The 119,496-nt window shown below is 33.8% G+C and overlaps 3 protein-coding genes and 3 long non-coding RNA genes across 13 annotated transcripts; 4 read left to right on the top strand and 2 right to left on the bottom strand.

Annotated features, from left to right (window-relative positions):
* Positions 1–4,339: 4,339 nt before the first annotated feature.
* On the top strand, positions 4,340–64,796 carry LOC138317767 (sodium-dependent dopamine transporter-like). Of its 4 annotated transcripts, XM_069259653.1 has the most exons (8): positions 4,340–4,513; positions 11,647–11,760; positions 15,616–15,648; positions 20,309–20,513; positions 21,826–21,957; positions 22,261–22,390; positions 22,440–22,628; positions 25,578–26,615. In XM_069259653.1, the coding sequence occupies exons 4-8, from the start codon at positions 20,333–20,335 to the stop codon at positions 25,690–25,692; spliced, it is 747 nt and encodes a 248-aa protein (XP_069115754.1). In that variant the 5' UTR covers positions 4,340–4,513; positions 11,647–11,760; positions 15,616–15,648; positions 20,309–20,332; the 3' UTR covers positions 25,693–26,615. The 4 variants fall into 4 exon arrangements, with proteins under 4 accessions (XP_069115754.1, XP_069115763.1, XP_069115771.1 ...); XM_069259662.1 differs by lacking the exons at positions 4,340–4,513; positions 11,647–11,760; positions 15,616–15,648 and having other exon boundaries at positions 20,008–20,513; XM_069259670.1 differs by lacking the exons at positions 4,340–4,513; positions 11,647–11,760; positions 15,616–15,648; ... (2 more) ...; positions 22,261–22,390; positions 25,578–26,615 and adding exons at positions 60,768–60,842; positions 62,936–64,796 and having other exon boundaries at positions 22,398–22,628.
* Positions 23,328–54,528, bottom strand: LOC138317745 (sodium- and chloride-dependent glycine transporter 2-like). 4 transcript variants are annotated; one of them, XM_069259624.1, is made up of 15 exons: positions 54,297–54,528; positions 42,374–42,493; positions 33,842–33,983; positions 31,947–32,078; positions 30,578–30,830; positions 29,977–30,109; positions 29,618–29,752; positions 29,121–29,224; positions 28,527–28,651; positions 28,136–28,248; positions 27,458–27,589; positions 26,610–26,709; positions 25,405–25,505; positions 24,934–25,101; positions 23,328–23,693 (listed from the first exon to the last, which is right to left on the bottom strand). In XM_069259624.1, exons 3-15 carry the CDS (start codon positions 33,975–33,977, stop codon positions 23,577–23,579), a joined length of 1,749 nt encoding a protein of 582 aa, XP_069115725.1. In that variant the 5' UTR covers positions 33,978–33,983; positions 42,374–42,493; positions 54,297–54,528; the 3' UTR covers positions 23,328–23,576. The 4 variants fall into 4 exon arrangements, with proteins under 4 accessions (XP_069115725.1, XP_069115734.1, XP_069115716.1 ...); XM_069259633.1 differs by lacking the exon at positions 54,297–54,528 and adding an exon at positions 42,895–42,913; XM_069259615.1 differs by lacking the exon at positions 54,297–54,528 and having other exon boundaries at positions 42,374–42,685.
* Positions 64,797–70,541: 5,745 nt separating the features above from the next.
* LOC138317739 (uncharacterized) lies at positions 70,542–77,148 on the top strand. The gene is made up of 3 exons (XR_011207800.1): positions 70,542–74,500; positions 74,972–75,022; positions 75,770–77,148. It is a non-coding gene; the product is annotated as an uncharacterized lncRNA (long non-coding RNA).
* Positions 77,149–82,244: 5,096 nt separating this feature from the next.
* On the top strand, positions 82,245–87,246 carry LOC138317727 (uncharacterized). Of its 2 annotated transcripts, XR_011207796.1 has the most exons (5): positions 82,245–83,725; positions 84,006–84,070; positions 84,872–85,032; positions 85,547–85,597; positions 86,331–87,246. It is a non-coding gene; the product is annotated as an uncharacterized lncRNA (long non-coding RNA). The 2 variants fall into 2 exon arrangements; XR_011207795.1 differs by having other exon boundaries at positions 82,248–84,070; positions 86,331–87,244.
* Positions 87,247–87,627: 381 nt separating this feature from the next.
* LOC138317733 (uncharacterized) lies at positions 87,628–109,065 on the top strand. The gene is made up of 4 exons (XR_011207798.1): positions 87,628–87,827; positions 106,240–106,322; positions 108,332–108,396; positions 108,521–109,065. It is a non-coding gene; the product is annotated as an uncharacterized lncRNA (long non-coding RNA).
* Positions 87,921–106,305, bottom strand: LOC138317717 (probable DNA double-strand break repair Rad50 ATPase). Its single transcript, XM_069259578.1, has 16 exons — positions 106,160–106,305; positions 104,884–105,243; positions 104,435–104,554; positions 103,875–104,050; positions 103,075–103,260; positions 102,693–102,774; positions 101,696–101,773; positions 100,945–101,078; positions 100,271–100,340; positions 99,901–99,994; positions 98,203–98,289; positions 97,346–97,423; positions 95,491–95,656; positions 95,063–95,196; positions 93,890–93,998; positions 87,921–92,902 (listed from the first exon to the last, which is right to left on the bottom strand). Exons 2-16 carry the CDS (start codon positions 105,201–105,203, stop codon positions 92,598–92,600), a joined length of 2,139 nt encoding a protein of 712 aa, XP_069115679.1. The 5' UTR covers positions 105,204–105,243; positions 106,160–106,305; the 3' UTR covers positions 87,921–92,597.
* Positions 109,066–119,496: the final 10,431 nt, after the last annotated feature.

Genomic DNA, 119,496 nt, shown 5'->3' with positions numbered 1-119,496 from the left:
AAGGTCACATTGATGACTGAGAGAGACAATACAAGGTCACATTGATGACTGTCAGTGAGAGAAAATACAAGGTCATATTGATGACTGTCAGTGAGAGACAATACGAGGTCACATTGATGACAGAGAGACACAATAGAAGGTCACATTGATGACTGAGAGAGACAATACGTGGTCACATTGATGACTGTCAGTAAGAGACAATACAAGGTCACATTGATGACTGTCAGTAAGAGACAATACAAGGTCACATTGATCACTGTCAGTGAGAGACAATACGAGGTCACATTGATGACAGAGTAGAGACAATACAAGGTCACATTGATGACTGAGAGAGACAATACAAGGTCACATTGATGACTGTCAGTGAGAGACAATACAAGGTCACATTGATGACTGTCAGTGAGAGAAAATACAAGGTCATATTGATGACTGTCAGTGAGAGACAATACGAGGTCACATTGATGACAGAGAGACACAATACAAGGTCACATTGATGACTGAGAGAGACAATACAAGGTCACATTGATGACTGTCAGTAAGGAGACAATACACTAGGTCACATTGATCACTGTCAGTGAGAGAGACAATACGAGGTCACATTGATGACGAGAGAGACAATACAAGGTCACATTGATGACTGAGAGAGACAATACGTGGTCACATTGATGACTGTCAGAGAGAGACAATACAAGGTCACATTGATGACTGAGTGAGAGACAATACAAGGTCACATTGATGACTGAGAGAGACACAATACATTTGATGACTGAGAGAGACAATACAAGGTCACATTGATGACTGAGAGACAATACAGGTCACATTGATGACTGTAGTGGAGAGCAATGGTCACATTGATGACTGACAGTGAGAGAGGACAATACAAGGTCACATTGATGACTGAGAAGAGACAATACAAGGTCACATTGATGACATGAGAGAGACAATACAAGGTCACATTGATGACTGTAAGTAAGAGACAATACGTGGTCACATTGATGACTGAGAGAGACAATACAAGGTCACATTGATGACTGAGAGAGACAATACGAGGTCACATTGATGACTGAGAGAGACAATACGAGGTCACATTGATGACTGAGAGAGACAATACAAGGTCACATTGATGACTGTCAGTGAGAGACAATACAAGGTCACATTGATGACTGTCAGTGAGAGACAATACGAGGTCACATTGATGACAGAGAGACACAATACAAGGTCACATTGATGACTGAGAGAGACAATACAAGGTCACAATTGATGACTGTCAGTAAGAGACAATACAAGGTCACATTGATGACTGTCAGTGAGAGACAATACAAGGTCACATTGATGACTGAGAGACACAATACAAGGTCACATTGATGACTGAGAGAGACAATACAAGGTCACATTGATGACTGTCAGTGAGAGACAATACAAGGTCACATTGATGACTGTCAGTGAGAGAAAATACAAGGTCATATTGATGACTGTCAGTGAGAGACAATACGAGGTCACATTGATGACAGAGAGACACAATACAAGGTCACATTGATGACTGAGAGAGACAATACAAGGTCACATTGATGACTGTCAGTAAGAGACAATACAAGGTCACATTGATGACTGTCAGTGAGAGACAATACGAGGTCACATTGATGACAGAGAGACAATACAAGGTCACATTGATGACTGAGAGAGACAATACAAGGTCACATTGATGACTGTCAGTGAGAGACAATACAAGGTCACATTGATGACTGTCAGTGAGAGAAAATACAAGGTCATATTGATGACTGTCAGTGAGAGACAATACGAGGTCACATTGATGACAGAGAGACACAATACAAGGTCACATTGATGACTGAGAGAGACAATACAAGGTCACATTGATGACTGAGAGAGACAATACGAGGTCACATTGATGACTGAGAGAGACAATACAAGGTCACATTGATGACTGAGAGAGACAATACAAGGTCACATTGATGACTGAGAGATACAATACAAGGTCACATTGATGACTGAGAGAGACAATACAAGGTCACATTGATGACTGTCAGTGAGAGAAAATACAAGGTCATATTGATGACTGTCAGTGAGAGACAATACGAGGTCACATTGATGACAGAGAGACACAATACAAGGTCACATTGATGACTGAGAGAGACAATACAAGGTCACATTGATGACTGTCAGTAAGAGACAATACAAGGTCACATTGATCACTGTCAGTGAGAGACAATACGAGGTCACATTGATGAAAGAGAGACAATATAAGGTCACATTGATGACAGAACATGAGAGAGACAATACAAGGTCACATTGATGACTGTCAGTGAGAGAAAATACAAGGTCATATTGATGACTGTCAGTGAGAGACAATACGAGGTCACATTGATGACAGAGAGAGACAATACAAGGTCACATTGATGACTGAGAGAGACAATACAAGGTCACATTGATGACTGTCAGTGAGAGACAATACAAGGTCACATTGATGACTGTCAGTGAGAGACAATACGAGGTCACATTGATGACTGAGAGAGACACAATACAAGGTCACATTGATGACTGAGAGAGACAATACAAGGTCACATTGATGACTGAGAGAGGCAGTATAAGGTCACATTGATGACTGAGAAAGACAATACAAGGTCACATTGATGACTGAGAGAGACAATACAAGGTCACATTGATGACTGTAAGTAGAGACAATACGTGGTCACATTGATGACTGAGAGAGACAATACAAGGTCACATTGATGACTGAGAGAGACAATACGAGGTCACATTGATGACAGAGAGACACAATACGAGGTCACATTGATGATGAGAGAGATACAATACGAGGTCACATTGATGACTGAGAGAGACATACAGGTCACATTGATGACTGTCAGTGAGAGACAATACAAGGTCATATTGATGACTGTCAGTGAGAGACAATACGAGGTCACATTGATGACAGAGAGACACAATACAAGGTCACATTGATGACTGAGAGAGACAATACAAGGTCACATTGATGACTGTCAGTAAGAGACAATACAAGGTCACATTGATGACTGTCAGTGAGAGACAATACAAGGTCACATTGATGACTGAGAGAGACAATACAAGGTCACATTGATGACTGAGAGAGACAATACAAGGTCACATTGATGACTGAGAGAGACAATACGAGGTCACATTGATGACTGAGAGAGACAATACAAGGTCACATTGATGACTGAGAGAGACAATACAAGGTCACATTGATGACTGTCAGTGAGAGACAATACAAGGTCACATTGATGACTGTCAGTGAGAGAAAATACAAGGTCATATTGATGACTGTCAGTGAGAGACAATACGAGGTCATATTGATGACTGTCAGTGAGAGACAATACGAGGTCACATTGATGACAGAGAGACACAATACAAGGTCACATTGATGACTGAGAGAGACAATACAAGGTCACATTGATGACTGTCAGTGAGAGACAATACAAGGTCACATTGATGACTGTCAGTGAGAGACAATACGAGGTCACATTGATGACTGAGAGAGACAATACAAGGTCACATTGATGACTGAGAGACAATACAAGGTCACATTGATGACTGTCAGTGAGAGACAATACAAGGTCACATTGATGACTGTCAGTGAGAGACAATACAAGGTCACATTGATGACTGTCCAGTGAGAGACAATACGAGTTCACATTGATGACTCAGAGAGACAATACAAGGTCACATTGATGACTGAGAGAGACAATGCGAGGTCACATCGATCACTGTCAATGAGGGTATGGCATGAACTCAATGATCACCAAAATATACACAAACATCTGGGGATAATTCAACATTCTTTAGTTTACAAAAATGCATATTCTTATTGAATATATTCTAGATCATCAAAACATACACAAGGCTAGATTCCAATTAATTTATATTTTCTTTAAACTGTATCCTATTTTTTAAACGTAAAGCTAAGGTCTGGCAACGGTGCTACGTCCTTGAACTCACGAGTCAAATGTAAAGCGGCATGCGTAAAGACGTACAAAATGTGTGATTATACAGACATAATAAACTAGAGTAATAAAATTTTCTGTCCTTGTTTCGGATCTGCGTTTTATCGAAAACGTCAAGCGAGGTTGTAAAAAATATATTAATATGATTTGATAAATATATTTACACATTTGTATGCAGCTGCATTAAGTTGATTGTGCTGAATCATAATGACCGGATGTTAATGATATTTTCACTTGGTTTACCAAAACATTTTCCCGGCTGTAGGTCTAAATATTTAATGTATCCAGTGCGCAACTCTCGCTGTATTACTGACCTATGACCTCAGGTTATTGTGAAAACAAAGCAACTCGGATGTCATTGTCTGAATGATGTCAGATACTCCTCTAACCTAGATACATAAAACATTCATTACAACTGTTGTAAAAAAAGACAGCTCGAGTGACCTTAAACGTATATATATTGGGCTATATTATCTGTGACATGGATACTGTACTGGGAAATAATGGACTTAATTGTAAGTACAATCTTCTAATATGATAGTTATCAAAATACATTTCTGTCTTTGAAGTATTCATTAAAAAAGGTAAATAAGGAAAAAAATAGAAAAAAATGTACCAAAATATATACAAAGAACAGCTCGATATCTCATTGCGTGCTTAGCCTAATATGTAGCATGTGCATATAACCTTGCTACGCGTGTGCTTATCATGTCTTGCTTAGAAGATTGATCTTATTAATTAAGAGTGCCCGAACAGCTCACGCTGTATATGACCTAAATAATTAATCTAACCTATGAGTGAACTTACACTTTTCTCTCCGTGTTGTTCTCATTTCAGCTTTTCTACTCCAACAATAATAACCAACAACTTATTCAAATTTTATTCCACATAAAAGTTAGTAATACATAATTCAGAGACAGATATACGTACATTCCAGGATTATACAGATTATCATGCATGCTTTTTCCTGCTCTACTCTTGATAAAACTTTAAAGTACTTTTTTTAGCGCGTACTAAATTTCGCGATTTCCATTTCAAAACATGTTCGCCAAGACTAGCTTTCGCGGATTTAAGCATTCAATGGGCATTCCTAGCAATATAAATGTTGTGAATGTTTATTTCGGAATTAACTTTTGGAAAGTAATCGAAAAATAAATTTCATGTTTTTTTTACAGTATGGTATTAATAGCTAGGTCGTCCTATGCAAAGAATAACATGTATCTTGAATGTTGAAATGGTCTTCAGACTAACATTGACCATATACATTGGTAGGGATGATGACTCTTCCTTTACATTTAACTTGTAAGATTTTAACATAATGTTGATTTTTTTTTATTTTTTTTATACTACAGGTAAGTTCATAGATTAACGGATAATGACGGATACGTATAGTAATTAATACCGTTTACTTCAAAATCAACAGAAGCAACCATGAAATATAATGATGTTTTACTTTCAGGAGTACAAGTGAATATGTATAAGATGTAGATATGTGTCATATACAGGTGGTGTTGTAGTTCCAAATTTAATTAAACATGTGTTTTCACAACATCAACATTTACTATAGTTCTGTGAATCCGGTCTCCAGTTCAGTTGTTTAAATAAACATTTACCAGCCATGTTGTTAGATCTGGCCGCCACTGAAACGCGCGGTGTTACATTATATAATAATCATCATCCTATGAATCATATTTAAATATTCACCAACGAAGTCCTTATGATAATGTTTTATGCAACTATGGCTTTTTCTTTTCGCATGAATCGGGAGTTAAGATCTTGGCCATTATAACTAACCTTCACAAAATCTAACATTCAGGTTATAAATGAAGTATACCAAATTACATAATTAACTACTTTCCATCTTCGGCAATAATCTGTTCAGTGTCTGACTGTGGGTGATTTATTAGAATAACTTCCTATTAGGCAGTGTTCCGTTCAGTTAATTTTATTGCAAAAGTTGCACTAAAATGCAATTAAAAGAATGAGTTTTCAAAACAAGTATACTGAAAACACGGATATACGACATAAGATAAACCACAAGTATATGTGCACTGTCTAGACACAGTAGGTAACCAAATCGACGGAAAGTTCATCGGTCAGTGTTTACACATCATTCGAGTACCAGGTGAGCCACATTTATTACGATGGTATTTCGACTGATCGAGGTTTTATTATACATGTATATACCAAGACCGTCTTTAAATGGACAAATGGTAGCGATATTGAAAGAGAAAAATGTAAACTGTGAAGAAAAATTAATAAAATATCATAATTGATAGTTGAAAACAGAAAGTAATTCCACAACTGTCTAGTGCAGGATGATAGCTGAATCAGTAGACTAGGGTCACAATTTTAATATCTTCTACCTGCAGATGAGACCACAGGGATATTTCTTTGTTTGGACCTGTTTTAGGGTGTCAAAATGAAACTTAATAAAAAAAAATGTATATTTCATTTTCTCTCCATTCTACGTATGTATTATCTGTACATCGGTGGTGCATTGATTACCTTAAGTTAATTAATGGTTCATTTGCTGATCGTCAGAGAAAACCGACAAGATTAATACTTACTGCAGGACCATTCTACTGCAATCACTGATATAATAGGAATTTTAACACCGGCAATCATTTATTCTTTGCCCTTCAAAACAGCCTTAATTTTCAAAAGAAGGGATGCCCGTTTAATTCTGTCAAGATACTGATAAACACGATGTTTACAGCAATCCGCCAATCTAAAACATGTAAATACAAGAATTTGAAACGATATCATTGCAACTTCATTCCAAGCAATTGAAATGAGATTTTAATATATAAAAAAACACCGGCTGTTCCGACGGTGTAATTTGACGAACAGCTGTATCAATTAGGATCGAATTCTAATTATAAATAGACAGTTATGTAAGTACGTGTCTATTGCAGCACTCTGATAAAGGTTCGGTGAAATTATACATGTATATTATTAGCTAAGATAGATAAGCTGAGGTAAGAAACATTTACTGTTAAAAACTTTGTTTAATTAAAGTTAATCAGATTAATGAAATAACGTTATTACGGTATGGCCCAGAATTTAAAACAGGAAGAAACATTATTAAAATGGCAATTGCACCTGAAAAACCGTACATTTTTAAATGCATAAATATGTATATGTCATAATTGGGCGATTTTGTTTTCTTCATTAATCTATTGAAACCTATAAGTTTTGATAAATAATGAATAACTTATTTTATCTAATATGTTGAAAAGTGATTTTTGTACTGACAGAGCTTTGTCTTACAATTCATAAATAATAGAATATATATATACCAGTAGACCTACTAAATGAGTAAGCATCACTTTGATAATGTTTTTTCTGTATGACATATAAATTGAAGTTGTGTATAAAGTATGATCTTTCGTGGTTGGAGTAATGAAAACAAAATTAACAAAATTTGTTTTGCATTTCATTTTAAGAATATTTATAAACATGAAATGATTTGAATGCTTCAAATCATCGATGGAAACTATCACGAATGTTTCATTATATAAGCATCCGTCGTGGTTTAGGTTATAGTATAAAATAGCATGGCAATTGTGCGTAGCATATTTGTTGGTAATTCTGTAGTATAATATTGTAAAGTCAAAAGGGGCTACGCCGCCAACGAATGGTAGTTTGTATTAATTAAAAACAGGAGAACAGCTTAGTTTTACTTCAGAAAGATTGATTGCATCATGAAAAAATCCACAGCACTATGCTCTATATTGAAATACATACTGAATACACAGACACCAACTATTTTATATACAGCTTTGTTTCAATTAGACATACATATACGTCTAAACATCAATGATATATTATATTGTCTATGATCTGTCTGCGGTGGGGCATCTATAAAAATAACTGAAATGAATGTTTATTGTTGATTGTCAGTACTTCGTAAAGACGGTTAATTAACACCAACGCTGATGTACGTTGTTTACAGTTGGAACAACTAACCTTTTACAATTTATGTTTCTATCATGACTTTTCCCTTTAGCTCTCCTTAACATTTCGTTTCGCAGATGTCATGCATGTTCTGGTAAATACGTTGTTAATGTTCCGTGTTCAACCTATCCCAACACCCGTACTGATGTACTCAATGATGTTGAACTTAACAGCTTGAGGCAATATGGCGTCTGTTACAACGATTAATTTAGCTATACCTATGTGGATTGTGATACCTGCAGGTAGGGTGTAAGAATTGTACCTGCTGCCCCTATTGCATGATCGTAAAAGGCGACTAAATATAGGATCTTATCTTTTCTCTTCTTCCTAACTGACTTTATCTTTCCTAATGCCTTCTTTGGCACCGCCTCACTTTTGGCCTTGAGTTGAGCTTTCGCCCCTTTGTAGTTTCTGCTCCTGCTTAGCGCTCAGCATACAGGGAGTGGGACGACTGTTTCGCTCGTTGTCAGTATAATGTGAGCGGGTGTTGCTTGGTGTCTTTGGCGGCATGCTTCAGTGAAATAGCACTATAAAAAGGACAATAGTTCCATTATACAAGAAGATACAACACGAATATACCGCAGTCTCCCAAACACGCACCTCGCACTACATACATGCAATAAACCGCATACATGGGAGGCTGTCCTTATATGACCATAGCTGTTAATAGGACATTAATTAATCAAACAAACAAACAAACAAACAAACAAGGATTGTGATACTTGTACCTTGTGTCAGAGTGCACGTGATGGTATTCTTTTATGTAGTACCTATGATTTCACAAAAATGCATTTTTATAGGGCAAGTACTTATACAAGTTCATATCACCCTGATCATCGATGTCGGTCGATTTTAGAAATGTTGAATGTCGATAGCGTCAGAAAGAGTATACTAGCATACAATAGGATGTCATGTAGACACTATGTTTACAAATGATATGATATTTATTTGGTTTACAGATATCTCGTTTAAATGATGCAGAAGGAAAAAAGACACGGAACGGATTATTATATCAATATTTTCCCCTGATGGAGTACCCATTTGAGATTTCTTTTCACTTTAACCCAGAGTCTGTGAAAATATTATTGAATATTAATATTTCGGAACTTTAGGTAACCAATCATGTGACTAGAGTTGTAGCAATTATTCTATAGAATATGTGGAAAAATAGTTGTTTTTTTCTTTTCAGTAAGGACAAACTGTAGGTGTACAATTAATATAATTATTTTGGTGCAATTAAATTTAGGAGCAAAACTCACATTATACAAGCTTAGCACAGTGCCACAGTTTGTTTGTTTGATTAATTAACGTCCTATTAACAGCCAGGGTCATGTAAGGACGGCCCCCCATGTATGCTGTGTATTGCGTGTATGTTGTGCGAGGTGCGTGTTTTGGGAGACTGCGGTATATTCATGTTGTGTCTTCTTGTATAGTGGAACTTTTGCCCTTTTTATAGTGCTATATCACTGAAGCATGCCGCCGAAGACACCAAGCAACACACCCCACCCGGTCACATTATACTGACACAGTCTACAAGTATTTATCAACTTAAGAATTCGCCTGATATCGAACGATGAATATGAAATAATAAAGCAAAACAATAAAAGTGCAGAAAATGTACTGCAATATTGCTGACATAGACCAATTCAAAACACTTTCAATGAAGAACAGTTAATTGACATCTATAATGCGGCATCCTGCCCGCCGACATATTCACAGGCATGTTCGTAACGTGTTACTAAAACTCTTTTGAAGTTTTCATTGCAAAAGTAAGAACTTCTTTTCATAAAATGTCACATAATATGAACACCCAAGAAAGATCCTATATATATTGTAAAATACCTCGCGGAAAGACTTTTTTAATTATAAACATCAACGTAGTAACATTGTGACAGGGAATTTGGATATTTAAATGTTCTTTCGTAGATTAGATCATAAAGTGCATATTATAGGTGATTATGATATGTATTTTCAGAAACTCGACCTTGTATTATTCTTTAATCTTTTACGCATAGACAGGTCTCCTTCGTGTGTGCGTCTGACAAATAGCAAAAATACCTTCTTCTAAAAAAAGTTGTTCTTCTCTTTCTTTTCATAAAATATACTTCAACAACCATGTATTGTGTAAGCTCACTGGTATTTAAACTGTATGCTGTGTCAGTGCATTAGGATGAAACGTACTTTTTCTTATACCTACCGATATAATACTGGTTTATCCCACGCAATACGCTTAGGTCGGTCGAGGTCGAGGTTTCCCATGCAATATAATCTCATGATATCGCTGAGAGAATTATAACGTAGTTTCCTATTACTAAACTCACGGTTTAACTATAAAGACGCAAACAAATGGAATTGCATTAAAATGACGTGCTATGCTCAGGTATGGATAATTCCAGTCGGGGTTTTCTTCAAACATATTTCAAATTTTAAATTGGCAGGATATCATACAGTGTAATTGTAATAAAACGTCGAGGTCGGAGAAACAAAATATTATAACAATTAAAATAATAAGTGGTTATAAACTACTTTTAAACACAGGTGAAAAATCTTTTTAATTGATATGATTTCACATATCTTTTTATCTGTTAACAATTGTTAATAAAATCAGAATTAAAACTTTTGTTATACGGTACTTTTTGCAGTCGCCTATGTCATAATGTAAAAACGACTGACACGGAAGTTGTCTTTTTCCCGGTGAAGATTAAAGAAACACCCATGAACATCATACGAGCATCACAAAGTATATAGAACCATTTTTAAGATACAGAATTACAATAACTCAATGAGGAGTGGACAACTTTCAATTTAATTTGATGAAAACATGGAAAATCGAAAATTTGACATTGCAAAAAAAAAAAAAATAATAATAATAATAAAATAAAATAAATAAATAAATAAATAAAACTTAAAACAGCTTCCTTTGTTTTTCCGTCGCGACTCTGATGCACATGACTCCCTATTCCTATCCACCCTTTTCTGAAAAACCGAAAACCCCGCGATATTTTTACTGACTAATGAAATAAAGTTTATGTACATATAATCCACCAACACTTTTCCATATCATATATCTTTATTGTTTGTTTTATCTACTTTCTGATGTATCTTGTAACACAAGAACAATAAGGAACCGACTCTGAATGGATATAGTGCAGAACAGCTTTCCAACCTCCGTAAATAAACAAAAGAACTTCCATTATCATGCCACTGTTCATTCAGTTTTCTTGATACATTTTTTATCATTGTTTCTCCAAATTACTTAATGTACTTACTATATCATGTAAGATATTTTACGAAATGTAAAATTTAAAAATAGGGTGTTTGCTTGTTGCAGCCTCAGAATTTTCATATTGCAGTTTTATGCTTCTTTGAATAGAATATTGAAAGAGTCATAGATACAAGTCCAGACGTTGTATTTATCTAAGAATTGTTAGAAATCAGGAAAATACGGTAGCGTATTAGGATCACACAGGAAAAAAAATCAGGAGAACGATGGCGGTCCCATTTAATTGAACTTAAATTTTCTCGCAACCACCATGTATATATATATCTGCTAGAAATTTAAATGGCGACCGCCATGTAGTTTAAAAGCCGACCGCCAAATAAACTATTTCGTAATATACAGAAGAAAACATTGTCCAATGTGAGCCTAATATGCTTCCGTAACAACAACTGTTTAAACGTTTCCCAGATACCTGAATTCATACGGAGCAAAATCTTGAAGGCGGATCGTAAAACACTCAGGCGAAGCAATTATACATTACAGCTGCAGGCGTGGGTTTGTGTTGCAGCTACAGTATACCAGGTAAGTAATTAACGGCGCTATAATAACATGAAGGAATATATGTTTACGTTTTATTTATCAAGAATTGGTTTGAATATCGGCTTCAATGATAGAACACCTTATTGATAAACATTCCAAACTTTTAGTTTTACAATATAGAAATAGTTTATATCACCTGATGAAGTTACACTTACTAGGTCAGGAAAATATCTAGTGGTCTTATATCCGTCGTGGGCAACCAGAATGTTTTCTCATGGTGTATGGTTCATATTATAGTTGACCAGAGGTAAGTATTCAACGTTGAATGTGAACAATGAATGCTGTCGGAAATGGATCGTGTCGTTGACCATTTCACAGCTTCTAGCTAGGGCGTATTCCCAATGGGAGGTCTGGTGAACAATGGCATACACTGTAGGTAAATTCTTAAAGAATGGTCTAATGGAAAAATATGTGAAATATCCGTGGTACATAAGCCGTTCAGCACAAGCTTCGCCAAATTACTGCGTTGTACTGAATCAATTCCACTGACTGATGATTTTGATATGAAATTTTTACAAGTTGTAAAAAACAGGCATACCGTCGCAAAATACGCTCAGAAGTCAAAAGTTGACCTGTCCAGTGATAAAGGCAAACGTGTGTGAAATTATTGAAAATATGACTCCTTCACCCTGTTAAAGACAAATTTAGACTCTTCTAAATCAATGATTAGACCAGCCCATTGAGCAATATTATGGATGAATGTGTTATATTTGAATTCGTGTTTAATCAAACCTAGCATGTACTCGTGTCACTAATGCGGAGCATTATTATGCAATATGCACGTGGCGAAGCATACATTTATTTTTTGTTTGTGATGTTCAAATAGGGACAACCTACGTCACTGGAAGGGTTATCGGATAGACAAAGAAACACGAAGACAAAAAAACACGAAAAAAAACTGTTGAAACCTTGGCATAACAGTAATGTATTAGCTTAAGTTATCAAGCTTGAACAACAGGATGTTATAAGAGTCTCCTAGAGTTAATACAATTAAAATTACAAATTTTGATAGATGGAATGACATTGTATTCACTGAAATTGTGTCAATTATTAACTTACTATTATGCAATATCTTAATGTTCCAAAAATGAATTGCCATTCATTGCGCCTAATGTATTAGCATCAGATATTTTATTGAAAGTTATATAAGTCACCCATAATGTACTTTGGTATAACATTGGCATCTGAAATTACTAAAATGACTGATAAATTGTCGCGATTTAATTTTTACCTCGATACAGTATAATGTCCAAATTAATACTAAAAATCAGTATCGTGTTCATGGGATGCTGAACACTGTTAGTGCTGCAGGTTCGTAAAGATATAAAAAAAAATTAAATATCATATCAACATGAAATAAAATATAATATATTCTACTTATTTGTACCATCATCAATTTCTTTTCCATTATTCTATGTGATTTATGATCACATAGAGTAATGTGATCTACCTTCATTCCACAACAAATGGGGGTATATGTAGAAACAATCGCTGATACACGTATCCCATTAGTATACTGTACGGACCTTTTATAGGAACCGCAGAATCAAACCATAAATACATTTCTGGAAATCCCCTTTTGGACAGAAGCTTTCATAGAGATGTGAATGTTTCGGACATCGCTGATTGGGTATTCAGGTTGCATTAGATTCAAATGTTTAATATGTGGTTTGGGCATTACATGTAGATGTAAAATGTGTGAAAAACCAGAACTGCCACTCAACGTGTTCCCTGTATGGTAGCATTCCTTCCTAACTTACCACATCTCCCTTCTATCCTTAGGAACCACTGAAAAATCATCAAGTCATTAACCAGACGTAGGCGTATTTTCCCAGAACCCCGCTACTAGCCTACCGCAGACCCAACAAATGTAAAAGACCTTGTAGTGAGCAGCAAACTGTCTCCTCTTGTTCCTGCTGCACAAACTGGTTCATTCAAGAAATACAACAATAAACGGTGCATGATATGTCCATACACAGCATCCACAGCTGAATGTGCTATCAAAAGCAAAGCATACAATATCCTACAGAATGTGACATAATTATCCAACAATGTCACCTATTTCCTCTCTAGTAGGAAATGTTCGATGCAATACGGTGGGGAAACCGGCGGTCCACTCAACGTCAGAATTAACAATCACCACTGGTCTATCAAACAGAACAAACCTGACTTTCCAGTTGCCAGACATTTCAACTTACCCCGCCATAGTTGTAAAGACTCCCAGGCGATTGCGCTTGTCCAATGTTTCTACTGGACACAAACCAAGCGACGATCGAGAGATTTGAAGTAATTTGTATCCTACAGACTAACGTTGGAAAGGATCCCATGACATCTGAAAAATCCTGTTTATATTACTTCTTTGATCCTTAAAATGTGTAAAGAAATTTATATTTTTTTTTTTCAAACATTTGTTTCTGGCAGGGAGATAATCACAATTGTACATCCACCCATTGATATTATCAAATCGTATTCAAACTTTATCGAAATCCCTGTTAAATGACATGCTAGCATCTATCAAAATGCATAAACATTTCCCAAGGTCTTTCTTCCCTGGCCTATACTACATCTACATAAAAATCTCGATGAATTTTGCTTCAAACTTATGAAAAGCAATAAAACGTCATACCTCTTCAGTAGAAGTTACACAATGACACGTGAGCATTTTGTTATAGGATGGCGATTTTCCTTTTTACAATCTGTGTCTTTATTGCGTCATTAAATGTGAAATTGTAGATTTACGATGTGAAAAAATAAAGTATCATAATTTCATATGAGATTTAAATAAAACGAGTCTTAGAAGCTTTAATTATACTTACCAAAGGCTCAAATAAATAAAAACTTAATTAGCTTAATTAATTTTGCATGAACAAATTAATTCTTTTAAATCTGCTGTATTTCATAACGAATGCATTTGAATCTTTACATTATATGTATATCTTTATATGGACCAAATTCGAAATTCATCATATGAAATTTCGGTTCAGAAAATAAATGTTGATAATGATGGTGTCGTCAATATTAAATTGCTAATTGCTATGAATAGGTCTGATGATTAAAGCATTAATTACTACACTTTAACACCGTAAACGCATTGAAATATGATTTTGTTAAATGTAAATTATTATGTTGAAAATAGAAACATAAAGGTAAAATCTGAAATCCGAATCGAGAAATGTTAGATAGTTGTGACAATGATGTTTTTACCGAGGCCATTCTTTTTGGCAGCGTATAGTATCTAGCACTATGGTGCACCCCTTTCTTAACTCCACGTGTTTATGCAATCATTTATATATAATGCTTCATTTCTCTGTAAGATGCCACTAGAAAAGTTTTCTTATTCTCTGTCATGTTGATTCGTTTAGGCTGTACTTCGGCGTCTATATGCAACGGTTCACTTAGAGAGAGGGATCATTTCATACACGTTCTCAACACGTTAGCCCAGAAACGTATCTTCAGATACAGATTTTTTAAGTAGTCACTGTCGGGAAGAACTTGACTAAAAATGTGAGCTTTCCGTGAATCGAATATGTCGGAATGAACTACAAAACATGAAAATCAAGATCTATACAATTTTCCAAGTTTTGTTGATATGTTTTATAATGTCGAGCTCTGTGACCGATAATGATACTTTCGTAGCTTCATTTGACCTGTATTTATAGAATTAGAAATCATTATGGCACAGAATTTGAGTCAAGGGTTTGTCGTAATGATAGCATCCATGCAGTGACTCGCATTTCGTCTTTATCGGTAAATATTTACCCATGTACTTGATATATTATACAAGCCCTAATAATACTATTGATTCTTGCTAATGTTTCTGTTTCATTACATCTACAGGCGTGGGTTTGTGTTGCAGCTACAGTATACCAGGTAAGTAATTAACGGCGCCATAATAACATGATAGAATATATGTTTCCATTTTATTTATTAAGAATTGGTTTGAATATCGGCTTCGATGATAGAACACCTTAGTGATAAACATTCCAAACTTCTAGTTTTTCAATATAGAAATAGTTTATATCACCTGATGAAGTTACACTTACTAGGCCTTATATCCGTCGTGGGCAACCGGAATGTTTTCTCATGATGTAGGGTTCATATCATAGTTGACCAGAGGTAAGTATTCAACGTTGAATGTGAACAATGAATGCTGTCGGAAATTGATCGTGTCGTTACAAATTCACAGCTTCTAGCTAGGGCGTGTTCCCAATGGAAGGTCTGGTGAACAATGACACACACTGTAGGTAAATTCTTAAAGAATGGTCTATTGGAAAAATATGTGAAATATCCGTGGTACATTAGCCGTTCAGCACAAACTTCGCCAAATTACTGCGTTGGACTAAATAAATTCCACTGACTGATGATTTTGATATAAAAAAATTTACGAGTTGTAAAAACAGGCATACCGTCTCAAAATACGCTCAGAAGTCAAAAGCCGACCTGTCCAGTGATAAAGGCAAACGTACTTCGGCGTCGATATGCACCAGTTCAAATAGAGAGAGAGAGAGAGAGAGAGAGAGAGAGATCCATGCATCAATGCAGTGACTCGCATTTCGTCTTTATCGGTAAATATTTACCCATGTACTTGATATATTTTACAAGCCCTAACAATACTATTAATTCCTGCTTATGTTTCTGTTTCAGGCAAGTAGGAATTAGTATACAAACACGTCTAGATATTAACTTGAAAGATATTTGATAAAATAGTGTGTATTCACTCACAAAATCGTAATGACTATTTTCTGTGAACCAGTTTATAAATCCTAGTTCAAGTTCAAAGAGGTCATTTTAGTAAAAAATATGCTTTTAACATAGATTTCAATCGCACGCAATACATGTATATAATGGCAGAAACATATTACTCTCATACATATAGGTATACATGTAGTACTGGTTTATCCCCTGCAGTACATGTACACTCGTGTCGCCTGAGACTGTATTACCCATGAAAACCTACTTCGTGACGTCACTGCGTGAACGAAATTCGGCTGATTTCAACATTATTTGCATAACTTGAAAATGCTGGTTTTACATTAAAGAATGCAAACAACGGTATTTACGTTCAAATATCACGCAATTTTCATGAATGGAAAATTTGTTTGCAGTTGCAGATTTCACCGAACTAAAATGGCGGGCTATAATAATATAGTAAATTAAATAAAGGTAAATGATCTTTCATATTTGATGTGAAGGATAGGGATATATAAACTACCATCGGGGTCACAAAATGGAAAAACGACTCAGGTTTTATCACATGTTGTGAGCCTCGACTAGAATACCCCTTTCCTTTATTTTCACATTTGAAAGAGTTTTTGAATCTTATACGACATACCACTGTGGTAAGCTAATTTTGAAGCCGGAAAGAAATAACCGCGAATACTTTCGAAATTTAAAAAAAGAAAGTAATTACTTTCAAAAAAAAGGAGAGTTACCAATGTTTGAATAATGATACACCAATCTGTTCATGGAAACAACGCTATTAGCGTGCGGATATGGAGTCAATTATTTACTATCACATAGCGATAACATTAGACTTTCATATTGCTGCAGACCTAAAGAAATGGAATTATTTAGCGTTCGAAATAATTGTATTCTTTAGTAAACGTATTTATTACAAGCCAAGAAGAAGAAGTGGAAGGCATTCTCACTGAGATCCTCAAAATGGCATTGCCGCTAACATATGGGAAATAGGTCATTATTTTAAGTACTGGACTCTATATCGATTTTTTTCTCTTGTTTGCAATATGTTTGCTTTTCTATTTTTAATAGTAAGAATAATAAATATGAACTTTAGTATAATTATTAAGAAACTTTTAAATACTGTACGTGATGAAACACTAAAGTGGTGTTATCTACTCCCCCACAAAAATAATCAACTAACCATTGTTATCAAGTTTAAGTCCGTTTCAGACTCTCTACAAAACTCATCAGTAAGATCCTCTTAGGTCAAAAACCGTTATCAACATTTCAGGTCGATATTACACCACGCATAAAATGTCAGTAACATGTACTTTCACACAACGAACACGACAAAGATCTAATTTCCACTTGCAGTTTGGACGTCAAGCGGCTATCACAAAATAGTATAGCGTCACTCGATTCTTAATGACGTTGATAAATGATAACGTGGCACTAAGGAAAAAGTAATTCTGTCAAGGTTTACCAAGACAACCAATCAGCATTTGGAAATGGCAGTGGATCACGTAATATTTTGTTTTAACCGTTATGTAAATCTCCGGAAACAAATGTCGAAATCCGGAATACTTAAATAATTTTAGATAATACATGTATTTTAAGCACCAATTCAGTCGATAAGATCTTATCGAAACATTCATAATATTTTCCGTCACAATAGGTGGTTATTATGCAACTTTCAGCGTATCAGATGAATATAACAGCTGTCGACTAACAACCGTGATATACTCATTCAGATTGGCTGATACGATGAACTTCCTTCGGTTGCGGTTCAAAACAGATCTTACCCATCCGTATACGCAGTGACCAAATGGGACTGTTTTTTTCTCCGTATACTGAGGCTTTCCAAAACCAGCTGTCATACACAGGGACACGAGATTTGTAGTTTTAAAGAATTCTACGCACCAGAGTTTTTATAGCGCGTTTTAGAGATCTTAGGGTTCTTGCTAACAAAATCGATGGAAATCACATGATGTGTATATCAGGAGATGGTTGAAGGGGAGGAAGGGGGGAGCTTCTGGAGACAAAGAATCTACCCCACCTGTGGATTTAATGGCTAAATAGTCATATTTCCGGCGAGAAAAAGCGATGATTTTCTATTCACAATGACCCTACACAACTATGTAAAGTGCGACCAGAAAGAAAATAACAGCCTCATTTAAACAAAAATACAAAAATCATCCTAAATCGGGTTTTTAATCAGATAGTTGCACATTTGTGTGTGTTTACTTACAATATGTATGCATTAATTCCTGGTGTCTCTTATTACCTCATACATACATAATGTGCCATAACCAGTTATAATGCTATGTGATTAATTTGCCAAATTACTTTTATAGTTTAAAGGGTAAATTATTAAATAGCATTTTACTGTGTGTATATTATCTTTAAAAACTAGTCACTCTTTATAATAGCTCGCTGTGGTTTTCATTGTGTCGGCTATACTACAGAATTGACCTGGGTTGTGCGTGTGAATATGTACTGATCAAGAATGCATCACACTTTATGTATTAGAGCAAATATAGCTGGAAACTACTCAACATCAGATTAAGAGTAATTGGTTTTACACTCTCGACCCCATTAAATCCAATCAGATTCAGCTTCAAATACAGTCTTGATGACATCCGACCTAGATAACCATCGCGACACCTCGTCGACCTCTATGTGAATCTTTGAAGGAAATGACGAGGAGATCCGCTTGGTTAATACAGTAGTTATAATAAAAAATATAATGACAAAATAATATCAGATAAATTGAATTTGAATATTTTTCTTTCGAGGGTAAGCCAATAAATCTATAAATTTTGCATAAAGAATATTGGACTGGGCTGGTCGTTGCAATTAAAAAGGCATTATTACGACTTTTTATTGTCTTTATCTTATTTTCACTCTTCAAAATTGACCTTTCTAGGATTTCGAAAATAGCTTATGTGCTTTTGAAACTTTTCGATTATCTGTCGTTGTGTAACTTCTATTTATACTAGTTGGCTTATAACTGTTAAAGTACTTTTTAATGTTAATGCAAAACGTTAATAATATTTTAGATTTACAAGATCGGTATTGCATGATATTGACCGACTCAAAGGTTTTTATTTCTTATATATATTAAGATTTTATTCAAGATTTAAAAAGATTCGACTTCATAATAGTAATCATATATGCTATTAATTTAAGGAGAATGACCCGTGGACACCTTTCTAAGGACACGAACGTTATGAGAATATGGCGTCACAAAACGTTATACTGACTTGGTGCTTGTAAAAAAAAACCACAAAAAACGGGTTCATTTTATATTAATGGACCAAGCATGTTCCATTTTCCATTCTGAAAATTCAAAGCATGTCTAATGGTGTGAAATATGTAAAATCCAGATTAAATTCGTCATCGACTTTCTCTTATTACTTTTCCTTTATTTGAATACTCAGCATAAATCGTTACTTGGATAACAAAATAAATATTGTTCAGATAGGTAAATGATCTGTTTCTGACTTCTACTCTCAACTTCCGTAATCAATTGCGAAAAATATGTTTAACAGCATTTTGCACTAACTGATCATGATAGAACTATTGTGAAAATATGTAAACATTCTATTGGCCTAAACCTGTGTGTGTTGAGGCGTCACGCTTCGGTGGATGTGTGTATTATTTATACACACGCCCTACCGCTAAACCAGTTCACTTAAACTAGCCCATTGCAGTGAAACATATCAGTCAATGTCGCTCTGGCAAACGTTTTCATTCACAACACTTGTGGACGCAAAAGACAAGTTTTAAATGAATTTTGTCTGCATTGATTTTCGCTGTTGTACAACTAAGTGCTGACTTTTTTCTTTAGTTTATATAAAAGGAATAGACAAATATGGAGATACCTGAGAAGCAATCGCTCAACTCTTTCAAGGAAGAAATCGAAAATCAGGAGAAAAGTGCGTCCCGTGATGTTTGGGCCAGAAAGGCAGAATATCTATTGTCTTTGATTGGTTTCTCCGTAGGACTGGGTGTTGTCTGGAGGTTCCCATACCTGTGCATGCGGAATGGAGGTGGTAAGTTATTATTTACAGAATTTGTCCACTCTTGTGGTCATGATTGCAACATTTTACACCGGTATTGAATCTCTACACGGTGTTTAATTGGTTTATAATATTGTGCAATCAATAAGATTCGTTAATTGTAATTTTTATTTTTAATTTTGTTGGCACTTCAATTCGGAGACAAGACCTTACAGTAAAAAACTAGAATGATACAAAGTAGAATTTTGTGGAATGTAAGTCTACATAATGTAATTGTTGTATGCTTATCTTTCGTTGGGACTTAAAGTTGTTTTTGGTTAAAAAAACGTAAGTCACAAAAATTAAACTCCTACGAAATATAATGATTTTACAGTATGCATGATGATTACATCGTTATAGTCGTATATCTGTTTAATATGGCAATATCCCAAAGCATTTTTCATGAACAATGGGAATTTCCTGACAAACCGATTTCAATATAACAAAATGTTATATTTGGCTACCTTTGAGTCAATCCTTGAAATTCAAAAGGTCCCAGGGGCCTGTTTTGGCTAATGACAGTATTCCTTATCCCATCCAAAACGATATAAAACTGCCGTCTTATCTTGGTTTTGCTCAAGAGTATAATTAACTGATAATTATTGCCATAAATGTGCCAGATAAAGGATATGATGATTATTTGGAAACGTTTCATCCGTAGCAGTTTCCTTACCTATGTACATGTGTGTAGACCTAACTTAACTTCATTTAGCGATAAAACTAGCACAATACACATGAATGCAAATCTCGCATCTTGTATATTTGCAGTTGTAAATGTATAAACTACCATGATGGTATGTTTCCTTGGAGTCAAACGCTCATTAAGTGAGCCAATAAATCAGCCCCGGGCATAAAAAATAGGTCGACAACCATTAATTCGTTCCACGAATGCGCTTCATTTACCCATAAAACGGGTTTTCTTTACACGAATTTAAGTTCCTTAAATACACAACAGAAAAGTAAAAATAAAGATATGTATAAACCTTAATATGTTTCAGTATCATCGCACCATTTAACATATTATCCTTGACAAGCCCCCGAAGGACAAAATAGTCTATACTGAAACTTTTTTGTTTGTTTTGGCTCTCACATTTTTACTGACGTGATAAAAGTTCCATTTCCTTCAGGTTTTTTTTTATTTCTAAAGCACCCAGAAATGACGATGATTTTGTGAAGTTGATTATTTTAATACAGTTGCTTTGCTTATACATGAAGTGTTGTATTATTGTAACGTTAATAAAATCAAACGGTGAAAATATATCTCTTTTTGAATATACAAATGTAATAAATATCCTTCCTATTTCAGGTGCTTTTTTGGTTCCCTTTTTCATATTCATGCTAATCTGTGGATTCCCACTCTATTTCATGGAGTTGAGCTTAGGTCAATTTTCTGGAAAAAGCCCGTTGGTTTTGTGGTGTATTTGTCCCTTGTTTCAAGGTAGGTGTTGTTCCATATTCCGCACAGTCACCGTTGTTGTAGCTAGATGGTTAGAACCACTTTATTTTGGCAATACTGCACGAGACAGTTCAAACGCTAATTCAATTGCTTCGAGAATAATGTAATGTATAAAACGTAATTATAAAATGAAAACTAAAACAAAACAAAAAACGAAAAAAAAACCTGCCCTTGATGGCAAATCCTTTATGAATACGCGAATTTGTTGAACTTTCTAATGAGTGAAAATAAGATACTTTACTGTAATCATTATCTAACACATTGACATTATCTGCTATTCTTTAGGTTTGGGATTTTGCATGGTAACCATATCTTTCATCATCACTTGGTATTACGGCCTGGTGGTAGCTTGGGTATTATGCTACCTTTTCTACTCGTTCTTCCCTACCCTTCCCTGGGCGTCCTGTGACAACGCCTTTCTACTCGTTCTTCCCTACCCTTCCCTGGGCGTCCTGTGACAACGCCTGGAACTCTGATAACTGTGTAGTCTTGCGGTCAGCCAATTCTGGGAATACGCTAAATCTTACCGCACAGAATGAGAGCTCATTCTTAAATGTTTCGTATAGAATACTCAATAACACTGGTTACAATGTATCATCCGTTTTGAATCAGTCCCATGATTTTTATCCAACAGCATCCACAGAATTCTGGAGGTAAGTTACTCGATATTAGACGACATATATAGATAAGTTTAAAACTTAAAGAAAATTATTTTCTAAAACCACGGCATTAGTAGTACATAACTGTATATGTATTTCCTTGAGATACTTTGGCCATTCTATGATTCTATTGCGTAAATAATATATAAGACTATTCCATATGTGGATATGAAGGATATGAATAATATTATACCCAACGGTCACAAAATGTTATAAAACAAGAGGTTTTCCGAGGGTTGTACCACTTTTTGCGATCCAGAGGAAAGAATATCCCTATCCAACATATCTGCATATGAAAAAGTATATTTCTTTCATATCTCGATGTTTTATTACAACTATCCCGCCATTTTGGCGTAAGGTTGTAGAAAACTGCGACTGTAAGTCAGTTATGGATACATCCAAAATACGTTATATTTCCAACGCAAATCGGTTTTTTTTTTTTTTTTTTTTTTTTTTTTTTTTTCATCTCTTATAGTAAAACCTGCCTAGTTTCTGAAAAGGGTAAACTTTTACCGAGAAAATAGTGATTTTGTTGACGCCGTGACCTCACGAGGCTGTATTGCATGAGTAGGCATGCAACACAGCCTCATGCGACATCATGAGTGTATGACATGAGACATATAACATATAATTATACTATACTATAGGAGATTTAGGGCTCCATGACTTTGAGCTGATTTATAAAAATAAACATTTTTCTCATGAAACCAAAGTTTAATATCTGGGTCTAGAGTCATAATCCCATTGCAAACTTATCGTTTTTAACTAACTCTGAGACGTACACAAAATCGACATCCTTTGTTAATGTAGCTCGACATATTAACGTTAGGTCACGAAACGTTCTTGTCTTTTCGTAGTCTTTTAGCTGCGGTAAGGATAACAGAAGACACAGAATCTAAAAATGCATTGTCTATAAGCGACTTCAGTAGGTCTCAACAAAGTCTAGGATTTCTCTTCTGTGTTGGATATCGCCACATACTCCAGAGTTTCCTTGTTCCCATTCACCTGACAAACAGCAGGTTTCCATTTCGGAGATGGAGCAATACTTGATCGGATACGCTGAAACAATAAGGATACATGAGTTGAATTAACATACAATATTCAACAATTTTTTAAATTGAATTAAAATACAGTATTCAACAATTAGTTGAATTAACATACAGTATTCAACAATAAGTTGAATTAACATACAGTATTCAACAATTATTGACTTTAAAGCTTCATGACTTCAGGAAAACATTATGTCCATAAATAATCATCATATTAATATGGATATATGTTTGGCGGAAAGCACGAATTATCCATGAACTACTGTCAAACTTTCATAAGTAATCTTAAATGTTATCGTGTTTAGTTACATTTCGTCTACGTAACCATACATTCTTAACATGATAAAATGCTTACAAACTCTTCTTAAATTAAGAGTTTCATAGACCGTAAACATACTAAAACAATATTTTTACCACGACTTTCTAAAATCCAAAACAACCTTTCTAAAATAAAGAATTAGCAGTGCGTTGAAATAACACACATTAGATAATACGACACAACGGCAATAAAAATAGAAAATGCTCTTCGTATTTATATTGTAAATGAAAGAAACGAGTAGAGAACGGAAATATAGTAGAATATGTCTAAGAGCCACACATACCAGGTAGAATAGCAAATATGGTGGCACATTTTTTCCATTGTGTTATTATTGATCGCATTATGGTATCTTGATTTTTTCGAGATAATAATTTGAAACAGTCCAGTTTTAATGTTGAGATATTTAACTCGGCAAGTCGATTTATAACACGACTTGTCGACATAATCATCTTGGAAAGTTGTGTTACATTTATATTACCGCGGCAGGCTATAGTGAATATCATCGTTATAAACAAAGTCAGTGTCTCCAGATATAGGTCGATTGTACGACATACATATCTCAACAAGTTGTGTCATAACTCGACTGAGCGACATAATATCTCAAAGCTGAGTTACTGTAACCAACCTATAATAAAACGATGGCAGATATATGCTACCATGAGCAGGTTATTTTATGGATGATGATTTTTTGCGAAACATTGCGATAAGAGCAAACATTTGATCCGAGGAACACTGAGAAATTATTGAATTATATAATATACACATTCTAGCCAGATTGCGAACATTTACAGACGCTAAGATTTTTTTTCTTGTTTAAGCAAAAATCGGGAAAATTTTGATCCGCGTATACGATACACGATAGTATATCGTATATCTATAATTAACAAAACACTAATCATATAGTAATGGCATAAGGTAAATTATACTTAACCTCTTGTAATTTCCCATCCCTCTGATATAGTTCTCGGCCGATGCCGACTGGAATTGGAACAAGGGAGGCAACCGCTATTATCCATCCGATCGCTATAGACCATTCTGGATAACTTTTCTTGGCGTATTCCACAGGTTCAAGTTTCACAACACTGAATACCCAAATAAACTGAGTGGGGAAAAAACCAAAAAACATGAAAATATAAGTTTTAGATATTTCCCCTTCTGAAAATAAAACTGGACTTTAGTATTCATCCATAATTATTACAAATAATTGTTGTTGTTTTTTTCAAATGATAGTAATATTTTAATGTGTTTTTATGGATTGAAAGTTGTAAAGATGATTTTTTTGGAATGATAATAAAATATTGTTTACCTTCACGAAAATTCTTCCAAAAATGATTAAACAAAACATAAACTCCGTCTGAATAAATGAACCATGATCACAAATAGGTATGTAAAATCAACTTACGAATATAATTGCTGGTGCTATGAACTTGAGCATGATTTTCCAAACTGGGTTAGGTCGGTACCCAATCATCATCTCAATGTCCTTCAAAAGCCTATCCACTCCTGTACATAGAAAGTTATTTTTAATATGAATGCATTCTTGATATACTTATACAGTTTTTCTTATACAATTAGATGTGGATGTCTTGACATTCGAAAAAGTTCGGAATACCTTATTTTGTCATCGGCTGCAGGCGAGTTCTTCACCCTCTTCATACCGGAATGTATTTATCTATTATCGTCTGATTGAGACGGGACTGTTGCCTTATAGCATTGTCGAGAGACTGAATGGTATCTTATCAGGAGACAATACTACGAAGCAATGGTGCCTTCTAGACCGGGCCATAATGAGTTTAATACATCACTCTCACATGGGTATCACCCTTTTCATTTCATCGTAACAGAAACACTACAAGGAACACCTTGCAACGCTATCTTCATTTTCATGTTGTTACATTGTCAGTACAACATGTCAACTACCTAAAAAATCTGTTTATTTAAACGAGATTCGGTTTCATGCCGATTGAAAGTAGATCAATTTAAAACTAGTGAACTGTTTTCTGGAACAAAGCAAAATTTATTTCCTTCCCTGTACAGCACGGCATGTCTGCCATCTTGACGTCTTGGTCGAAGCACGACGTTATAATGACGTCCTTTAATAGTGACGTCACAATAGATTCACGTTCAATGTAGCGCACCATCAATCGTGCCCACTCTCCCGGGCACTATCGCAAATAGTGCCCATGTGTAGAGCCAATCAGAATCCAGTATTATGTCAAGTGATGTACTAAAATAAAAGGTGCCGATCTTATGATCATAATAGCTGGATGAGTTGGTCAAAGTGTTTTTTATGTTATTCTTTCAACTATAGTTTGTTAAAGGTGATACCTTACTTCTAAAACACGTTATAGTGGTATATTGCGTGGTCAGTACGGTTTATATTGTTCCTGTCGTGTCAACAGTCAATGCCATCTAAGGTCTTCTATATTTGCGAAATCTTGAGCGCAAAGTGTGATTTTTCAAACTGCACGGCTCATATGTAATTGTACAATTCTTCTGGTTTGATGTTACTTCGACTAGCAGACTGCATGGATGTAAGAGAAATTAATCCAACCGACCATAGAAGGGAAAATAAGCGGAACTTTGGACTAATCGAAAGATACCTACCATATATCCATGCTATAACTACTACTTCGAGGAGGGCGAGGAACATCACAGAGACACTTGCGCAGTACCAGTCAATCAAGGTCAGAACGTAGATGCCTCCCTGTAAAAACATCCTCATATCAATCATATGAATAGCTGATATTTCGTATATATACTATATAAGTGGAAATTTACGTGAGGGGGACATTTCAGGTTATTACGCGGAGGTCGCTTGATCGCGAAAATTCCCCCTTTGCGTAAAATTTCGTGAATGTATGAACTTTGTATACAAAAGAATGAAGGTATATAACGAGAAATTATCACCACCGCGAACGTTTGATATTTGGAAATCGAGAAATTATAAAAATATAAGAATAAAAATATCCATTTTTACAGTAGGATAATTATGCTGCGAGGAAAATATTACCTAATACCGTAGTCGAGAGATAAGTCCTTTTACGTTGTATCTATTTCTACTGTACAGTATCTATATTTTCAAATCGATAATGTTTTATTACATTACGGAGTTAACAGTTTCCATGACAACGCCCATTTTAAAATTCATCAGTTATCCATTACTATGCAATAATGCGTATTTGAACCTCGCAAAAACAGCTGGATACATATCAAAAAACAAAACGTGTCATTAGAACTGTTTTATTTACGGTTATATAACAGACCTTTTGTACATGAAGATGTTGTCAAGACAGAATTATAATAATATTAATAATTGATATTGTATAAATAGAATATAAGCAACATAAGAAGAAGATATTAACAAACTCAAGGATTTATATTAATATGCAACGTTTATGTATACAATAATTACAATACGGCAATATTACAGCAACATCAGGTAGATAATTTACCTGCATAACACACGGTATTCCCAGCAGAAATCCTGCAAAGCACACACAAGCAGTCAGAGTTGTCTTCTTGTTCAGAAATATCCTCGGAAAGTTGTCTGCCAATGCTCCAGTAATAGTCTGAACATGTACCATCTAAAGTCATGTTTTAAAAAAGTAATTATTAATTTAGAACATACTGCTTTTAGGAACATTTCAATTTTCAATCTCTCGGTCCGCTGACAAAATGCTAAGATATTTTTTCTTCTCAAGACACGTATTTTAACTATAAAGTTGTTGAATTTCAAGAGTTATTAGCTTGCTTTTAATAATAGACTATCCACCACTTCCTCATCAATTTTCATTAGCTAAATTAAATGTTAATTTCCATTACGCGATCCACTATGTTTCCCGGCGTCCTCCTAAATACCGCGCGGTCTTTGACTATCACTACACCACACGACAAAACATTGAAATGAACCTTCAATCTAAAATATTTACACAGATTATTTTACATTTGTCTAGTCTTGTAACTTCATATTGCGTCATCGATATAGATGTTCTGACAATACAAAAAAATCTGTAGGAATCATAGCGGATCTTTAATGCAACATAGGATCAATTTCTTGGCGGATACGTATGACCCATGAGGATATCTCGCCTCAATATAGGTATGTACTTATGATCATAAAAAGACATAACCTGACTGTCCAATCCAACAGTAAACAACATGAGGAAAAAGAGCACGGACCAGATCTGTGGTAGGGGCAGTGTCGAGAGGGCTTCAGGGTACACCATGAACGCAATACCAGGACCTGTAGGTAGCATATTAAAATTAAACTAAACCTCAATGAGAATAGCCAGATATCAAATGTGTTATTGTTCGTTTTGTTATCATATGTTCAAACGCAAAAACAAAACAAAATAACTATCAGTTTTCGAATCTCAAAAAATATCATGTGCTCATCGTCACATAGATATATTCCGTCTAAATCAATTTGTGAAAATCTTTGAACCTTCAATATTCCAAAAGAAAGCAAATATGATTAACAATCGGGATTTGCAACAATTTTCAAAAGTAATGTATACCTACCACTGGCCACTACGTCCCCTATCGGTACTCTAGCTTCGTTGGCCATATAACCTAGGGTAGCAAAGATAACCATACCAGCAAACCAACTTGTCAGGGCGTCGAGCAAGGGTAGGAGCATGGCATCCCTATAAGAAATAAACAACAACAATTTTAACGTATAAAGTGATTGTCGGGGTTTGCAACAAGGGTAGGAGCATAGCATCTCTACAGGAAACAAACAACAACATCTTTATGGTATAAACAGCTTGTCAGGGCGTCCAGCAAGGGTAGGAGCATAGCATCTCTACAGGAAACAAACAACAACAACTTTAAGGTATAAACAGCTTGTCAGGGCGTCCAGCAAGGGTACATGTAGGAACATACATGTAGCATCCCAAAAGGAAATAAACAACAACTTAAATGTATATAAACAGTATAACCATTTAAGTAGTAGCTGTAATGTTTCGATAACAAAATTCCTCATAACTAATTTTCAAGAAAAAAAAAAGAAAAAAAAAAGCAAATTCTCGGAATGAAACTCTAACTGAAGCCTCTGAAATGAAATGCAATTGTAAAGGCATCAAAGAGAAGAGTATTTAAACATAATATATTTACCTGTAACAGTTGTTGTTAAAGTTGTTATAACTTGCTAAAGTGGCCATGCCACCCCAGCCAATACCTGCGGAATAGAACATCTGAACGGCCGCATCACCCCATACCTGAAGAGAAAATAGTGCCGTCTGCATTATCACTTCCATTTTGATGATTGCCTATAATGGTTTCGATTAAATCCATTTCGATTTCACCACTAGTGTATATGTATACTTACTTTCACACATATATAGTTAACTGTGCGATATTTATGATTGCATTTGATCACAAATCAATTGATATAAGTTTGTTTTTCTTTTATATTCACAAGAAAATTAAACACTTAAATCCAAAATGTCCGGATAAAAGCCGACGATATGTTTTAATTTGGAAGGAATACGGGATATGCTTGGGAAACGAACATAGTCTAAAAAGTAGTGCCATTTCTTTTCCATGGCTTTTTATAACTTAAATTTATATAAACATTATCATTTGGGAATAGGGTAAACTGCATAACGTACCGATAGTTTACCTAGGTCTGACCATCGGGGAATAAGGTAAAACAGAAGACCATCTTTAGATCCTGGTAAAGTCATTCCACGTATGAAGAGGGTCAAAAGAAAAAGATAAGGAACTGTTGCTGCTACGTAGACTACCTGTAAAACACATATATGGGACAGATTAATTTATGTACCTTAATTACTCATTAAAGATGAAATAAAAGCTTTTTTGATATTACTTTTTAAACAGAAACTGTTTTGCTATCATTTCTTACTATACATTGGAACGAGAAGTTTCAAGCGGCATGAAGTATTTGGAATGCCGAATGTGAGATTACTTTTAGAAAACTTGGTATATGGTAATTTAACTATTCTTCTACCTTTCCGGAGGTTTTGATTCCTTTGATGAGACAAAGAAACACTGCTAGCCATGCAGCAAATAATGCAAGAGCAAGCTCCCATCTCAGACCTCCCATTGTTTCGATACCATCAGAAATGTCCAATACATTTCGTCTGGAAAGAAAACCGTACTTGTAATTCGCATTTTGATAAAACACGTTTGCTAGTAATTTACACTTTCACTGCAATTTTGCTTTCAATATTTACAATCGGTTTTTTGTGTCTTGAATCTAAAACACTGATATTTTGAACGAGAAACAATTCTGTAAGTTAAAAAGTATGACTGTGTTGTTTCTCTAAAATCCATAAAACCTGTAAACTATGAAGAATGACATTTAAGGGGAAAATACAAACAGCAAACTAGTTAAAAATGTACATAACATTTTACAAATATCCTGTTATCTGTTAAAAGGCCGTAAAACGTATCGACGAGAAATCTTCTGACATGTAATAAACACACTACAAGTGTCAGGAAATAGTAAACAAAGAAGAAGAAAAAAAATCCGCTTTTTCCGTAGTTATGCTTATCGATAATTAGATGCGACCACAAACCAATGCTTTGTAAAATTGAATTTTCCTTACTGCCAAAACTCTTCACTTGACGTCATAGCCGTCCTGTTATCGGTTTTGTTGTGGGTAACCATGGTAACATTGTCTGTATCATTTGTCTGCCCTATACGTGTGTAACAGTCGGCGGTGTTCCATTCATTATTACAATTACTCCAGGGCAGCACGGACGAAAAGGACATCCCGAAGTAATAGAGCGTCCAGGCCAGAATAACATTGTAGTAAATACTGACGAAGGCGGTCAAGGTCACCATGCCGTAACCGATACCTGAAAAAGAAGTCCAATAGCAGGTCTTAGGATAAACATTAAGTTCAAGGTCACCATGTCGTAACCGATACCTCAAATATAAATTCAATAGAAGGTCTGAGGTTTTACAGTGAGGTCAAGGTCACCATGGGGTGACATATATTCAATAGTCATTTTGAGGTTGTGTATTAAGTAAGTTCAAGCTCCAAAAAATTGAGATTTGCCAGACACATGATAGAGGTAATATTACAAAACATTTCAACAATATTTCATACGTTATAAAGGGACATCATCTATGTAATAATCGAGTGTGTATTGATACATGGATAGTTATAATATATATTCATTTCCAGCAAAAGAGGTGTAAGAATTTAGGGTTCGTGTCAGTCGTCAAAGAGATATCAAATCCAATACATTTTCAAACTACATTAATTGCGACTTATTCTGTCGTTTAAATTAACTTTATTGATTTGTCAATATCATATCGCTTCATCATTCATTTGCCATGTAATTGAAAAAGATAAGCTCTTATATAGTCTATTGAAGGCGGAATTTATAATGTGCATCACTTTGAAAGTTCAAGGTTGCTTGAAGTCCTTGGATAACAAAAGACCCGTAAGATCAGTATCGTTGTATATATTGCCTGTTGATATATCCAACATACTTTTGACTCTGTTCATGCGGCACACGAAACAAAGACCTTTCAATTCAACAACTGAGTTTACTTTCACTTAAGGATATTGCAGACATGCCCTTTTAATCCTAAAGCAGAAGAATACTTTAATATATTATTTAATAATCCTTTGGGTTCGTCCTTTTTGCCCCGTGGAGACAGAACTACGTTGTATACATGTTTGACTTTCCCCAAAGTTGATTCCAAAGTTTGCAACAAATTTATAGCTAATGGAAATATCTATAGATGCTAATGGCAGACTCATGACGACGAACAATATACGGTACCTTGCATTGCATAAGCTAACAATCGAAAATAAATCAAAATTTAGATTCTAAATCGTTTTATGGCACACACACACAACGAAAAATCATAAAAGTGTTAGCGATATGGAAATAAACGTATGAAGTACCCACCAAGCTCATGCTGCCAAACATTTACCAAAAGTCACGTTCTTGAAATACCTTTAAATAGTGGACAGCATATCCAGACTTTACCAGGCCCGAGATTTGAGTATTGTGAGTACGAGATCTCCAGAAGCATCAGTGGTAGGGCACTTACGGCCATAAAGAAAAAATAGGGGATCAAGAAGGCACCTGAAAGATAAAGACAAATAAGAACTATGGAAGGTACATAAACACAAAGGCAGTTTCAAATTACAAAAAGAAATTTAAAATAAAAACATTTTATAAGTATGCTTACAACGGTTAAAAAAATCACCTCAACCATAAAATACCAAATGTTATGTACATTATATTAAGGCGAAGAAATACAAAAGACTATATAACTTTCAACAAAAATATTTGGACAAAGTACACAAATGAAAATTTCATAAAGATTTTTTTCCGTTCCATTGATGGTGAATTGACATTTAGAATCCTTCAAGTTACGTTAATAGCTAGTCCGATCTAATCAATAAGAATTATACCGAATCTATTAGTGTTTATTTGAGTTTTGTCAGCGTACATGCGATGAACATGACAGTCAAAGTTGTATCGTTATTCATTTACTGGTTACATAAAATAAAAAATAAGAACAGGTTGTTTGCTTGTTTTCAAAACAGTTTTTAAATTTACAAACTAAACACGCAAGTGTGCAAATATCTAAGCACAAAAAACAACCAATTTATGATTCAAGTCAACTTTTTACACTGAGGGAACCAAATATTTAAAAAAAAAAAGTCACATAACATTTCACATACCCTAAAATTTCGATAATAGCGGCTTATATATAATGTATATATGATACCTTGTTTATTATTCGTTTACGATTTACTGGAGCGTGACGACTATCATAAACAATAATTGAAACTAAATACTCTCTCAGCAAATGACACGAATGGGTAGGTTTCTAGACACAGTTGTTGTTGTTGTTTATCCAATCATCTAGAGAGATGGAATTTATTCTACCTCTATGTTATAATTATACATCCATTGTAACTATTCTTTCTAACTTGAAAGATAGTATTTTGGGGGATATATTCGTTTGAGAAATCGGAAGAACAATTACTGTAACACCTAAATAATGTCTCTATCTATTACATAATCGCCATTTGAATTGAGTATAAATGTGATTGATATATCTTACAATACCTACGGGTTATTTGATTTTTGGAATCATGACTAATAGAATCTTACATGGGCCTGTCAGGTTGACAGGTATATCTCAACCCGAGAAAAAGATTTTGGCTGGTCAACCCGAGGCTTGCCGAGTGTTGATGGTCAAAATCTTTCACGAGGGATGAGAAATCCCTTTCCACCTGACAGTCCCATGTAAGATTCTTTTTCTCCCATACTTTAACGAGAAAATGGCGAAGAACGTCGATGTGCGTAAAAGTTATCGCCGCATGTATTGACGTCATTGTCTAGCGCGTGTGAGCTGTCTTTTCCCTACCCCGGTAAAAGACAGAGTTATCTTTTCCCTAGCAACCGCGGGATAACCCTGTCAAGTATGGAAGAAATAACTGTCACAGTTGACCTAGATCTCCACAGCAAAGGTCCCAAGGTGAATACCGAGGAATAGTTTAATGTAGCACTTAGTTAACTTCCACCGAGTTCTACTCCATTTTTTGCGCTATTATTATATATAAATTTCACTTAAACATTATTTACATACCATGTTTCGATATTGGGATCGTTGTTGATAATCAGCAGGCATGAATATTTAGTAACATATCGTTCCTCAAAACCGTACTCAAAGTCCCCCTCACGCGTGATTACAAAATATGCAGACAATACAGGGAAATACCTACTGCAATCCAACGTATTAAATGGCGACGTAATTTAGTGGTTTTATTGCTAGTTTGCGAAATACGTGAACATTAATTGATTTACAGTAAATCCTAGCATTGATATATCACCTCCGCCATTCTTGTAGCACACGTAGGGAAATCTCCAGATGTTCCCAAGTCCGACCAGACATCCAATGCAGGAAAACAGATACTCATACCAGCTTCCCCAGTTACCACGCGAACTCATCTCTTTATCACTTGACATGTTGGTCTGTTGCAAAAAAATGTAAAATGGAACAAGATGAAATACAAGAATTGTTCATAGAAAACAAAACCATAAATTTATATAATTATCAAATTAATTGAATCGAAAACATGTTTATCTTTTATAAGAAATCTGTGACAGAGCATAAGGAATACGCATGCGTATATATGAATAATGATTTTATTATTGATCAAACAATCATATTATTGATGACGTTACTACATTTGTGACAAAGAAGCAATAAGATCAAAGTTCGCATCTTAACAAATCAAAAGACCGACATGTGCTATTTATCCCACACCAAGTACGCTTCTGCAATGACATGAGAGTGGAATAACAAGACATGGTATAATGAACATTAGTGCATTTTTGAACTGGAACATGCTTGACATGATGGAATAAAGTATCCAATATATTTTATATAAGATCTTAAAAGAGTTAAGACCAAACTGATAAAAACCAAACCGCATTGCGTAGGGTATTAAAATCTGGTTATATTTAGATTGGAGGTACATCATTACTAAAATTATGGTTTAGCGCAAATTTTAGCAAAAATGTTTTAATAAACAAAATTTAATAATATTTTAATATATTTAAATTCCCATTGCAAATAGTTGAATATACAGGAAAAGAATCCTTCCTTTTTTCGGATACATTTTAATTGTGTGTGCATTTTTAATGAAAATGATGCATGCGATGCACCCAACAATTGTATGGTGTCAACGTCGAATCATTAAAGCAGCGAAATCCCGTGTAACATTTCCATTATAATTGTTAGCCTACGTTTATCTTCCCTGGTTCAACTTTCGGTAAGTATATCAGATTTCTCGGTCGGCGACATTTATGGAGGAAATTGAATGTAAAAAATAGTATACATTCACATAGAATGATATGAATTAGGAAATGTAATACACGGTAAAGAGCACCTGCTTAGCAGCATATAACAGCGACTTGGGAACGCAGAAACGGGTCCATACAAAAATCTGAAACTTGGAACACTTGTAATTCTCTTTGAGATCTACGTCACTGAATACGTGGTACATTTGAGGAAAATGTGGTTGAAGACAAATATTTGGGCTAGCACATGCCAACATCGTCATACTGACGTGATATCCCGGGGTCCTGGCCTCCTTTCTTTAAAGCAATTCTGAACGATTTGGACCATCCACAAAAGGGGCACATTTGTGACAACAAAGGTTTTTTTTTAATTTTATAATTCTTTAAATTCATAACACCTTTTGTAGATTGTTAGGAATTGCGTGTATAAGGGAAATGAAATCTTTTTGCCATACGACAAGCGCCACCTATGAGGAAGTGTATCTGGTTAACGTTGAGGCCGCCTCGCTGTTCAAGTTGAAATCGACAATATCCGATGAGAGGTCATTGATCTTACATGTCAATAGCATCAGCATCACTATAGGTGGGTTATAGTATTATTCGATATCTAATATTTGACGTTAGAGGTTTTTATTGTCTAGCTAGGTCTAATTTAATTGTTTTGTGGGCCTACTGAGTCTGACTATTCAGCATCGCGACTGACTGACAACATCATCAAGCGTTACATTCTAAATTATGACTTAAAACAGCTCGTAAACTGACACCTGTACAGGCTATTGTTTGCATATATGTTTATCCTAATATATTGCTTGGTGATATGATTAAACTGCTTAAGTCATACCCGTGATCAGATGACGCCTGTTTTGATCAGCTGTTTACGTCTGTTGTCTAATATAAATGACAACTATGTAGTTTTACATGACATATAAAAACTACATAGTTCTTACATGTACATAATTGCCTAAGCTACTGTACACACACTGCCAAGACGGTATGGGTGATTGAGGGTGAATGGGGGTTGTAGAAGGTCAATAAAATTTTACAATGAGGATTCGTTTCATTGTTTTGTTGTGCTGTGTAGTGATAGTCAACAAATGCACGGTTATTAGGACGACAACTGGAATCATAAGACGACCCGCGATTTGAAAATTAACATTTTAAAATTTATAAAACTGAAACTGTTTAGAAAGTTTTAATTGCAGTATTACGGTACGGCCATTCTTGAATATTCTCTGTTTACTAATGTTAAGTTCCACTAAAGGATCATATAAGTTATTATGTAGGAATAAGCTACACCACGAGTGACAAGTAATCCGACCACGAAGAATCTGACTTTTTTTTAAAAGCTACACCATCTAAATCATGCATTTAAAAATTTCTTTGCAACGCCTAAACCCAAACTCAAATTCGGATATCTTAAATTACATGTTTAACGAAATAAGTTAACAGACTAGTTCGTCTTGTAACTTCTGAATTTGTTCAAAAAGGAAAGAATCAGACGCATCAGAAGGAAAAGGTTTCTTACGTCATTGGCGACACTCATTATTTACATCAATGACAATACTCACGTAATTGACAAAACTCGTTATTTGCATCAATGAGAATACTCGTTTCTTACGTCATTGACAACACTCATTATTTGCATCAATGAGAATACTCGTTTCTTACGTCATTGACAACACTCGTTATTTACATCAATGAGAATACTCGTTTCTTACGTCATTGACAACACTCGTTATTTACATCAATGACAATACTCGTTTCTTACGTCATTGACAACACTCGTTATTTACATCAATGAGAATACTCGTTTCTTAGTCATTGACAACACTCATTAATTACATCAATGAGAATACTCGTTTCTTACGTCATTGACAACACTCATTAATTACATCAATGAGAATACTCGTTTCTTACGTCATTGACAACACTCATTAATTACATCAATGAGAATACTCGTTTCTTACGTCATTGACAACACTCATTAATTACATCAATGAGAATACTCGTTTCTTACGTCATTGACAACACTCGTTATTCACATCAATGAGAATACTCGTTTCTTACGTCATTGACAACACTCATTATTTGCATAAATGAGAATACTCGTTTCTTACGTCATTGACAACACTCATTATTATCATATTTGACAATACTCGTTTCTTACGTCATTGACAACACTCATTGTTTACATCAATGATAATTCTCGTTTCTTACGTCATTGTCAACGCTGGTTCATTAAACAAATGTCTAGTTCGGGTAAAGACATTATCATATCTAGTACCTGTAGGGTCACAATGGATATACAAGTTGATACAAAATAATATTAAGGTTTTTTGTGTGCTTGTTCAAATAACAATGAAGATCAAATGAACTAATAAACGGTTTATTTTGATTGCGAGACATATTACACACTTGCGATTGTCTTGAGAACACCCAGATGATCCCTGCTTCGTTTCACCGCTGCAAAACACGGTAACCTGAAGTGATAACCATGTGCAGTGAAAGTTGCGTCATTAAGTGTCAAAAAGGAAACCACAGTTACGCACACGTTGTTTACTCGAGAACGAAAGCGGAAGGAAAGGAGGTGACGTAAAACGTTACACACGGATACGGCACCGGTGAATTATATCCGAAATACAATTAAAGCGCTATTGATTTACTGACGCCACTTATTTTCTTTTTGAAAACAAACACAGTTGCAGTTATTAGAAAAATTTAAAGTCTCTCAAATAACAGTATAACATTACTAGGTATACATTATAAAACTATTTGAAGTGCTCAATTACTGTAAACATAATATTCTCTCTGATCTTGACTAGAAACTTTCAACGATAATAACACATGAAACGTTAACAGAGAAACTCATTAACTAATACCTTACATATAGTCATTGAGGTACCGAGGATTCACAGATGGTCTAGAGGAACGCCTTGGAGGTTCCACCGAAGGAGTCAGATCAAATTATCACCATAGTCTAAGGAATCATTGGTTAAAGAATCCGATTCAAACGTGTCTGATGCTAGCTGATTACTGTCTAAAGTAGGAACATCATCACGCAAGAAATATTTGAGAGAAGTATTTGAGTCGTATCGGGAGCTGGAGGAACATCGATATTAACGAGTGCGTTCGAATCCATGGGAGATTTAATACGTTCATTAGCAGTGGCAGACACACGATATAAGTCGGAACGTTTGACACGATAATATGCAGCGCTATGTTTATTTCCGACAATTTTTTTAATAATACACTAAAAGGTATCCACGTGCGTTACGAGGTATCGGTCACGGCCAAAAGACTTGTTACTGTGTAAATCTACAAGGTCGCCAGCATGTATATCCGGATGCTGTTGCGATATCAGAGATTATTCGTTAATGGATATTTGGTTATTAAGGAATTGGTCCCTTTGTGTTACCATTTCTCTGAATGATAAGCCGCTTTTTCGTATACCTGAAATCAAACGACATGTGAGATACCGATCGCGATGACGAGTCTTATCGAGTATCTCTTCTTTCAATCCCTGAACACCTGAACACCACGTAACAGGAGAGGACTTTTATTGCAGTTATTGGCTTTTCCTAGTTCTACCGAAATCCGGTGACGGGACAAAAATTCCTCGTTGACAAGAGTATGAAACCCCGAAGCACAGTCAGTACGCTCAACGGCATACGAGCTGTCCATTGGACGAAGATTAATGCACGAGCGAATGGCTGTATCTCCATTTGCCCACTTTTTACAATCTGATAATTAGCAGAATGTGCTGACAAGGATTATAGTCTATTTCAGAGAAGTTAACCTGGATTTGCCTGTGTTTTACCTGTGAATTACACCTGTGATAGGTACTGTACCTCACTGTACTCATAAGGGTATATGATCATTTATGTATAACATGTATATGTATGGAAATAATATTACATGGAAAAATCTTTTAATTTGTTACTCTTTTTGTGATGTCAGTTATGTTCTTGATTTTTTAACATAAATAATATACATATAATAATGATATATAATATATTAATAATAAATGATTAACACATCAAACGTAAAATCAATATTTGGTCCTAACTTCAAAAACTTCAAAATTCCTTTCTCTCTTTTTGACAAACATATATACATGTACATATATAAACACATAAATGATAACTATAGTTGCTGGTTGTAGTTCAATCAAAATATACCTTAGTGGCATATACATGTATAACAAAATCAACATTCAATATTTACAAAAATAGTTTATGGTAATAATTATGTAATCATGAAGTTTATGTTAACGCCTCTTTTCATTAGAAATCACCTTTGTGACAATTCTACTGAAATATTTATACTGCAATGTATCGTCATTTTTAGGAATCCCGTCGAGCCAATTTGCCGACAAAAATCTTACTTTTACGTTCATAATTTGACATGTTCAAACTATCCGAAATAAGATCAATTATAAAAAAAAATCAGTGTTCGAACTATCACTAGCTAAAAATTATCTCTATAATTCACATTCTCTCAAACAATTTGCAATCTGCAGAAGTCTATATTCTGTAGAAATGCTTAGGTTTTTATAGTGTGATAAGAGAGATGCGCATTATACATGTATATATATGACAAAATTACTTGTCAAATCATGCAAATTCAAATGCAAATGTAAGTTTTGCGGGTTAAACTTTCGCTTTTACAGTGTAACATTTAAAACAAAAGATATCTCAATAAATCCAAAATATTACATATTGACTAAAAAGTATATTTAATTTATTATACTTAGTACTTATATCAGCTATGATATTTAGCGACCGTCTGGATTTTTCCAAAAACTATCATCCTTGATGAAAAATATTTTTATTTTCTCAATGTCTAACATACAAATAGGCCTATATATACAGTATGTTTGACTTTCTTGTCACTGTGGAATTGGAATTTCGAGACATCTGTACAGTTTGATATATAAGATATACAACTGTATATGATATAGTTAATATTGTTACATGTATCATCCAATAGAATTAAATAATATCTTGTGACATACGCTGTATTCTCTATATCGATATGTAGCTATATACGTGCACATGCCAACATTACTAAATATCATATATTTGTTTTTAACTAATTCTTGAAATTGCAACAGTTTGTAAAAAAATTCTGACATTTAATTCTCCTAAAACTAGGATGAAATTTTGTTCTTTAATCCACCATTCCAATGGTGAAATTTATAAAGATGTAATATATAAAATATTATTTATATTTGTCTGTCAAAACGCACAAAATATTATATACATGTAGTACTGTATTGTATACATATATATTGATATCTCTCTATTTCCACACTTTTGACAAACTAGAGGTAGCTCAGGTAAACGAACACAGGTAAGCACAGGTAAAAATTATTATGGAACTGACTATAATTGGTTTTCCATTGTTCTCCTATACCAACACTTTTCTTTGTTCTCTAAAAAGTGGGCAAATGGAGAACACACCGAGCGAGTATGTCCAGCCCGGAGGGAATCGCGACGTTCGTCTACAAGTAAAATACCCTCTGTACTCGTCAGTCGCAAATTGGCTACCTACAGTACCTAAAGGAATGCTGGAAGTTTGAGTCTGCTTGAAGACTGGAGCGTGTTTCAGATATGTACAACGATGACAGCTGTCACTGACATGTTGGATTACAGCATCCATGTGAATAGCATAGAAATGTCTATGTACGTTCGTCTTCAAGTGGTGACATGTAGGATAGTCGAGTTTAACATGGAGAGAAGTCAGAAGACCGTCCAGGACCTGTCTAGGGACTACTTTAAGCTCGGACGAATTTGAGAACGGGATCGTTCGGTTAACGACTACGAGACCATCAGCTAATAGTTACGAGACGTTATGGTAGCGCTTCACATCACGGGCGTTGGTGATTTTTTTTGACGGTCGCGTACCTTGTCGAAGATAAGCGCACGTGCGACGAAGATCAGATCAATCGGATTGTAATCCTAACCACGCAGACCGGCTTGTGAAAAACATCCTAGCGTTACCTTCGAGGATGTCATTTGTGTGACCGATCGAACAACTGAGTCCATTTCTTCTTGGTTGACAAACGTACAGATCAGACAGGTGGGTTCAGCACACGGTGGAGCGTTACGACTCGCGAAGTCAGATCGAAGAATCGCAGAGCCAGCAAAAAGACGAACAGACGCATGAAAACGACTATTCGTAGATAGGAATGAAGTCACTCGTGGGCTAAAAGAGAACTCACCTTTGTAAAGCTTCTCGAATGCCGGCACGCAGGGCTTACTGTAAGTTAGTACGCACGGTTGTAACGATGACTGAATTAGATATGGGCTGAACTACTTCAACGCGGTCGTGATAGAATAAACTTCAATCGTGCACGAAGGCCAGTTTATCTGATTTTTGTTGAGCTTAGCACTGAAGTACCCAGCCAGACAGGTTTTTTGTCCCGAGTAGCATACAGCGTGGCGCCGATTCCAGTGCTACGAACAGCACCAGTATCGCGGGGCAACGTGATGGAGCGTGCGTTGTTGAGGGACTTTTGTGCTTTCTCGAAAGACGTCAATTGTTCATTGGACCGATGCAAAGTTTTCTTTGATTCGCGAGTGGCAACCACGTCATCAAAAGGATACACGATCGACGAACAGTTCTGAGTTACTCTGGCTAGTACTTTGAATGCTCCAATGAATGACCGGAGACCATTGACAGCCGGTGGTACAGGACACGTTGAAAGTGTAGCTGTGCGGTGTGGGCTAGCCTGAAGGGTTCCCAAGCGCAACACGCAGCCTAGAACACGTTTACTCCGCGAGACTTAGTGTTTTGTTTTGTAATTACCCGTAGAAATGTCACTACGATGTGGCCTAATTGTCAATAATTATACCAGTTGATACCTATAACTTTTATGTTAGGTGTGTAGTCTGAAATTCCGCTGCCACCAAGCCAGTAAGTAACAAAAGGAAGCCACAGTTACACACACGTTGTTTACTCGAGAATGAAGGCGGAAGGAAAGGAGGTGACATAAAACGTTACACACGGATACGGCACCGGTGAATTATATTCAGAATACATTTAAAGCGCTATGTATTTACTGGCGTTTGAATTCATTTGGATATGTTGTTTTTCACACCAATTAGGAGTAGGAATACAAATGTCTCATCTTTTTCAGCTGCGAAAAGTATTTAATAACTTGAGTTGAAATCAATAGAAACCAAATATTTAAGATAATTACATTTGAAATTATTCTAATGGACATCCTTCGAGCTGGATTAGCCAATAAAACAATCGGCTATGTGATTTGCAAAACCAAATACATCATTATTTAATTCTAATCGCCATTAAAAAGCAACGAGAGAAAAAAATAGAAATGGTCTATGTAACGTTTAGTTATCACCAATTTCAAATTTTCAATGAAAATTTTCATTGTTGAGGAAGGTCAAATGTAAACATATACGAATCTGATGATCTGTGTGATATAATCATAAGGATATTGCATACAAAAAAGTGGAATATGTATTACATAACCTGTATACATGTATGTTGAAGTAAGTTTTAAGCAAAACTTTACCAAAACAAGTTTTACTTACCTTAGGGTTGTTCCTTGAGAAGGTAGAAAATATCCCACCACAGTAGACTATTCTTACGTCCTGTACTATTTATTCTCCGTCTCTATATTACACCGCGATGAATCCAACAGGTTCATCTTCCTGTATAATACAGACCACTCTTATTAAAGCACATCGCCCCGGGTAGAAATAAGAGAAGTTTGACCTATATTTGTCGACATGGAATTTTGTGAGACATTATATACTTTAATATGGGATAAATACCAGTATAAGATGAGATTTGCTGCTTTCTTGCCCTGAATAATGGAGAATAGTGACATACGACACAGGTGTATCCTATTGCAAAAGCGTTGTTGACAATGACATGGTTAGGTAAACGCATAAGAGTCCATGTATGGTAAAATACATGAAAATCAACTATACCACTTTTTCTGGTAGAAATGCATTATTAATTTACAAGTTCAATTGCATTAGTTGTCAGAAAGTCATTAAGTGAATTAAAATGTATAATGGGTCCCTACTTTTGGTAGAACAATGCTTACCAGACTTCAAATTGTAATGCAATATTCCCACATATATTTAAGAAATGAACATAAATGTAGAATTCAAATCATACACTATCAAGTAAACAATATATCTTAATTTTTTTAATATACACATACAAGCATCTAATATTACAGAATCTGTCACGAAAACTGTGAAAGTTATACGTGTGTTTTTCATGCTCGCGAATCATGTGAGCTTTTAATATGTTATTTACTTTAAAAGGTTACCAACATTTTGAGAATTACGATCTTACAAAGTCTAGTACAAATAAGAGCTGAAATGGTTTTTGGCAGTACTGTGAAAACATCATCCTATTTACAACTATAGAGCATTGACATGAGTACATACGGTCAGACTATGAAGTCAAGTTGTTGTCTACAATTTCATTTTACACTTTTACTGCGTTATAACTAATTGTAAAGTGATATCTGCAGGTATGCGTCCATCTAAACATACATAAGTAATGAAAACAAGAGTTTTACAGTGTCTAAATTATGTGATGTACCTAACAATTATAAAGTGTTATACATGTTTGTTTCTCAATTTGAATGATTTTACAGCTTTATTCATTAAACCTCATTGCTTTAAATAGATTACTAAAGACAAAATAGCATGTCAAAATGTTCGCTAAGTTACGGCACATATAACTTTAAAACAATACTATACACAAATTAAACACCTAAAAGACTGCGCACAACATTAAAACATTACCTTTGGAAGTACAAAGTTAAGTAAAATATGTTTAAATTGTACTTGAAATCACTATTTTTCTCCAACAGTTAAACAGTATCACAATAGTTGTTCTATTTGCCAATGGAACACCACACAAATGAAGTCTGCATCATACGTGTAAATTTAAAACACAGAGAAATTTAGTCATCAAAGAGAATAGGAAATGTATTAGCAGTTACCATTTATGCATCGACAGTTTATTATGATTTATGATCATGAATGTTAATGACGATGAAAAAACATTAGAAATATACAATTTACACCTATAACATAATTAAATCCATATCTATATATAGCAGATTAAGATATACCTTGTACCATTGATAGAGATCGACTGATAAAATAGCAGTTAGACTGAATTGTTCGATTAATATTGACCTTAGTCTCTGATAGGAAAATTAGATTCTTTTATATTGAAAATCATATTAAAACATGCATTTTGATATACTGCATCAGATATAACAGAGAAGCTTCCTCGTGCTATATAAGATTCAATCCATTTCATTAGGTCCCACATGGACTTATATATAACTGTTGTTGTTGTTGTTGCTTGTGTGTTGTTGTTGTTGTGGTTGGGTTACAAACGTCACACAGCTAGGGTCATTTAAGGACTTTTTCCCCTGAATGTAATACGTGTGTGAATGTTTGTATGTTTTGGGAAGCTGTGGTATATTCATAAAAAAATAATACTCTTGCCCTTCTATAGTGCTATCGCAATGAAGTATACTCCATTAAATAGCACACCCAAAAAGGTCGGCCGTTACCAAACCAAGCAGGGGTACATGTAGGTAGAAATAGATTCTGTTCAAATATTTATATTCATACATAATACCGCATTGATACCGTACAAACTGCCTACCTTTTTGTAGACGATTTGATATTCTCGCAGTGGCTGATTCAATTACAGTTCAATGCGGGAAATTAATGTGAAACTGAAGAAATTGGCGTTTAATCACGTCCTTTCATGAAAGCTGACAATGCAAGTAAAAACGCATGCATTAAAGATGTAGAAAATGACTTTGTTTAAAAAACATTGTTTCTGAGACCTCGTAGTAATGACGGTCATATCAAAGGAGGTGAGTAGTTATTGTGATTTGAGCACTATGCCCGGAAACTATGCGACACTCTTTAGGTTTGTATTTAAACTCAGTTGAATGAAGTGTAGGTTTTGTGTTTTTCAAATATATATGATAAATTATTTTCATCTTAGGAAGACATTTCACTTTATGTTATGCGTTAGTTGCGTTTATTGTGTATTTGTGCTTTTGGAGACTGATTAGAACGTCATGTGTTTTAGTGTAACAATGGACACTTGCTCATTACACTGCTACATATATCTTAAAATAAACCATACAGGTGTAAGTTAGGTCTGCATCACTATGACTTGCATACATAAGGATGCGCTGTTTGGTGCAGAAAGGGTCAACATTAACAGAAACCAGGATTGAAATTGAATACTTAAAAGGTAATCTGTTAAAATATAGATGTAGTATAATATTTTCAGGCTGAATTCACTTGATCATTCCCTCTTTTCATAGTTATCTGCCCTTGCCGGTAGGCTTCGATTGTGACGATTAAATGTTTTTGCGAGCGTGAAATAATATTGTTTTCCAGTTTTCAGTTGAACCCCACACATGTTGGATATTCACAATTATTTCGAAATCATTTAAGTTAGAATGATAGCTTGATGAGCTGGCTTAGAATTAAATGACTCCCATACACTTGACCTTGTCAATCACTTTTAAAACGAAATACACCGCAATTCATGCGTCGTTGAATTTTGTTTATGTGTCAATTCGTTGAGATCGTGGACCAGAATATGTCCCACGGCTATATTTGTATACAAGAATTTCCGAGTTTACTGGACATATGAGGAAAGTACATTACAGAAATGCTATATTCTATTTCTACACTGTCCGTAGTACAATGCACATAAACAAGGCAAAGAATGAAAGCATTGAAAAAGTTGACCATGTTTACATATGGGATTTTATTAAACGAGTCATAGTTTTTTCTCATGACTCACATAAAATTAATGCAGATTCTTGCCTGGCACAGCCAATGCCTATTGCTATATATTATAAGGACAATTCAGTCCAAGAGTACATAAAAATTTTCACATATTACGGAAACAACCCACTTCTAACAGAAATTAGATTAGTTGGTTTTACTGCGATATGCCAGAAAAGTCCACTGTGGTGAAATTATGTGAAATGTTCAAACTCGGTTACTGTCCGCCATAACACATAGTGGCCAGATGTCTTGTATGCCAAACCTTGGCCCTTGCCTGTGTAGTTTAGAAATTTGTGTCTAGAACTTCTCAAATTACTTTTACGGTAGTATGTTTACCTTTTTTGATGCATGTTATTGTCTAAAAAAATCATCAACTCGTCAGTGGTTATGTGTTTCATTGTTTAACGTACGTGACTTTGGCTCGGGTATGGGTACTGCGCACAAGTTGGACCTGATTAATCGTATTGATCAACGATTCAGAATTTCAACAGTATTAATCAAAATAATTAACAATGTTGTGAAATTTGTCAATATTTTTTTGTAATATGTCCATAAGGAATGAAGAACTATACATTTATATCATATTTTGCTTCTAGGTTATGTAACAGAATTAGCCTCAATCAATTGTCCCTTTAACCTCTAGTAATGTATGTAAATAATAAACGGGCGAAATTATTGGATATTTGGAGTTTAGTTTTAAACATATTTTATTGTATCAATTATGTACAATAGGATTGGTGCACAAGTTTTTCCAACTTATATTAAGCCCTTTCCATACAATATTAGGTAACACATACAAAATTATACAAGATGACATTAACAATAAAACAGTATTTTGTGTGAAAGTGTGGGATAATGGAAGGGTAAAGATAGGATGTAAGAAGGTGCAGGTATATGAAAAGAATGTGACAGAGGCATTCATTTATATAATTATAAATTATAGTTAAAGACATTTTCACTAAAAAAAGAAGCATTGTTTAGACTGCGTGAATGATCTTTCTAGACCCAGATGGGCACAAGTACATAATCCAGAAAAAGATAAAAAGACGCAGTATTTGATGAAGTTAAAGTGGGTAAACAGTGTATATATTATATTATATATGAATTATTTCAAATACACAATATGTCAAATGTATCAGGTACTGAAGAGAGATATGTTGGAAAAATAAATTAGGAAGGCTTGCACAATTGTAACTTGAATAGAAAGAGGTAGGTGATAGAAAATGTACAGATGTAAAATCAAAATCTCTTTTTGTATCGTTAATAGATTTCTGAGTGTGCAGAAATGTTTTTCATTGTCTGCTTTAGATAATTCTTGACTGCCATGTAAAATTAGCTGAAGGTCCAGTGGGATGAAGTCATTTAACTCACAGGTACCACTTATTCTCTGATCTACATACTTATTGCAATTAAAAAAAGTGAAAAGCATTTTCAATAGAATGTCCACAATGACAAGGTTGGAAATCAATTAAATTAGCATGAAATAAGACATCGTTTAGAGTACTTGAATTAGTTCTGAATCTAGCATGCAAAATATTAGTTTTCCTGTCTTCCAAACAAATAATACGAGGGACTATTTATGTCATTTAAACTTAATTACTAAGAGAGTGTTTAAAAGCTGGGGCTGTCATACTCTGTCTTATAACAGGGTCTAAAGTGTTCCAAAGTCGGATAGTTGAGGGGAAAAAAGAACTATTGTAGTAAGTTGAAGCCTGAAGTTAGGTAAGGAGTAATTGCTAGCATTACGGAGGTTATATTCTAAATTTTGTGACACTAAAGGAGGTAGTAAAGCTGAATGATAATTTGGCGTGAGGTTAGCTTGAATTTTGAAAAAAAACTGTAGTTTTCTCTTCTTTCTTCTATTTGCTAATGGTTCGAGTCCACTTTCTGAGTACAATGAAAACCCTACTTGCATACGATGGTAAACCAGTTATTATACGAATAGACTCTAACTGTAGTTTTTCTAAATTGTCTGCGTCACCGAGAGTACATCCGTCCCAAGCTTCACAACAGTATTCTAGTAATGGAAGAATATATGCTCTAAAGTTTGTCTGTTTAACAAATACTTAAGTTTTCATAGAACACTTACCTGTTTTGACACACATTTTTACAAATATTTTCGATATGTTTACTCCATTTTACAATTTTCGCTTATTACCACTTCCAGGTGGCTTTATGATTTTCTACAAAGTCTACATTTACATTATTAAACTTAATTTCTATTGCATATTCAAGTTCAGAGTTGGAAATAAATAATGCCTCTGTTTTAGAAGGATTAAAATTTACTAGCCACTTACTAGCCCAATGTTAAATTTTATCTAAATCATTATTTATTTTTGTTTCAATTGTTTGAGGAGATGCATCAGAGTATATAGAGTATAATAAGGAGGTATCATCGGCGAAGACTTTCCAAGTTATCAGCTATGTCATTAATATATATAAATGAATAAAAGAGGGGCCTAAATACAGAACCTTGAGGAACTCCGGCATTGGTTGATTTAACTAAAGACTTCGTATTTCCCACAAAAAACTTGCTGTTGTCTATTACTAATATTAATTCTTAAACCACTCTAACAATTTTCCGGAAATGCCATTAATTTGCTAGTTTTCACTTCCAATCCCCTGTGCCCATACACGGTCGAAACGCCTTTGAAATATTGCACAGAAAACTAAACATGAAGAACGTTTTTTTTCTTTTTTTTTTCGCATAAGTGTGATATAATTCAATGATTGATGAACTGTCGAATGACCTGGCTGGAAACCTGACTGATATTTATAAATTAAGGAATGAATCTAATAAATAGTTATATGTAAAATATTTCACTACCAATCTTTCAAAAAATACTTTTCACAACGGTGCTTAATAGTGAAATAGTCTATAATTTGAAAACTTCGTGCTTATCTCCCCTTTTTGAATAAAGGCATTACTATAATGCTTTTTTTTACCATTGATTTGCTTGAATAATCGATACCAGTTTCCGCAAAGTATGTGCTCTCAATGATGAGTGTATAGAGGCATTGAGCTGTTGATATAGTGCTGTTTTTTGAATTCAATGTGGAGACTTATGGTATCAATAACCTACAGCGCTTTTTAAATATGTATATGATTTAAGAGGTTTTGTCGAAATACTGTCCCATTTTAAAATTGAATAGGTATGTCGGAGAGGGAGTGGGCGTCCAGTGTCCCAAAAGTTGTACAAGTCAGGCACGATCGGTATTGGAAATCCGTCGATAGGAGATGATGGAAGCAAAAGTATTCATTTAAGATGTTTAGCTTAACTATCGATCTGTTAATTCAATTTGACCAAATTTCATTTCTGAGAGTGAGGTACAATATATTGGCAGTATCAGTAGTTTTGATTATTAGCCTGCGGACAATATTTCTCAAACAAATTTAGGGTTCGAAACTGAGAATTGATCAAGAATGTCGTTTATGTCCGCAAATAAAACCCTTTCTTTAGTGCTTTTCTTAAGATTGTTAACATGATTACGTTTGTTTTCCGAAAGTTAGTAAGGTTAGCTGGCGTACGATTTGATTTTAAAAAATTTTAAAGTCTGTCTCTTTTTCTAATTTCGCGTCTTAAGTCAGTGTTAAAACCAAGGTTTGCCATTAGGTTGTACTGTCACTATTTTTGTCGGTATACACTCCCCAGCTATATCTAAAAATCCAGATGTAAAAATTATCACACATGTCATCTGGGGAGTGTTGTCCTTGTGAAAAGATCTTGCCAGTCAGTTTCGTCTAATCTATTATTAAAAAGTGTCCATAATTTGCGTTAGTATAAACATATAACTTTTACTCGCTTATATGTCTTAACTTATACCAGTGTCAAACAGACAAATTTACAATCGTCGCTTGGTGGTGTCAGAGATGTGTGTTATCAATGTCTATTACGTCGGCTAAACTGAAGGTACAACGTGTCGGAGAGCAGTATAGGGCCAATGATTGTGTAGAGGATCGTCCGTCCAATGCGTGTTCGGTTTGTTTTGATAACGTTTGTCAAGTGAAATGAGTTAATAATGTCATAAATTTGGCATGTGTGTTCTCAACAGTTAAAAGATCAACATTAATGTCTCCTACTACTACTACATGTAGGAGTTTCTTGCATGGCTGTTTCTAATGAGAGTTTAAAATAATTTCCAAAATGAGTGTGCTGTGTTTGGAGGTCCTGTATAATGTTCATAAGAGGAATTTTCTTAATTGGAAACTGGATCTCTGTCCCAAACAAAATTCACCCACCCGAAATTCTAAATCGGCTCTACGGCGGGTACACAGGAGACTGAAGTGTAAATAGTTTATCCCCCCACCCGGAGTTCCACGATCTTTACGGTAGAGCTCATAAGCATCCAGGAGTACATCACAGTCAGCTATCGATAAACCAAGATGAGTCTCGGTAACACAGACAATATCATAATCAGAAACAATGTTTTCTAAAAAAAAAGACATCTTATTTCTCAGACTACGTATATTTGAATGAAAGATAGATAGATCATTTTTATGATTGAGGGGGCCGGGGTTTGGATGAAAACGTCGTTACAGGAAAGGAGGAGGAAGCTGTAGTATAAAGAGGAAGTTTGAGTTGTTCACGATACAAGATAAGATAAAATTAGTGATAAAAGCAATATTATTTAAAATGGACATCACACTGGACCTGCAACACATAAATAATTTTAGAAAATTTATGAAGAATAAATTCTGTTGGGATATCAATATAGAGTGTGTACGTTGGTAGAAACAGCCGATCGCCGCCCTATACTGAGCTAAATCACTACCCATGATCATCAATGATTAGTACATCTCGTATGGGGTGACGGTCGGGTGTGTATACCATAATACATTTGTAAATATAAAATAATTGGACACTCAGACAAGAAGACAGTTCTGTTGCAGAAGTAAAGACAGAATGGGTGAAAGGTAATGAAGGTGAATAAACAAAAAATGTGAAAGGGAAGAAAGGTGAATGGAAAAGAGGGAAAAAATGAAAGAAAGATAAGTAAACAAAATAGGAACAGAATGACTAAAATTTCATCAAACATGGAAAAAGAACCACATTTGGATGTTTGGCAGGATAGTGCGAACTTCATTAATTTAGTAGCATAGGAATGATTTATAAACAAAGAAAACTGTTTTATATACAATCGAGAACCAGGTAACATTTAGCTGATCGTACCGGTGTGTATTGAAAAAAAATCATAACAAACAACAAATTTGACATTCTTTGAGTATCACACAACATACCGTTTGAATATTTATCACATAAGATTACTTGTATTCAAACTGAAAATGATAATAACAATAAAACTGAACACTCGCAGGATTGTATCTACCAGTGTACATGTATATAGAACAACCGAATGTAAACTGTATGTCTTGTTGTTGTTTTCTTACAGATAAATTGAATAATCTCGTGCATTTAATAATCGAAATAAAAGGAAACTTATAATTATGAGGCACTTGTGTTGTTATTACATGTGCCTTACGATATAACTTCACCATTTATCAATGTAATGGTATGCCTAAATTAACGCTGGACAGATTTTGTAATAGTATTCAAACGTTAGTGTAATACTCAAGATCATCTGCATTATATATTTGAAAAATCATGATACATTAATGATAACGTGTCATCACTGTTGATGATCAAAATTACTGATCAGGTTGTAACTTCCAAACCATGATTTACTTTATAATACTAATGGACATAATTAAGATAATCAATACCAATTATCAAGTTATTACGGATTCAAAATCACGGTTTTCCATTTAGCCGTATCTACTAAATGGCTACAAAACAAAAAGTAAATAGAACTTTGTTATCATTTATTAAATAGAACTAAAGTTCTTATAAAGATAAGTGGATTTTTACTGAAACATATGAATTGTTGTATTGCTGTAAAAACGATATAATATATACAGGTTCATACATTGTGTATACAACTCAATGGAGGAATTAAGTTACTGTCCTTGTTGCGGGCGTTGTGGGGGCAGGTGAGCTAGAAGGTCATGGGATGATTTGATGACAATTTTATTTGGATTTCCATAAAGTTTCAAGAAGATCCTTCCGTCGTTGGTTCAGAATGATTCAACTTTACCTAGAGATTTGGCTACAGACAACTCTTTGATAATACTCTGACGGTATCTCGTAAGATCCTCGGTGACGAACACTCTATCCGGATTACCTTTCAGAGACTTTTTTCGCGCGGTAAATAGAGTTTTTTACTTTTCAGTTCCGGAACCTACAGATAACTTGGTACTTGCCATTTCTAGGTTTACCTATGATGTGTGATCTAAAAATGTCATCATCAGATATATCTAAGTTCATCTGTCTGCAGATCTCTACAACTTTATGGTCCGAAATGGTGGACTCATCACTGGTCATCTTTACATTATGAAATCTGAGTGAATTACGCCTCCCATATTGTTCAAGTTCTTCTAAACCACTTTCAAGTGATTCGACCCTTTCCTGGAGTGTATGACACTGGATGGAGAGTTCTTTATTTTCATTCTTCAGACTTTGGATTTGCGTGGACTGTTCATTTAATTGAGTTTTTTTTGGGCACAGATAGTCTGTTTATGAGGCTCGGTAATTTCCTCGAGAGTTTCTGATTTGATGTTTTTGAACATGTCTTTAAAATGGGGAAGCAATGCTTTGACCCAAACAGGAGCAATTGTCGAGGCAAAGGCAGCGTTGGAAACGGTACTGTGGATGAGTAAATTAAAGTCTACTACCTTACCTTTGCCAACATCAAGTTTCAAAGATGACGTCTCGTCTGGAGTTATACTCTCCATGGAATTCCTTCTTCTGTGACTAGGCTGGATAGGTGGATATTGGAGTGGTGTTTTCAACAATATTACCTGGTTCATTGTATCAGTTGTATTCATAGCCGATTGGCTACTATCAATTAACACACTGACCACTACTGGTAAACACTAGATTTTGAGTTTTTCAAATTGCACGTATCATGTACATGTAGTATGACCTGGGAGTATTAAAAGTAAAATATTACCGGTATGTATTAGTTTTGCACAATGTAAGTAAAAAGTGCGCTGTTAATGTTCGTTTACTTATCCTTACTCTTATATACCAAACACTTTGTGAAAAAATTTCAAAATTCAGATTGTATTTTATAACAATAACTTAGACTTAGAAATGTATGGTATTGTAGACATTTCCCCATGTAGTTCGATATTCAGCATTCAACCCGTTTGTGGTGTTTCTCGCTGCGCATTTGAAATGGAATTATTTTTCATATTTGTAAATTGTGCAGTTGATAACTTGTTTGTCTGGATAATTAGTTCTTAGTCTAGCTATGAGCTTATGTACAGCTTGCGTGCATAAGACCCATATTCATTGAATTCCGACCAGCCTAAATGGCATTACATGCATTAAAATTGTGTGTATCTTCATTACATGTTTGCTTTCTTTAAAGTTATACGTGCCGGACTATTTTTGCAAAATATTTCACATACCTTTTTTTCTACAGTAATTTTTTAAAAACCATATAAAGGTTTGATGAATTAAACTGTTAAACTCATTGAAAAGCACAGAATAAAATTACCATATCTTATAAGCATTAGTTACGAAACAGAATATTTGCACTGTAAAAGATTTTGTTTTTACGTTTTATGTTTAACGTTAGATGAAAACTATCTACAAACGTCACTTTATGACTACTAATAGCACTGTAAATATGCACTAAAATCATAGACATTAACCTGGATTCATTATCTGACTGTATCTACTCATTTAACTGCACTGGAGACGTAAATATTATGGTTATGGCAGTGCTTCCCAAATTAATTTAGAGCTCTTATTTGACTTTGTAAGATTAAAACATTTGTATTGTAAGTATTGTTATTCTCAAAATGTTGAAAGCTGTTGATTGTGGATAACAGCCCTTTCTTTATTCTGAGTATTAAAGGTACGGCACACATGTACGATTTTGGTGTCAGCTAACAAGGAAAGCCGAAAAAGCTACCTCTAGGTACGGCACACATGTACGATTTTGGTGTCAGCTAACAAGGAAAGCCGAAAAAGCTACCTCTAGGTCGTGAATTAGAATCCGATATGAGGCGATTTTCATGTACTGAACATAGGTTGATGGTTTTTCTGGTTTCTTTAGTCTACCATCCGAACCTGGGACGTCATTAAATGAGCCTGTATGGTATCAAACCAAACCGAAAAGCAACTATGTAGAACTGCACCAGTGTTTTCATATCTTCTTCCGTTTTTAAATGCAAATTATAGGTGCCCACACAATGTAGCTTAACATGAAGTATTCCGAATTTGCATATTACAGAGTAATCTGCACTTGCGGGTAGGTATTGATTGTGACGTCATGTGTTTGGGAGCGCAACGTCATACGTTTCGGAGAAAACGACGTAAATTGCGCTCATAAAATAATGACGTTACAATCTATACCTATCCGCAAGGGAGCTAACTCTGTAATATGCAAAGACGGAATTGTAATTTTCTTCATAGAACAATTATCAAACGTCCGAGCCCCATTATATTGAAAATAGGTCATGCTTCGTTACTTAAACATTCATAATTTGAGAATTTTTTTTATAATCTTATCTTTATTGACAATTACAGAAGTTAAGACGGTCATGGATTTAGGACGGATTCATTACCTTTTGGTATGATCTTACCTGTTATGTATGATATCTATCTGTTCCCCTAGGTCTTTGTCCTAATGCAATACGTCCCTGTGTCCCTGGTTACCCGGTGTTGAATTCGACTGTCGTTACTGTGTCTCCAGGCGGCTGATGATGTTTTCACAACGTTACAGCTAGTATATTGGGGAAATAGCTCTTGTAGTCTGTAAAACAGGATAATATAAAATGAAAATGTTCTATTCAATGATTTATCACAATTAGGTGCGGAGCGAAGAAATACCTAACTCCACACTTCCAAATTTAGGCTTAAAAGTGAAATACCAGTTATGCAAATGAAAATATACAAAACATATAGAAACAATTCTATACAGCACTTAGTTTAAACGTGATATATAACAGTCGCTAATTTAACTGACTCAATAGTAAACTGTGCTAGGAAGGGTTAGTTAAATCACATTACCTTTTTTAAGTAAATTATCCTGTCAGAGTAAAATTGCTGAGTGAAATTGCGACCCGCATTTTTGTCCTATTCTTACTGCAAATTGTACTGAATATCTTCTCATTATGCATTATGAAAAGAGATTCAGCACAATTAGCAGCATGAATAGGACAAAAAAGTTAAGTCGCAAATTCTATAATTATTACGACAATTATATAGAAATACTTCCACGTTAAAGGAACGGGTTATAAAAAAGAAAGGGCTATAATATCTAAAGTTATGCTATACACTTTATTTCTAAACTAAGGATATAACGCAAGATTTAAAGAAATGGATATTATCACAAATGTTCGAATGTAACACACGAATATAAACCTATCATGAACTGTATGACAGCATTCATGATATATTATTAAACCATCGTCAAAATGTGATCCCTTTTGCAGTATTCCTAAATAGACCTTTTTATATGCCTTAGAGGCTGGTGTCCAAAGAATACTGCCCTTATATATTTAATCATAGACGAAAGTACCTCAGATTTGAAGATAACGATTGTCATTACTTTCAGACATTAAGTTAATTATTTTCAAAACAATGCTGTGTTCTCAGAGGAAGATTGGAGGGATATTAAAGATGTTGTACAGTAGGGTTAAGGAACTTGATCCCTTGGTATTGTAAACCGCGTTATTTCTTGAGATTCAAATTCTCGCTTTATTTCGCGAAAGAACTCGCACACGAATTAAAATAATTCGAGAATAAATGTACAATGGGCTACTTGAGTGCACGGTTGACAGTAAGAGCATTTGATCGCAAATTTACGAACATGTTGAAAATATCGAAGACACGAAATATTTTTACGCAAATATGAAGCTGTTTACAGTATTACAGCCCAATATCCGTAATGGTTATATCAGTTATATATAACCAATATGTTAACTGTGATGGCTGCATAATGCTTTCACAATTATCATCATGTATGCAAAAAAAGTATGATTAAGAATATAAAATTGCAGCTATATTCTAAGAGATTTGCAGTATAAATTTCATTTCAAAGCAAATACAAATGTACTTTTCAACACATCAAATAATTCATTATCATAACTACATAAATCCAGTTAAAGGGAAGAAAAAAATACAATCAAAGCGCAAATGTTTATGGAGTCTAATGAAAAAATACAGGTACAGACACATTTCGTCACATGAATCAGGTATCTATTGATTAGAACGAATATAAGCAAATATTCATATCTATATATTCACGCTATTTCAAAATATCATTCATAGTTTATCATCTACCCATCGCAAATGACATGTAATAATGATATATCAATCTAGACAAAAAGGATATACCTTTTATCGCAAAACCGGCCTGAAATCTAGTAATTTCATCCATGTAATATGTTTGCTTTTACCACAATATATCGTGTTATTCCATTCTCAGGCCATAGTATAAATGTTCTGGGTGTTGGACAAATATGTGGATATTCCACAAGTGGAATAACACCTTTCGGTCTTTTGATTGGTCAAGATAATAACTTTGACCCGAACTATTTTGTTCAACTGTCATGTCACAAATTGTTAACGTCATCAAAAATCGAATGACGTCATGTTTCCGTGCTCCAGATGTGTGATGACGTCGTAATCATTCATGTTCTCCCATTCGTAGCGTTAAATATCGACTCAAAAATTCATAATTGTCTTTTGTTTAGTGGTATGTAGCAGGTTTTATTTGTATATAGTGATACGGTCGCCTTCTAGCTTCAAGCTAGGGGGATTTCCCTTTAGTTCAATCGGTAGAGCGGCGGAGCAGTGAGTCCGGGGTCGCGGGTTCGACACTACTCCCGCCCTGTTACATTTGGTGCCGTAGACCACTCCAAGCGAAAGCTATACGAGATCGAGAGGCTTCGTTGGAGATAGAACCTGGGTTGGTCTGTGTTTGGGGACAAACACATTTCAAAGGGGGGGGGGGGGGAATAGTGTAGCTGGAGCGAGTTTCATTGGCTAGAATTTCCTTTCATTGACATGAAAGAAACAATAAAATGACACCAGAAAAATGACGTGACGTCAGGATTTTGAGGATTTTTGAATGAAATACATTTTGACGTGAGCTTCTTTAAAATGTAGATTGTTGTAGTTTTGTGTAAAAAAGTATCTTAAATTTGTGGTCATTGAATAAAACTAACAAAAATAAAAACCTCTGAGTCTTGTTTTATAAAATCTCATATGAAATGAACACTTTGAAATCCAATATATGCCCCGGTACGAGCAAGCAATGTTTTCAATGAGTCATACAATTTCACTCGTGTGTTGTGTATTCAACAATTAAAGGATTGTGAGATTGCATTTATTGGAGATATTAATGCAATCTGGGTGGCAGATAAATAAAATAGCGCCCGTTATTTCTCCAATAAATGCAATCTAACAATCCTTTAATTGTTATATTTAGATTTTACTTTCTTGTTCAAAGTAAAACATAATTTAGATGCGAGTGAACATTTAAATTTCCCGCTTCAGCCATTTAACCTGCACAGCCAAGTTCAATGTGCTAAAAAATAGTCCCTATAATAAATTTAAAAGAAAATAAAATTTTAATATTTTTCGATTGCGTTTCAGTTTACTTTCAATTATCAAGTAATTTTTAAAAAAAAAATCATTCAACTACAATGTCAATTTTCCCGCGCGGACTATCATGGTGTCAGTAAACAAGACTCAAATCCATTTATGTAAATATTACAACACCAAGTCTAGGCTGCATTTATTGGCTCATAATGAAGATCAAGATTTTTATTAGAATAATCGGAGTCGCAGTGGCCAAATGTAAATATATGGTTAAGTATGGGTGAAAGTAGATTACTTAGTATATTCTAAGGCAGATAATTATAGCTCTAACTTATATGAGTTGATAACTCTAACTTATATGAGTTATTCCCCTTTATTGGAAATCTCTAGTAATAAACGACATGATTTGACAGTAGATAAAAGGTCGTTTCTATCACAAAAATGCAGCGAGTTCCCCAAGTTACCAGACCTCCTTTCAACTGCACCACACGTAATTGCAAAGAACAATATGAACATATTTTCATAAATACATGTGTGCTCCTTGTCAATTAAATCAAACTTTTTAATTGCTTTCACCTTCCGTTGCTTTAGCCAAATTCTAGTTTCATTGATGTGAAAACAGAGAAGTTTAACAATAGGATTTTATATTACATTTCCTTTTATCGAAACCATAGCCAGGTAAGCGTGTATAAGCGTCACGGTTCATTGAATGTAAGGTTTGTTTTGACGGAGTATTCGTGCCAATATTGTATTCCTAAATTGAATCGTTGAAATGGAATGCATTATAGTTTTTCAATATATGACAGGGTAGTTGACTCTCCGTATATAGGTATACAGTCAGCACCCACTTCTATGTGTACACAGAATGGGACGCCGGGTATGGCCGTGTATATCAATATTGTCACAGTGAATGAGATCAAATAGAATCCCAATATGTCATAATTTAAATATCTCATGTCGGGTTTTACACCTGGTGGCTGATCGGCGTATATTGGAAGGTATTGGTAAATATGTTCGGGGCTGTAGATTACGATGATCACCTGTAAGGTTACTGGTTGTGTTCATCAATATGCTCTGACTTGAATACCTTGTCGGATTAGGAGCTATCATCTAAACAACATTCACTGAACAAGATTTACTTTTTTATGACTGGCCATGAGAATATGGTTTGCTGGCTACACACTTTCAAATCACTGTCAGATACAGGCAGTAATTTCTGAAGTTCGATCTCGATGAAACAGGTAAGTTAATATAAATATATAGATACGATTGTGTTTAGCTATTAAAATAGTGTTAAAATTCTAGTTAGAGCTTAACTTTGCAACAGTAGATGTTGTACATAGTATAATCTTACTGTGGCGGTTTGTTTTATTTCGGATACTAAAACCTAAACATGTCGGGGAACAAGATTCAATTTGTGTTTGGGGTATTCAGTAAATCACAGATATAAATAGTATCTAAATCTTCGTGTAAATCAATTTAATTCATATCTAATATCTTTCATTGCAATTTATAAGATAAAAGGCAGGTTTCTTCGCGGTGATTTCGTTTTCGATTTCTGATTGACCGTATAATCTAATCAAGTCGGTCTACAATAATAGAATAATTCAAAGTAATTAGATATGAAGTATCATGCACATATCTTAATTAATCAATTTAATTAGCACATGTAATTAAGACTCATTTACACCCTTCACTATATTCCAATTTCATTTTGTAAACGACAATTCATTCTACATTATTGTCATATTCTAATCTCAACTATGGTAGCTTATGAACATAAAATCACTTTTATTCGCTAAAATCTCATTACTTTGGTAATTGTTAATTAAATAATAATTGAAATCATTACTATGTATTAAGAATATAGCAAATAAATAATAACAAATTGGAAATACATAATATTTATAAAGTTATTTATTTCAACTTTAAGTCCATTCAATAAAATGCAATAATAATAAGAAACCGTAAAGTAAGACCAGTTTTCATGGTAAATACGATTTAATTTCAAGGGTGATTTATAATAGGCAGGTTTGATATTGAACGGTTTGTGTGATCTATGTATAGCGGTACGATATTATTATACACTACATATATCCGATTACCTATTGCATGTATGTTTCATTAAATTATTGAAAAGATTAAAACTGAATTAAAGTATGATAAAACAAGAAAAATAATTATGAAATTGAAAAGAGGGATGAAGAAAAAAAAGGACTCAAAATGTGAAATGTGGTACATTTTGTATATGATTAACTGATTATGTCTGTACCACAATGATGACCTACTGAATAATGATAAAGATATACTTAAAGTGAACAGTCGGGCAAGGATGGCTAAAGTAGGTAAAAATGGTGTGAATGTATCCAGTATTATTTCTTATGAAATAGAAAAATAAAATATCTCGTCAAAATCCGTCTGCGTACGCAGAAATTAATTTAAAGTATATGAATCCTAAAACGTCCTCCCGGCTGACTATGTCCGTGGTTACATTTCCACGCAGCCTCGCTTTCAATGCTTTCAACTTTTCTTTATTTCAATGGTCAGAACTTGGAAACTAAGCCGAACTTGACCTTCGTATTAATATGTGAGAACTTTTGGAAGGCTAATGAAAGCATTTAGACTGGTTTTCTTTGCCCGACTATTCACTTTAACTTTACTTGAATTGTTACACAGCCTCTTATGTTGATATTAAAGCAATAATCCTTTTGAAACCACTTAAGTTAAATTGTATCTTTAACATCTTAAAACGTTATAACATTTCCCCACTCTTACATTACGGTGCGGGATGTAAAATAGTGTGTATACTTAGATACATTTTAATCTTGCACTTTAAAAACCGCCATTAACTTCACAATTTTAATGAAGACTTGTGACTGTAAATCTATTTGAGTGAACATTTAACCAGACTTATTAGTAGTCTTAAAGTATTTATTTACTTAACATCATTTATTGCTTAGGAATAAAATATAGATTCATAACACTCATAACGAGTCTTCATATACTGATTATATAACATAAGTCATAAATATTATCAACATAGTACTATTGTTTTTGTAATAGAAATATAACTAAAGAAACGTTAATAGATTTAAACTCTGTTTAAATAAAGATAGAATAACGAATAGTTCTTAAAATATTAATTTTTAAAATATCAAATTTTTTTTAAAATTAAATACTTAATTGATTTAGCGAAATCTGGTCGATTTTCACACATGTGAATTATTTCCGAACATCATCAAATGCAATATAATAAAAATTGGTATCAAAGCTGTTTATCAAGTATTTTGAACTTATAAATAGGTAAAGGTAAAAAGAGTAAAATCATCAACAAATCAGAAAGACATTGGTGCGTTCTAATGTGAAAGGTCTCAATTTCCCATGGTGGACCTGATGAAACGTAAACTCCCACTTCACTGAATCAGATCAGTATTAAATGTCACCTGGCTGTGTCGTTCTATTAGCAGCCTAGGTCAAGAGTAAATTTTATTTGACATTCTTTGTAGCTCAGTAGTGGATGCCTTGATACAGCCGGAGGGACGGACTGTATTACTGTAACCGGATCCCGATGGGGTTAAATTGTGAGTATTGTTGTTTTATTGATTCGTTTTGTTAGGTGTTCTATAATTGACATAGTGATAGAAAAATAAATTTCATTGTGACTGATATCCAGGCATAGGATGATGCTAAGATATTGTAATTTGTCATTTTATTTGAGCATTTTTTTCGGATGAATTGAAACATAGGATTCATCGGGTAGCATTTATGTTACTATTTCATCGAATACGGAGAAAATGCAGATGTTTTCATATAAGTGATATATATTATCACGATTATTATGACATCATTTTACTTTTTATCAATAACTAAAAGTACTGAATATAGAACATACAGATATACTGAAACAGGCGACAAATTATCAATTTAACTTCGTACGAAAACGATCAAATGGAACGGTCTTTAACAATTATTTATAATTATTCAAAATTTAGCTTATATTATTAGGTTATTATGCCCTTTCATGATAGCATCTTCGTTTATCATTCAGGTCAGTTTAAATTTCAAAATGCAGGTCAACCTCGTCGTTAAAGAGAAATTTACTACTGGAATGAGAAAATAATTCCAGCTTTGTCATCCGTTTGAAATGGCTTCGAGTTTAATTGCCAATGTTTGCAATAATATTTGTTAACATATTATTTGTTCTTTTCCGTCATAAGAAGAACTTTTATATTACTTCTATACTTACTGAATTTACCAATATTTTAAGTTTTATTATGCATGTCATGTCATATCTATTGAATTGATTTTTTAAATGATAAAATGATTTAGTTATACTGAACTAAATCATTTAGAAATAGTTCGCGATTTTAGACGATAAAGATCTTTTGGGCGAATGTTCGAATATCATACTCATAAACATTTACAAACATGAATCCAGAAAAGTATTCAAGTATCAATTCAATAATATTAGCATTTCGTTCACAAATCGATAAACAAAATTAATCAGCGTATCACAGTGACGCGAAAGAAACCATAATTCAATATATTGAATACCTTGTATGCATTGTCCAAACGTTTCATTATTGTACAATTTCCAAAGGTAAGTATGCATGAATTACCTTGTATCGCAAGGTAAGAGTTGTAAATGTTTTCTTTGTCAAATTATCGATTGGCTGTGGTAAACACAAAACAAAAATTATGGTTCGTGTTATTGGTTTGTTAAACCAATGTGTCGTTGATACTGCTTTTAATCATGCTATTAGAGTCCACTGTTGTAGCAATATTGATAAACTCATCTAAGCATTTCCTATTGAAACCGTTCTCACTGATTATTCGCAACATGAGCGCACGCGTATTAGTAATCTATAAAGTGTTGTCGATAATAGGATATACTATGTAAACAACGACCATTTAAAACATACCATATACGAAATCGATCGTCAAATGTCAAGCGTTATTAATGACTGCACTTTAAACTGACGTTAGTTTTAACATGTACCAGTGCTTCAAAACTTGGTTTTCAAAAGGCATTAGTTTTTTAATGATCTTATAAAAAGTACTTCACAATAACTCAGGTTCTTCATAAGCCCACATACATGTAGCACGATTCAAGGTAAGGTAAAAACAATACCGTATTACGCGCCATATTGGTTGCAGCATTTGAGGAGAATAACGTACAAAGTATTTTGGAATTAATTAACCATTATATCATTTGAGTATAGAACATCTTCGATGAATCAAAGTTAAAGGGGCTACCGTAAAAAATCGACAAAAACTCTTCTCATGCATGGTTAGATACGTAGTAAATGCATAATATATAAGAAAAAGCCTTACTTTGGTACAATGAAGTTTAGTACATGTTTCGGTATAGTTATGATGAAGTCGCCAGTTTGCAGTACATGAACATCATACAGAAAATCATATGAATGCAGTAATATCTTTCGTTAAGCTAAAAGTGCAAAAATATTCAATGGACATTTACATGATCAACATAATTCGACTTTTAATATATAACACGAACATATGAAATAATCATTTTAAGAAATGCTTCGGTGCATTCGTAGTTGCTCTGCTAAATTTTCATATTAATGAAAATCTAGTCAGTTACAATTGCGCATAATTATTATGTTATGAAGGACTTCATTGATTTCATGAGTTTTTTCCCCTTTTCCAGAGGAAGCGTCCAAATGAAGAATGCTTCGCGATCATTCAGCAGTAGTAAGGGACACAGTTTGGGCGACCTGCTGGAAGCGTCCATGAAATTCGAAGCTCGTGCTAAACGTTTGAATGAAAAAGAAGCAGAAAAGATGGAGCGGATTCAAAGAAGCATTGTAAGGAATCAACGCGTCAGTGATAACCTGCGATCCCGTGTCATGGCTAGAACGGAGGCTTCTTTGAAAAATATAGCAGGATTCCAACAGGTGTTATCCAAAGATTACACGGTCAAAAAATTCAAAACCATGGAAAGGGGATATAGTCCTTTTAAGTACAGGCTTAGACCCGTTACGCCAAAGACGGCTAGACAGTTGAAGCTTGAAACAAGGGCTTATTATTCTGGACTTGACCGGAAGTGGTTCAAACCTGAAATTGATCGTAAAATGCACCAACAGGATCCTAAAAAGGTGCAGAGAATATTACAAAAAGTTCTTAAGGAGGAGTGTGCAGATAGTAATCAACTATTAGACAGAAATTTATCGGATGAAGCCTTCCAGGAGGAAATTCAGCACAGACTCAATAACAAAAGAGAAATCAAGATCGCCAGATTTAACTATAGCAATAGTAGTCAAAACGAAATATAAACTCACATTGCGAATGGATATAATATGCGGTATTATCATTTCATTCGTATTATTGTCATATTTAAACCCGCCAAAATATAAGTAGCATTTTGTCATAGGAAAAGGTTATAGAATGGTTAAGGTGCCAACCAATCGTTCAACTCCCAATGATTATGTTCAACGCAGGTCAGAAATGCACATTTCGCTTATTGTACTCTAGTGTCTCTCATATCACAGAACTCAAACCCTTCAACTGTAATGCTGCTCAATTATCTACCTTGTATGTATTCTACTCAGTGAGCGAAACGCAAATACTGAGAAATGGACCAGTACTAATAGAAATGGAATGGGCCGTCCTGCTAGTGTTAAGGCCAATTATATTCTGTAAAGTAGGACTGTATATTGCATATTGATAGTAATAGTAGAAGTGTTTATGAGCGTAACGTCACATTTGTTTTGAGAGAGAGAGAACGACTTTATTTTCGGTCACAATTTGGGGACGTCACGATCGATCCACAAGGATAGATAACTCCATAATATATACAAAAGCGGAATAGTATCAAATATTATTAAGAAGCAATACACAAAACCTGTAAATATCTACAAAAAAACAACAAACATTTTTTTTTCATTCTTGCCAAAATCTTATTTCTCGTTATGAATAATACATATGTTTATTTGTAACATTAAAACGTGAGTTTTGACTTTTTTGTAAACAAGCTGTAAGTTGACCACTAATTACATTGCTAAAAATGTATTGTTCCCTGGTGTTCGAAACCTATTAACTTGATGCATTGCTGGAATAGATTGTTATCACGTGACAAGTATTTTACATAACATGATCACTGAATAGTGACAATTAAGCATCGGTTGTCATATTTTTAATCTGCATTGGTGTGTAACATATATCAGGTGTTCTAGAATATCTATCATGATGCGGTTACATTTCACATCCAGTTGTGTGTTACATACGTAGGGTATTCTAGCTTATCAAATAGTCACCACTAGCGCTCCATGATAGATATGTTACAACATGTTTGTTACACACCTGCGCATGGCTTGTGATGCATACAATTTGATGGAACAGTCGTTGATTTAGCCCTTCAATGGCACAGAAATAGTGTTTGGTGACATTATTGAACAAACTTCAACATGTACTGTACCTATCCATTATAAATCTGCATCATTTACTTTCACGACTTAATTTGGTAACGTTTGAAGAAGAAATAAAAAAGGATACAAGGAAAGAAAAAGCAATCCGCAATGTCCCTGTGTTTGCATTTGAAGAGAAGATTATGCCATTTTAACAATTGTTGACAGTAGGATGCCTAGAACAGTAAACTGAGCCTAAGCGACCATTTCTATAGAATGAACACTTCCTTCATTAGACCACTTTTGAGAGAACAAATGGTTCAATAGCACCACAATTTATGTAGAATGACCACCTGCCTATAAAGACCATCTTTGAGGTGGTCTTAATCCATCTAAGTTCAAATGCACTTAAAGTCTTTGAAAATGTGGTATAACGAAGTTTATAAGAACTCTGTAATCTAACCCGCGGAAAACGAAAAACAAACGAAGATTTAATGTGATCGACTACCCAAATACACCTGGCACCCAATATCATTTAATGATGATGAAGTTTATTTTCGTATCATGTGAGGAACCAAGACAGACCTCTTGAATCACTTTTGTAAATTATACTGTTTTCTTATCATTTACATCGAAATCACTTTATAACATCAAGTGTATCAACATAAACATTAAGCGGATTATTTCCAGATTCTGCCAGTTTCGGCATATTGTGTTATTGTTTGACGTTAACGATGTCAGGCAATACATCCCATAATTATATAAGATACAATGTTTGTAGGTATCTAACAAATGTCTAGTATGGATTTTATAGTTTTAGTGCAATGTTCTTGGAGGCGGTGAAAAGCCTATCAGCATACTTTTACAATTGACAAAGGAAAACAATTTGCACCGGAGTTATGTTCTACAGCATCTATATAAAATCGCCTTTTTTTCAAAAATTCGTAATTTGTGATCACGCAAATTCATATGAATTGAACCGGAATCGCATTATCAATAAAACAAATTCAATATTAAGGTTGTTTTAGGGCCGCGGTGGCCGAGTGGTTAAGCTGTCTCAACATACGTATTACCCCTAGCCCTACACCTCTCGGTCGCGCATTCGAATCCAATGTGGGGCGGTTACCAGGTATTGACCATTGGTCGGTGGTTTTCTCCGAGTACTCTGGCGTTCCTTCTCCAACAAACCTGGCATGTCCTTACATGACCCTGGCTGTTGACAGGACATTAAACAAATAAACCCTCAAAAGCCTGTCTTAATACGTTTGAAGGAGGTTGTAATAATCACTTACCTTATTTCAGCAGTGCAATACCACACATGTATGATACAATGTGTAATTAGTGGTATTATCTGTTCTATCCGTGGTATAGGTGTAACCTTATCGGAATCACACTGTCGCATATTCTGGTATCAATACATCTGTTTAATAATAAATGACTCGCTACATCTGACAGGAAGTGGACATGCAAGGCCACTCATGCAGCAAGAAACGTGCAGAAACATATTCAGAAATTTCTAACGGTTTGGGAATAATGGGAGCCGAACCATTATAAATAATCTATTAATCACGTCATTTTGTATATGTCTATAAATGGAGCGGGTCGGTGTGGTTTGTACTTAAGGATTAAAGTCTCTTTCTGGTGGTTCTATCGAAGGATAAAGTTGAGTAGGGTATCGATATTTGGAATGGACCGCGAAGCGGTCCATGAAACAAATATCGATACCCTACTCAACTTTATCCTTCGATAGAACCACCAGAAAGAGACTTTAATCCTTATATTTACAGTCTTAACTATTATTTTCATAGCACAAAATTTACACTTAATAGTGTTTATGGCATTTATAAGACTAAAATTGAATTATATCGTTTGGTTCCGACAGGCATTTGGAACAGCCACTCGAAGTGGCGGAAATTCCCGCCAATTTATCAATGAACATACAAATAAAATGAGTTCCGTCTGATGAAGCATATATCTGGGGTTTTCCCGGTATGAAACTATACATCGTTTTATTTATCTGTTGTTAAAAACACCATGGTGCAAAGCACTTAGGTTTAATCTTTTACTTCGTATGATTACACACGCTTACACAATTTATAACGTGGCAGGATATTTAACGTAGTTGTGACGCGGCTTCCGATTCAAACCGCCTGTGTCAAGGAGGTGTGACAAACAGAGAGTTTGTTCAATTTTGTGATCACTTGAGTTCTACTGAATCAGTTCACGTTTGGAATTACTTGAATATACGAGTGTTTACATAGTTCCATGTCATTATTTCCGGAATTTGGAGATTTTCAAATGTATCGGACGTCGTTTCGAGGAATATGTACAAACACAGGTAGGCCCACTAACTGACTAAGTGCTGTACAGTACTGTAAACGTTTACCGCTCTCAAAATGTTAGATTATATTTATATTGTTGTTTCAAACACTTCAATAAATATTAGAGATATCTATTACAAGTATTGTAAAGCTACAATTGTAGGATTCCGTTTCAATATTTCGAAACACCCAAACGGACATTGTGTATGTAGGCCTAAGGCATACTCTCGCCGATTCACAGTAGATAACGTACAGGACTTGCCTGTCCCCCGAGGTGAACAAAAATGCATTGTCGTGCTAGGTCGTTTTGGTTAAACTTATGCAACTCAAAGACTGATGTTGTCCTGACATATCTTCTCCATTTGCGTACAACCAAAGATGATAAAAATACAAATAGAATGTAGATCTACATGTTGTAGCGAACAACACAGACTCACCGACACACAATATGTAAACATTAATATTGCGACGTCATTGGAATGTGCAAAACTGTACATTGTACAACATTGTTTATTTATCATACGCACGGAAGCATTGCATAAAGAGGTACGGTAGTAACATAAACAATGTAGCTTTTCTACATTTTGTATTTACACACGTACATGTATATATGTGTTCAAACCTACTTGATACATGTACATGTTCATCGAACGTACGTTCGGTACTGAAAACACCAAAAGTTTATGATTTGGACCATCGTAAATTCATCCGCGCGGCTCCAAATTGCGCGTGATATACTCAATTTATCGAGAAATAAAGTTGAGTAGCCTTTGGTTGAAATCAACGGGGTTTATACTATCAATTCACCACTGACTGTAAATATATAGTGTTAAATACGGTCTCTGTCACTCAGCTGACGGAGTACGCTTCTTTGGTTCAGTTGGTATAGAGCTGATTTCACAATGGAGACCCGGGTTCGATTCCAGGTCGGAATCGTGTATTTTCTTCTGTTCTTCTACATTATGCATTCTACCTCAATTAGAGAATACAGACATAAACTTTAAACCAAAGGTTGGAATTTATGAATAAGAAATCATCACCTTCAAATCATGCCATTACACAAACTATAGAGAGGTGTGTGTGTGTGAGGGAAGGGGGGGGTGTAATGAAGTACGAAAATTTGTGAAAAGACCGGAGGGAAATTCTGTATACAGATTATTCGTTTATCCCTTGATGCAAATGATAATAGCATACACATACCAAAATATGACCTCGCAGAAAAGAAGAACAGGAAGATAGACTCGTGAATTTGCACAAGAAAACTAGAGCAATGTTGGCATCCAACATAAAAATGGAGGTCGAATCCAGATTACATACATATAACTCTCAAAATGAGATTGATTTTCATCGATTGACACATAAAACTTTATAAATGTGCATTGTCGTCCTGCTGCGTGTATATAATAGAAAACGTTACTTCATTAAAGGTCCACTACCTTTCCGGAGCAGAATTCAAAGGTTTTTTAAAAATATCAATGACATAAAAAATACATATCGATACCGGCGATATTTAGGACGACGGCTGGAAACATAAGACGACCCGCTCTATGAAAATTAACATTTTATTTATGTTGATCAAATTGTTTAGAAGGTGATGATAAGTGTAGTATTAACGGTAAGTTGATAACTTTTGCGACTCCACAAAATTATCGATTTCGTTTTACATTCCAATTTTAAACATTAAAAGCTGTTTCGGAAAAGTCGTGGACCTTTAACTTTGTTTTATTAAATTATCGGAGTGGGGGGGGACAAATAAATTGGATGAATTAATTACAACAATATTTCTTTAGACATAATATGTAGTTTAGTTTCATCAGTATTTTTTTTCATATAACAATACAAGTGTAACAGACGTGTTTGCAGGACAATTTAATTATTTCTAACGACATCTTGAAATTAGCTAATTTAACGTCTGAATCCTTTTCAATAGTTTGTAGCACCTAACATGATATTATGACTATTAAACACGTGTAAATAGCGGGATTTACGTTAAAATATCTCCTATTTTTCATATTTACAAAAATGTGTTATAATCGGAGTTTTCTTAGAATCAAGTTACCGTCGCTACAAAATAAAAATGGCAAAATAAGCGTCCAGAAAAGGGAGCAAAATGTTCTTTCATGTGTAAAAAGGAAGGATAGGAATGTTCAAACCTCAAGATCACAAAATGATATAAATCTCCCGGCAACAACAAAGTCTCGAGTAGTTTCAAGTATATTTATCAGTTTATTTATCAGAAACATCTCCGCATTGTAAAGAGCTGTTCTTCCACGGAGAGGTATGAGTTTTACAGCCATACGATTAGGGAATACAGTGCTCTTTGAATTGATGTAGATCTTGTATAAGTAAGGACTCAGTATCCCTCCCTGTCACACACCATGTATATATATTATCGTGGTATTGGAAAAATGTCTGATTTTTCTCTTTTGTTTTTTTTTCTCTCTCTCTCTCTCTCGTTGTGCCCGCTTATAGCTATTGGCTACCAAGTAGAAAGACTAAATGAAGTTCATGAGACACATCATCAAATGGTGCTTTTTATATTTGCTTTCTTTAAAAAATCGTTTAGGAGTATAGTTCATAATCATAGCATAGGTGATATGTTTGATGTAAATCCTCTGGGTGACACAGATTCCTTTGGACCACACTCTTTTCTCAATTCCCACAGACTTCCTCAAATATGTGTTGATTTTTTTTTTTTTTTTTTTTTTTGAGGCTGAAGTTGGTTCCGAGTTCCGTTTAAGCTAAACGATATTCGGAATCAGTTCCGAGTTCAGTTTAAGGATTTTGTTCTTAAAATTAAATTAAAGAAATTGAATTCATTTGATTGAAACATGTTACAAATGTTGTCTGTTGTGTTTTGTCATGGAGAATTTGTGATTGAGTCAGTTTACATACATTTTCAATTAACTCCCATTTCAGAATTCCGGTTAAGTAAAACGGAACTCTTTGAGTTCCGAGTGCAGTGTAAGATTTGTTTTTAAATAAAATAAAAGAAATTCAGTTTATGTTATTGGAACATATTACAAATGTTATCGGTTGTGTTTTGTCATGGATAATTTGTGATAGAATTTTAATACCTTTCCAATTAACTTCAATTTCCGTGGACCGAGTTCCGTCTCAGTAAAACTATATGAAAACTATATTAAAGTGGATTTATCACTAGTAATCCATAAAAAAGACAGATGGCAACATTTGTCATATATCTAAAGCACATTGACTGATTTTATCTAAAATGATAGAAAATTTCCTTAAACTGCTGGTTCCGAGTTCCGTTTTACTTTAACGGAACTCGGCCAACAGAAAGTAAAACGTCGGTATTTTTTTTTTAATTTTAGAGTGGAAATCGCAGAAAAAAACCTGTTCTCTTACTTAAGTACTGTTTTCAACAATTCAGTGATAGATAATTGTGCCGAATAGAATGTATATGGAATACTTTATAAGAATAAATTGCATCGAAGCTGGGAGATGGAGCACATATATAGTCGATGTGAGATGGGTTGCGTTCAAATTAGCGCGATTGCGATGATGAATACAAACCTAGTACAGGATCGGACTACTTCTAGTTCGTGCTCGGATGATATATGAGATGTTGCGTCATATGATAATCTAATTAAATCAAACTTTAATTACTTGGTTTACCTTTCCATAAATGACAAATTTGCTTTTAATTCATAATAAACTAAAAGACATTTTCGGCCTTATAAAGGTTTCAAGACTGACCCTTAGGCGGACAGACAATATAATGTATGTTAGTACTCAGGTAGCAGTAGGATTTTACAATGAAATGGAAATGTTTAGTTGACGGATTTCAAAATAACAATAAAGAGCTTTTATAAGATCAAATTAAATATGTATATGACATAAAAACAGAATATGTGTTCACAAGCATTGTAACGGTAATAAACAACAAAGTGAATCGCTGGTCGTACTACAACTGGGAGAGGGCTTTCCTCATAGGAATGTTCGGGGAATTCCATAGTTACGCCAGTATACATGTACGGTCACTCCTCTCACCAGAATATACACATTTGTCACTGACAATATTAATATAGAGGGGGGGTTGTTTAGTAATCCTCCGCGATTTATATATATATGTATATATTTCCAATATTACTGAAACGTAGATTATTGGAGTGTAGTGTTATGAGGCCGCGGTGGCCAAAAGGTTAAGATGTCTCCACATATTACCCCCAAGCCGTCCACCTCTGGGTCGTGTGTTCGAATTCCATGTGGGGCAGTTGTCAGGTACTGACCGCTGGTCGGTGTTTTTTCTCCGAATACTCCGGCTTTCCTCTACCAACAAACCTAGCTCGTCCTTACATGACTTTAGCTGTTAACAGGATGTTAAACTAATAAAAAAAAAAAAAACAGATAATCATGCTTAGTGGAAAGGGTAAAAATAGCATCAATCCTTCTTATCTTCATAACTTTAATTTGCTACAATATCAGATCCAATGTTAAAAGCTGACGCATCGGAAACGTTGATTGAATGATCCGCCGTGAAACTTCTGGTACAGTATTTAGATATCATGATCTAAATGCAGTTTCAGTATACAGTTTTGGTGAATGATTATATTGAATAATTTCTGGTTAACTATCAGAAAAAAAACTGTAGGGAAAGAATCATGGTTGGTTAAGGGATGCACTAGAGTTGCACTCTTCCCGTCGAAACACATTGTTTAAAAATATCTAAATGCCGTTTGTAATACCGTACTCTTTTGTTATATTACATCAAAATTCATATGTGATAATATCAATATTCAACTTTAATTTAAATTTTATGTAGGTTTTCCTTCGCACCTAGTTATACATGTATAAAAATATGGATATTGTGTATTGGAAGAAAATAAATTCCAGATTGCGGATGGGCAGCCATTTGAGATTTTAACAATTTAAATTTGTGATTTGTTATCGCCATTGCTCAAAAACTGCTTAAATTTTATCTCTCAAATTGTATCTGTAGGTTTCTGTTGCGACCTAGTTGTACATATTGGTACCGATCTGGCAAAAAGATGGCCGTGGACTTTGACAATTGAAGTTTGTAATCGTTATTTCACAAAACATACTAAAGCGAACCTTCTAAAACATCGTATCACTATTTCTTAGAATCTAATGATGGTTCTTTCTTTAAGTTAATTTGAATTGTATATTCACTTTTTTCTTATACAATCAATCCTGTCTATATTGAACCACCCATATGACAAGGACAAATCGATCGTTATACATTAGTACCTATCTAGGTCAAACTGTGTTATATATAAATGACCATTTGATACCCTAAACATGAACCTTTTAAGCAGTGTGTCATTATACAGAGGTTGTTGCCAGGGCGTGGTTCACTGTATATTGTATCGTTATAAAAACACAATCTGGGACTAGAAAAGAGCATGGCGTGGATTGAGATAATTGTATGTATTTAAGTTTGCTGCTATGTTGACATGACTTCGTATGTAGTTTCCCTGCGTGTATCTCATACTCCAAAGGAAGAGAGAAAAGGAGGGAAGAGAAAAAGATCATTCTTTTACGCACATAAATTACCCAATGATGGACGCCAAGATCCCTCTGAGATTTTTTTTAAAAATATGATATGTTTTAATCATCATGTGATGAATGCAAAATGCACGAAAACAATTTCAATGAAACTCATCTTCCAATACTTGCCAAAAGAAAGAAGTTTAATTCGATATATCATAACCAAGTTCATTGAATATCAATAAACATGTTTTTTTATAGTTTCTACTGTTATTTCCCACGTGCGGCAGAGTGACTGTTGTATTAAAAGTACGGTAGCGAGCTGCAGAGGGAATCAAGAACGTTGATTCATCGACATATTAATTATATACATCCTTGTTGGAAATGAAAATATAAGGAAATTACATCCATCCTAAGTACAGCCTTTTGTCTCATACACTTCATCCACTTAACTTGTGTGCTTTATTTTCGCCTTCTTTCTGAGAAAGTTTGATAATATATTGGAGACACTTACGTCCAAGGAAATCTTTTAAGCGGGTAACGTAATATGATTAAAACACTGTTTAACAGTGACACAATACAGTTCCGTTTAGTCACTGATTTCAGTTTTTCCACTTTTCAGTATTATGATCGGATTTACCTCATGCAAAGAAGTGATGAAGTGAGAGGTTTAAAGATTGCATCTGTTATTGTTTATTTATACAATTCAAAATATACACCCCATCTTAAAAAATGAAAAAAGTCCCAATAAATGTGGGAAAGCCATGCGAACAATTTAAATATGACAGAAAAACAGTATATTTTCACATTCAAAAAATATTCTAAACTGAACAGCATGTCAAGTTATTTTACTTTATGTAAGTATTTTAAAGTATCTTTACCCTACATTTTTCTAACAATGCGATTACAATACATACTGTTTAGTAATATTCTATCAATGTATATTGTTTGTATTACTACGTACTAACTTCATATTACATTTGTCAACGAAGATGACGACATATTCATGGCTAAATCATGAATTCATTTTGGGACTCTACTCTCTATAAAATCATTACGGCGTTATCTCATCCAATCAGAAGCGAAGTTATAAACGGCGACGCCATGTTTTACTTTACCGGCCAATAAGTAAATTCTGAAGCCAATGTTAATGCTCACTAAAAGCAAAATTGAAATATACAAATGTAGAAATAAAATACAATTGAAGTTATTTTGTTGATAAATGTAAGTATTTTCAAAAATAATTGTGTTTGGTATACATGAGTTTAATTTTATGAGCATATGATGCCGTTGACTCCAACTTGCATTCATTAAACTTCATGAACATGACTCAAGTTCAAAAACATTCATGAATTGTTCCAGTTCATGACGTTTCATGAATATTCATGAATTGTTTGTATATACTGCTGCGAGTAGTAGTTCATGAATAACACATGAATTATCAAGAATAAAGATTCATGATCATTCATGATGGTTTTAAGTTCATGAACGATATTCATGAACTTTAGATGAATTTTCCTGAATGGGTTGTTCAGGAATGTTCATGATTTCATGAATAAGAGAGATTCATGAACGTTGATGAATTCATAAATGAAAGATTTCATAAATGTTCTTAAAATAGTTTTTGCAAAATTATTCATACAGTTTTAAATTCATGAATTACATGGGGAAAAACATGAATAATTGGAGGATATTCGTGAATTTTTTATTCATGAATTATTCATCAACGTCTCGCAGGGGGTAGAAGAACATAAGCATGATTTTTTATTTCATGTTTTATTTTGATGTTCGTTGATTATCCTTCACTGTGATACTTATAATATTTTGCAGAGAAAAACAAAAATTGAACACCCGTGAAAAAGAAAAAAAACAAATACGCAATATTCAGTGATTTGGTTTATACAGCAGATCTATAAAATTTTAATAGGCATTTGTGACTTTTATATAACAGGTTTAGCGGCAATACTGTTGTTGATGACAGTAAATGAGGTTGCATCGAAAGCGATTGAGGACAAACAATGGGGAAATCCAATCAACAGATCGATGCTTGATTTACAACAAATAAACGAACACTTGGTAAGCATCATTCGATCGTCTCAGTTAGCTATGGTTTTACTTGTTTTACATTCTAGATAATACATATTTATAGATAATTTTAAAATCAGCAAAGACATTCTTATATAATCGTTCCTTTGTCAGATTGTCGGAACAGGTATTCCTTCTTTGCATACAAAAACATCTCCCATGTAGATAGGTATTGAACAGAAATAACGTCGTTTTCTCGGAAAACATTACGTCAAGTTCACAAATGCATGACTTAGCAACCAATACCTACCTGCAAGGACAAATAATGTGCAAATACAGAATTAAACCTCATAAAGGAACAAAATTCTAAAAATATTTACCCATCTGTGTAATTAAATATACGTACGTACAGCATGACAGACGCTCACAATTTTGAAACTGAAATGTATTAACTATTATAAAAAAAACTTTCATATATTGTACATACATGTTGCTAAACTCGATTTATTTTTTCTTGGTTAGCCTGCTTTTTGTTTACTGAATTACTGCCCTGTTGACCTTGACCTTACAGTGGTAAGTCGCCTCCTTATCCCAATTTTGCTATCTTTATGCATCAACACACTTTCAAGTAACACTCAACAATCACATTGAATCTATCAGGCCACCCTCACAAATGGTGACAGGGAATTTATTAATTCAATAACGAATGATACATGTACTCCAATATAATACATAGCGAAACTTGTGGGAAATACAAATGAAAAAGGAAAAAAAAACAAATATGAGGTTAACAAAGTACAAACCGCCAAAAGATTTTGAAAATGTCTTCTCCACAGTTATCCACAAAACCTATCTCTGGAATTCAAATGTCTATCAACGATGGATAATTGTCTTACGACATATGAGAATACTACAAACGAATTATGCACAAGTTATATTGATGCCGGACTACATAATTAATAACTTAATAACAGCAAAAAATATCTTAATGTAATATTATTTGGTCTAAAGATATGGTTATTCTGCAGACCAGCTGTCTTTCAGACAAAGTTTACATTTGCAAATTTTGCGATTATAGTCATCTCGCAAAGGTTGGTCTCCGTACATTGATATTAATCTCGATTACATTAAAATGAGATTCCATTCATTTTAGGAAAGCAAAATTGAAACAAAAAATAACAATAATCGTGAACTTATTTTGAAATATAAGTCGCGAAATATAGTTGATTGTGTCAATATCATCTTCTACTGGTCAAACTTTTAAGATGAACACGGAGTTAATCACCAGTAACTTATATATCAACATTCATGTTTTTATAGAATAGAGACAACGTGACATGCGGGGTTCTGAATATAACCAGATTTCCAGACGTTATAGATGATCTCAAGAAGGCACAGATGTATACATATTTCCTTGAGAAAACACCCGGTCTCGATTTTGTTGCGGAATGTGACACTTTTAAGCAGACGCCCGATCCGAATGGAAATGTAACAGAACCTCTCGGACGCCTTATAATCAATCTGCGGTCGACGGTTTATCAATGTAATAATACCCTCCCAGAGTCGACAATTACTTGTGATGACGCCAACGATATTCCTCCCTCAGATTTTCCTTCACGTGTAGCACTTTACTTGCGAAATGCCAGGGATCTTTTCAGGTCGATGTAAAATTAAAGGTTTAAATTATCGATGAAATTTCTATCTATATGATACCATTGATAATATGGTTACAATAAACGAAAAAAGTAAATTCTTTTCTTTTCAATATTTTACAAATAGTGTGCTTTCCTACAGCATATTTCGAGATTCGATCTGTGGCTTCATTTTAGCGTTGTGGACATATTTTTAAAAAAGATAACATTTTATAAATATATTATTATACATTTTAGCTAGGGCATTGATTTTTTTTTATTATTTTTACAATTCTGCGTTCAGGTCACGAAAGACGAAGTCATTTTCAAAAGCCCTATATGTTCAAGGGGCCAATACACAGTATCATTTACATATATTTGTTTCATTCTGTATCAGAACTTATGTGAGTGTTAAGGCCCATGGGCCTCTTGATCTCTGTTATTTTTAAACGATATTTATAAACATTTGTTTTTACACTAAAAATCGTTTCATTGGTTGTTATTAGCAACAGAAATAAATTTGAATATTCATACAAAAAGCTTCTGCTTTTCTTGATTTGTATTGTTTTCCTTGTGTTGTCACTTCCGGGTCAGCAGTGCGTATTTATAAGATGTGTTTTATTTTTGTGATATGTATGAGGACAGGAGTTTTGATATCCGGTAAGTAATCACCGGAAAGATATATTGAATGGTGAGAATGTAGTACATATGGATTTTCCCTTCTACTTACTGTAAAGAAGATTGAAAAAGAATTTGTTCAGACATTAAAGTTAATATTTGCACATTTTTCATGTTTGGTTGCTAGTTGGGCAACACCTTAAGGAGTGTTCCAGATGAAATGAGAGACGTAAAGGATCATAACTCTCGGTAATTCTTAAAAAAGAAGTAATACGCATATGCTTACCTATATACATACATGTTTGGAAATGGAATAACCGCACAAAGGACCATGTTACAGATGTTGGATCTGTTTTGTCAACTTCTGAGGGAATCGCTCTACCTATATGTAAATGGTTAGTCTAGATCTAGACCAATCAAATAGAGACTGTGCATCTTGGAGCAAGTCTACAACTAACGCAGCTGGGCTATCGGGTACCAGCCAGAATCCAAGCAGCAATACAGGAAACCATTATGTAACCTTGAAAGTAGGTCAATGTCATTCGTTTGAACAAACGTGTTACATGAAGCTCATCATCCTTAAGCACGGTATTATATATATTTATAATTGTGTCAATAACCGATCCCTATACCTGTGGGTCTTTTTGCAATATAACAAAAATATATTTAATGTTTTAAGCCTATTAGAAATAAGATCAATGTCATTCATTTATTTGCTTCCTACTCATTAATAAGATTTGTAAAATTATGGATTGGAGGTCGGCAAGACCAATATAAATATGATATTAAAATGCTACCTCAAGCTTATAATTCTAACCAAGGCTAGACTTATTTTCTAATAAAATTAAGCAAATAGTGTTCATAAATGTGATTATATTAACTATAGTAAACTATATCAAGCCATATAATTCAAAATAATTGACTTTACACTTCAGAAGGTTTGTTCTAAAATTAATTAAAATTGCTTCAGCGATTTTGGAGAAGAAGTCGGAAATGTAAATTGTTCACGGACATACGACGGATGACGACAGACAAAAGGCGATTAGAATAGGTCACTTTAGACTTTGTCTCAGGTGACAAAAAAAACTAAAAGATCTTCATTTTAGAAGTCTGGCTGACAAAACAATACTTGTCATAATATAACCACCTTCAACAAGCATATGGATATAACAATTTCTGTTAAACATTCAAAAAACATACCCGACTGGATAGTAATGAAGTAATGTTCTCTCGTTTTTGTACATTTGAAGTAAATACTGTGCAGTCACAAGTGGTATATAATTTAGAAGACAGCATATGCTGAAAAAAGGATGCTCAATATTTATTACAGACAGTAATAGGTTAATGAACTTGCAAAGGTAAATATTCAAGATGGTTTGATGTTTAGCAATAGATTACCACACTTTATTATATTGAAACCTGACTTAAATGGCAACATGTATGTTGGACCGAGTAGATATGTCTGATAAGGTAGGTGTCGGTAAAGCCAAGACTATGGTGGTAATAACTGACCGACATATAAATCATTAATTCAATTCTAAAGTGAGCTGGTCTTCCTTTGTGTATATGTATACTAGACATACAATATTGTCACAAAAAAGTCACAAAAAGTCCTGGCATGGATAGACATATACAGCGATAAGTTCACATATACAACACCAAATAAGACTCCATAGTAATATGCAAGGTAATTTGTTTAGACAGTAATGTACCCCTTCAAGATGCTCTATTAGGAGTGTGTAACTAAGTGAGGGCCGGTGGTATTAATAATGGTCTTATACATGTACCGGTTCCAGTAGAAACAGTATATAAGAAATAACAGTAAAAACAATAAGTAAAAGAAGATGTATCTTTTCTGACAAATGTAGTCAGATATGAGAGGACGTTAATAAAGTCAGTGGTCGGTAAAGTCAGGTTTTACTATACAATGAATAATTTGACAAAAACACCTAGTGTAGACAAATAAAAAGACTGACCACTTTTCTATTTCCCATGTTGGAAACTCTCAAGGTATATAATTACTGCTATGACAAACAAGAGTCCCATGGTCCTTAACGATCACCTGATATTTGATACAAATCAGTTATGTAATTTACCAGCCAACTGATATCTTTTGTTCGCGAATTGGTATATACATGTACATCTAATATTTCTACATACAAAATTTCATTAAGCTTGGTGCATATTTATTTAAGTAATTGTATTCACAAGGTGCAATAATAATCATTAGTGCAAAGTTTATAACTCCGTAAATCATCGTCAAATCAAGCTGATTTTCAAACTCGCGTGAGATATTTCTAATGTTAGTCTGCATACAAAAGTTTATTGAGCTCGGTTTATATTTTCTCAAGTTACCATGTTCACAAGATTCATTAATTATAATTGCAAAGCGCAATAACTTCGTAAGTTACGATCTAATCAGGTCGATTTTCGAACTTAACAGAGATCTTTCCATTTTTAGTCTAAATACAAAGTTTCATGAGTTTCAAGAAGCTGAGTGCATATTTTGTCAAGTTATCATGTTCACAAGGTTCAATAAGCATTATTGCAAAGGGCAACCCGTCCAAGATCAATCCAATTTTAGTCTACATAAAAAAGTTCATTAAGCTCGGTGCATATCTACTCAAGTTATCGTGTTCACAATGTCCAACAATAATTATTAGTGCAAAGGGCAATAACTCCGTAAATTACCGTCGAATCATGGTGATTTTCTAACTCGTCCGAGAACATTTCAATGTTAGTATACACACAGTTCCATAAGCTTGGTTTATATTTAATGAAATTATCGCATTCACAAGTTTCAATAATAATAATTAGTGCAAAGGGCAATAACTCCGTAAATTATTTTTGATTTAAGCCGATTTTTGAACACGTTCGATATCTTTCCAATTTTAGTCTACCCACAAAGTGTCATTAAGTTCGGGTTATATTTACTGAAGTTATCGTGTTCATAAGGTCCAGTGACAATTATAAGTGCAAAAGGCAATAACTTTGTAATTTATAGTCGAATCAAGCCTATTTTTGAACTCATCTGAAATCTTTCTAATGTTAGTCTACAGATATGGTTTCATTAAGCTTGGTGAATACTACGTTATCGCGCTCACAAGGAAATGTTAACGAACGACGCACGACGCTCGATGACGGACAAAAGGCTATCGCAATAGGTCACCACGACCTATGGTCAGGTGACCTAAAAATACAGCAGATACTTGTGGGTTTCCGACAATGTCTGGGACAGTATAATATGAAAGTATTTATACAAAGGAAATCTTAATTTCTCCCATATTTCACAGAGATATCCTGTGGAACTGTGGGAAACGATAACTCTATCTTACACAGGGGGTTGTAAGACAGGTCACAAGTATTAAACATGTACACAACGTCATTAATACATGCAGCGAACAGTCTCAATGACGTTCTGTGATAACGCCGCAATCTAAAATCTGGCTAGCAAATAAAATTTCATTAATTTTCTACTATGTATGGTAGAAATAGATAAATAATGAGTTTGTCAGGTGGACAGGGATATCTCAACCGGACTGAAAGATTTTGGGTAGTCATCCCTCGAAATCTTTGGGCTGACAAGCCAAAATCACTCACTTCGTTTGAGATATCGTTATAAGGTTCCATTATCCTAGAATTTATAATGTAGGGTGTAGCCCTGCATAATGCCAAGTTAATCTCTCCGTTCTGAAGATTGTTTTGAATTAAACTAGCATGCAGGTACTTTTGCACATTGTTTGTAACATTTTCTACCACATTAGGCGGTGTTATTCAACTCTCAGGGTATCAAATAAACGATAGAGCTGTTGATCAAACATGGTATAAACTCTGTCTGACACGGTGAACTTTGATCCAACTACATGTACTTATTTCTCAGTGACACGTCATCATTTGTCAACGTCATCAAAAATCGAGTGTCGTCATACTACATGTATGTTGTGATCGCCGCTTGACGTGAAAACTGCTGTTGGAAAGCATACAGAATATGTGACGTAATCGTGTTGTTAAAAACGTCATGTTTTTATGTTTGGTATCATAATCTGTGTATTTCGTTTTGGCGTAAAAGAATCTTACTGGTGAGTTTGGTAGATTGACTGAATGAGAAACAAATTTAAACTTGATTATAATGGCTTGATGATTATTTGGCGGGAAGTAAATGACACGGCTCTGTCATGCGCATGTTTTTATATTCCGACAATGAGGGTTAAATTGTTGACGTAACTTTGAAGAATTGTATGAATTAATACGTCAAACATTAAAGATGTTCCCAATTAGAAAAAGTAAATGAATGGATTCACATGGCTTTTGAATATTATTAAGTTCCTTTTTGTTGACGAAAATATCACTACATCTTATTTGCATATCTCGGCAAACACACATCACTGTATCTTCGTTGTATTTCCGTCTGCTAAAATCGGATATAATTGTGGTAGAAACAAGTCACAGAACTCGTTGTTGCTGGATATGGCATTCATTCCACACTCGTAAGTTATTTTTTAAAAGTCAAAAAGACATCCGCTAAAGCTCGTGTCTTTTGTAACTTAAAAAACAACTCACAACCATATTCAACAACCACTCATTGTGTAACCTTTATATATACAATCAATGCAGTATATGTATTCTGGGACAAAATGCGTTAAAGGTGGTATGAACGCATATTCAATTTAGCACGTTAGTGCTGTTTGTATGTACATAACTTAGCGAGTTCTTGACTCAATAACCTTCCAGAATTGTTCTAAACCCAGATATTCAGTATATTGGGACGAGTCAAATGGCCGAACTGACGACGTAAACTTTGGAATTCCCCGAACCCTAAACATTCCTGGGGAAAGCCCCCAGATTTTGTTAAAGTCTCCTCATTTCATCCACCACATTCATTATTTACCCAAAAATAACAATTGTTTTCACACAAATTGATCAATAGTTGAAGAAAGCCGACATATGGTGGGCGCCAAGATCTCTCTGGGATTTTATGTTTAAATGGAATATATAATTCTTTTTTTACAGTACAAATATTTTATGTGATGTGTATATACATTTGTGGCATTGCAACAAATATATACACACATCAGTGTTTTGGTAAGAGATGCCAGGGCTGTGGGTCAACTTCCCGAACTATATATTGTCCTCGCACAGGAGGGCTCTCGCACAACATGCAATAACAAATATATAATTTTACAGATAATTTTGAAAGAAATTATAGTTAAAAGGACATAACTTTTTCAAATGTTAAAAAAATAAGTTAAAAAAATTGCATGTGTATTGAATATTCTGGTAACATAATGCTTTGGTATTTATTATTTTGCTTTAATGTATATACTAAAGAGAATAATATAAAAATATATAATAAAAAGATGATAAGAATTATAGACAATACACAAACAAACCAAAACTGATACAAATCATTCATATTTTCAACATTTCAACAAAAACATCATTCAAACATTGATTGGCATATTTCAAATCTACTAAAAAAATCTTTCCAATTAATACTTAATACATTCTTTTTTAATTGACAGTTTTTTTTCAACATCATATTTTGTATACAAAAACTAACTCAAACCTTCCATGTTATTTTTTCTTGATACAGAAAAAATTCAAAACTTCATATAAAGAATAACTAAATTGAGCAGAATTGAAAATTTTCAGTCTCGCCAATTAGTATTGTTTCTAATTTAAATTACATTACATTTTTTGTATTATTTTCAGAAATATCTATAGTTTCAAGTAATTATTCAAAGTATACGGCGTTGTAGTCTTTAGTGGAAACACTGGATTGATGTATCTTTGGTAATTTGAAAATGTTTTTTTTTATTTGTTTTTTTTTCAGTATATGTTTCTAAATACAGCTTGTTGCTTCCATTTCTGCTCTAATGTTATCAAACATTTATTTTTTCAAATAAAGATAACTACATATCTTTACATCCCTTAATATTTTTTAAATGAAATATGAATATGGCTAGGTATGAATGGACTATCTAGTTTATTCGACACCCTAAGATTTAAATCCAGATTCTTACATATTTTCTTGATGCAACCGCATATACTTCGGTAAAGCAAAAACCTTTCTGATTCTGTACAGAGCCTTTGTTTGAAATCATTAAGAGAAAGAAAATTATTCTCTTAGTCAAATAAATCACAAACATTTCGAACACCCTCATCAAATTTTTGTTTTTTGTTTGTTTGTTTGTTTGAGTTTTGCGGCCCATCGAAAACCAAGGTCATTTTGAGCCAACCTTATCAAAACATCTTTTGTAAAAAAAAGGATTATTATCAATGCAAAAATAGGTCTGAATCATAAATGAGGTCTTAAAAATTCAGAAGAAGTTCTGACCTGTACTGCTTCAGATACCCTAACCCATGCCTGAAAAACATGCTTCCAATGTATGGTCTATGATTTTTGATAAAAATTAGTTCCTAAATCCGATACATATGATATTGGATGTGTTGTGCTTCAAAAATATTAATCTAGCATTTTCTTTTATTTTTTAGTAGCCTTCGAATCCATGTAGATTTCAATCTAGATATGTATTCGGAAATATTCACCATTCTAATTAAGACCACCATTTTCATAATTTGATATTAAAGTGTTCCTTTTGATTTATCAACTGGTGATTGTCAAATGAAAGTAAAGAATTGAAAATGTTGGATGAAAGTGTTTCAAGGAGTAGAAATGGATATAAACAAATGATTGAATTTTAATATAACAATTGATTTCAAAAATAGCATTTTCCAATAGGAGCAAAAAGTCTCGTTGATCAATGACCAAGGATATTTTTATACTACTGATACTAAGGAATGTGTCTTAGTCATCTGATGGTGAATGCCAAATTAATACTAGAAATATCAATGAAGCGCATGCTCCAATACTTGCCAAAAGAAAGAAGTTTAATTCGATATATCATAACCATGTTTCTTAAATCTCAATAAACATATTTTTTTATAGTTTCTACAGTTATTTCCCCCGCGCCTTGGAGTGACAATCTTCATTGAAAGTACGGCTACATGGCGGGCTGCTGCAGTGGTAATCAAGAACGATGATTCGTCTACATATTAATAATATTCATCCTTGTTGGAAATGAAAATATAAGAATAACATGTTATGTTAACAGCTTTTTTGTCTCATACACTTCATCTTATGCGCTTTATTTTCGTCTTCCTTCTCAGGAAGTTAGATAATATATTGGAAACATTTACGCACAAGGAAATCTTATGAGTGGATAACGCAATATAATTAAAACACTGTATAACAGTGACAAAATGATGTTCCGTTTAGTCACTAATTTTAGTTTTTCACCTTTCAGTATTATGCTCGGATTAACCTGATACAAAGAAGTGATAAAGTGGGAGATTTAAAAGATTGCATCTGGTATTGTTTTTTACCTATACACTGTTAAATATACACAATAGCTTTAAAAAAAGAAAACAAAAATGTCCCAATGCATGTGTGGGAAAGCCATACGAACAATTTAAATATGACAGAAAAACAGTACATACTCACTTTCAAAAATGTATTCTAAACTGAACATCATGTCAAGTTATTTTACTTTATGTAAGTACTTGTCAGTAGCTTAACCCTACCTAATATTCTGTCAATGTATATTGTTTATATAACTACAAAAAAATGTACGAACTAACCTTCATAATACATTTGTGAAGGAAGACGACGACATATTAATGGCTAGAGATGAACAAAATTACTTTTATGCACATAAAAACACTTATTTAAAGATTAATTTGAATAGATTTTATAGGTTATGGAGATATAACAAAAACATCTCAGTAGACTCCAAATAAACTGCGAAGCGGATTATGATGAGAGTACACTCAGATTTTTGTGCTGAGTCTTTAAAACTGTTTCTGTTCTGTTTTGAATTAGGAAATATGCCTTAAGTTTCTTCCCTTTGTCTTAGAACTCTTACATCATAAACCAATATAGTATTGTCATATTAAACAGACATATGAGGCGACATGATCATAAGACAGTGGCTACGCGCATGCGCTATTCATAATATTTGCGGAGATTTGAATTTCGCTAAAGCGGATACATATACATTCGCGAAAATTATATACATCCGTGAATTGGAAAAAAAACCGCAATATTGAGCAATTTGCTGTATACAGCAGATCTACATAATTCTAATGGGCTTTTGACACTTTTATATAACAGATTCAGCGGCAATATTGTTGTTGTTGACAATTAATGAGGTGGCATCGAAAGCGATTGAGGGCGAACAACTGAGGCGACTAGAGACCAGACTGCCGAGGTCGCCATGGGGAAATCCAATCACCAGATCGATGTTTGATTTACAACAAATAGACGAACACTTGGTAAGCATAATTCGATCGTCACAGTTATAGCTATGGTTTTACATGTGTCGATTTTTCTGTGCATTATACATAATACATGTTGATGGATAACTTTAAAATCAGTGAAGGCATTGTTATATAACCGTTCCTTTGTCAGATCGTCGGAACAGGTATTCCGTCTTACAAGCATACAAAGATATATCCCTTGTAGATAGGTATTATCCATTGTGACGGATATACTTTATGAACACAAATAACTTCTCTGAAAATATTACGTTACACTCACAGACGCATTACGTAGCAACTAATATCTACCCGCAAGGACAAATAATATGCAAATACAGAATTAAACCTCATAAAGGAACAAAATTCTAAAAATATTAACCCATCTGTGTATTTAAATATACGTACGTACAGCATGGCAGACGCTCACAATATTGAATTTGAAATATGTTAGCTATATTTTTACACATTATAAAACATTCCTATATGGTATATACATGTTGCTAAACTTGATTTATTTTTTCTTGGGTAGCCTGCTTTTTGTTTACGAAATTACTGCCCTGTTGACCTGAACCTTACAGTGGTAAGTCACCTTCTTATCTCAATCATGCTATCTTCATGCATCAACACATTTTCAAATAACACTCAACAGTAATATTGAATTAATAAGGCCACCCTCACAAATGGTGACATGGCATTTATCAATTCAACAACAAATGATACTCCAATGTAATACATAACGAACCTTATGGAAATTCATATAATTTTTTTTTTTTTTTTTTTTTTAAATGAGGTTAACAAAGAACAAACCACCAAAAGATTTTGAAAATGTCTTCTCCACAGTTATCCACAAAACCTACCTCTGGAATTCAAATGCCTATCAACGATGGATAATTGTCTTACGACATATGAGAATATTACAAACGAAAATGCACAAGTATATATTGATGTCTGACTACATAATTAATGATTTAATGATAGCAAAACTAAATTATATTCATGTGATATTGTTTTGGTCTAAAGATATAGTTATTCTGCAAACCAGCTGTCTTTCAGAGGAAGTTTACATTTGCAAATTTTGTGATTACAGTAATTTCACAAAAATTGGTATATGTATATTTGATATCAATCTCGCTTACATTAAAATATGATTTCATTCATATGAGGAATGCAAAAAAAAATCATGAACTTATTTTGAAATATAAGTCGCGAAAAAAAGTTGATTGTATCAATATCATCATCTACTGGTCAAACTTTTAAGATGAATACGTAGTTAATCACCAGTATCTTATATATCAACATTCATGTTTTTATAGAATAGAGACAACGTGACATGCGGGGTTCTGAATATAACCAGATTTCCAGACGTTATTGATGATCTCAAGAAGGCACAGATGTATACATATTTCTTTGAGGAAACACTTGGTCTCGATTTTGTTGCGGAATGTGCCACTTTTAAGCAGACGCCCGATCCGAATGGAAATGTAACAGAACCTCTCGGACGCCTTATAATCAATCTGCGGTCGACGGTTTATCAATGTAATAATACCCTCCCAGAGTCGACAATTACTTGTGATAACGCCAACGATATTCCTCTCTCAGATTTTCCTTCACGTGTAGCGCTTTACTTGCGAAATGCCAGGGATCTTTTCCGGTCGATGTAAATTAAAAGGTTTAAAATATCGATGAAATTTCAATCTATATGATCCCACTGATTACATAGTGAAATTGAACGCGCAATTTAATTGATAATTCTTTTCTATTCAATATTTTAAAAATAGTGTTCTTTCCTGTAGCACACTTCCCGATTCAGTCTGTGGCTACATTTAAGTGTTGTGGACATGTTTAAAAAAAGAGACATTTTTTTTCAAATATACTATTTTACATTTTAGCTAAGACATTGATTTTTATTATTATGATAATTCTGCGTTTAGATCACTTCAAAAGCCCCATAGATTCAAGGAGCCAGTATATACAGTAGTCTTTACACATATTTATTTCATTCTGTATCAGAACCCATGTGAATGTTAAGGTCCATGGGCCTCTTGATCTTTATCACTTTTAAAGGATATATTGAATATTTGTTTTTACACTAGAAATCGTTTCATTGGTTGTTATAAGCTATATAAATAAATTTGTTTATTCATACAAAAACCTACTGCTTTCTTTGATTTGTTTTGTTTTCATTGTGTTGTCATTTCCGGATCGTGCAGTGCTTATTTTATTTTTGTGATAAGTAAGAGGACAGGACTTATGACGTCCGGTAAGTAAAAACTTGGAAGATTTATTGAATGGTGAGATCGTATGACAGGGAGTTCCCTTCTACTTACTGAGGAGGAGAATGAAAGTGAATTTGTTAAGTACTATTTACTTTAAAGTTAAAATCGCACAGTTCTCGTGATCTGTATGCAGTCGGAGGTGTCTTAAAACTTCTTGCGCGAAAAATAAAATTAAGATCAAAGGATATCTGTAATACCGTTGAGGTATTCGAGAAAATAGTGCTGCAACTACATGTATGCAGCAAATGTTAGCTGTTTTGGTGCCGTAACTCTATGTGGTTTTGGTGCGACTGTTGTGTGCGGCAAACTCATTTGCATACGTAAAGGTATATTACTGCTATATTGCAGCAACTATGTGAAAGAGGCCTTGTATTTCTCTAAGGGATGCCAACAAGAGATTTTCTATGATGATAAACCGAGTGTTCATTAAACAACCAAACTTCATGTACCCGTTTCATCTATTGTCGCACACTGAGCCTTCAGGTTTGTTATGAAACGACAGTTAGAGTAATCCCCAGGAGTATCGATAATTCGGTATGTATAGCTTTCATTACTGGAGGATAAAACTGACACTTATATACATTAAAGAATATTAGACTACGAATAACAAATATAACTACATATAGCTCATTTTTATATTATATAAAATGGATTTATTTATAACATATCATTTTATGACAATATATAATTTCATTCATACAATGTAATGAATTTCTCTCCTGAATCAATGCCATTTTCTATGTGCATGCTTGCAAGTGTATTCCATGTACAAAGTATACTATAGTAAATAATGTTCACTTGAAATTTGACTTAATCATTACTCATGAATCAAGTAGAGCTTTCAGTAAAATTATGTAATTCACCACTAAAAAACAACATTTTTAGAATAACCATTTTGTTTTTTAAATGCATATGTTTTAATTTTACAAAATTGAATAAGAGCTCAAAATTGATTTTAGCACAGTGAACTCTGTATTACATGTATTGTGCAGATTATTAAATGTACTGTATTCGCTGTAATTAGCGCCAATCCCCCTAATAGCGCCCCTCCCATTTTCTGGAGAAGAGTTGAAGTTGTATAAACACCCATCCCATCCCATGAACATGTGATCCCTCTAGCATCAGCATTGTATCCCATACTACATGAAAGTCATACTTGCCAACATTTCCGATTCTGTCGGGAAAATTCCGATTTTACGTTACAATGCAGGAAAATAAATACACATGGTCAAATCAAGGAGCTAACTTGTGATCTACACAGCTCTATTTATCCAACCTATTATGTTTTTCAACAGATAACTGAAGAAAAAATGGCGTCAAAATTTTCACCCAATTATGGCTCATGTAACTTTAATAGTGTAATTTCAAGAAAACACAATATATTTTGAAATATTTTAAACTATAATATTCAAACTGCATTAGCGTATTGTTGGCAAAAATATGAAATTATTTATAAGAAAGAGAACAATATTTATCTGAATGCTAACTTGAAATTGTGTGAAATTCTGTAATAGAGCATTCAATAGTCCATGTACAGGTACATTTGGATCTAAATAAGATGCTCCACCAATGACAAATGGTATATTTTCTCCATCAGAAACAGGAGCAGACAAAATAGTATTTGTTTCTTGAGTTACCAAATTTACTTACATGTACTCTAAACAATATCCACAATTGAAAAGTTTGAGCTTCTTATTTTACTTCAAGATAAAAAATATCAAATAAAATTAATCACATCCTGAAAAACATAACTGGCAATATGCACTATATGATGAGTATCAGGTATGCTCTGTCATCGGTGGTGCATCTTCAATTTAGTGTTCATTTCATGAATGAGATGTTTACGAAACAAGTCTTAGAAGCCTTAATTTATATGAGCCTTAACATTTCCATATGCAGACAAGTTTCACAAAATCTTGTATGAAACAAATAAAAATTTTCAATCTATTTTATCATATAACTAAACTCAAGAACCTACATTCTAAAAAAGTCAAGATGTTTTGCATATTACACTAATGATATATACTGAAATATTAGATGGTCCAAATTCACTGTGACGAAAAATATTAATCATACACATAAATTTGTATGTAATAAATTATTGTAATATAAGTAATTAACTTGACAATACAAAATCTATAAAATAGCAGCATGGCACTTTTAAATAACATCTCTCTGGGTATTTTGATGAAATTATTTAATATTGAATATACACCGTACTATGTGAGGATGATTTGAATTTTTTTCCATGTTTTTAATATATATATATATATATATAAGATCTTATATGAGTGTTTATTTAAATTAAGTTTTTATGAAACAAGTTAAGAAGGTTTTATTTTTGTGAGCCTTTGTAATCATATACTTTTTTATCATATAACTGCAGCAGTCTACATTTCCAAGAATCTCAAGTCAAAATTCATAGTGAAAATCCAGAAAAGGCCATCACTTTTGTCGTACCTTTTTTCTTTGACGTCATTTCATTGCTTCTGTATGGACGTCACAATGAATTTCCAACCAATGAAAATCGCCCCAGGTCATTATTACACTTGTGACATATGCAAAGATATTACACCAGCCAAATCATTCGATATCAGGCAGTTTATATGATGAAATTTTTACGACAATGCGAGATACTACTGGGTTAATATATCCAAAGTTTTCTGATGTTTAAAATTGGCCTTTTAAAAAGGGCCCAATTTACCAATTCTAACTTTTAACATAATATCAGACTTTTTTTAAAATGTCAATTTAACATCAGAAATCTTTAGATTATTAGTGGGTTGATTTCACATTCCCTAAACCAAATATATAATTAATTTTTCTTGTTCATTCACTGTAGTTGTGGCACTTATGATCTTTGATATTTGATTCCTAATTGAATAGGTAAATAAGGAAATATTATGTAGCATCAATCAATAAAAAACAACAATACCATTGGAAGACAAAGCTGTAAACACACAACTAAAAATTACTCCTTAATTTTCCTTTTTTTCTGGTTGTAACGACCAGGCGCCCTACAATATAGGTTAGCCATGCAGAAACCCAAGCGCCCGCGTCAGTTGTCATGTAACAATTATAAGTCTGCAAACTGGATTTCCACTCAAATAAGTCATCAGAACTTTACATAAATTTTAAGACTCTATACTTCTCTCCAAAAAAATAATAAAGATATCCTTGTCTTCATGCGATTAAAAGAAGAGGCCCAGAGGGCCTGTATCGCTCAGCTGGTTTATGAAATAAACTGACACAATGGTATCACATAAGCTAGCTCACCTTGGTCCTGATGAGCTAATTAATGATAAAATGCATGGTTCTTTTACTTGGTATATCATATTTCTCGAGCTACCTATCTTTGGCTGCATTTTAAACTATGGAACTAAATAAACACTAATTTTAAAACTACTCAAAAACTACTACATGTACATTTATACTCATTTTGAGCAAGTTCTTCTTCCCTACTGGACTAGATTGAAACAATTTAATGAATAATTTAAATAAATGCATTATGGCTTTTAAAAATAACACATCTTGAATAATTCAGAGAAAAAAAATGAAGAAAAACAAACTTATAACCTCTGTTTGTAAATCATGTGAAACTGATTCTCATCAAAATTCCGAATGTAAAAGATATATATATATATATTTATGATATTCTATATTTCAAGCTATTACATGTAAATGTACGACAAAAAAAAATTAATACAATGAAAGTATATCAAATACATGACCAAAATTTGGTTTAAGTTTTTTTCCTTAATCATAAATAAATCCAGAGACACAGTTTAATGAGTGTATTGTGTAGCACAATTTGGTCTCATTATTAAAGCTCTAACGGTAGCAAATGCTGCCATTTCGACAAATTGCAGAGAGGATGGTTGGCATTCTCCTTTGTGCACATGGCCATATATTATACTCGTACATATCACAGTCAACTTAAATGTCATGTGCATCAAATATTCATTATAGAAAAATTCACAGTTACACATATATATTGACTTGGCACGACTGACAATTTATCTGTAGTCAGATATTAAATGTAGTTATAACAATGTTACAACATCACTAAATGACTCGTATTTAGGCTTGTATGTAGTATATCTTGATATATCAATACAGTACAATTAAAGGGACAATTCACTCAGGCTAATTCTTTTACATAACCAAGGAGCAAAATATGGCATAAATGTATTGTTCTACATTTCTTATGAAACATATAACATAAAATATTGACAAATTTCATGTCATTGTTTAGTATTTTAATATATACCGTTGTAACTATAAATCGTTGATCAATACGATTCAGCAGGTAAAATATGTACGCTGTACCTAAACCCGAGCCAACGCCAAGCACGTTAAACAAATGAACTACATAACCACTGAGGAGGTGATAAAATGATTTTTAGGCAAGACAATTCACCTAATGAGTTAAACACACTACTGTCAGAGCGATTTGAGCAGTTTTAGCCAAAAGTTGCATTACTTTACGAGCAAGGGACAGGGTTCGATCGGCATACAAGAAGTTCGACCACAGTGTGTAATGGTGGACAGCGAGCAAGTTTGAATATTTCACACACATGTCACCACCATAGGCGTTTCAGGCATATCACAGTAAAACTGACTGATCTAATTTCCATTAGAACTTGTTTTATCTGATATATATACAAATTTTAATGTTCTCTTAGACTGAATTGTCCCTTTAAGCTACCATAAAGATTTATAAGTTACGATGGTCCGCTGATTTCATCAGCACATTAATCAGCCCAACGTCTAAAAACAAAACATCTTACACCGACAACAACAACAAAATAATATTATCCCTCACCAAGGGAAAACAAAAAAAGGCAATGGATATATATTGCATATTCATATCTGATAAAAAAATCCAATTTATATTTTGTAGATTTATCAACATTTTAAGACCTGTTCTTTCATACATATCTCTTTTAACATTTCACATCATAAAGAGAGTTATCTTCTCTTGTTCCGGGAATTGATTGTTTTACAATCGTATTAAAATCATCTGTGTATGGCTTTATTAATGAGTTACAAGACAGGTAAGGGACAAGCCATGCACATGTAATTAATCAGATTGGATTGTTAGGTCATAACTTATTTAGGTAAATAACATCATTTTCATTACAATTTCATAACATTACTCTCACAAGCACATAAGATACATGTAACTATTTATTCAAATACCAGCTCACTAGAGCAGATTGTATCACAAATAAATAAAAGAGTACAGTCTGTAAACAAATAGCATAATACATAAAAACAATTTTTTATGTAATAGGCCTTTCTTTATTTTTCCCTGCGTCCAAGAATTTGTGCTATTCTGCGACGGTTTTCCGCCAGAGAATTTCCCTTTAATCGTCCAGGAGTTTTTGCCGCTTCCCCACTAAAAGTTAATTCATTGTTTGTGCTAGGCCCAAGGTCCTTATTGGTGGGAGCTGAAGGAGTTTTAGTTTTTACAGGACTTGCGCCCTCACTATCTCTCCGGGAGAGCCCTTCATCAGGGGGACTGGGTTTTGGGGTAGTAAAACTGCCTGATCGCTTCAAGTTAGCAGCAGACGAGTTCCGAGACGAGTTTAAGGACGAATACCCACCTACAAATAAATTAAATTGATATTTTTAGGTCAAAAATAATTTTTTATTACAGAATAATGCTTATTTGTATATAAAACAATCATACAAAAGAGATGATCAAGATTTGTGTCCTTGGAAGTATTATAATGAAATTTGAATTTGACATTTATAGACATTGACTACAATGAAGAAATTTAAATGAAATATTGGTATCTGCTTTCTTTCTAAAGACATTTACACATCATCAACATTAATTTTCTACTTTTATATGTTAAAGTATATGTTAACAGCATTTCAATTTATTACAATAGCACTTACATAATTCTGTATTATTACTACAATATAACCGTGTATGTAAATGCCATTGAATTTTATCATTTTAAGTGGTATATTTTACCAGAGATGACAATTTTTCTAAATAATATAACCGCTTTTGTCATTTTGATCCATGAGATAATGGTGCACAAAGCTTAGGTATTCAATATCAACTCTTAAAAAAACCATCAGGAATTAAAGATGCTCCACCATTGACAAATGGTATTTTTTCACTATCAAAACAGTAGCAGATGATTAAGTATTTTTCTTCAGTTACAAAAGATACTTTCTTTACACCATTACCATCATTGAACAGTTTTAGCTTTTAATTTTACTTCGTAGTTAAAAATATAAAAAATAATTTATTGCATCCCGAAAAAATTGTGTGGCACAATATCCTATATGGAATGTAGTACTGATTGTACATGCACCAAAGGCAAAATAAATTATTTTATAATATTTTTTGTGTTAATTAGACATACATATACATGATTAAACACTGATTATTGTTTAAATAATGAATATCATGTATGCTCTATCGGCGGTGGAGCATCTTTAACCAAAACCCTTATTCCAGAAAGCCTGATATTGCTATATGTAGAAAAATAGCAAAAAAATTTTGTTCATTAATCCATCACCATATAATATATTATACTGTTTTGGAATTTGAGATTTCTAAACGTTTCACTGACCTGATGGTTTCTTCAACTGGAGAAGCTCTTCTTTCGCCTCACTGAACTTTTCCATCAACTCAAATCTTTCTTCACATTCCTTCCTCACTGTCTCTTGTAGAAAAGCATTCTGGAGATTATAATATAGAAAACAATCTGTTAGCTTAAGCTTGATCAGGCCAGTCTTGGGTATATGTTATACTAAATAACAAACTTTATATATGCTGTGGAAGATTAACAGAAACTTACATGGGTCTGTCAAGTGCACAGCGATTTCTCAGCCCTCGTGAAAGATTTTGTCATGTCAACCCCAGGTTTTCATGAGGGTTGGGATATCCTTATCCACTTGACAGACCAATGTTTGATTCTTTTTCTCCCATACTTATTAAAAAGAAAATATAAAATTCCTGTTGCTTTCCAGCTTTTTCATGATGCCGTGATCATAGGAACATCGTTATGCGTCAATATTGATGACATTATCGACAATGTATTAATTGTTAAAAAGTTATTGTCTAGGGCGTGTGAGCTGTCTTACAACCACCCTGTGTAAGATAGAGTTATCTTTTCCCTAGCAACCTCAGGAAATATCCCTGTGAAGTATGGGAGAAAAATACTATTGCACACACAGTAAAACTTGACTTAAAGGCAATCAAAAACATCACCTATTTAATAACACAACTTTCTTAGGGTACCAAAATTGCAAATTTAATACAATTTGACCTGTGTATAAAGACCATTTTTCTTTTGAATGTAGTTTGAAAAATGCCGGCCTTGGCATATTCCTGTTACTTGTACCTTTGCTGAATTTATAAACATCTGTCAAATTAGCCATTATTTGTCCATTATTACAAAACCACACGCACTTGTATGATCAAACCTGTTAAAATCACTAAGATCTAGCAAGGGACAAAGAAAAAAAGTGATCTTTATACCAAATTTAACAAAATGATCTTGAAACACGGGTCAGACTTATTGTGTTCAAAATACACATGGTCATTTGAGAAAATTCTTCTATTATATGCAAGAAGGTGGTCTTTATGAAGAGGGGTCATTAAGGCAGATTCTACTGGACAGTCACATATGAATATAAAGACAATTTAATCTAAAAACAGTGGTTTTATTGAGCAGGTGGTAATGATACAGAGGTGGTCACTGAGTCAGATATTGTTGTATAAACAGAGTTATCTCCCTTACCTCTTCCTTAGCAGTCTTCAGCAGTCCTGCCTGCTCTTCCATCTGTTGCCGTGTGTCCCCCAGCTCCTGATGCGTCTCCTTGAGTTGTTGTTTTAATGTGGAGATCATTTCCTCATTCCCAGAATCCAACCGTCCTAAATAGATTTTAAGCAATAAGTTTAAATTTTAAAAATCGTTAATTTATTACAATTTCAATCAGAGAAAATATGTATTCTATAATACCATAGTGTAACGATATGCCTAAAATCTAAACCGGATGTCACCGAGTTCAGTATATTTTACTTGTTTAACCAGGTTTCCGCATTATATAGGTTCTAATTACTATGAAAATGCTATATAATTATGCCAGAATGCACAGGGATTAAAATACCAAAATTAATATTGCTGATCAAATATGATAATGTTTCCCTGGACGGCTCTTTCCTTACCTAGCCTGTTTTCCAAATCCTGTATGATAGATTTCAGACTCTGGACCTCCTTCCGTAATGAGTCTTCGCTGTCCTTAGCGCGTTCCTTTGTGTCCGATAAAAACTTTTGAAGATCCCGAATTTCCGACCTATATTTACTCTCCAATGAGTTAAGCTGTGCCTTCAACTGTAAAAATGATATATCAAATGATCTTTTTTTTAAGGTTTTATTTAGTTTGCTTTCCACTTTTACTTTTTTTATCTTATATTAGGCTTCTTTTTCTTTTGCCTATATAACATAAGGCAACAAAAAGCCTTAGTAATAATATAGGCAGGTTTAGCAGACTAAATCGAATGTGAAGTGAGGGAGATGTTGGTCAAAAAAAAAATTTGATACAATGATGTAAAAAAAGAGAGAATTAAAGACTAATATTTGAACGAATTTGAATGAATTTTACATTTATTTGTGGATCTTGTCTAATTATAAAACTGTTTTGCTTTTTCGAAACAAGAAGTGTTGATTGATGCATTTATCAAAGCCTTCATTACACATTTACATTACAACAATATCATACAACGTTACTCAATATTTGAGCCAATACACAAAAGGATTGTTTCTTTTAAATCAAGTACCTTATCATCTTAGATGCATAAAGTAAGAAATCAAGATCACAGTAGACAATATTGAAAGCAAATGAATATATGCCATTCACAGAGATTTAGACCGTACATCTATCTAAGTCCCTGTTCACAGTCATAGTGGTGACCAAGGATACACTGAAAATGTTGGTTGTGAGTTTTATGCAATGTGAAGGTGTGAGAAAAAATAAATTTACCACAAGCTTTCTTTCTCATATTTCAAGAACTATGATTAGATTTTTTTTTGTAAATAGAGCATATTTTACAGCATTACTGGTATGCAATATCAAATTCTGTACTAGCTATATAAATTCTCAATAATATACAATAATATATATTGTATATATAATATAATATACTCTCAATAATATACAACCTATGACTAAATGAATGTAACATATAGAGGTATATATTAATTGGAATATGATGAATCGTACGTAAATGGATTTCATCATGCATCAACTGATTTATTAAGTAAAAGTGAAATTCAAATAATTTTTGGCAACATTCATTAGACAGGTGATCTGAAATGGCTGGTAATATTCATGCATCTACTGCATACCTTCTGTGAGACTCCTACGGGTAAAACTTACAATTCATACCATGAAGAAATATAACATTCTTATTCTGTATTTGATAATTACATTGTTATCTCCCCTTGGTGTGTAGGTATATTGATTGTGACGCCATGCGTTTACAAGCATAACATCATTATTTTCAGAGAAAATGGTGAGAGTTTCGCTTGCAAAATAATGACGCCACAATAGATATCTTTCCGCAAGGGAGGTAACTCTGAAATATGCAAAGACAGAATATTGTTTTTCAATAGGCATATTATTTACCCAGAAATAGATACAATCTGTAAAGAAATTTATAAACATACTGTAAATTAATGAGCATTTTTTGTAGACTCATATTTCATGCAATCACACAAATTTAAAAGCGTTAGCCTTAATGACAATAATCACGAAAACATAATTAAAAAGATAACTGCATGTAAACCGTATTTAATAACTTAAATTCTGTTTTAGCAGATTTTCTTTTATTAACAGGTAAGCTTCATGTAGTACCTAAATTTCATGGATTAATACCAGTCATAACAGAGAAATGACATGATACATAAGAATGCAATATTTTATTATTGAATATGATACAACATTTTTTATTTCTTTTTAATTTGTAAAAATTATAGTGATCACTGCAATATCCTGATTGTTTAAGGAAATGTTTTACTCACAATTGCTTCATGATCTTTGTTAGAGTTCTGGTATTTCCCAAGCAATTCTTGGTATTTTTCTTTCTCAATCTTTATTTCCTGGAAAAACCCCCAAAGAAATTTGTTTCAAAAATATGTATTTTGATGGGAAAAAACCACACACACAAATTCACCAATTAAAATGAAATGTACATAAGAAATTGCAACCACGTATATATACAAGAAATTACAACAAAAAGATTTGAAATAAAAACTGTTCATACTTTAGAATCAAAAGCTGATGAATTTAGAAACATACATGGGTTAAGCAAAGGCCCCAAAATATATTTTATTAAATTACCTTGACAAAGAAAGTTTTCATTTAGTTCAGAAAAAAATAATTAACGTTGGCAGATCAAAGAGTGAAAGTGATGATATATTTTGATATGTCAACCAAGGAAAGCAACCATTACCGTTGTATAAACAACTTAAATCTTTATATTAAAGATGCTCCACCGCCGACAGAGCATAAATGATATTTATCATTCGAACAATAACATGTGTTTAATCGTGTATATATATGCCTAATTAACATAAAATGATATAAAATAATTTATTTCGCCTTTGGTGCATGCGCAATCAGTACTTCATTTCATATAGAATATAGTGTCACGGATTTTTTTCAGGATGAAATTAATTATTTTTCATATTTTTAACTTGAAGTAAAATTAGAAGCTCAAACTTTTCAATGGTGGTAATGGTGTAAAGTAAGTAACTTTTGTAACAGATGGAAAATACTAAATCCTCTGCTCCTGTTTTTGATAGTGAACAAATACCATTTGTCGGCGGTGGAGCATCTTTAATGTTAAACACGACTTTAATATTCCTTGTGTACATACCAGTACAAAATTCTCTTTCAGTCTTTCCTCCATGGATTTCAAAGAAGCCACATGTTTTGCTCTTTCCTTCTGTAACATCTCCTCAAGCTGTCAAAATTTTAGAATCATCAACATTTCGGTATTATTTGCAATTGTTATACATCACATTAGTTATCACTAACAAAAGTCCACTCGGAATGCCTCTGATGCACTGCTGTACATTGACCTCGGATGGGACACAACGGCATCCATTTTGAAACTATTTTAAGGGATCATTTTCATAACAACTGGTTGCTAAAAAGGACACAACCCCTCGAAAAGCGTAATTTCATTGATGCTGTGTGTTGTCCATCTCAGAGGAGAAATGGTTACATTCATTTTCTCAAAATAGATGTTCAATATATCAATAACTATTAATTTTTGTTTTGTTTTCTTACATATTCTTACACCTATCACATCCAAGGTAATGTTTTACATCCGAGGAGTTCCGATTGTTAAAAGTCCTTACAATGAAGATGGTTATAATGGGTGGCGGATGACTTTGTCATTTTGGCTTAATTTGGCCGCTCACCTTTGCGGTCCACATCATGTATTTTCTAATAAGTATTCTGGAATTTTTTAAAAAACCATATCTTAATGAAAAATAAATCATAAAGGCCACTTTAAGTGTGCCAATTTCCGCCATATAAGTGTTTGATTTTATTATTTTTACTCGCAAACAGAGCTTCACAGCATTGAGGTGGATTAGGTATCTTCTGTGTCATGCAAACAAGGCAAAAATAAAAGTTTGTGAACAAACAGATTTTTGTAAAGATTGCATAATTTTATTGAATTGTTAATTTTATATGTGTTTTATTATGTTGTTTGTCTTGTTATGAAACATGATAGTGACGTCATACGTGTATATATATATATAGATCAGTAGGCTCCACCCATTCCCTGATAAGGGACACTGTACATCCGGGCATATGTGAGAGGTCAAATGTCATTGGTCAACGCAGGATAAAGTTTGGCCCCTGTTCAGCATCCCTTGAACCCCACAGCACATTTCCTCCTGAGAACCCATCTTGACGACGCCATATTGATTTTAAGGAAAAGAATTGTTATAATTTCTAATCAGTAGTAAAAATTCAATTTGAATTGCTTCAAACTGAAAGTGAAAGTGAAACACATCTGCACGTGCAGTACCACCAAAAATGAAAATCCCTTCCCTTTCCCACCCGTTGTCAAAATTTATTCTTGTTCACCTTGACTCACCTTGACATTTCTTTTAATTCGTACACATATTTTTATAATTACATGTTTACGTATGTAAAGCTTAATTTGGCTGCTTAATTTGGCCGCTCACCTTTGCGGTCCACATCATGTATTTTCTAATAAGTATTCTGGAATTTTTTAAAAAACCATATCTTAATGAAAAATAAATCATAAAGGCCACTTTAAGTGTGCCAATTTCCGCCATATAAGTGTTTGATTTTATTATTTTTACTCGCAAACAGAGCTTCACAGCATTGAGGTGGATTAGGTATCTTCTGTGTCATGCAAACAAGGCAAAAACATTGTTTTGGCTTATAGAAGTTTGGTGATGTATTACCGGTACCTCAAATTAAGGGGAAATAATCCTCCAAAACTTTCTGACATACAGTGTATACATGTACATGAAATAGAATAGTATCCACATTTTAATTTAATTCCTTTTTTACCAAAATTATTGTTTACCTTTTCTGGCCAGGACTCTGCCTCATACATTTTCTGTTTAAAACTTTCTCTTAATTGTTCGATCCTGTTCTGATGGGATAAAATCATGGATTCTCTACAAAATAAAATGGTTGTAGATTCATTGTGGGATTTTAATTGATGGATACTAATCAGAAATGAAAAAGAAAAAAAAAAGAAAAAAAAATATTTTCAATTTTCAAAAATAAATCTAAAATGATGTTACAAATGTTATCAAAAGTCAAGTGGTAGAAATTAAATAATTCATATGTTCTTTGAAGTTGTCTGATTATATCATGGCATTAAAAGTAACAAAAGGATTATGAAATATCAAAGATAAAAGAAAAATTAAACGAATTATACATAGACCAACCTTTCTCCTTTGAGTTGGTCTATTTCTCCCTCAGCTTTAGCCAAAATATTCTTCAGTTCTCTTGTTTCAGCTGAAAAAAATTACATACATTTGTTTAAAACAAAATATTATTACTTTATCTGTAATTATATGTTTTTAATGAAATATCTTGTGGAATATCATGTTTTTATTGTAAAAAAAGTTATGTAATTTAAAGTTTCATACATGCATAAAAAAATTACAAATCAGATATATTTTTTCTTTGATTGTATTAATTTTAACTACAGTAGCGTCTTCCTGTTTGCCGGCCATCTAAAAATATTCATGAGTAGATTTTAGTCTTATTGATTCATTATGATAAATATCACTTTTGTAAAAAAAAAAAAAAAAAATATAATTTCAATTAATATTTTAAGCATTCCTATGATTCATGATAACATCAATCATTTCCTATGATTCATGATAACATCAATCATAAATATTTTTTTTTTATTTTCAGTAAATTGTCTAGATTATCTCCCCTGAAAAAAGTCACATGTATGTACATATTATTAAACCTCCAGTATTACTGCTTTAAAAATATCATAAATGTTTTCTAGAATTTTTTTATTTATTAGTTTGGATTATAAATCCTTGATAGAGTTCACACTACATTCTACCATAATTTATTTACAAACATAATGAGACAAACTTACAGACTGTGAGTGTGGCTTTCCTGTGAATCTCTTCCTCTTTTAACTTCTGTTCATTAAACCTCGACTCCATAGTTCTCATCTCCCTATTTAGGGATAAAACCTCTGCTTCTTTCCTTTTCAAATCAGTCTGAAGTCTGACAGAGAAATTAAATGATATTCAGCTTTTGTTTTTACAATGCTAAAACAATAATAAAATTGAAATGACTCTCTGTACGTTTCAACACAATATATATCTTCTAATGTTAGTTTTCAACAGAGAGAAAGGTCAAATGATAAATACATATCCTGATATTATATTATCACAAGCTCTTCAAAACTCTGAGTTGAGAGTTTGAATCCCATGTTGGGCAGTTGGCTGACACTGCATGACCACAGGTCTGCGTATTTTCTCTGGGTACTCCTGAGTTTCTCTAACCTCTAAACCTTGCATGCCCTTAAATTTTCAACACTGTGTGAATTAGATATTAAACTATTCAAAGGAATAGAGCATATAAATGCAAATATGCTTCAGTCATTGTATACGCAGTTATGCATTAGGTTTCAGTTATAAATATTTATATAATTTATGCATAAAAGAAGTAGTACTAGATAAAAAGTACACAGTATTTGATAATGGTTTTTAGATATTCAGCTAATTAAGTATTTAATGGCTTTAGCTATTCCAGATTTTTTAAAATGTCAGATAAACTGTATTTCTGTTTGTCAAGGAGAGGCAAAAAGTGGGTCCTGTATGGACACATGTCACACTTACTTCTGCACTGTCATTTCAGAGTTCTGTTCCTTCCTTCTGTGTTGTGCTGTTAAATCTTCAATCTCTTGAGTTTTGTTTCTGTGAAAATAGAAAATATCAGATATTGGTTATGATCAGATATATTAGACCTGTCATCTTTATTAACAATAATATATATTGACGATTCTTTTCTTCCGATGCAATATCGATTCATATCTTCCGAAATCAATACAATGACCAAAAATGTACTTGCATGATGACCTACCTATTTCAAACAGAACTATACATTTTGTAAGGTGCCTCATCATTTTAACTCCATGAATAATTCACAATTACCACACATAATATGAAATACAAAAATTTTACTCAGAAATATATTTTTGTTTACAAACTGGTAATATGATACACAAAACGACTGTTCTGGATTTAATCAACAAGTCTTCAGTTATAGGGGACGGAGGAACTTTTTCTCAACACTACCAGTTTCGATACATATATCAATAAATTATGATATTTCCTTTTCGGTATATCGATACAAAAAAAAAGATATATGTAGATGACTTATGGACCAAAATCACTTTATCTAATTTCTTGTGTTGATTAAGGCGGAGTGTGCTGTTTGCTTTCTTTGGCAGCTACATTTTGATAAATATTGTAGCTTATATAGACAACATTTATAATTTTATATATGTGAAAATGTCTGTTCAGAAAACACAAACTCATTTAAAGATATTAGTGGGAAGATTAATATATATATTAACAATATATATTGTCTAAAACCTTTCGCAATCATATCTTTATCAAGAAAATTGCTTGAATTGAAAAGAAAAAGATAATATTAAAGAAAAGTGGAAATTCAGAGACAGTTCAAAGTAATGGGGATTCGATCTGGTGCAGGAAAAATATTCATATATAATGTACTGTAATATATTAGTCTCATACTTTGATAGAAAGGGTGAGGGTCAAACTATTTATTGATTTAAATTTATAAGCCAACAAGGGAGACAACGACACTAACCTCAGGTTGTCTTTAAATTGTTGACTTTCTAGGTTGAGCTGTCGACTTTTTGATACTGTATCCTCTAGTTGTTGTCTAATATCTGTATATATCAAGTATTAATAATAAGCGAACAAAATATTTATAAACAGAAAATTTTACTAAAGTGAAATGAGATAAAGATATTTTCTACTTTTCAAAATTTCTCTAAATCTAAAACAAAATTAAAACAACCAAGAGCCTTGCTGTCAGATAATCAATCTGGTTTTTCAGTATAATTACTTTGCACACAAAAATTTCATATTAATTACATATTGAGTTAGGATTCAAAAAGTAAATTCTTATTGTGAATTCAGATTTAAAATGAATTTTGATTTTATAAATATAACACCATTCATTATACCTTTTATGGAATTTTCTAAGCTGTCACATTTTTGCTGTAGTTGAGTGTTTTCGTCACGGACATTGACTAAAGACTTGAGTTCTTTCTCCTGGCGCCGGACTTTCTCTGTCATCATTGTTGACTGCATGGAAGATTCTGATTTCTCAGCTTCTAATTTATCAATCTGTTCCTGAAGTGAAGACTTCCCTGCGTAAATAAAAGAAAAATTAATTATTAAATTGATTATGATGCAGATAATATTGGTAAGATATTTAAAGATGCTCCACCGCCTACAGAACATAAATGATATTCATCATTTGAACAATAATTGGTGTTTAATCATGTATATATATATATATGTCTAATTTACACAAAAAATAATATAAAATCATTTATTTTGCCTCTATGCATGGGCAATCAGTACTTCATTCCATATAGGATATAGTGTCATGGAATTTTTTCGGGATGCAATTAATTATTTTTTATATTTTTTAACTTAAAATAAAACTAGAAGCTCAAACATTTCAATGGATGTAATGGTGTTAAGTAAGTAACTTTTGTAACTGAAGAAAAATATCAATTCGTCTACTCCTGTTTTTGATAGTGAAAAAATACCATTTGTCAGCTGTGGAGCATCTTTAAGCAAAACAGACTTATAAAAACTTATAAAGCTAAAGGTATCAGTAAGCCAATGATGAGACAATTAAAAGGAGTAGTGATATACATAAATTGAATGTGGTCCTAGAGACAACAGTTTTTAAAATGGTCAATTCTCAATAAGAATTTTAAGTCAGGGTTTATTACAATAAAGATCACAGAACCTTTTTGCTCTGACTGGTACTTCTCGATGATGTGTTTCTGTATTAGTTGTAATTCCGTGTGTAATTGCTTGTCTCTATCCTCGACAAACTTGTGGACATCTCTCACAGATTGTCTCTGTGAAGCGAGCTTGGACTTTATAGTAGGCAGTTTTTCCTCAAATACCGTCAATTTCAATCTGCAAGATAGGAAAATTTATTTCATGAAAGGTTCAATCTTTTACAATGCAATAAATTCTCATTTACATTACTGTAATATGTCAGATAAATATCAAATGCAGTCAAAGTAGATGAAAAAGTGTTATTTGAAACAACATTAATATCTTAAAGACCCACTACCTTTCCGAAACAGCTTTAGATTTTTAAAATGGGAATGTAAAATGAGATTGGTTGTCTTTTAGTAACTTGTAGCCTCATTTTAGGCCATTGATAGTAAAGTACACATTTTCTTGTTTTATTTCAACTTTTTGTTTCAGAAATCCTTTAAGGTAGTAGGCTTTTAATGAGGGAAACATGCAAATTCAAGATGAATTCTAATATTATTATAACTTTAGTGTGTGTACCTGTAAGTTTCCCTTTCAGTTATGTTCCTATCCAACTCGCCCTGTAGGTTCTGGTTTTGTAATCGTAAGTGTCCAGATAGTTCTTCTTCATTCTTTAAGGAACTTCTAAGTGAGGAAATTCTGTAGAAAACAAATGTTTTTTTAAAGTAAACAAAAACCACCCATGCAGGCCAAATACATGATCAAAATATACTTTCAGGGTGGTTATTCTAACCCATTATTGGTAGATATGTAAACATTTATAACTAGCCTTATAAATATATAGGGATCACATGTGCTTTATGATTAATTCAAGGCCACTTTATTGGGGTACCAAATTGACAACTTCAACATAACATGACCTGTGTATAAAGAACAACAAAAAATTTATCAGGGATGGCCTTCAAAGATCATCAACAGTTTAGACTGTAATCAATTACATATGCCAGTACGTAATTTGAATGACTTACACATTGTCCAATTCTTTGGAATTTTCCCGGAGTTCTTTAGTTTCTCCCATCAGTCTATCATAGTCGATCCTCAGCTGTTTCTCTCTTTCCATACTGCCTCTATAATGTTCCATCTCAGCAATTGTCTTTTTTAACTTTTCTTCCATGGCCTTGATTTCATTGTGGATGAGGTAGCTGACACCACAGTACTTACAAACCGTATCGTCATGCTCCATCTTCCGTATCCCCTCTGGTAAAGGATGCTGGGGATGGTAATGCTCAAACCTTCCCGGATCACCATTGGTATCCTCAGGTTTGCCTTCCGACATTTTTGTTTTCATAACCTTAACTTCAAATTTTCTTCAAAACTTCTGTTACATTCTGTAATGAAAGAAATTTACATTTGATTTCTATTGATTACTATTCTTTCTCTACTTTTCAGAACTTAAAAAAAAACCTACTGTTTCTCAAGTTGATTTCTGAAATCTCTACTCGAGTCTCCTTAACTACCTTCCATGAGTTAGCCTATCTAATTGGGTGCCAGTGTGGAAGAACAGGAAAATATATATATATATATATAGATATACACCATTCCAGTTGATTGCCTAGACCAGGAATCGAACCTGGATCTCCAATGTGAAAAACTACAGCTCTACCGACTGAGCCAAATAATTTTAGCATATATAAGTTCTACACTAGGTCAGACGAGTGACAGTGACAGTGACAGAGACTGCATTTAATTATGTGTACAAACAACACCAACTCAATTCTTTTAAAGTACACAATAAATTATGTAAATTATACAATTTGTATACTGTACGTGTTACCTCACATGCATGTACATCATGTACGTATCTGGTTATTACCATGACTACCACCATTTTCTCTGACATATGTATGGTTTACCGAACAGATCACGACAAAATGTAATGATAAGTACCTGGTAGGCTAGGTCGGACTATCACTAGCGTAGATGGAACTACAGAGTTTACATATGCATGTAACTGTTACTGATATAATAAATTGTACATGTACATTTGGCCCTAGCTTTAAGTTCGTAATGTGACCCACTGGTCGTTAGCTTTGTTTATTACCGTCGATGTTAGACACGACGTAGACTTTCAAAAGTGTCTTGTCGTGATATAACATTGTTGGAGTAAACTGAATTTCAATTTTCAGTGGTGCATTATTTTTAAAAAAAGGGTATCGTACAGTATTCAAGTAAAAGATGTAGAAAATGGCAGAGTAAAAACATTAGCAGAACCCAATATATCGTCGTCATCAATAACATTCATACCTGAGTACGAACATAATCATCAAGTATATTGTTAAACTCTATCTATTGTGAAGATAATATCAGCGCACTCCATTCTTCAGGCATGTGTCCGCCATGTTGAATCCAATGAAAACATTCTACATCCGGGCCTGTACGGGTTGATTCTAAACTGGAATCGGAAACAGTACGTATACGTTACGGATCAAGGACGTATGTTGATAGCCTTTTTTCATTTTTTTTTTCATTTCCACGGATACTCATAGATAATTTTTAAATTAAAAAGGTAATTGGCCTGGTAACGTCCATGAAATTTTTCAATCTGTTCTGAAGAAAGCTTACTGCATGTACTCTTTATAACATATATAAATATATTTTTATATATACTTTTATATTTGAATCTTTTATTTATAAAAATGAACTAAATAAAACCATTCTATGCTAATATTTAATTTAGCTTCACTGTTACTGGATTGCTAAAGGCATGCCTTTTACACTCTCGATACTCCACGGCTTCAAATACTGTACGATCGTAAGTGATCAAAACCTGGAGTTTTTATCAACTTTAATTACATGTAGTTACATGTACATTCAAGTATACCTAGAGACTACATGTATAGACATAGGTCCTATAAATTATCTTTCTTTATGCTTTCACCAAACTTTGTTAAAATGTACATTAAAATCCCTTATGAAAGGTTCTTCATTTGGTTTCTTTCCATATGTATACGTCCTGTGGAAGTTTCGATATTTGTGTATGTTGTACATGGCAGTGGCGTAGAAATATGAAACGTGATGGGGGGGGGGGGGGGGGGGGGGGGGGGGGGCAAAGGTCCTCAATATTTTGTAAACACCCCCTCGCCAAACACCAACAGGAGTAGATTAATTCTTTAATTCAATACACAACAATATATACTTTGTAAACGTTTTTCATATATCATTAAATATAATCCTTGTACACATTTATAGACGGTGGCGTCACAATTAAAATTAGTTCATACGCAACTTACCGTGCGAGCGCCAAAGGCGCGAGATTTCTATGTTTGGGGAGGGGGGGGGGGTCCCAACCGGAAAATTATTATGATTTAGAATGACTGAAATGAGTTTTACATTGTATTTTGATTATTTTTCTTGTATTTGGGGGGGGGGGGGGGGGGGAGTCTCCCCCAGGAAAAAATATTACGATTTAGAATGGCTGAGATGAGTTTTACGATGCATTTTGATGAATTTGCGAACATCCGAAGGCGCGAGATTTTGGTGTTTGAGGGGGTCCGAGGGTCTCCCCTGGCAAAAATAGTACAATTTAGAATGGCTGAAATGAGTTTTACGATGTATTTTATTGATTTTAAAGCGTTCTTAGTATGATATTTTCTATTTAAAGTAAACTGCATTTTGTAATGAAAATTGTGAAAGTCGTCATATTATTATGCAACTCTGCTCGATCTAAACATACCGGCTTCACACCAACGGCACTTTGTTTTGTAACTCAAAATAATAATGAATTAGTTGTCTTGCTAAGGCATACATTGTAATAACAAATTAATCTTTTAAGAGACATTTTTAAATAGTATGTAGAATCCCTTGATAGACATTTTAAGTATAGTTAATGTGTATTGAATTTTTTATATTACGTGTATGTGCATTCATGAACGTTTTAGGAAATGCGCCGCGCAGCAGAAAATTCAAAATGAAGTAGATATCTACGAAAAATGTGCAGGGGAACCCTTTTTTCTTTCAAATGTGCATTTTTAGAACATTTCAGTCGGCGAAAATGGGAATGGGGGGGGGGGGTGTTGTGTTAGTTGTTACATAATGTATTGTCGTGCATGTGTACGTGGCTACCATAATCGGTATCTTTATATAAATTCTACTTTCACCTCTATCCTGTGTTTCTATTAATTCTTTCATTTGTGACCGTTTTCAAGTGTGACCTGTGGCGCATTGCGCATGCGCGAGGCATAAATAATAGCATTGTTTAATACATGGATTGGCAAATGTTTAGCAGACGAAATTGTGTATTACTACAACGTCAATATTGGAAATGTGGACATTCTAGTCAATATAAAAATAATATAATTCATTTACCTCAAACATTGGCGAAACGAAAATGATACAAATCAGAAAAAATTATTGAAAATATACATTGTAAAAATATACCTCTCATAATTAAGTTATAAAATTGATCATTTTTGTCAGACCAGGAAACTGTAATTGAAGAGGAAGCAGAGTCAACTGGTACAGTCCTTGCCAGTATTGATGAGGTAATTATATAATCATTACCTAATTTTAATTTGACCTTTATTTAAAAATCAGATGTCGAATAATTTTTTTTTGTTATAAGGTTTATGAGAAGAATTTAATTTATTATCCTTTCAATTGACACAGATTGGTAATCCTACTGACCTAGAAGAGGAAGATAGAATACAGGAAGAGGCCGAATCTCCGGGGACAAATTAGGGAGAGACTGGGATTGAGAGGAAGGAAGCGAGTGAGATTGAGGGAAGGAAAAGGGTGAGATTGAGGGCAACATTGAGGGGAAGATTCAGAAAGAGGGCGAGATTGAGGGGAAGAAAGAGGTGAGATTGAGGGGAAGAAAGAGGGTGAGACTGAGGGGAAGAAAGAGGGTGAGATTGAGGGGAAGAAAGAGGATGAGGCTGAGACTGTTCTAGTAAGGGGTGTTGAGGAGGTGGAAGAAAGCATGTTGAGTCAGAGTCAGAGTGTAGTAAATGAGGGTGAAAGGTCTGGTGAAAAGGAAGAGAGCATGCTAGAAATAGAGGAAGAACAGCTGATGATGAGACTTGATTTTATTTTTGGAAACGATGCAGATGAGTTTGACTTCTCCGAAGACTATCAGGATGAAGAACAAAACTTTGAAAATGTAATGATGTTTTCAAGGAGTTGTTAGTTTTAAGAATAAAGGGTATGGATGAAATGACTGTTTGACATTTTGTTGTATTTTGTTGACAACATTGCCAAACACTACAGCTGGGTTAATCTTCAATATAGGAAGACTCTTATCATCTGGAAATAGAAATGTAAGGCATGTAATTTATATCAAAGACAGACTCAATGTCCTGTAAACTGTTAAATTTTGTCAGACCGAAATGTCCTGTGAATTTTTTTTCGGTCTGGTAAACATTCAGAGTTCACCAGACCGAATGTCCAGTGAAAAAATAATCATATTTCGCATGGTCTGAGTTTCAGGACCGCGGCAACGCATGCCTAATAGTAGAACTTCAATACACATGAACTTCACTAAAAATGTCCATTAAGGGATTCTACGTTTGTTTGTTTGTTTGATTAATTAACGTCCTACTACAGTGTGTAACAGCTATGGTCATGTAAGGACGGCCTCTCATGTATGCAGTGTGTTGCATGTATGTTGTGCGAGGTGCGTGTTTTGGGAGACTGCGGTATATTCATGGTGTGTCTTCTTGTATAGTGGAATTGTTGCCCTTTTTATAGTGCTATATCTCTGAAGCATGCCGCCGAAGACACCAAGCAACACACCCCACTCCCTGTATGCTGAGCGCTAAGCAGGAGCAGAAACTACCATTTTCATAGACCTTTTGGTGTGTCTCGGCCAGGGGACAGAACTCAGAGCCTTCCTCACAGGGGCGAACGCTCAATTCTACGTACTACATTTGTATTTCAAAAAATGTCTCTTAAAAGATTACTTTGTTTATATGTCTTAGCAAGACATTATTATTTTGAGTTACAAAACAATGTGCTGATGGTATTCAAATCGAGCAGGGTTGCACAATGATATGGCGAACAATTATCACAATTATCATTTCTAAATGCAGGTTACTTTAAATCGAAAAATTACCATGGTAAGAACGCTTAAATATCATTAAAATACATCGTAAAACTCGTCTCAGCCATTCTAAATCGTAATTTTTTTCCCGGGGGAGAGACCCCCGAACTCCCCAAACACCAAAATCTCGCGCCTTTGGGCGCTCGCAAATTCATCAAAACGCATCGTAAAACTCATCTTAGCCATTCTAAATCGTAATATTTTTCCTGGGGGAGACCCCCAAGACCCCAAAATCTCGCGCCTTCGGCGCTCACACGCTAATTTGGCCAATTTGCGTATTCGTAAATTTCCTTTTAGCGACCACAATGTCTATAAAATTGTGTGTCTATAAAAACAAGCAAAATTGAATTATTTGACAATAATGATAATACAAAAGCTAGCTTAATTTTATAACATATATATACAATTCATTTTTCACAAAAAAAAAATAATAATAATAATACGAGCAGCCACTTGAAACGTCATAATATACACGTGCATATCAAAAGGTCTCCAATGCTTTTAAATGGCATGCGTATCAATTTACTTGTAATCGTTTCTGTCATAATTTGCGTGCCCTTGTGCTTTGGCTGAAGTAACCAAAATTGCATTTGCGGTCTCCGAACAGTACTTGAGACTGCTGTTTTTATGTTGTACACATGTTCATTACACATGTTCATAGGAATATAACTGCCGAAAACAGATATATCTATATCTATATCCAATGAAAAGTTACATAATACAAGCCCACGACCGAGAGCATCGTGGGTAGCGATAGGCCTAGGACGTCTCCTGGCAGGATGTGTATGGGATTTTCAAATTATTTTTCTAGATGAAATACATGTAAATAATTTATTTTCATTACTGTCTTATGTAAATAATGAATGAACTTGCAATATTTATAACGTTAGAATGTTTTTGTTATTTTGCTATAATTAATATCGATGCTTCTATCGTTTGTGCGATGAGATGAGATAAGGAGAGCAATAAAAAGAGCAATAGCACTAATAAGCTTCTTTCGGATAAAGATTACGTTTGTCGGATCATAAAAGCGTTTGAACCAATCGATTACATAATGAGCTGACTTCATCGCATTCACATGTCGTCCGCAAACTGAAGCTGTCAGTGTGTAGGCCTAGGATTGAATTTTGAAGATTGTGTTTTTTTCTTATATTTTCACGTATGTGTTACTTTAGAAGTGCTTCGCACTTCGTGCACTTCGATTCTCCATTTACCGTTTGATAAGTAGTGGTGATGTGACCCATGATTCATATATATATATATATATATATGTATAGCGTGCGTATATAAGTACGAACATGATGATGAATGAAGGTAGATAATGCCCGGGGTACCTTGCCTTCCTCGTGCTTAGTACAGGTATGTATGGATAACGGGTAGTCATGACGTCACTGACAAACACTGTCAGGAAGTAGGGGAATGGCATATAACTTTCCCAACATATTACATTATCTTTGTTTTGAAATCGACATTAATAGCTTCCGGTTATGTCAATAAATAAACTTCTTTGGGATTTCAGACTCAACCACACATAGCACGTGTGTATTGATGACGGGTCAATCAGACAGGGGTGTAAATTTATCACCATCAACTGAACTATTACACAATATCTATATATAGCAATTGATAAACATATTTATTTATTTTCCACGTCATATTTTACTGTTGTAACCTTATCCTAGATCAAACTTTCTGGACAAGACAGACTTCAACAATTCTGTAAAGAAGAATCGCAAAGACATGTCATTCTTTATTCCTAGAACTGTCCACGTTTTATTTTTTTTATTATTTTTCCCCCGAAAAAGTATTAACTTATTTCCATTTGTTGCCAAATAATTTTGGGCACAATTATAATAGTTGGTTGTTTTCCAAAAGGTTCTCATATTCATACTATATCGAGATGCTATTGAGAATCTATATAGTAGATATACGTGTGTTCAGGCCGCGAATTATTGTATTAATAGTGTTGTACTGTAAACAAAGAAAGCTGAGAATACCATTTAAGTTTTGCAAAAATCATTATAGCAGACGCATTTCGGTGTCATATGTTGCGATTCCAGTGATCATGTAAACATGTTACCTACAATGTATGTTGCATTTAAAAAAAAAAAAAAAAAAAAAACATGGATTCACATATTATACAATATAGAATGTCATGAATGACGCTTTCAAATATTACATAGATGATTCGAAAAGATAAGTCTCCACAAATATGTTCCAAACAGTAAATTGTGAAAGTTTACATGCACCCGTGAAATTTAACTATACACGGTATATAAACATGTTCGTGCATCTAAGTTGAACCGTTTTGGAGTTACAATAAACTGTAATTTGTTATTCTTATTTTTATAGGAACAGATAAAATACCAAAACTAGAAAATATACCTGACACAAGTTATTTTACCAACTGTATACATATAGTATACATTATAGTAGTAAGGGCGCTCGTGAAAAACGGAACTATTTTTAGCACACCTGGCCCGAAGGGCCTCTAATGGGTACCTCAAAAACCAAGCCGAAATCACAAAATCTACGCTTGTGGTGGTACAGAGTACCTATAAATGTGTTTATCCACAATCTCCTTTGGTCGTGTTATATCCCGTACTTTAGCTCACTCACTTTAACCATCACCACCTTATCTATATTGTGCTGTTATATTTATAGGTACTGATTTGTCCCCCATTAGAGTCAATGTCCGTGCAATATCTTTTGTGAATAATTAATTTGAAACCTTATTTGATTTTGATTTCAATGTACAGCAAAATCTGTATGTATGTGATGAACATTGAGGCTGATAGTTTCTCTATAAAATCAAAGTCGTCTTTTGAATACATGCGATACCACTTTAATTTGTAATTTTGCCCTTTTGAAGAGTGATCCCTTGAAAGAAAAAAAAATCAAAACTCCGTTATAATCATGGATTTTGTGCAAATACAGAGTGTGCCATAAATTATGTTACACTTTTAAAGTTCAATATTTTGTTTAATACAGCACGTAAAACACCTGGATTTCATCTCCAAAAAGTCTGCAATCAAATATATCACATTTTGATTAACAAACAGCTTACCAAACAAATCTAGGTAATCTTAGCAACGATTTTCACAAAAGACACATTTTTTTTGAAAAATGCGGTAAAAGCGACGTATTCCTTGATATTAAAGCAACCTTTGAACAGTAGCATTGAAGATTTATTCTTATTTTTTAATGCCTTCTTAATGCAATGGACAATTTTTTTCTGGTGTTGGTGATTACTTTCTGTACTTCTGGTAATACTCACACAGAAATGATTTGAGTTGTGAGAACTGGGCATAACATGACCAAAAAACTGTTTTACAAAGTATAAAACATTTCACAGTGCGTGTATAATGTCCTCTTGACGTACCAATATCTTAAAAGTGATGACGTCATTATGACGTCAATGGTTTTCAGTAGAAACAAATTATTAGTTTATTTATTACATACAATGAAACGTTTGATTGCATGTCTACATATACCAAAAACTATTTTTGCTGCTCATTTATGTCAAAAGTAACTACATTTTGAAAGTGTAACCTGATTTATGGGACACCCTGTATATTTCTTCCATATAAAATAAAAAATTTTCTGACAATATTTCCTTTCAAAACTATAACAGGCATGTAAATGGCATAAAATAGCTTTATCCCTATCTCATAAGAAATTTGTATAACCTTAATATCAAAATAAACAATAATATGAATGGATATAGATTTTGGAAGTATCAATCATTACGATAAATACTTAATCTTGTCGAAATTCCCTTAAAATATCTTAAATGTTAAAACATCTCTCGTATCACCTTCAGCCTACGTATCGCAGGCATGTGAATGGTATACATGTTTGATATCTTAATTATATTTGCTGAGTATAGATGAACTAGCAAATTCCATGCATGTTCATTACAGCTGTTGTAATCTGATTTGTTTGACAAGTGTTCCATTTGATAAAAGACATCTAACATTTTGATTAAATTTTAGGTGTGGCTGGTTGCATGGAGACGCTTAATTTGTAAGATTGTAAATCAAGCACAAATTTGATATTTTGAAAAAAAATCCCCATCCCCAATAGTCAGGGCAAATGCATTTATCCATTGTCAAATACGTACATGGTCCATGATTTTGTATACATGTACCATAACAATCTGAGAGTGTCACATGGTATTCCTATATGCTGTAACGCACAATTGCTTCACTTTCGTATTCTCCCGTCAATATAACGACTCGTAGACACAGACTTCTATCCTTGAAGCTGGTACCAAATACCAGAACAAGCTAGAGGTTCTGTATCCCGAAGCTTGTTGACACAGCCTTTAAGGCTAGGAAGGAGCTCAGTTATCTCCACTTTATAATAGCTGTCTCAGCTAACAATAGGTGAATATTTTGTAGAATGAGACCTCAATTTTTTTATAAATAGTTCTCATTATATAAACTCAATGCAAAAACAACAAGTAAGTCCAATATAAAAGACAAATGTTGATTATTGATAAAACAGTAATAAATAACAAATCAAATTTACAGTACACTCCCACATTCTTATTATCACTCCAAAACTGTTATTACATAGTATACAACAGACTAATCACAGTTATTTAAAAACCTATCCATAACTTCCAGTATTCACGTTACCAAACAATTTATTAACAACTTGTCTAATTAATTCTAAAGGACGCCAATAACGGTTGGTGATGCCAGCAATTCCCCTCATCTGTCCATACCTGGCCGACTATATCGGTGATTACACCGAATGTCCACAATACCAACACGTGTACTAATAACGCCACGCCTCCAAATGAATGTAAACAAACAGTGGTGATGACACCCACTGCCGACCGACTCACCTAAGATCTAAAATTATTCCAAATATATTCCGTAAATAGCAATGAATTAGTATCCACAAGACTAGCATTTTGCCTTATGAAATGTATCCTAATAAGAATGGAAACATTCCAAATATTGACCACGGCGACACAGATCCGTGTGACCCGGAGCAGATTTAATGCACAATTGATCTCCTGCGAAGTGAAGTGAAGAGTCTTACGTGCCGTCACGCTATATATATATCGTTTCGGGGCACGCGTGATCTCCGGCGCGGATGTCCGCCATTTATAGCCTTCGACTCCGCCCCCTTTTAGCATATATGGAGCATCGTTTCCCAAATCGTATCCCTCGCTCCGCCCCTTTTACCATACTTGGAACATCGTATCCCCAGAACGTATCCCCGGGCTTCCGCTGTACAATATAGTTTTAACAAATACATTCCGCTGTACAATATAGTTTTAACAAATACATTCTTAGTAGACGTTTAGTAAACCATCCTTATCAGAAACATCGTTTCAATACTTTTAATCATAAATATAAACACTTTCTAAATATATTTCAGCTTATAAACATGCCGAAATAGACAAAAAATAATTATGTCACTGGTTCACCGAGGAGAACGAGATGAACGCTATTCCGTGCAAACCCTCGCCCAATACGGCATTATTAAAACCTTTGCTGAAAGAAAGATTGGAACAGTTAATTGTTTCTGATAAGGTTTTATTACAATCTAAACTAATTTTAGCTACTGTACAATATCTAAAACCTTACACTTTCTCTCCAGTGAATGTTCACTCTCAGCCAATGACAACAAAAGGTAGCGACGATGCTACATTTGGTACGACTCGCCAAAAATACATTTATACAAGTAAATACGGAAAATCATTACCACTCAGCGAATACCACTCAGCGAAACCTTAGCCAATATGGCATTTACATCTTGTTCTCACTATTACTTGTTCACACTTACCTCATTAACGATATAAACTAAAATGGAGTCAATCATCAGCTGATTTTACGATCAGCTGATCAGCCACAGTACTCTCGTTAACAACACCGGACATTAGATAACTCTAATCGTGTTCTAAAAAAAAACATAACCATAACATAAATGAAACATAGAGCATAAAAGATGCTCTCTACATATTCAAAGAATGAATTTACAGGATATAATTAACATTATTTAGCGTCATAAACTATATGATTTATTAAAATCCCTGCAAGTGTTGTACAATATTATAATAATTTTCTAAATTCGTTGCAATACATGTGAGAGGTCTTAGTCTGCCTAATTTGGTAGATCTGCGACCTCTTACCGATATTTCTGAAGGCCTGTTTTTATGTTGCTGATTCCGTACTAGTTTTGATGCTCAACTCGAAATGGACACAGACAAGCATCAAATGGCAGAAACTGGTTATATAATGCACATGAAATATCAAATTTGAGACCAAAATACATTTCTGGTAATACCACGTGAAAAGCATGACTTTGTTCCGGCATATTGGTAATTATTACTTGTTCGGAGGTGGTAGCTGATTAGTTGAAATATCAACATTTGTATCAAGTCACACAGATTAGGTGTAAAAAAAATTGTACGCTAAATGAATGCCAGATCCGGGGACAATGCATACAACAAAGCATTTGTATGAATGTACTTGTTTTGACTAGTGAGGCTGATGTAAGTAACGCATCCAGTACATGAAACTCTCCATATTTAATGTACTGTATGTCATGATGGTATCAATAAACATAAGTGATGTTGTGAGAAACACAAATATTCCTTTTACAAGTGTATGGCATGAATGAAAATATTTTCATATGCATGACTATAAGGTATATACTCTTTGATTTGTACTTGGTATGGGATGAGATAATTTTGCCATGGTGATATCTGACGTTGTGTACAAGTTTGTGATATAAAAAGACTGTGCGTATGTACCTGAATACTAGCTTGGTATTTCAGTGATGATATCCTGTCATCAGATACCTAATAACACAACTTATGGTTTTATAGGTCTCTGCTGACATGTTTTATAAAAATGTGCCAATAGGATGTTTTGTCTGCTGAATTGCCTTTCTGGAACCTGTCTGTAAAACAAGTTTATTTAGTAGCAAGTATTTTTTTTTTTTTTTTTTTTTTTTTTTGATAATTATTCTCATAACAACAAACATTTTTTTTATCAACTTGTCATCAGTTCATTACTTGGGTTATATTTTAATGTTACTTGAAATATGTGATATTTACTAGTTTTACATGCAACCCTTCCTCGATTGTGTAGCACTATACATGTAGTGTAGATAGCGATTATCACTGGATCAAGTTCATTTTATCTATATACATGTATATATACATAATTAGGTCACCTGAGACAAAGTCTCAAATGACCTATTCTAATCGCCTTTTGTCCGTCGTCGTGCGTTATCGGTCGTCCGTCGTATGTCCGTAAACAATTTACATTTTCGATTTCTTCTCCAAAAGTGCTGAAGCAATTTCAATGAAATTTTGCACAAACCTTTTAAGGGATAAGGCCAATAACAAATTGTGAAATATATGGTCACCACCCCCAGGGGGCTGTGGGAGAGACCAAAAGAGGTAAAATTGACTAAAATTTCAAAAATCTTCTTCTCCACTCACAATTGTGGTAGAATCAAATACTCTTTATAGATAGAAATGTCTTAAGGCCCTTTACAAAACTTGTGAATTATATGACCCTGTGGTCTCTTGTTTCCATCTGGGGAGGGGGTTAAGTTTACTATAGTTAATATAGGGAAACACATTTTTAGCATTTGTAATAGGAAATGAGTCAAATGTTGTCAGAATTATCAGTATATATGAGATGGCTATTTAATCCTATTAACAAATTTTCCATGACTGACCTAAGGGGCCTTAGGGGCGGGGTCAAAAGGGGTCAAATAGGCTAAAACTATCTTCTTCTGAAATTCTGGAAATGGTAGAATCAAATACTTTTCATAGATGGGAAGGTCTTCAGGTCCTTTACAAAAATTGTGAATTATATGGCCCTGTGGTCTCGAATTTTCCCATGGAGAGGGGGTCAAGTTAATTATAGTTTATATAGGGAAAACGCATTTATGAACATTTTTTGCTCAATTTTCATAGGAAATGAATCAAACTTTGTTAGAATTGGCAGAGGGGCGGGGCCAAAAGGGGTCGAATAGACTAAAACTTCTAAAATTCTTGACATGTTAAAATCTAATAATCTTCATAGATGGAAAGGTTAAACTTAATGTTTTTTTATGAAAATTGTGCATTATATGACCAAGGGGTCTCATGTTTCCCGCTGGGGAGGGGGTCAAGCTTACTTTAGCTTAAATCGGTCTTTTTTGATCCCCTGGGGAACAAAGGGGCAGGGCCAAACAGATTCAAAATGATTAAAACTTTAAAAAAAATCATCTGAATTCACAGGTTTGATGGAAGCAAATACTCTTCGTAGATTAAAACGTCAATTTTATAAAAACCACTGACCGACTTCAAAGGCCAGCATAGAGTGTTTATATGTGTTTGTTTCATTCTATATCCGAACTCAGATGACTTACAGGCCCATGGGCCCTTGTTTTATTCTACATAATAAAGAAGAAGAAAATAATGTAATTCATACTACGCTGATCGTTACCGTTTTATTATTATCTTTATTTTCTCCAAAATGAAGAGTATACACTGATGATATATGAAAATACATATAATAACAGCATGAAATTATATGTAAAAAATTAGTGATAGAGAGAAAATACAAATCATAATTATTTTAAATCAGAGAAAGAGAGAAGAGGGCACAATTCTCTCGGATATTTCTACATCAAAATATTTTCAATATATATATATATACATGTATATATGTACATTGTATATTCATAAAGAAATATACGAGTAAGTTTCGCAGTGATTGTAAATCAGCTACATATACAAATTGAACATTGTTTTAAAAGTATACACTGATATCAATCTGAATTGTTCTATATCATGCCTTTCTAATGTATAGCACAAGGGACCTCCTAATAATACAGTATTAGCTCAAAATCTGAGAGGGAGTATCAATATGAAATAAAATCTGTATTTGTGATTGATGCAATTGAACAAATGAAATTATCTCTTACATTTGTATTTGTTCAGTTAATGAACAACTTAAAACAATATGGCTAACAATATTTCTGCGTCATTTGGCATCCTCAATGCAGACATTTGTTTCATACATAGTTACAGATTTGTAGACTAATGCCTTCCAACAATATCTGGAAGGAAAAGATCCATCATCGAAAAATTTCAAGACATATACATATAAGTTATATTTCTTAAGAATTTTGGTAAAGTCTGGCATAAAACCTATTTGAACATACGTACTCACATTATTTAAAAAATGTCTAACATTGAAAATTCTAAAAATCAAATTTGTTCTTTTCTTTCTTCAAACTCTGCCTAGGAATAATAGTTTTTTTTAATATCTATATAAGCCTCAATAGATGTCCAACCTATTAGTGAAGTACACATATCTGTTCTAGTTCTTCTGTCAAACCCTTGTATAGACTTTATAATAAAATGTTGAGCCCTTTCTAGCATTAATAAATCAGGTTTTGATAACACCCAAAGCTCACACCCATATAGAGCAGAAGGATAAACTTTTATTTTGATAATTTTTGAAATAGTAAGGGGGTTCAGGGCACACTGGTGTGCACCAGAACGTAGTAATGCCAT

This window comes from Argopecten irradians, chromosome 1, assembly GCF_041381155.1.
Source record: "Argopecten irradians isolate NY chromosome 1, Ai_NY, whole genome shotgun sequence".
Lineage (NCBI taxonomy): Eukaryota > Metazoa > Mollusca > Bivalvia > Pectinida > Pectinidae > Argopecten > Argopecten irradians.
Note: the sequence above shows the minus strand (reverse complement) of the source record. Positions and strands in the feature narration are given on the sequence as shown.

What these genes read in the sequence shown, in the direction of transcription:
- LOC138317767 (XM_069259653.1), top strand. Translation starts at nt 20,333, where the DNA reads ATGGAGATACCTGAGAAGCAATCGCTCAACTCTTTCAAGGAAGAAATC. An exon ending in GTGCATGCGGAATGGAGGTG is followed by an intron (nt 20,514 to 21,825) that starts GTAAGTTATTAT and finishes TTCCTATTTCAG; the next exon opens with GTGCTTTTTTGGTTCCCTTT. An exon ending in TATTTGTCCCTTGTTTCAAG is followed by an intron (nt 21,958 to 22,260) that starts GTAGGTGTTGTT and finishes GCTATTCTTTAG; the next exon opens with GTTTGGGATTTTGCATGGTA.
- LOC138317745 (XM_069259624.1), bottom strand. Translation starts at nt 33,977, where the DNA reads ATGTCAAGTGATAAAGAGATGAGTTCGCGTGGTAACTGGGGAAGCTGG. An exon ending in AGGGGACGTAGTGGCCAGTG is followed by an intron (nt 28,249 to 28,526) that starts GTAGGTATACAT and finishes TGCTACCTACAG; the next exon opens with GTCCTGGTATTGCGTTCATG. An exon ending in AGTTATAGCATGGATATATG is followed by an intron (nt 25,506 to 26,609) that starts GTAGGTATCTTT and finishes TTCTATGTACAG; the next exon opens with GAGTGGATAGGCTTTTGAAG.
- LOC138317717 (XM_069259578.1), bottom strand. Translation starts at nt 105,203, where the DNA reads ATGAAAACAAAAATGTCGGAAGGCAAACCTGAGGATACCAATGGTGAT. An exon ending in GTACCAGTCAGAGCAAAAAG is followed by an intron (nt 103,261 to 103,874) that starts GTTCTGTGATCT and finishes TTATTTACGCAG; the next exon opens with GGAAGTCTTCACTTCAGGAA. An exon ending in CAGAGTCCTGGCCAGAAAAG is followed by an intron (nt 98,290 to 99,900) that starts GTAAACAATAAT and finishes AAATTTTGACAG; the next exon opens with CTTGAGGAGATGTTACAGAA.